At 43.5% G+C, this 144,179-nt stretch overlaps 5 protein-coding genes across 6 annotated transcripts in view; 1 reads left to right on the plus strand and 4 right to left on the minus strand.

Annotated features, from left to right (window-relative positions):
* LOC306917159 (protein NLRC3-like) overlaps positions 1 to 15,469 on the minus strand; it is a gene marked incomplete at its 3' end in the record, with an annotated part of 17,402 nt that extends 1,933 nt beyond the window's left edge. Inside the window, exons 1-8 of the mRNA XM_079495292.1 lie at positions 15,386 to 15,469; positions 10,539 to 10,605; positions 5,627 to 5,696; positions 4,908 to 4,932; positions 3,793 to 3,870; positions 2,101 to 2,341; positions 1,062 to 1,126; positions 1 to 795 (exon numbers count right to left, since the gene is read on the minus strand). The exon at positions 1 to 795 is cut by the window's left edge and continues 1,105 nt beyond it. Coding sequence (XP_079351418.1) covers positions 1 to 795; positions 1,062 to 1,126; positions 2,101 to 2,341; positions 3,793 to 3,870; positions 4,908 to 4,932; positions 5,627 to 5,662 — 1,240 coding nt within the window. The 5' untranslated portion in view covers positions 5,663 to 5,696; positions 10,539 to 10,605; positions 15,386 to 15,469. The remainder of the gene's footprint in view (positions 796 to 1,061; positions 1,127 to 2,100; positions 2,342 to 3,792; positions 3,871 to 4,907; positions 4,933 to 5,626; positions 5,697 to 10,538; positions 10,606 to 15,385) is intronic.
* A 26,261-nt stretch (positions 15,470 to 41,730) lies between these two features.
* LOC306916873 (tetraspanin-7-like) lies at positions 41,731 to 50,651 on the plus strand (the record flags this gene model as incomplete). Its single annotated transcript, XM_079494954.1, has 7 exons — positions 41,731 to 41,811; positions 46,582 to 46,773; positions 46,898 to 46,972; positions 48,059 to 48,154; positions 48,531 to 48,686; positions 50,283 to 50,366; positions 50,583 to 50,651. The coding sequence occupies 7 exons, from the start codon at positions 41,731 to 41,733 to the stop codon at positions 50,649 to 50,651; spliced, it is 753 nt and encodes a 250-aa protein (XP_079351080.1).
* A 7,024-nt stretch (positions 50,652 to 57,675) lies between these two features.
* LOC306916874 (mid1-interacting protein 1-B-like) lies at positions 57,676 to 62,728 on the minus strand. 2 transcript variants are annotated; one of them, XM_079494955.1, is made up of 4 exons: positions 62,677 to 62,728; positions 61,319 to 62,043; positions 58,901 to 59,718; positions 57,676 to 58,829 (listed from the first exon to the last, which is right to left on the minus strand). In XM_079494955.1, the coding sequence occupies exons 2-3, from the start codon at positions 61,517 to 61,519 to the stop codon at positions 59,347 to 59,349; spliced, it is 573 nt and encodes a 190-aa protein (XP_079351081.1). In that variant the 5' UTR covers positions 61,520 to 62,043; positions 62,677 to 62,728; the 3' UTR covers positions 57,676 to 58,829; positions 58,901 to 59,346. The 2 variants fall into 2 exon arrangements, with proteins under 2 accessions (XP_079351081.1, XP_079351082.1); XM_079494956.1 differs by lacking the exon at positions 62,677 to 62,728 and adding an exon at positions 62,471 to 62,501.
* Positions 62,729 to 64,618: 1,890 nt separating this feature from the next.
* On the minus strand, positions 64,619 to 102,990 carry LOC306917160 (SH3 domain-binding protein 4-A-like; the record flags this gene model as incomplete). Its single annotated transcript, XM_079495293.1, has 14 exons — positions 64,619 to 65,651; positions 68,447 to 68,635; positions 70,027 to 70,236; positions 72,329 to 72,494; positions 73,535 to 73,601; positions 74,563 to 74,707; positions 75,914 to 76,159; positions 90,762 to 90,902; positions 92,487 to 92,582; positions 94,951 to 95,250; positions 95,873 to 96,040; positions 96,971 to 97,346; positions 100,038 to 100,824; positions 102,858 to 102,990. The coding sequence occupies 14 exons, from the start codon at positions 102,988 to 102,990 to the stop codon at positions 65,424 to 65,426; spliced, it is 3,252 nt and encodes a 1,083-aa protein (XP_079351419.1). The 3' UTR covers positions 64,619 to 65,423.
* Positions 102,991 to 125,208: 22,218 nt separating this feature from the next.
* The window catches only part of LOC306917161 (formin-like protein 2), a gene marked incomplete at both ends in the record, with an annotated part of 43,703 nt that continues 24,732 nt past the window's right edge, over positions 125,209 to 144,179 (minus strand). The window contains 14 exons of the mRNA XM_079495294.1: positions 125,209 to 125,297; positions 125,549 to 125,669; positions 127,064 to 127,171; positions 128,717 to 128,818; positions 129,175 to 129,338; positions 130,315 to 130,444; positions 131,877 to 131,957; positions 133,151 to 133,219; positions 134,472 to 134,706; positions 135,253 to 135,452; positions 139,717 to 139,841; positions 141,872 to 142,054; positions 142,267 to 142,370; positions 143,417 to 143,700. Coding sequence (XP_079351420.1) covers positions 125,209 to 125,297; positions 125,549 to 125,669; positions 127,064 to 127,171; positions 128,717 to 128,818; positions 129,175 to 129,338; positions 130,315 to 130,444; positions 131,877 to 131,957; positions 133,151 to 133,219; positions 134,472 to 134,706; positions 135,253 to 135,452; positions 139,717 to 139,841; positions 141,872 to 142,054; positions 142,267 to 142,370; positions 143,417 to 143,700 — 1,995 coding nt within the window. The remainder of the gene's footprint in view (positions 125,298 to 125,548; positions 125,670 to 127,063; positions 127,172 to 128,716; positions 128,819 to 129,174; positions 129,339 to 130,314; positions 130,445 to 131,876; positions 131,958 to 133,150; positions 133,220 to 134,471; positions 134,707 to 135,252; positions 135,453 to 139,716; positions 139,842 to 141,871; positions 142,055 to 142,266; positions 142,371 to 143,416; positions 143,701 to 144,179) is intronic.

Genomic DNA, 144,179 nt, shown 5'->3' on the forward strand with positions numbered 1-144,179 from the left:
AGTACTCCTTCTTCTGGTCATCTGTGATGAACCCTCTTATTTCTGTCATTCTGTCAACAACGTCCTCATGGATCTGATCGACTGCTGCAGGCCGTGAGGTGAGCCAGATGCGAGCGGAGGGAAGCAGTTCACCCTTGATCAGGTTTACAATCAGCTCCTCGACCGGCAGGGATTCCTCAACATTCGTGATGATGGAATCTTTCTCGAAATCCAATAGAAACCTTTTTTCATCGAGCCCATCAATCATGAACATGACTTTGCAGGGACATGTGTTGTAGTCGTTTGACTCTTGCACTATGCTGAAGATGTCATTCAGAGCTTCTTCCTTAATGCATCTGGTTTCCTTGACACATTCGTGAAGTAGCTTCGCCAGAGAAAAGCTTTTTCCCTTGAGAAGATTTAACTGGCGGAACGTCAATGGGAACACGAGATGGGGGTCTCGGGGAAAACGGCCCATGGTCCAGTCGTGAATAAATTTGTGTAAGAGGAAGGATTTTCCAATTCCTGCGACACCAACAGTGAGCACTGCTCTTTCATTTATTCCAGAATTATACAATTCCCAGAGTTGGATTGGTTCGTCCAGTCCTGCCCTGTTCATCTCCATCTGTCTGACCTCATGATACCTGTGCATGCCTGAGAAGCTGGTGTTTGTGTTGTAGATCGGGACACAGACGTCGTCAAACTTCATCTTGGACTCATTGTCCAATTTTACACATAGATATGTGTTTTTCATCTTGTTCTGAAACACGCGTTCGTAGCCAGTAATGGAACCGCCTGCTATTTTCACCAACACATCTGTAATGAACAAAGCAATTCTTAAACAGCTTCAGGAGAAAGAGATCTGCCAGCTCAAGCCCTACAACACAATATAACATTTACCATTTCAATCTTTCTTTTCACTAACATGTTAACAATGTTGTTAAACTCTAAGTCTGGCAGAATTAACTATGGACCTTCTGATTCCCAGAATGCCTCTACCCATTCAGATATGTCTGCCCCTGTTTCCATGACCATGCTTCTTAGACCTTTCAGCTGTGATAAGACACTTATTGTCAGCTCACCTTCAGCAGAGGCAGATGCAGCTTCTGCTTCGGGTTGTGATGGAGGAGAAGACTGAGTGGACCTGCTGTGGAATGAAAAACATGTTATACTGACTATGAATTCATCTACCAATCCTATAGAAATACTACATATTATGAATGAATCTACCAATCCTATAGAAATACTACATGTTATACTGACTATGAATTCATCTACCAATCCTATAGAAATACTACATGTTATACTGACTATGAATTCATCTACCAATCCTATAGAAATACTACATGTTATACTGACTATGTATTCATCTACCAATGTCGTCAGCCTGCGCTGACCAGCCTGCGTGCCTAAAGACGTCTAGTTACGCGGCTGGTGCTACATGTAACGTTAGCATCACAACGCATGATTCATGTAACGTTAGCATCACAACGCATGCTTCATGTAACGTTAGAATCACAATGCATGCTACATGTAACGTTAAATGGTAAATGGTGCATTTATATAGCGCCTTTATCCAAGGTGCTTTACATAGATTGTGCATTACATTCACCCATTCACACACACATTCATACACCGATTGCGGCGGAAGCCATGCAAGGTACCAACCAGCACACCGGGAGCAATTTGGGGTTCAGTGTCTTGCCCAAGGACACTTCGACATGGAGGAGGAGCCGGGATTCGAACCGCCGACCCATGGATCATTGGACGCCTGCTCTACCTCTTGAGCCACGGTCGTTAGCATCACAACGCATGCTACATGTAACGTTAGCATCACAATGAAAAACTACAACCCTGTCATGATTATGAACATCCTGGCTAAAAATAACACTGCTATTTTAAAAGGATCTCTGGCTAATAAGACGTATATGCCTTAAAACATTATACTTGCCCTCTATAACTAACCAGGGATCCTTTTAAGAATTAGGAACACATTAGAATCAACGTGTGACTGTGGAGCATAGTGAGTGTATACATTATCTTGTACTGATAATAATAATAATAATCTTGTATTATCTTACAGAACTTAATAGAAAATTAATTTAAATCACAATTACTTACAGATCCTCTAGAAGACACGTCTCCTGTGTCTCAAGACCTTGGTAGAAAATGTATTTAGACTTTCTGCTGTTCAGGATGTCATAGAGTGCCCTCATCTTCTCCTCATTGGTGGACTTGGACCTCACATTATTGTAGCCCTCTTTGGTGACGACCTTCTTCTCAAGGAGCAGATCCAGGATGGGGTCGACCATTGTCACTCTCTGAATGAGCTCTGCCCGGTGTTGGTCAACAAAGTGACCCGCTGAAGATAAGTGGAATGAACATTTGTTGGTTGTTGTTGTTGTGAAACTGCTAGTATTTCCCTCCACATGCAAGCGGGTGCACAAACAGCGCAGATTAAGTCTGGCCCCTCCCAATGCATATTGCCCCAGGGGGCAGATAAAGTCTGGCCCCTCTCAATGCATATTGCCCCAGGGGGCAGATTAAGTCTGGCCCCTCTCAATGCATATTGCCCCAGGGGGCAGATTAAGTCTTGCCCCTCTCAATGCATGTTGCCCCAGGGGGCAGATTAAGTCTGGCCCCTCCCAATACATATTGCCCCAGGGGGCAGATTAAGTCTGGCCCCTCTCAATGCATATTGCCCCAGGGGGCAGATTAAGTCTGGCCCCTCTCAATGCATATTGCCCCAGGGGGAAGATTAAGCCTGGCCTCTCTCAATGCATATTAGGGGGCAGATTAAGTCTGGCCCCTCTCAATGCATATTGCCCCAGGGGGCAGATTAAGTCTGGCCCCTCTCAATGCATATTGCCCCAGGGGGAAGATTAAGTCTGGCCTCTCTCAATGCATATTAGGGGGCAGATTAAGTCTGGCCCCTCTCAATGCATATTGCCCCAGGGGGCAGATTAAGTCTGGCCCCTCTCAATGCATATTGCCCCAGGGGGAAGATTAAGTCTGGCCTCTCTCAATGCATATTAGGGGGCAGATTAAGTCTGGCCCCTCTCAATGCATATTAGGGGGCAGATTAAGTCTGGCCTCTCTCAATGCATATTAGGGGGCAGATTAAGTCTGGCCTCTCTCAATGCATATTGCCCCAGGGGGAATATTAAGCCTGGCCTCTCTCAATGCATATTAGGCGGCAGATTAAGTCTGGCCCCTCTCAATGCATATTGCCCCAGACAGATTAAATCTGGCCCCTCTCAATGCATATTGCCCCAGGGGGCAGATTAAGTCTGGCCCCTCTTAATGCATATCGCCCCAGGGGGTAGATTAGGTCTGGCCCCTCTCAATGCATATCGCCCCAGGCAAATTAAGTCTGGCCCCTCTCAATGCATATCGCCCCAGGCAGGTTAAGTCTGGCCTCTCTCAATGCATATTGCCCCAGGGGGCAGATTAAGTCTGGCCCCTCTCAATGCATATCGCCCCAGGGGGCAGATTAGGTCTGGCCCCTCTCGATGTTGGGACAGGATTCTAGGCTGACACATCTGTAATGAACAAAGCAATTCTTAAACAGCTTAAGGAGAAAGAGATCTACCAGAGCTGAGCCCTACCAGCAACACAATAAAACATTTACCATTTCAATCTTTCTTTTTACTAACATGTTTGTTAACAATGTTGTTAAACTCTAAATCTGGCTGAATTAACTGGAGACCTTCTAGATTCCCAGAAGGCCTCTCTACCATTCAGATATGTCTGCCCCTGTTTCTGTATCGACACGCACGCACGCACGCACGCACGCACACACAGTCAGCTCACCTTCAGCTGATCCTGCTCTTGTAGACGTTGAACTTGAACCTGACATTGGTGGGTCAGCGGCTGTGGCTCCATGCTGGTCTGTTGGGTCAGAAAAGACAAAAGACTTATTACACAGTACTGTGTGTGTGTGTGTGTGTGTGTGTGTGTGTGTGTGTGTGTGTGTGTGTGTGTGTGTGTGTGTGTGTGTGTGTGTGTGTGTGTGTGTGTGTGTGTGTGTGTGTGTACGTGCGCACGTGTGTACAGACACTGCCAGTAGGCCACAGAAGTAACGTAAACGATACTTTTCCACATATTGTATGTTTTATACTTTAAAAAATATTTCAGGCCCATTGAGAACTCTACCGCTGGGCTCTGTGTGAACGGCATCTAGTTGAGAACTCTACCGCTGGGCTCTGTGTGAACGTCATCTAGTTGAGAACTCTACCGCTGGGCTCTGTGTGAACGTCATCTAGTTGAGAACTCTACCGCTGGGCTCTGTGTGAACGTCATCTAGTTGAGAACTCTACCGCTGGGCTCTGTGTGAACGTCATCTAGTTGAGAACTCTACCGCTGGGCTCTGTGTGAACGCCATCTAGTTGAGAACTCTACCGCTCGGCTCTGTGTGAACGTCATCTAGTTGAGAACTCTACCGCTCAGCTCTGTGTGAACGTCATCTAGTTGAGAACTCTACCGCTGGGCTCTGTGTGAACAGAACAACATTGCATGGCACTGGCAGAATGCCAGTCGTTGCCCACAGGGAATATGCCCGGTACGTCCTATGGCCTGTCCAGCCCTGGACTGTATGGTCCTTTAAGTATGTGTTACTAGTGTTAGGCCTTACCTGGTTGGGACATTATATACCCATTATACAATATATAGTTTTCTTCAAATGTATTTGTCTTTTTGGTATTCTTTTTTTGCAATTGCTTGCTGTCAATACTGCTAAAATGCTGGTGAATGTCGCAGTTCTATGTCATAATTATGGGTGTGCTCTGTGTAAAGAACAAACAAAAAAATACATCTCTGCTTCGGGGATGGGGGGGGGGGCTTTGCATGTTGGTGGCCCAGGGGCCCTTTATCTAGAGTCAATAATCAGTTCATAAGACATCTATTCATAGAGTCATTAATCAGCTCACCTTTAGCTCTGCCTGGAGCTTTATGCTGGAGATGAAAATAGAAGAGAACAGATTAGATGAGACACACAAACAACTGAGGAGGCCTTTCTATTTTTTTTGAGGGGCGCTGGCCCCTCCTATGTGTCCAGCTTTGTCCAGGTTTGGTACCGTCCCAAAGTCGGCTCTTCGGTGCTACTGAAAATTTCTGACGAGCCGAAATCATAGGAGTATGAATCGGCCCTAACAGTGATGTTAATGTACAGATGCTACTGCCTACAGTCTTTATACTAATAGTGATGATAATGTACAGATGCTACTGCCTACAGTCTGTAGACTAACAGTGATGTTAATGTACAGATGCTACTGCCTACAGTCTGTAGACTAACAGTGATGTTAATGTACAGATGATACTGCCTAAAGTCTTTATACTAACAGTGATGTTAATGTACAGATGCTACTGCCTACAGTCTGTAGACTAACAGTGATGTTAATGTACAGATGCTACTGCCTACAGTCTGTATACTAATAGTGATGTTAATGTACAGATGCTACTGCCTACAGTCTGTATACTAACAGTGATGTTAATGTACAGATGCTACTGCCTACAGTCTGTATACTAACAGTGATGTTAATGTACAGATGCTACTGCCTACAGTCTGTATACTAACAGTGAATGTTTGCAATACATTTAAACAACTCAGCTCTGGTCTTCAGTTAGTCTGCTTTGTAAATAAATGTACCTTATTTCGTCTGCGTCTGCCTGGGATGTTCCCCATGTTGATGTCTTCCTTGTTGCTTCTTCTAACAGTTCTGGTGACAAATGACAACAACAGTGATGTTTATGCAAATTGGGTTAATGTAGGAATGAGACCGGGTTGGTTGTGTTCAGCGCTATCCAATGGCAGCTCTTCTACATAGACTTCTATTGGCTTCAGTCCAATGGCAGCTCTTCTACATAGACTTCTATTGGCGATAAGTCCTGGACTGGAAGTTGGCAGAATGCACTGGAAACCGCCCAGCTTTAATGATCTTAAATCCCTTTATTTTAGATTATTTTGTAGTAATAGTACAACATAAACATTACAGAGACTTCAGTTGTTACTGTACAATACTTTAAAACAGTTGTCATGTTGCACACATGACCTAAAATGGCTCTTATTTGTACCGCCCTCGTTGAAAACAATGTATTTCCAACTCCAGCTTGTCCCTCTCCATCCAGGCTGCATGAACAGTGCTCGAGAGCTCAGTTTTTAACCTTAATGACGCAACTCTCCTAGTCCCCCCCCCCCCACACACACACACACACACACACACGTCAGACTATAAGAATGCTCAGAATGTCATGCACAGAATATACGTGTGTGTGTGTGTGTGTGTGTGTGTGTGTGTGTGTGTGTGTGTGTGTGTGTGTGTGTGTGTGTGTGTGTGTGTGTGTGTGTGTGTGTGTGTGTGTGTGTGTGAGAGAGAGCATGCAGGGCATTCTATGCCATCAAAATGTCTTAAAATACTTAAAATACTCATAGATGATCATAGAACCATAGAATCATAGAACCATATAAGAACCATAGAACCAATTCCCTGTGACCGCTTCTGACCGAGGCTACGTCATTGAACTTTTTTTGATTTTCGTTTATTTTATTTTTCATGTCATGTGAAAGCAGGGAATCATAGCTTCAAATTGACATATTGGTTGTTCAGTTTGACCCACCAGTTTTGGAGATATTGCTTATAGAGTAATGTCTTGTAGAGAAACAGCGAGTTGAGAAAACAGGCTTGAAAGGTTCACTTCTGTGGTCTCTAACATTACACCTAGCTACATGTTTAAGCATTTATTTCATATTTACATGTCTTCTGTGGTCTCTAACATTACACCTAGCTACATGTTTAAGCATTTATTTCATATTTACATGTCTTCTGTGGTCTCTAACATTACACCTAGCTACATGTTTAAGCATTTATTTCATATGTACATGTCTTCTGTGGTATTACACCTAGCTACATGTTTAAGCATTTATTTCATATTTACATGTCTTCTGTGGACTCTAACATTACACCTAGCTACATGTTTAAGCATTAATTTAATATTTACATGTCGATTTCAGCTCTGACATTTATTTCAGACATGCTCTAGTATGTGAAGAGTCTGCCTGTGACTCATTTTGGATTCAAATTAATACATAAATCTGTTTTTCTCCTCTCCTGAACGGTTAGTCTTGCCCCAATGACTGTCTCTGTACCAACATGAGTCACCTATGTTTGTGAGATGTGGGAAAAACGGGATAAACACCAAACCGATAATCTGCTTTACACCAGTGGCTCCCAAAGTGGGGTCCGGGGACCCCGAGGGAGTTCCATGGGATCCCCAGCTAATAGTTTGGAACCAATTCTCTTATGGGGGTCCCTAGTATATCTTTTCTAATGGGGGTCCGCGGGATGATTAGTGTGATTTTGGGGGTCCTTGACATGGAAAAGTTTGGAAACCACTGCTCTACACCAGTGGCTCCCAAACCTTTTCATGTCAAGGACCCCCAATCAGCCCGCGGACCCCCATTTGAAGAGATATGCCAGGGACCCCCATAAGACGCGTTTTCGGATTTTTAGCTGCGTTCTTCCGTCGGTTTTCCAAAAAACGTGTCCAGCCTGCAACCACCCCCCTCTCTCTCTGTCTCTCCCTCCCTCCCCCCCCCCCCCCTCTCTCTCTCTATCTCTCTCTCTCTCCTCCCCTCTCTCTCTCTCTCTCTCTCTCCTCCCCTCTCTCTCTCTCTCTGTGTCCCTCCCCTCCCTCTCTCTCTCTCACCGTGGGCACATTTGAGGCGACAGGAGCGGCCAAAGGAAGCTGACTGACGACGTCTTTCCGGAGTTTTAGACAGCTGGTGGATGGAAAAGAAGCTCCACCCACGCGGTTGACTGCCACGACGGACAGATTCCCGGAAAAGCTTGCCCCAGCGGCAACCTGCCGCGTGGGTGGAGCTTCTTTTCCATCCACCAGCTGTCTAAAAAGCCGGAAAGACGCCGGGAGTCAGCTTCCTTTGGCCGCGCATGGAATCTTAGATGTGCCCATGGCCTCTGTCTCTCTCTGTCCCTCCCCTCCCTCTGTCTCTCTCTCCCTCCCTCCCTCCCCCCCTCTCTCTCTCTCCCCTCCCTCTCTCTCTCAATTCGATTCAATTCAACAGGCTTTATTGGCATGACATTTTACAAGTGTTGCCAAAGCACAATCACAAATATGACAAACAACATCATAACAACATAATATCAATGACATGAAAAATGTAATACAAATTTAATAAAATAAAGCAGGTGGTGCAGAAAATAAAACATGCCATACTGTATGTGTGTCCTACAGATTGTCCCTTTTCTTGTGAGGAATTTACATATTTATTTTGCAGCCAAAACTGCACATTCTTTCTGTTCCCCCAGCAGGAGTGGTAATTTCTCCCTTTGTCATACTTTGGAATTCTGGGAAATTTGTTTCAAATTTTGGGAAGAACTCCTCTCTAATATTTTTTACATTGTGTTAAGAAGTGTAATTCTGTCTCTATAACTCTGTCATCACAGTGACAGCACAGCCTCTCCTCTCTGGGCAGCCTCTCTCTCTCTCTCTCTCTCTCTCTCTCTCTCTCTCTCTCTCTCTCTCTCTCTCTCTCTCTCTCTCTCTCTCTCTCTCTCTCTCTGGGCAGCCTGGCTGCCTGTCTGTCTGTCTGTCTGTCTGTCTGTCCTCTCTGGGCAGCCAGGTCTGTGTGTCTCTCTCTCTCTCTCTCTCTCTCTCTCTCTGCCTGCCTGTCTGTCTGTCCTCTCTGGGCAGCCAGGTCTGTGTGTCTGCCCTTCTCTATTGCCAGACTATGATCACTCAGTCTGTACATTGTCAAAGTCTTTCTCAGGTTTTTATCAGTTACTGTGGTTCGTTCCAATATGTGATGTATTTATCTTTTTCTTTAGTTATAATTTGGTTAGGTCTAATCTTCTGAGTGATGTCATAGTGTAGCTGCACTGAGGCTGGCTGGGGTTTGTGATGTCAGAAGGTGAGAGGTCAGCTAGTTTCAGAACCAGCTGGTAACAGGCAGGGTCACTCTTTTTAATATGGCTCCAGAATTTAATAGATCTTTTTTGTCTCTCTCTCTCTCCCCCCCTCTCTGTCTCTCTCTGTCCCTCCCCTCTTTCTCTCTGTCCCTCTCTCTCCCCCTCTCTCTGATGTGTAGCCTGTCACACACACACACACACACCGACCTCCCAGTTTCAGGGTGGACACTCTAACCACAAGGCCACTGAGCTGGGTCCCCAGCTAATAGTTTGGAACCAAATGGACCCTTATGTGGGTCTGTAACTGAGTGTACAAATGGAACCATTTTGTACACTCTCAGAGTTACATTAACTTTGATTTTACAATATAAATTGGGGGTCTCAGAGATAGACATGCCATTAAATGGGGGGTCCGTAGCCTGTTGCATATGAAACTGGGGGTCCTTGAAATTAAAATGTTGAACATAACTGCTATTCTCCATATTCAGACCACGGCCATCTTACCATATACGTTAATGGCAAGGTGCTACCAAGGTGCAACGTCCAATGGCAGCCCATTCATCCAAACAGAACAGTCCTATCTGATTGTATTAAACAACGTCAAACTCACCAACATTGCAGCTGTACGGAAAGCTTGAATTATTCTTTCTATCCTCAAAGCGTTTGTTTCATAAAAATCCACCGTAGACATGTCTAACATTACACCTAGCTACATGTTTAAGCATTTATTTCATATTTACATCATGTCTTCTGTGGACTCTAAGGCCCTCATTTATCAATTGAGTGTAAAATCTGCCCCAAATTTGAGCGTCGGTTTTGGAGTACATTCACGTCGGCATGACATTTATGAAGTGATCCCAAACAGCTGATCCTTCCTTCATTTATGAAGTGATCCCAAACACACACTACACCCTGCTTCCTTAATCACAGGTGTTACCGATGATACTAATTAAGGCTCTGTTCCATTTAGTGTACATACAGTGGTGGTGCTCAAACTTTTTTTTAATTTCAAGGACCATCAAAACCCATTCTGGGTGGGAACCCTTTTTGGTGTTTTAAGCATTATGTTATACTTTAGCTATTGACAAATAGCAGATTACAAGCTCATAGCGCGGCACCGAGTGCCGCGCTATGAGCTTGTAGTTGTGCTGTTTTTTGAAAAATCGTAGCACACATTTATATATTTCATGTCAAGGACCCCAACAATTATTATATGTATTTGGCCTCCGACCCCCATCTCAAAATATGACCCTCCAGAAGCAAAGATGAGTTAAAATGTTCGCTCTGAAAGAATATATATTCCAAATTTGCGCTACGATTTTTCAAAAAACAGCAGATCTACAAGCTCATAGCGCGGCACCGAGTGCCGCGCTACGAGCTTGTAGTTCTGCTGTTTTCAATAGCTAAAGTATAACATAAGGCTTAAAAACACCAAAAAAGGTTCCCGCCCAGAATGGGTTTTGGGGGTCGTTGACATTTAAAAAAAGTTTGAGCACCACCACTGTATGTACACTAAATGTAACACCTGTGATTAAGGAAGCAGGGTGTAGTGTGTGTGTGTGTGTGCGTGCGTGCGTCCATACAGCAGCATGCTTAGCCTCCATTAATTAAACAGACATGATGAACAACACTTACCATGAATTCATCCTGGTGCTTTAATCCCACGTTGTTAAAACATCAAGCAGTCCAGACTGTTCAGAGGCTGTGTGTCAGAGAGAGAGAGAGAGAGACAGAGAGACACAGAGAGACAGAGAGACACAGAGACAGAGAGACAGAGAGAGAGACAGAGAGACACAGAGAGAGGAGAGAGAACCTGTTTGTTTCCACAAACACACAAGCCAAACAATGGGTGTGTCTAAAGCCACACTCCTGTGTTTTTCTCACTGACATTAACACACTGGGTGTGTCTATTTGTACGTCTCTAAATGTGTTGATGATTTGAACATGGTGGACCCTCTTGTAAACAATGCTTTATTGGGTCGTCCACTCACAGTTAACAGTCTTTGTATTGAGTTTGTGCTTGAAATGTACTGTAATTCTGCAAACTGTTCAGTTTCTAGGTGTAGGTTCCCTTTAAACAACAGCATGGTGACACAGAGAGAGAGATAGAGAGAGAGAGAGAGAGAGAGACAGAGAGACACAGAGGGACACAGAGAGAGAGAGAGAGAGAGCGAGAGAGAGAGAGAGAGAGATCACTTGTTTGTGGAAACAAGTTATTTCTACACACACACACACACACACACACACACACACACACACACACACACATCTTACAAGCATAGGCGGCGGGTAAGCCTTCCCTAAAATGTTGCTGGGTATTTTTTTAATATATATAATATATGTGCGCAGCATTATATAGAAGGCTATTGTGTGTGCGTGTGTTGTCGCTGCCCCCTGGTGATCGCTGATCGGGTCATATGATTGGCTACTTGGTAGCCTTTCTATTCTTTCTTGGTAGCCTTTCTTTTCTCTTCCTTCCAGTCGCTTTGTAGCAAACAGACTAGTAGCGCGCGCTGGTTTGTTTTGGAAAACAGCAAAACGCAAAATGGATATAGCCTACGCCCTACGGTCTTTTTCAAGGCAAAGATAAAGTAATTCAGAACTAAGAAGAAGCTGTGAGTCCGAGTCGGCTCGGCTGTCAGCACTCAGCAGCACCACCAGTGACCGCACGGTTCACAGTTCACACCACTGCAGCAACACTGACACGTTCAGCGGAGTGGCTGCTGTCTCTGTGCCGTCTGTGAAGAGCCATGCGCCGGGAGGGGCAGCAACACCGCCGGGTAATCTCCACACTGACTCGAAAATTAGGAATACCCATATCGGCCAAAATATCCCAAAACAATGCCCGGGGAACTTTAATTAAAAGCTAGATGCAGTGTCTATAATTGGGTCAAGGGTGTTGCTTTCGTGAGCAATGGTGTACGAGATTGGTAATAAATTGGTCAAAGTAACTAATTTTTAGACCATCTGGGGGAAATAAATAAATAAATTTGCGCGGCCTCGCTCCGCTCGGCCGCGAGAGTTGCCCCCCCCCCCCCCCCCCCCCCCCACGCAATTCTAGCCTACCCAAAGGTAAAATCCACCCGCCGCCTATGCTTACAAGTGATAAGATAGATTGTGAGTAGAGATGACAGTGCCAAGGGATTTAGTGTATAGGGAGAAGAGGAGGGGACCAAGAACAGATCCCTGTGGGACCCCAGTTAGGAGGGTTCGGGGGGATGATAGCACACCTTTCCAAGAAACCTGGTAGGTCTGGTCGGTTAGGTAGTAGGAGAACCACTTTAGTGCCGTCCCGCCGATGCCTAGATCAGCTAGGGTGTCTAGCTAGTCTAGGAGCAGCTGGTGGTTCACTGTGTCAAATGCTGCTGATAGGTCTAGAACAGTGGTGGGCAACTTTGACGATGGAGATGGCCACTATAGTTCCACACTCACTCCAGAGGGGCCACAGTGCATATTACTGTTGTAGCAAAAATAGCCGATTTACAAGCTCAAAATGGGGATCCTTAATAAAAATCAATAAAAATCAAAAAATCTACAGCCTGACAGATACAACACTGTCTCCCAGCTGCACCAGCCTGGTGAAGACTACTCCTGCCATTACCAATTTTAAACAACAGCTCCCACATATGGAGCTCTCACAAGATATGTACTGACAACAAAATGCTGGACCTACCAATTCAGACAGAAAACTATGAGGACAAGTGAATTACAATTCACAATTACAATTAACAATTAATTCACAATTAATCAACAAAATCTGACAAAAAAATGCTCTCTCTCCTTCCATGAGAGCAGCAGCATGTGTTCGCACCATTCAACACCCCCCACTACACTCACCACACATCCACTCACTTACACTGCTGATCTACTGATTAACACACCCCACTTTGTATGTTAGTATTGTTTGATTCATATGTTTGTTTATATGGTAAATAAATATTGGTTTGTGCACTTTTAAACAGCCGTGTGTCTTCTTCCTTTGTTATGGCCCAAGAGCCAGGTCATAACTGTGTGTGTGTGTGTGTGTGTGCGTGTGTGTGTGTGTGTGTGTGTGTGTGTGTGTGTGTGTGTGTGGGGTCGGCATGGCCCGTAACATTAAGGCCCTAGCTGGTCTGTTCATACAAGTTAAAATGATTGATCAGGAACTGTTCATACAAGTTAAAATGATTGATCAGGAACTGTTCATACAAGTTAAAATGATTAAATGCTATATGTCAATAGCATGTGTGTGTTACAGTGCTTAAAGGGAAACTTTTTGCAAAAGAATATATGTTAATGACAAGATTTAGAACTCTTCCTTCCTGGACTACATGTTGTGTCAGTAAGACATCCCTCCCCCTATCCACAAGGAGGAGCAGTGCACCAAAGCATTATGGGAATTGAAGTCCAGGAAGGAAGTGAAGTGAAAATCTAAAATATCTAAAACCACATATTACACACATAAAGACCCCCAGGAAAGTGCTCTAAATCAAAAAGGGTGAAGTCTCCCTTTAACCCATTCATGACGGGAACCCCTTCTGGTGTTTTAACCATTATTTAAAACTTTATCTATTGAAAAATAGCAGATCTACGAGCTTGCTATTTTTGAAAAATCTTATAATGTGGCACAAATCTTTGAATATATTCCTCTGTGGGGGTGGTGTGTGTGCGTGTGTGTGCGTGTGCGTGTGCGTGTGTGTGTGTGTGTGTGTGTGTGTGTGGCAATGCTTAAATGCTAAATGGTTAGTCATAGAATGGGAAGGAGGAAAGCAGAAGTTGGAAAGTATGTCCTGTACAATGGGCTGTTTACCACACATGCAAGCACGATAGCGTATGGTGCACGTGGGACAGTGTGTGTGTGTGTGTGTGTGTGTGTGCGTGTGTGTGTGTGTGTGTGTGGTCACATGACCCCTCCCATGCAGTACTCTTCATTGACGAACACAATTACCCCTTCGATAAACCCCACCCCAAAAAGCGATTGTCCAATCAATGCCAATCCAAATAGTTTAGCAACTGTTGCTATGCAGGTATAGCTTTCGTCAACCTCATACGTTCGGAGTGGACACTGACGTTATGTGGACACTGACGTTAGGAGGATTAATCTGTGTACTCACAGATTAATCCTCCTCCCCTCCCCCTCCCCTGGGAACACTGGCCAGGTGCTCCCAATGCACTGATTGGCAATTCAGAACCTGTGGGAAGCAAAGAAATAGGCCTACCTAACAAACCACACAGGCCCTAGTAGGCCAAACTACAAGGGGCTGTGACACCCTCCCCCTACAAAACCAGGACCCTTAAGGGACCGAGACACTATCAGCTAATAATCCAAATTCCATGTACTAAATATTTGTGACATTTAGCAATCAATAATCGAAAATGTAACCAAAGTCTGTTTGGCAGATGTTTTTGGTTTTTCCCACACCAAACCGAACCAGACTTACCCTCCCAATTTAGATGAAACAGGAAACAAATACAAAATAGAGCACAACCTATGCTTGCTGATGTTAAAAGAGTTAACAGTGGTGTTTATATGGTAAATAAATATTGGTTTGTGCACTTTTAAACAGCCGTGTGTCTTCTTCCTTTGTTATGGCCCAAGAGCCAGGTCATAACAGAGTGTGTGTGTGAGTGTGTGTGCGCGTGCATGTGCATGTGCATGTGCGCGTGTGTGTGTGTGTGTGTGTGTGTGTGTGCTCGTGCGCGCGTGCACGTGTGCGTGTATGTGTGTGTGTATGTGTGTGGCCCCTCCTGTGCACTCTTCATTGACGAACGCAATTAGCCCTTCGATAAACCCCATCCCAAAAAGTGATTGTCCAATCAATGCCAATCCAAATAGTTTAGCAACTGTTGCTATGCAGGTCAAGCTTTCCGTCACCTCATAGCTGTCAGTGTTATTTTGCATGGCTGTGTTGTTGAACACACACACACAGCTTAACGTCATGGCTGTGTTGTTTGAACACATACACATGCTTAACGTCATGGCTGTGTTGTTGAACACATACACAGCTTAACGTCATGGCTGTGTTGTTGAACACACACACAGTTTAACGTCATGGCTGTGTTGTTGAACACACACACAGCTTAACGTCATGGCTGTGTTGTTGAACACACACAGCTTAACGTCATGGATGTGCTGTTGAACACACACACACAGCTTAACGTCATCGCTGTGTTGTTGAACACACACACACACAGCTTAACGTCATGGCATAAAGAGTATGCACATGCAATCAGATAGGACTTTTCTGATTGGATGTGTGGGCTGTACGTCGAGGCCAGAAAGTCGTTTACTTCCAGATATGAAGATGGCACTCACACGCATACCCTCTTTTGCAAAGTTTCGCAAAAAACGACTGCACGTTTCAGACAGAACTGCTATTTTTGGAGGAATTAGAAAAAAAAACAGCAAATACCTTCGGGCTTGGTCCCTTATTAATAAAATAAATAAATAATAATAATAAACTGCTACATGGGGTCTGGATTGATTCCATGATGTTTCTTACCTGGCGTTGTTGTGCTGCAGTCTAAGAAGACGACCTCAGTTCTATGGCAGGACAGACGTCCTCAATGTGACAGGACAGACGACCTCAGTTCTATGGCAGGACAGACGTCCTCAGTGCTATGGCAGGACAGACGACCTCAGTTCTATGGCAGGACAGACGACCTCAGTGCTATGGCAGGACAGACGACCTCAGTTCTATGGCAGGACAGACGTCCTCAGTGCTATGGCAGGACAGACGTCCTCAGTGCTATGGCACGACAGACGTCCTCAGTGTGACAGGACAGGTCTAGTCCACTGCTTTAAGAAGGACTCCACTGCACCTGCCCATGAAAGGACAGGAAACACAGTGTCAATGGAGGATGCAGGTCTGATTGGTCAGCGTGTTGCTCAGGCCTCGCCTACTAGCACAACATTCAGCTAAACCATCCGTTCTAACTCACACCAATAGCCTCGTCAGCACATCTCCCCCACACGGAAAACAACCACACTGGCTTCCTGTCAAGTTCTGCATCTATTGCAAAACACAACCGCTTCCTCCTTCTCTCACCTACATATGTCGAAACGCCCCACAGGCAGTCTCAGGCCTAAACCTTGTGATGGGATTATTAATACTCATAAACAGAGACTTTAAGAAATAATCGAGGTAGAGAGTGGACTGAAACAATGTACACGTTTATTACAAGGAGTGGTCTGTACCAGCCCAGGGAGGTGCACGGATGCAAGCCTCCAGACCTGTTCAAATGAGTCTCTCTTATACAAAATGAAGAAGCACAAATACATTGGAGGTGTGGTCAGTGGACAAGACTAAACATGGGTCTTGAGTAAGAATAGGTCATCTTGACAGACAATCAACAGGTGGAAGCCTTGCTCCAGGCAGTGTAGTATTTTCTGCCACTACATTCCACCATTTCAAATATGTAAATTAAATGTCTCATATTAATTTATACCAAGGAACATGAGATACTATACTGTCTGCAAATTTACTACAAAAAGATGACTTATATATGGACTATCTCCTAGAGTAAGAAAGGTTTACATTTAAGTGTATTCAATGTCCACCCACATGATAATTTTCTTTTTATTACACACAACTTCTGATGGCTGGTAGGGGCGAAAACCCTTTTCCTTCTTATTGGGAAATTCCAACCTACGACCCTCGATTTGTCTTGAGCGATCACTCATAAGCCAGCATCAGGTGTAGTCTTTTTTCGTGGTTTTCTCCTCCACGCAAATGTTCTCCTCTCCTTATTGTTTCTGTCACAAGTTGTGGCATGGCATTTTAGTCTTTTTTCCCCATGGTGGGCCCAGTATTTCGTCTTTATCCGGCTCCCATCGCTGTCACTGGGGGGTGACTGCGGGGATGGAATGCGTGTGGGCCTTGTAGGGACGTCTGGAGTCTCTGGACGGACATGATGATGTGGCTTGGCTCTCATTGGTGTCACTGGCCCATGTGACATATTTATATGTCTGTCAGGTTTTCTTAGAGGGAGAACAACTTGCAGGTAATTTTGTTCACTTGAATTATTTCCACCGTGGTTAAAAAGGTGGTTATACAAAATTCATTTCAATATTATTATTATTATTATTATTATTTTACATTAATTGTCTTCAGCTTCAGCTTGTTATGTAGACAGCTCTAGAATTGCACTTTATGTAGTCATAGCACTTTATAGTACACATGTATAATATATTATATAGTATAGTATGTATAGTTTACATAGATACTCCAATGTTACGTTCTTAGTTTACGCATGATTCATGATAACTACTTTTTATACATGTGATGTATGCCGTGCTTTTTGTTATTGCTTAATGTAAGTCGCTCTGGATTAAGAGCGTCTGCTAAATGCCTAAATTGTAATTCATATAACACTAGACTGACGTCACTGTATGTGTGTATTTTTACCCATCATACAAACCCAAATCCTTTCAGTGCTTTCTCTGGTTGTCTTCATTTGTTTGTTTGTTTTTTCCTTGTTCAAACACATCTCCTGATATGTTTCTCTTAATTTATTGGATTTCAGAGCTGGAAAAAAACAAAACAACACACTACCCCTATTCTAAAACATTTGTTCTATACTTTTCCCCAGATGATAATACATAATTAGGAATTTATTTAAGATCTATCTTGATCACAGTTGATCACAATCTTTCACAGTCTGATTTATGGTTAACTCCCTTTCTTATGGTTATTAACTACATTGACAGGTTACACATTATTGCATCTTTACACTGTATTTCATCACTACTAGTATCCCTCCTGTCATTACAAATATTTCAATAATGTATGAAATCGTGTGGGAGTGAGTGGGTTCTTACCTTGTCGATGCAATGTCTATAGATCCTCATCTTTCCCTTTGTCCTTCCTCCTATAATTGCATTGTATCACAACACTCTTCCTAGACGAGTTATTCTAAGTTTTTAGTGAGTTAGTCAATATCGCCATATTAACCATGCCATGCACACTGGGAAAGGAAGATATTCATTAAATTGTCAACACATTTAGACCATCTCATTGATTCACCATCCAGTCCTGGAAAGTAGGAAAGAACAATTTTCATTAGAATAACTTCACCTAAAAATAACACTGTTGTACACAGTGATACCTTAAAACATTTTACTTACTTATAGGCCTACTCGATAAACATCACATTCCACACATACCCGGGCCATTCATTCTCCACACTTGCCACTGCGTAGGTCTTCATTCTACTTCGCTCCATATCACACCAAATCTATGTAGTGGCCTAACCCATAGGTCGCCACTTGACCCCCCGCTGGGCCCCACCTGTCTGCGCTTTTAACAAGTCATTGAAAGCGGGGTTGTCTAGTGGCACACCACAGTGCTTCTGAAAGCAGTTCTCCAGTCTATTTCTGTAGGTGTCACAGGTTTCATCAGGCCATTGCTTAGTGCTGTGAATTTTTTGCCAATCAGTGGGTACTGGAAATGCTGCTTTGATGCTGTCAAAAAGACCACCGTGATTCAGCAGCTGTCCAGTGACAATGTGATTTTGTGCTCCATTCACATCAAAATGTTCCCTGAGATGTAGCCATTTTAATCCAAAGACTTTGCGAAATACAGATTCGAGCATTCTTGCCGATGGCTCATACATCTCAATCAAGTCTAACACAGCTGCACACCAGCGCTCCATGTTGACTTTGTGGTCTGGAAGGTCCTTCATGATGTCTTTCAGTTCATCAGGTGTCCAGTGTCGCTGCACATGTACTGTTGAAGAATATGTGTCTATTTCTGAGTGCTGTGCCCATGGAAATAGCTTCCTTGGACAAAGTCTTTGTGACAACTGCTCCCCCCTGTCCTTGATTGTTTTTGAGGGGTTCAGGTTGTTCATGGTTGTTGCTGTTGTCTGCGGGCTGTTCCTTGGGTATATTTACAGAGCAAAGGTTGAAGATGAGGTTAACGGTTCCATTCGGAACGTGTATGACGAGTACAATGGCGCCAACAGTGATGCCCCGAGCCGTGCCATCGACTATGTGCAGAGACAGCTTCAGTGCTACGGAATCCACAATTACTCGGATTGGATGAACACTCGCTGGTTTAATGAAACTAAAAACAACAGCGTCCCCATTAGCTGCTGCAAAAGTAATACAGAAGCCTGCACTGGATCTCTTGCTCATACTGAAGACCTCTACCCGGAGGGATGTGAAGTTCTAGTTGTGAAGAAACTAAAAGAGATCATGATGTATGTCATCTGGGCTGCACTAACATTTGCTGCAATTCAGATGCTGGGGATGCTGTGTGCATGTGTGGTACTCTGCAGGTAGAGCCGAGACCCCGCCTACGAACTACTCATCACTGGGGGAACCTACGCATAAAGTTTCCTTCTAACAATAATACGTTCACAGACGTGCACTTAAGAGTGACTTAAACCGGTTTTGACCGAGAACATGAAAACAAACTATTTTACATACACTATCATCTTACCCTTTTTTTTTTTTTTCCCTTTTACCTTTTGTTTTTCAAAAAGCTATTGGCCAAATTATTTGAATGGTCAATGGGGAATGAGATTTTACATGTAATCTGCTGCTGTGACTACCTACGTTTTACCCTTTGTTTGAGGTAAGTTAGAATGTGGTCGCTGGACCTTATACTGTATAGAATATGTGGACTGGGTACTTTCCTCATATGTCAGTTTGCACTATGTGTGTGTGTATGGTTTTGCAGTATTTTATAAATATTTAAATATAGTGTAGTACTTGAGTGAAAAAACTTCCCCATGGGTAGTCTAGTCATTAATTTACTCATCAGATCTTTCAGACAAATGTGGGCCCGCAATTCTACTCGGTACATCTACAATTTGACATGCAATCTAAAATGCCGTAGAGGTTTTGTTTGTTTATTGTTTCAGCAGCCTACTGAATGTAGTTTTAGAGGTTTGACAATATGTCGCCATAGACTCAAGAATAAATTATGTTCCAATGCTTAAAATGAATTTGAATTAAATTATGTTCAACTTAAACTATACTTCATCAACTATACACTTCTTAAACTATACATGTCCCCCCTCTGAGCACTTCTGTCGGATATAGATAGAATTTATCCATAGAATTGCTCATAATTGCTAGAACCATCGCTTTACTTTAAACATTTTTAATATTACCCAAGCTATTTAACAGCATCAACATCCTATTAACACTAAGCTATTTTACCCTATTCGTCACTTCCTCCTGCCAGTCTATCTATAATTGAAACAACGTGCTAGGTATGTTTTGTGCACGCAGATCTGCTATTTTTAAAAATCCTTTTCTATCTTTCGGTACATTTTTTTCCCTAACTCCAAATAAAATGATCTCACATCTATAAAGAAATAAACTAAGGATAAACACATCTAGGAATACATTTTGAAAAACACACACTAACAATAAACTTTCTCCGGTACGTAGGAAGGCCGACTTGGTTAAATGGTTTTTAACTGTTAAATCTTGTTCATTGAAAATAGCTGATCCACGGGTTCACTCAACTGATTTCTTAAAATAAAATGCTAGTATTTACATGACTCGTAACTTAAAATAGTATTTCCGTTAAAATAGTATGTACATGACTCTGCTGTATATGGTTTACACTATTATTGATATATTTATTGATATATAAATAAACACCATGATCAACTAGACATTCAAATTGAACCTCATAGCTCATTCTACAAATGTGTATGCGTCTTATAATTTACCAGTATGCTTGCTGCATACCCTCACAGACTGACTGCTGCACTGCCACAGCAGCTGTCAAATCTAACAGCTGAGGTGACTTTTAGAATCATGCCTCGTCAGTGCATGTGTGCATTATGCTATGTTACTGAAATGTGGAGTTAAATGCTGCACTTTGTAAAAAATGGCAAAATATAACTCCTAACGTCGTTGACATGGGACTGATAGATCCCCCTGACTTATTTACAAAATCATTCCTGCATCCCAGGACTCATTTACTTTTAAAAATTACACTTCTAAGAAATTAAACAATTACTGGACACATCTAGAATCAAGAATAAAAAAACACATCTATAGTTAAATTAGAAGAAATTTAGGAAGATAGTAGAGCATTGAGACTCTATTTACATTACTGCTTGGAATCAAAAATATAGTTAAGTGGAATGCCTGACCACGATCTCTAGCTGAATAAAGTGAGATAGGAGAGGTATTAGGTAAATGTTGACTACAAAAATGAGCCAACAGGGCATTTGCCATGAGTGTGAATTATCCAACTATTAGGGGACCTTCTCTTGCCCCCCCCCCCCCAAACACTGATGCCTGTCAATCACACTGCTACTCTGAAATGAGGGGTGCAAATGGACACCTGGTTGGCGTAAGTGACATGTCATGCTGTGAAACTCTCCTTAAATTAGAGAAACTAAACTGAACTGAAAACTGAACAATATGAGCCCCCACTGTTATTTTAACAGCTGTGATCAGGCTATTTCTGCGGACAAGTTTACATTTTGCGTGTCCCACACATTACTTATGTCACTGAAAATATCTTGCCTTAGGCGTTGGGGGGGCTGGTGAACTAGTCAAGCCCAATGATTTAGGTACCCCTTGATATGTGAGTCTTACTTACAATATGAGATACTCAGTAGTATACGGTATCTATCTGCCTGTGTTATATATATTTTTCAGTGCTCCTGGGCACGCATGGGAGGGAGACATGACGTCATGCCCTCCACCGTTGGTGACAACAACTTATTTCTTACTTTACTTGTTCATTAATATTACGTTTGAATCAAGACCAATTTACTACAAGATTTGTGAGTCCTAAAACTCCCTTAATTCAGTTGTCTGATAGACTATTGACTATAGGAAAGTTGTATGATCATATTGACAAGCCAAAAAAGTCTCTCATCAAGCTTGACGATTCCCCCCGCTTAAAGGACAGTGTCTTGTTACCCCCATCGTAAAACTGCTTAATTTAGGCATGTAGCAGGGGTCGCTGCTCTACACGTAAAATGTCTTGAGACACTGTAGCAAAGTTGAATCAGATTGACCCCAAAAAGCAGTACTCTCTACTCACCCACTCACTATGACATCACCAATGGCCCACCATCGCAATCGCACGTACCTCGCCACAGAGTGGACGCACAGTGTTCCATCACATGAAAGGAAAAAGACAGTCATTAGTTCATCCCTGGAATGTTCCCTTTCCTCACATATAGTCCTCCATTGTTCATGCCTCTGTCCAAGTGCCTGCATGTCCATGTTCCCAAAATGTAATTCGGGAAATAGTCAATTCCCGCCTGTGTTGGGCCCCAAACCAACACACGCATACTGTTCAGACATCGAAGTGCGGAAACAGTCTGACTGTACATGTGACTTGCCGTGCGATACGATAGGCGATCCATCTGATGGTCCCATAGTAATCAGGTTCCGTAAAACACAGTACTACTGATTTCTATGTCTGGTGAATCAACTTTACCAATAATACCCTTTACATATCTAATTGCACGTCACTCACACTAACGTATGAGTTCTGTGTCTCACTTTTTAGGTTCACACAATACTATTACTCAAATGCTCCTACGCGGTAATGCAAGTTCTCTCATGAGGGAATTGCGCTTGTCCATATGATCAACTCAACACAACTCCAAACCATGTCTTCCCTACTGGATGACCTGTCCGTATATACGCATGTAGTTGAATACTGTAATTACTGGTCACTGTGTAGATTATGGTTATTACAAATCATACATTAACCACTCCAGCCCTATATACATTTTTTCCATGTTGCAAATAACTAATGTACAAGAACAACACATTGTGAGCTCGTAGATCTGCTTATTTTACAGTTATTTTATAATTAAAAATGAGACATTCTGCTAAATTGTTTTAGTTTCTTAAATACAGCCACAGCTAACACTAATTTACTATTAAGCCTACATTTGAATTCTGGACATTTACTTGCTACAGAGTATTCCTATATCGTGTATGTATAAGTAACATTACACTCACCAGACTTCCCAGCTCGACCCGTCCCAAGTGTGTCCACTCAGAGCAGCTGCTGTCAATGGTACAGTTACAAATATTGCCTATTGTAAGGAGTTACTTACTACCTATATATTTCATGCTTTGAGTATAATTTTGCCTATCTATTTAGTCCAAATATAGAGAGTGACAAAGCCCAATTACACTCAACTTGCCGTGACTCTGGGAAATTGTTATATTGTCATTATTTTATAATAAGACGTAATAAGATAATACATATGACCATGATGATCAGCTAACCACGTTACTGTTTGTTAATTACTTTAAATACAAGACAGCACTTACTGGGTAGACCTGCTATTTTGAGTCTGCCGCTGACAACTGCTAACTGCTGTCCTACTAACCATGGGTGGTGACACTTAACTAAAATACCAGGACTACATTCTTCATACTTACTTGTTCACAACGCCACATTTATACTAGGAAATCACCATTTGACTTTTCACAAAAATAGTATTTTCCGTTCATCCACACGTACGACACACTTCCATTCCATACTCAACATTCCACATTCCACATTCCACATTCATACCTGCTGCTCGAGTCTTACGCGTTATACAAGTTGCTGTTTCACCATTCTCTTTTAATCTTCCCTGTGGGCTGTTTGGTCCCAACAGGAGAGAAAAGAAAGAAAATAACGGTGGACGCTGTCTGTATGATTTCCTATGCTATTCCCTATCCTACTGATATAGGCTATAGTTTCTCTATATAAATGTCTATGAAAGACTGTTACCACTCGGCAACGATGAAATACGATGAGGAGGGACTGTCACCAGCTCCTTTAAATACTATATAAATGTCTATGAAAGACTGTTACCACTCGGCAACGATGAAATACGATGAGGAGGGACTGTCACCAGCTCCTTTTAAATACGATGAATACGATGAGGAGGGACTTTAACCAGCTCCTTTTAAATACGATGAACACGATGAGGAGGGACTTTAACCAGCTCCTTTTAAATACGATGAACTAGTACTTTGTACGGCTGCATCTCTAACAACACAGCCTCAAAATACAAAATGTTGTACACTGAGTCAAAACACTCTTACCCCAAAGTTCGTTTAGGTGTTGTCCCTGTCGGACCAGCATCTCAGATCCATATGCACAGCGCTATCATCTGAAAAAGAGAATGCTGACGGACAGTAGAAACACGCTGCTCACTGCGCCATAATTGTGATGGGATTATTAATACTCATAAACAGAGACTTTAAGAAATAATCGAGGTAGAGAGTGGACTGAAACAATGTACACGTTTATTACAAGGAGTGGTCTGTACCAGCCCAGGGAGGTGCACGGATGCAAGCCTCCAGACCTGTTCAAATGAGTCTCTCTTATACAAAATGAAGAAGCACAAATACATTGGAGGTGTGGTCAGTGGACAAGACTAAACATGGGTCTTGAGTAAGAATAGGTCATCTTGACAGACAATCAACAGGTGGAAGCCTTGCTCCAGGCAGTGTAGTATTTTCTGCCACTACAACCTCCATATATAAATAATTGTGTATTTGTAGGTCTCTAAATGTTATGATGAATTGAACATGGTGGGCCCTGTTGTAAACAAGTGTAGGCCTAATGCTTTTATGGTATCGTCCACAGCTAACAGTTTTTTGTATTGAGTTGTGCTTGAAACGTACTGTAATTCTGCAAACTGTTAATAAATACTTCAATCAACTAGCTGATCTACATCGACACGTTGTGAGCATAGATTGGCAATTTGAACTATTCAAACATTTAAGAAAAAAGGTAAAGAAGTTTAGGGATACAAGCCTCCTCCTGGCACTTTTTATAGTTTTTTGAATGTTTTATTGAATTGTTTTATATTGTGCTAAATCAAATCAAATTAAATTAAATATTGTGACTTGGGTTTGTTGTGTCGACCACAATGGTAAGAGTGTAATGTAGATAATTTAAACATATAATGTAGCTAACATGTGTGGTGTGTGTGTGTGTACACATCGTTTCTGCCTGACAGACAATAATGATGTCAATTCCTACTTCTGCTGCTCTGTGGTAATAACCCCCCCCCCACCCCCCCCCCCCCACCACAAACACTTCCTCTATCTCTCTATGCCACACACAGACACACACACACACACACACAGACACAGACACACACACACACACACACACACACACACACACACACACACACACACACACACACACACACACACACACACACACACACACACACACACACACACACACACAGAGAGAGAGAGAGAGAACTGTAAAATCGATGGCTCCTACTGAACTTTATTATTGTAGACCTTTTTATTTAATAAAAACACCTTCCTCAGTTCAAATAACTCTTATGTTAATAGAGTGATAGCCACAGGTTGGAAGTGGAAGAGACAGTGCTTTGATGGAACATCTGTGAGTAGGCAGAAGTAGGCCTACTATATATTTGAAGAACAAAGGGTGGAAGTGACATTTTCAGAATTTTAACAGGAGACAAAAACATTGTTTTCATTGATTGTAATGATTTAATCTATACAGATTATCATGGTCACTGATACTGACCATGATACATAAGATCACAATGCGTTGCCAGATGCGTGAGCCAGATTATTCATTTGGGTGTCTGGCAAGCAGAAGGTCCTGGGTTTGAATCCGGGTCCCGGCAATGTGTCAAGGCCTTAACTGCTCTACTGTGGGGAGCAAAGTGCGCAACGTTCTCTCTCTAGGTGGTCCTCAGACGAGCCCTCCATTGTCGCTTCCAGTCATCCCAGATGGTTCTCTGGCCAGCTCGTTGGTGCCTTGCGCTCCTGTGTCGTTCTCATATCCACATATGTTAGTGTGGGGCGTCCTCGAGTTGTGCCCGTGTGTTTGTTCCCACAGCACCAGTGTGCTGGCTGGCAGCTCTTGGTGTCTTGGGCAGTGTCCTGCTAGTTTCATTCTCCTGGCTGCTATTTTCTGGCTCACCCTTGGCATTCCATCATACAGATTTGTGTTGGTAACATGTGTGCTCTTGCTGATGTTGAGTGCTGCACGCAACATTCTGGTGTAGCACCCGTCTAGAGACTTCTGCAGGGTTGGCTTCAGGGTCCAGCATTCACTGCCGTATAGGAGAACAGACTCCACCGTTGCGTAGAAGAAGCTGAGTTTGGTTTGACGAGGGAGGTTGGAGTTCCATACACTGGTCATGCCATTCAGGGCCCTCCATGCAAGTGCCATCCTCACTTTCAGGTCTTGCTCGGTTGAGTTGACCCATGAACCCGGGTACTTGAAGTCCTTGACTTCTTTCAGAGCAGTGCCTCCTGTTGTCAGAGGTGGATGATCTGATGGGATGTTATAGGTGATAACTTCAGTTTTCTTGGCGCTGAGCCGGAGGCCAACCTTGGCACACTCTTGATTCCACTCTGGTCAGGAGCTCCTGAGGTTGTTGCACGTGGTCAGAGAGCAGGCTGATGTCGTCTGTGTGGTCCAGGTCTGTCAGGACTACTGTGGGGTGTCGTCTCCACCTCCTTCGTATTCTGGTGAGGCCAAGATCCTGCTCTCGTCCATTGATGGCCTTCCTTAACACGTAGTCCAGGACTATAACGTTGTTCCGATGCAATGTGTTGTGGGCTTGTAGATCGGCTATTCTCACTGTCAAGTGGAGTACAGATACTCAAATAATGTATTCAGGTAAATGGGATAAAGGTCTAGCTAAACCTTGTGGGCAGCTCAACGTCAAATTGGCTCTTTTACCCCCAAAAAATGTAAATGTATGATTTGGAAAGTGGTAGGAAATAATGTAATAAGTATACATGCTTTGAGCATGCACGAAACATCATTATCTGATCTAAATTTACCTTTCAACTAATTGTTTATCCTCAAAATGACTGGCTAATGTGGCAAGGATTCACTTCGGCTTTCTCCTCTCGGCCACCATCAGCAGGTCTGCTTTATGGCCATGCAGCTCTCCAGGGAAAAGACCGACAGCAAGTAACATTGTATTATGGCTGATGATGATGAGGGAATAACAGACCACAATGTTTATAAGGACCTGCTTTTATTATCTGTAAGTGATTCAAACAAGTGTTTCGTAACAAGTTTGTTTTCATAATAAAATAACATTCTGCATTCAGAGATTCTGCTTCCCAGAAATAAAACTACATTGCTGGCTACACGTACATACATGATCACAGATATAGATTATACTGGAAGGTGGTGGGCGGAGCAGTGCTATAGGGAAATGGTTCCCAAACTTTTTCATGTCAAGGACCCCCAAATTGACACAAATTAGAAGGTGGACCCCCATTTCACCCCCATAAGAGAAGATTTTTACACGTTTAATGTCAAGGTCCCCCAGTTTTACATGCATTTAGGCTAGAGTAAAATCAAAGTTAATTTAACTCTAAAGACCTAACCACACCCAAAGGGTCGAGGCGGTTTTAGCGTTGTCCCAGTGGTGTGATATGTCCTGTTGCACGTTGACGCGCGTCATCCCTAGTGATTCAACGCATGAAATTCAATGGCCCCAAACCACACCAAAGGGTCACCATGCAACTCCTCACAACCGTTTGGACCCAAGGTGACCCTTTGGTGTGCTTAGGGCACACCAAATGGACCCTATTTGGTTGGGGCGTGTGTGTATCTCGAGAGGAGGCAAGCTTTTGCGGAAGCATAGCGGAAGCTTGCCAGCTAGCGTGCGTCACGGAAGGGGACGTTCGGTATAGGCCAATCAGACAGGCAATGTAAAGGTTTGTTTTCTCGTGCCAATAAAGCTCATTTGGATCGAATTGATAAGCCCCGGAGAAGACGAGCCGATGTGATTGGCCAGTAGTCCCTTGAGTGGCAGCGACGCAGCGTTCCTTCCGCACTTCCGTGCGACTTCCATCCTTACGTCGGACTCGCATGGCTCCAACCAGAGCCATCTAATAGAAGAGTTGCGATATTGAGGGGGCAGAAAACAGCCCGGTCAAGTGGTTCATGTACTCACGCGAGCCCCATAGACTCCAATGCATTCAGTAAACTTCTGGTTATCCCCATGCTCAATAGAAGTCTATGTAGGAGAGCCACCATTGGACTGAAGCCAATAGAAGTCTATGTAGGAGAGCCACCATTGGACTGAAGCCAATAGAAGTCTATGTAGGAGAGCCTCCATTGGACTGAAGCCAATAGAAGTCTATGTAGGAGAGCCTCCATTGGACTGAAGCCAATATAAGTCTATGTAGGAGAGCCTCCATTGGACTGAAGCCAATAGAAGTCTATGTAGGAGAGCCTCCATTGGACTGAAGCCAATAGAAGTCTATGTAGGAGAGCCTCCATTGGACTGAAGCCAATAGAAGTCTATGTAGGAGAGCCACCATTGGACTGAAGCCAATAGAAGTCTATGTAGGAGAGCCTCCATTGGACTAGAAGTCTATGTAGGAGAGCCGCCATTTGACTGAAGCCCCATGAAGTGAACGGAGTTTACGTAACTCTGTCTTACTCTATGGCTCTGGCTCCAACTAACTGCAGCGGCCAATGAGGTCACTCCAACTAACTTGTAGTTTTATATCTATGGGGTCAGATACGTGTAGGAAGTGTGGAAACGCCCCAAGGGTGCTCTGCTTTAGTTCGTACAATTGCGCAGCAAACGTCTCAGTAGTATGTACACAATATTAATGTCTTTAAAATATAGTCAGGAACAGAAACATTCAAATCAGCTGTTAAGTGTTGCATTGTATAAAATACAGAGGGCAAACATAAAAAAAGAAGAATGCATAAAAAGTAACAGTTGTGAACAGCACTAGATTTAAAAAGTGACATTTATATCCAGTACAGCAAGATTTCTAAACCTCTGTGCAAAAGTTTGCAAATCCTATGAAAGTCCAGAAGTCAATTCCTCAGGCATTGGACTCTGCAAGTTAATCATGTTTAGCAACTTTTGTTCTAAGAAACAAAGAAAAAAAGCCCATGTTTTTTTTGTTTTGTTTTTTTGCGTAAACCCAACTGTTCTTGAACCCAGATTGAGATGGCTATTATTGGTCGGTTTGAAAACACACGATGTGCAAGTATCGAAAGAAGAGCTTAACTCCACTCATTCTAGGTCTCTGAACACCTGGTTGAAGAGAAAAGTAATTAGATATGGAGTTAAAGGACCACTTCACCACGTTTCAACCTATCTTCATATAATAGGTCCTCACTAATAATAATAATTCTACTCAGTCTGTGTCTCATAGGAGGGCTGTGGGCAGTTTAGAAACAGTCCTCCAGTGACATCATCATTAGGCAGATTTCTTTTGAAACAAGATTTTTTTTAACAAAAATGGTTAGATTTTCATTATCGTGAGAACGATGGCTTCCATTTTCACATTGCAACTTTTCAGGACTACAAAGCCTGCAGTTTCTATTAGCTTGTATTCCCCATCGATGATGTCACTGGTGGACGGGTGTCTGAACTGCCCACAGCCCTCCTATGATACACAGACTGAGTAGAATTATTATTATTAGTGAGGACCTATTATATGAAGATAGGAAGAAAAGTGGTCCTTTAAGAAGCAGTCAGTGCTCTCGCGTGTCTCTCTTCTATCTCTGCCCTTTGGTTTCCTGCCTCTCTCTACACTGTCCCATCTAAAATAAAGCATAACAATGACACAAAAATAAATAAATAAACATTTCAAAATAAGCAGGGGAAACAAACATGAAGGCCGTGATTCCAAAATGCCACATAATAAATAATCCACTTGGCTAAATTCTTGGAAGCATCAGTGATGCTAAACATGCTACTACCATATGAGCTTTATTACCTTCACGCCAGCTATAATGTTAGTTAGAATAGTGGTTGGTTCTCCCCCTAAACCAGGGGTTCTCAACCCGTGGGTCGCGACCCCTCGGGGGGTCGCCAAATTATTTTAGGGGGTCCCCAAATTATTTAAAAAAAAAAAGAAAAAGATTATTTTTTTTCACGATTTTTTTTCACGATTTTTCAAAAATAGCAGACCTACAAGCTCGTAGCGCGCCACTCGGTGGCGCGCTATGAGCTTGTAGATCTGCTATTTTTCAATAGCTAAATTATAACAATGCTTAAAACACCAAAAGGGGTTCCCGCCCAAAATGGTTTAAGGTTATTGTAGCAGTCAATTTATATTGGGGGTCGGGAGGGGGCGGGGCGGGGGTCCCGAGACATTGCCAAAGCATTTCCGGGGGTCCCCGGCCAAAAACGTTGAGAACCCCTGCCCTAAACGGTGCATATGTGTCTCATTTTGGAATGCTACACATAGTACAGTTAGTTTATAGAGCGTCGAAGCCCCTACGAGGACCCAGGAAATAATCCCCCGTTCATTTTCCCTATAGACATTTAAAAAGTATTTATTTAAAGGACAACTTTAGTTTTTTTCAACCAAGGTTCATGTTTTAGGTTGTTATTAGAGAAAGTAAAAGATGAGTGTTATTGTTTTTTTTTCATTTGCTGCTTTCTTTCGTTTTAGCGATTTTAGCTATTTTTTACAGGGGGGCGGGGGCATTCGAACATGGGGCTAAATATGTATTTTGTTACAAAATGTTATAGCGATTTATTATTTTATGATTTACTATAGTCCTACTAGACCCCAGGAAATTACATCTGGCCACAAAAGATCACTGAATGTGAAGGGGGTGACAAACTGACCTGTTGAGCCATACAACACAGTATGGCAGCCCCCTATAGTACCCCCCTTCACATTCAGTAGATCCTGTGATCTTTTTTGGACAGATTTAATTTCCTGGGGTCTAGTAGGACTATAGTAAATAATAAAAAAATAAATCGCTATAAAATATTGTAAAAAAATACATATTTAGCCCCATGCTCGAATGCCCCCGCCCCCTTGTCAAAAATAGCTAAAATGAAAAAAATGAACACTCATCTTTTACTTTCTCTAATAACAACCTAAAACATGAACCTTGGTTGAAAAAAAACTAAAGTTGTCCTTTAAAGACCTCTTTAAGCCTCGTACAAAGCCAACTCGAGGTTGTGACAAATCATGACAACAAACACAATTTTTTGGGCCGAACAAATAATTAGAAAGAAGAAGGAAAAAAAACGGCAGGTTACAACACGGTTGTCATGATTTGTCACAACTCGAGTTGGCTTTGTCCGCGGCGTAAACGTGTTTAAATAAATACTTTTTGTAAAGCCTACGGGGAAAGATGAACGGGGAATTAACTTCTGGGTCTCTCTCGTCGTCATGAAAGGGGGCGGGACTGCGACGCTCTATTATAATCTCATTATATCAAACATATTGCAGGTAATGTAGGGGTTCCCCCTGGTGGCTCAACCAGTTGAATCATACTCTCATGGGTGTCTGTCTGCTACTATAGAGCACCGAAGTCTGACGTCAATATCGGTAGAGGGCGCTAAAGGCCTATTCATAGTCTGGATTTGCTCCGGTGGTGAGGTGACCACCGCTCCGGTGGTGAGGTGACCACCGGAGCTGAAATAACGTTGAGCGGTGGTGAGTAAAAACAGAGAGACGGGCTGGGGCGGTGGCGGTGGTTTGCTCTATACCGTGGCTCAGTGACGTCATGTTGTAGTTCGGTGGTTGTGGTTCGGTGGTTTAGACTTAGATAGCATTTGAAACAGACTTATAGCATGTCATGTAGACAGCACAATAATTGCATTGTATGTAGTCATAGCACATCATAGTACATATGTATAGCATAGTATAGTATATATGTATAGTTAATATGTATAGTGTCATTATATAGATATGATCTAGTTACGTTCTTAGCTTACGCATGTTTCTTGATAAATGCATTTTATATATGTGATGTATTCCCTTACTTTTGTTCTTGCCTAATGTAAATCGCTCTGGATTAAGAGCGTCTGCTAAATGCCTAAATTGTAAATTGGTGGTCACCTAACCACCGGAAATCCAGACTACGTATGAGCCTTAAGTCCACAGGTTCATGTACTTTTTATTTGCATTGTAATCATTTTAGATCGCCTCAAATAAGAACTGTGTTTGAAAAATCATCCCGGCCGTTTCACTCATATGGATATGAAGAATCAACTGACTGAGAGTAAACGCTATTGTTACTGCGGCTGAATTAGTTTTCACTAGACAGATATCATCATGAGTGACTGTAAACGATACAGAGACACCTCCCTGACAACATCGCAGAGACAGTGTGTTTATTTTTGGACCACAATTCTTATACGAGACGATTTTAAGATGACCCGATGTTATTCTCCATAGAGGAAAACTTCCATGAATCATGCAGGGGATGAGTGAGTGACGTCAGGTGCCGAAGTCCTGACGTCACTCGCTCATCCCCTGGTTCTGCCTGGTTCACAGTAATTTCTCTATGGAGAATAACATCGGGTCATCTTAAAATTGTTTCATATAAGCGTTGTGGTCCAAAAATAAACAAGCTGTCTCTGCGTTATTGTCAGGGAGGTGTCTCTGTATCGTTTACAGTCACTCATATATGATGTTCTAGAGAAAATGTTCAGTAGCAGTAACAATAGCGTTTTCTCTCAGTCAGTTGATTCTTCATATCCATATGAGTGAAACGGCCAAGATGACATGTTTATTTTTGAAACACCGTTCTTATATGAGTCGATCTAAAATCCCCCTATGGGGATTACAATGCAAATAAAAAGTACATGAACCTGTGGATTTGCGCCCTCTACCGACATTGACGTCAGACTTCGGCGCTCTATACTCTCATCTGATTAATGCAAACTAAACTGAAGGCGATGATGGGGATGTGTGGGACTTCGTCAGGGGCCGCATTTTACAAAAGGTTCTTTGGCACAGGTCCTACAGTAGTGTCACGTATGAGAATATTGCAGTCGGGTAAATAGATTGATGACGTACTGAGTATAAATGCGCGTTATGCTAGTAAGTTGTTCACATTATGTGATATAACAGACATATATACTGTTTGCTCGATCCCAAATTCTAGAAATGTTATTTGGATATTTGACCAGCAATGTCTGTCCCTATCTATGTCCGTCTGTATGTACTGTACGTCTGTACGTACATACATACATACGTACGTACATACGTACATACATACGTACGTACATACGTACGTACGTACGTATGTACGTCTGTACGTACGTACGTACATACATACATACGTACGTACGTACGTATGTACGTATGTACGTATGTACGTACGTATGTATGTACGTACGTACGTACGTACGTATGTATGTATGTATGTATGTTTAGGGTACCAACAGGTGACAAAGTGGCGCTGCATGTCCAGCTTCATGATGGGAAGCCGAGTGTTAGTGTAGCATTCTACCAGACGCAATAGCATTTGTTGACCACCAAGTGTCACTGTTGCACCACGCACTTCAGAAAGATTTGATTTTCTTTTCTTGTTCTTGCTTAGTTGCTTACTGTAAATTGCTCTGGATTAAGAGAGTCTGATAAATTGTAAATTGTAGATAGCATATTGTTTAGACCGACGCTAGGTTTGAGGTTTGCCTTCTATCCTATAGTTACTAAGCACGTAGTCGTTTTCTTTGCACTGTACTTATGTGACCGCGTAGCGCCATAGCCTGTCATTTGTCGACTAACATCAAATAAACGGTAACACAGATTGACATGCTATATGATATAATATCGAGTGTTGTATGATCTTCTGACATGGCATCCTGGTACAACATCGTAATAGTCAAAGAAACCTGTTCATAAAAGGGCCCATATATTCTCAGAACCAACATTGGAGGGAGGGACAATCTGTGGAATGGCCGTAGGAGGACAGATCAAAACCAAACCAAAATAAAAGTGCAATTTTGGACTACTACTACCACAACATAAAACCCGACCCTAGCAGCCAGCAATCATCGACACCGTAGAAATACAGCATGCGTGTTGCATTCGCCACAGCTCAAAAAATGTGTTAAAAGATACTGATAACGGATTCACTCTTCTGTTGAATAATCATAATAACCTTTTTGATTGTCAAGTTAGAATTGATGAGGTGAAACGCTGGCATGTGTTCTAAAATAAATGATACATGGAAGAGTTCCTGTCGATGAGGGCTAGGTGTACTACAATAGACAAAGTAAAAGATTGCAATTATGCAGATGTTTTAATTAATTATGTATGTAAGGAACCTGTTACAGTGAGTAGGGATGAGGACTCAAATGCAGGAGACACCACTGAGGCAGAACAATTAAACTTAGAAGGATTCATTAATCAAACTCAGGATCTTCCATAACTATGGGCAAAATGCAGATAAAACTCAAAATGCATAACAGGAACTCACCCAACAGGGAACTAACTAACGAACCAACAGGAACAATGCAAACACAGGACTTAAATAGACCCAGGATAACAGGGCACAGGTGAACTCAACTGACAATCAACACTGGGATAGGCTGGGGGACTAACAGGACACAGGTGGAAACACTGACCAATTACAAGGTTAGACTAGGAACAATACTACAAAATAAGACGAACAAAACCAGGCAACAGTGTAAAAAAACAGAACAGTCAGGAACACATGACCAAAGACCAAAACAGAGCATACTGAAATGACAAATCTTATCTTAAGTCCAAAACCTAAATAAGGACAGTCAAAGTCCACGGTGCGAGGAGCGGACCGTGGCAGAATCTCAATGTTCGAAAACATATCCTAATGTTTATGTAGCAGGGCTAATAGCCTATATTATACGAGATAATGACTACACCACCCTCACAGATAGGAGTGAGGGATCCTACAAACACATTAACCATATATTGTATTTATGTTGGACAAGGTAAGTGAACAAAGGTAAGGTACCCCAAATTGGCACATTTTCACGATTTTTCAAAAATAGCAGACCTACAAGCTCATAGCGCGGCACCGAGTGCCGCGCTATGAGCTTGTGAAAATGTGCCAATTTTTCAATAGCTAAAGCTTAAAACACCAAAAGGGGTTCCCGTTCAGAATGGGTTAATGGATGCTAAGCCACTCCTCATTATCCAGAATCCAATTAGTACAGAACACTGCTGCCAGAATCCTCACTAACTCTAACCGTAGAGCACACATGACCCTGGTATTAACTCTAACCGTAGAGCACACATGACCCGGGTATTAACTCTAACCGTAGAGCACACATGACCCTGGTATTAACTCTAACCATAGAGCACACATGACCCCGGTATTAACTCTACCCGTAGAGCACACATGACCCCGGTATTAACTCTACCCGTAGAGCACACATGACCCCGGTATTAACTCTACCCGTAGAGCACACATGACCCCGGTATTAACTCTACCCGTAGAGCACACATGACCCCGGTATTAACTCTAAGCGTAGAGCACACATGACCCTGGTATTAACTCTAACCGTAGAGCACACATGACCCTGGTATTAACTCTACCCGTAGAGCACACATGACCCCGGTATTAACTCTACCCGTAGAGCACACATGACCCTGGTATTAACTCTAACCATAGAGCACACATGACCCTGGTATTAACTCTAACCGTAGAGCACACATGACCCCGGTATTAACTCTAACCATAGAGCACACATGACCCCGGTATTAACTCTACCCGTAGAGCACACATGACCCTGGTATTAACTCTACCCGTAGAGCACACATGACCCCGGTATAAACTCTAACCATAGAGCACACATGACCCCGGTATTAACTCTACCCGTAGAGCACACATGACCCTGGTATTAACTCTAACCATAGAGCACACATGACCCCGGTATTAACTCTACCCGTAGAGCACACATGACCCCGGTATTAACTCTACCCGTAGAGCACACATGACCCTGGTATTAACTCTAACCATAGAGCACACATGACCCCGGTATTAACTCTACCCGTAGAGCACACATGACCCCGGTATTAACTCTAACCGTAGAGCACACATGACCCCGGTATTAACTCTACCCGTAGAGCACACATGACCCCGGTATTAACTCTAACCATAGAGCACACATGACCCCGGTATTAACTCTACCCGTAGAGCACACATGACCCGGGTATTAACTCTACCCGTAGAGCACACATGACCCTGGTATTAACTCTACCCGTAGAGCACACATGACCCCGGTATGACCCCGGTATTAACTCTAACCATAGAGCACACATGACCCTGTTATTAACTCTACCCGTAGAGCACACATGACCCCGGTATTAACTCTACCCGTAGAGCACACATGACCCTGGTATTAACTCTAACCATAGAGCACACATGACCCCGGTATTAACTCTACCCGTAGAGCACACATGACCCTGGTATTAACTCTAACCATAGAGCACACATGACCCTGGTATTAACTCTAACCATAGAGCACACATGACCCCGGTATTAACTCTACCCGTAGAGCACACATGACCCTGGTATTAACTCTAACCGTAGAGCACACATGACCCCGGTATGACCCCGGTATTAACTCTAAGCGTAGAGCACACATGACCCTGGTATTAACTCTACCCGTAGAGCACACATGACCCTGGTATTAACTCTACCCGTAGAGCACACATGACCCTGGTATTAACTCTACCCGTAGAGCACACATGACCCTGGTATTAACTCTAACCGTAGAGCACACATGACCCCGGTATGACCCCGGTATTAACTCTAAGCGTAGAGCACACATGACCCTGTTATTAACTCTACCCGTAGAGCACACATGACCCTGGTATTAACTCTACCCGTAGAGCACACATGACCCCGGTATTAACTCTAAGCGTAGAGCACACATGACCCCGGTATTAACTCTACCCGTAGAGCACACATGACCCCGGTATGACCCCGATATGACCCCGGTATTAACTCTAACCGTAGAGCACACATGACCCTGGTATTAACTCTAACCGTAGAGCACACATGACCCCGGTATTAACTCTACCCGTAGAGCACACATGACCCTGGTATTAACTCTAACCATAGAGCACACATGACCCTGGTATTAACTCTAACCATAGAGCACACATGACCCCGGTATTAACTCTACCCGTAGAGCACACATGACCCTGGTATTAACTCTAACCGTAGAGCACACATGACCCCGGTATGACCCCGGTATTAACTCTAAGCGTAGAGCACACATGACCCTGGTATTAACTCTACCCGTAGAGCACACATGACCCTGGTATTAACTCTACCCGTAGAGCACACATGACCCTGGTATTAACTCTAACCGTAGAGCACACATGACCCCGGTATGACCCCGGTATTAACTCTAAGCGTAGAGCACACATGACCCTGGTATTAACTCTAACCGTAGAGCACACATGACCCTGGTATTAACTCTACCCGTAGAGCACACATGACCCCGGTATGACCCCGGTATTAACTCTACCCGTAGAGCACACATGACCCTGGTATTAACTCTACCCGTAGAGCACACATGACCCCGGTATTAACTCTACCCGTAGAGCACACATGACCCTGGTATTAACTCTACCCGTAGAGCACACATGACCCCGGTATTAACTCTACCCGTAGAGCACACATGACCCCAGTATTAACTCTACCCGTAGAGCACACATGACCCCGGTATTAACTCTACCCGTAGAGCACACATGACCCTGGTATTAACTCTACCCGTAGAGCACACATGACCCCGGTATTAACTCTACCCGTAGAGCACACATGACCCTGGTATTAACTCTACCCGTAGAGCACACATGACCCCGGTATTAACTCTACCCGTAGAGCACACATGACCCCAGTATTAACTCTACCCGTAGAGCACACATGACCCTGGTATTAACTCTACCCGTAGAGCACACATGACCCTGGTATTAACTCTACCCGTAGAGCACACATGACCCCGGTATTAACTCTAAGCGTAGAGCACACATGACCCCAGTATTAACTCTACCCGTAGAGCACACATGACCCTGGTATTAACTCTACCCGTAGAGCACACATGACCCTGGTATTAACTCTACCTGTAGAGCACACATGACCCTGGTATTAACTCTACCCGTAGAGCACACATGACCCTGGTATTAACTCTACCCGTAGAGCACACATGACCCTGGTATTAACTCTACCCGTAGAGCACACATGACCCTGGTATTAACTCTACCCGTAGAGCACACATGACCCTGGTATTAACTCTACCCGTAGAGCACACATGACCCTGGTATTAACTCTAACCGTAGAGCACACATGACCCTGGTATTAACTCTAACCGTAGAGCACACATGACCCCGGTATTAACTCTACCCGTAGAGCACACATGACCCCGGTATTAACTCTACCCGTAGAGCACACATGACCCTGGTATTAACTCTACCCGTAGAGCACACATGACCCTGGTATTAACTCTACCCGTAGAGCACACATGACCCTGGTATTAACTCTACCCGTAGAGCACACATGACCCTGGTATTAACTCTACCCGTAGAGCACACATGACCCTGGTATTAACTCTACCCGTAGAGCACACATGACCCCGGTATTAACTCTACCCGTAGAGCACACATGACCCCGGTATTAACTCTACCCGTAGAGCACACATGACCCCGGTATTAACTCTACCCGTAGAGCACACATGACCCTGTTATTAACTCTAACCATAGAGCACACATGACCCCTGTTATTAACTCTACCCGTAGAGCACACATGACCCCGGTATTAACTCTAACCATAGAGCACACATGACCCCGGTATGACCCCGGTATGACCCCGGTATTAACTCTAACCATAGAGCACACATGACCCTGGTATTAACTCTAACCATAGAGCACACATGACCCTGGTATTAACTCTAACCATAGAGCACACATGACCCCGGTATTAACTCTACCCGTAGAGCACACATGACCCCGGTATTAACTCTACCCGTAGAGCACACATGACCCCGGTATGACCCCGGTATTAACTCTACCCGTAGAGCACACATGACCCCGGTATGACCCCGGTATGACCCCGGTATTAACTCTACCCATAGAGCACACATGACCCCGGTATTAACTCTAACCGTAGAGCACACATGACCCCGGTATTAACTCTACCCATAGAGCACACATGACCCCGGTATTAACTCTACCCGTAGAGCACACATGACCCTGTTATTAACTCTAACCGTAGAGCACACATGACCCTGGTATTAACTCTAACCATAGAGCACACATGACCCGGGTATTAACTCTAAGCGTAGAGCACACATGACCCTGTTATTAACTCTAACCGTAGAGCACACATGACCCTGGTATTAACTCTACCCGTAGAGCACACATGACCCCGGTATTAACTCTACCCGTAGAGCACACATGACCCCATTATTAACTCTACCCGTAGAGCACACATGACCCTGGTATTAACTCTACCCGTAGAGCACACATGACCCTGGTATTAACTCTACCCGTAGAGCACACATGACCCTGGTATTAACTCTAAGCGTAGAGCACACATGACCCCGGTATTAACTCTACCCGTAGAGCACACATGACCCTGGTATTAACTCTACCCGTAGAGCACACATGACCCCGGTATTAACTCTACCCGTAGAGCACACATGACCCCGGTATTAACTCTACCCGTAGAGCACACATGACCCTGGTATTAACTCTACCCGTAGAGCACACATGACCCTGGTATTAACTCTACCCGTAGAGCACACATGACCCTGGTATTAACTCTAACCGTAGAGCACACATGACCCTGGTATTAACTCTACCCGTAGAGCACACATGACCCTGGTATTAACTCTACCCGTAGAGCACACATGACCCCGGTATTAACTCTAACCATAGAGCACACATGACCCCGGTATTAACTCTAACCGTAGAGCACACATGACCCCGGTATTAACTCTACCCGTAGAGCACACATGACCCCGGTATTAACTCTACCCGTAGAGCACACATGACCCCGGTATTAACTCTACCCGTAGAGTACACATGACCCCGGTATGACCCCGGTATGACCCCGGTATTAACTCTACCCGTAGAGCACACATGACCCCGGTATTAACTCTACCCGTAGAGTACACATGACCCCGGTATGACCCCGATATGACCCCGGTATTAACTCTACCCGTAGAGCACACATGACCCCGGTATGACCCCGGTATGACCCCGGTATTAGCTGGATTGCACTGGTTACCCATCAAGGCCAGAGTAGATTTTAAAATCCTGTTTTGGACTGAGGTCGATTAAAAAAAAGGCTTCTAAATCCTAACATTATTCTGAAAAACCCATGTTTCTATGTCAGTGGTGCTCAACCTTTTTCATGTCAAGGACCCCCAGAATTATCTCTATTGGGCCACGGACCCCCATCTCAAAATATGTAGTTCCAGGGACCTCCCAGAAAGCAAATATTTTAGTTAAAAATGTTCGCTCTGAAATATATATTCAAAGATTTGTGCCACATTTTCACGATTTTTCAAAAATAGCTGACCTACAAGGCAAGCTCGTAGCGCGCCACTCGGTGGCGCGCTATGAGATTGTAGATCTGCTATTTTTCAATAGCTAAATTATAACATAATGTATAAAACACCAAAAGGGGTTCCCGCCCAAAATGGGTTAAGGCACTTCATGGACTGGCCCCACTTTATATCCTCAACCTTTTAAGGATAATGTGAGACCTCTCAGGTCCTCGGATAAAACATTTTTTTTTCTTTTTCCTCCTTGCATTATTTTGTTTTAACCCGATTGTTTTATATTGTGTCACTGTTCAGCACTTTTTGTAACATTGTCGAAAGGTGCTTCATAAATAAAATGTACTTACTACTTACTCCTCTCCTCCCCTCCCTTGTCCTCCCCTCTTGTTCTCCCCTCCCCTCCCCTCCTCCTCTCCTCACCCCTCCCTTGTCCTCTCCTCCTCTCCTCCCCTCTCCTGTCCTCCCCTCCTCTCCCCTGTCCTCCCCTCCTCTCCTCTCCTGTCCTCCTTGTGGGCAGCGGTGGCCAAACGGTTTGCGGAGCGGTCTTGTTATCGGAAGGTCGCCAGTTCGAATCCCCGGACCGGCACGTTAAAATTACCACCGCTGAAGTGCCCTTGAGCAAGGCATTGAACTCCTACCATGAAATGTTCTATGAGCAGGGTCTGGCTGTAAACAAGCATCTCGAGCTTAGTCCATTCACCCTGGGTAAACAAAGAACTTTGCTTTGCTTTGCTTTGCTTCCTCCCCTGTCCTGTCCTCCCCTCCTCTCCTCCCCTGTCCTCCCCTCTCCTGTCCTCTCCTCTCCTCCCATGTCCTCCCCTCCTCTCCTCCCCTGTCCTCCCCTCTCCTGTCCTCTCCTGTCACATTGTGTCATGTCAGTGTTGAATGTTTGTAAGGTCACATGACAACAAAGTCACACAGTAACGATAAATAATATGAACTCCTGTTTGCCTTCAAACTAATAAACTATAATAATATGATATAATAATATAACGTATAGGCTTTATTATATACTCATTTTAATATTACATAATGTTACACTCACAGCAGCACATATTATTGAAGACAGTCTGTGACAGAGAGAGAGAGAGAGAGAGAGAGAGAGAGAGAGAGTGAGTGTGTGTCACAGAGAGAGAGAGAGAGAAAGAGAGAGAGAGAGAGAGTGAGTGTGTGTCACAGAGAGAGAGAGAGAGAGAGAGAGAGAGAGAGAGAGAGAGTGTGTGTGTCACAGAGAGAGAGAGAGAGAGAGAGAGAGAGAGAGAGAGTGTCACAGAGAGAGAGAGAGAGAGAGAGAGAGTGAGAGTGTGTGTGTCACAGAGAGAGAGAGAGAGAGAGAGAGAGAGAGAGTGTCACAGAGAGAGAGAGAGAGAGAGAGAGAGTGTCACAGAGAGAGAGAGAGAGAGAGAGAGAGAGACAGAGAGAGAGAGATAGACAGAGAGAGAGAGAGAGAGATAGACAGAGAGAGAGAGAGCACAGACAGACAGACAGACAGACAGACAGACAGACAGAGAGTTAACATTAGACGGGTGTAGCAGGTTAGTTAACATTAGACGGCTGTAGCAGAGGTTAGTTAGCAGCAGGTTAGCGATCAGACCAGATGTCTTCGAGAAGGATGAACACCAAACCTGTCATCGCCTGTTTTCAAACCTTACTGATCGTCTATTCACTGATCTTCTGGGTGAGTTTTAAATCCTTATTACTTCTAATGATCTTCTGGGTGAGTTTTAAATCCTTATTACTTCTAATGATCTTCTGGGTGAGTTTTAAATCCTTATTACTTCTAATGATCTTCTGGGTGAGTTTTAAATCCTTATTACTTATAATGAAAACACACGTCTCTCTGTTTCTGGTGACTGATATTGTCCTTCTAATGAATGTTAGACTCATTGATTTGAAAACACCCCGTTTTAGGAAGGGGGAGTGTCTGATTAAAATGACCTATAGCCCTATCAAATATCCAATTGAATGAAGCAACCTAAACCCATTCTGGGCGGGAACCCCTTTTGGTGTTTTAAACATTATGTTAGAATTTAGCTATTGAAAAATAGCAGATCTACAAGCTCATAGCGCGCCACTAGCTTGTAGGTCTGCTATTTTAGAAAAATCGTGAAAATGTGCCTCAAATCTTTGAATATATATTATTACAGATTGAACATTTTAACTCAAATCTTTGCTTCTGGGGGAGGTCCCTGGAACAACATATTTTCAGATGGGGGGGGGGGCATATTATAATTTTTTACGGGGGCCAGTTTCGAATTGCAGCCATCCGTAGGTGCCCTTTGAGAGCGGTTTTGAAGGAGTCAAGGGATTCGCATGTCTTAATGACTGTTGGTAGGGCGTTCCACATTTTGGTGGCATAGGAGCGAAAATAATTTAGTCCCTTGTTTGTGCCGAATCTGGGTTGAACATGGTTCGTTGCACTCCCTCTGGTGTCTGTCTGTCTGTCTGTCTGTCTGTCTGTCTGTCTGATGTACAATGCAAGGGGAAATGTAAAAGATACAGTCTACCATTTATTGTCAATGGAAGCCAGCGACATGTATCGTTCCATCTGCCCGTGTGAACGCACCATGTCTGTGTCTAAACCCAAATACCCCAATGTTTTTTGTTTTCAAATTGCTCGGCCGAGGGGGCCCTGAAAATGTGTCTAGCTCAGGGGCTACTGTAAATCCTGGCACTGGTGAATGATTTTAATTATTTTGTAACCCATTTTTCACCCCTGTGTCAATTATCTAATGTGATCCTGGGCTCTACACACCCTCCGCCAACCTAGTCCCCATATATGGGGGACATGGGGAGAGCAACGGTCTTGAACTCATGCTTCCTTCATGCCCGAGTGTCCAAGTTGCTCCTTTACACCTGACAGGGGGGGGGGGGGTTCCCTGGTTGGACGTAGCGCGTGGAAGGAACACGTTATTCCAACCAGTTCCTTTCCCCTCCATCAGGCGCCCCGGCTGGCCAGGGGGAGGCAGTTTAGAGACGAGGATTACTGCAGGTTTTTTGTGAGGGTACCTACCCTAGGGGACACGGGGAGAACATGCAAACTCCACACAGAAAGGCCCTTTCGCCAACCCCGCCTCGGGTATGGGCACTGATGACGCGGTGAATGTTTTTGCACATTGTTTTGTATCTCTCCCTTAATTATTTCTATCTGAGGCCCTGTTAATAGACGACAACCATCTCTAGAGAATACGGAACAAATAAAAGGCGTTATCGCGGGTTGAAAATGCAAAACAAGTGGAACCTCCTTTCAGAGTGGAAATGTTATGCTGCGTTCCCACTGGCAGATGCAAACGATATAAAAAAGACATATTTTAAATTTCGACGTCAGGCCAAAATGGGTTAAGCACATACATGTACAATCTACTGCCACGGTGAGATACTTGTAGCTGTAGTGTACAGGCTACTGCCATGGTGAGCTACTTGTAGCTGTACACGCTACTGCCATGGTGAGCTACTTGTAGCTGTACAGGCTACTGCCATGGTGAGCTACTTGTAGCTGTACAGGCTACTGCCATGGTGAGCTACTTGTAGCTGTACACACTACGCTTTCGAAGTAGCTAACCCAACACTGATAACAGGAGCTTGGCTTACATGCTGCTCAGTCATAAGGGCCTTTCAAACGTGAAGCGATATAACGCGCCTATAGTTCATTTTCAATGAGACCTGCGTTTTTGCGCGGAGCACTGGGGAGCAGTCGCGGTGCGACAACGCAAGCGTATTTACGTGAGCACGGTCCCGTGAATTTGTTGCGTGCGTGCTCGTTTCGTGCACACGCCCGTGACTCACCAGACCTGGATTCTAGATAAAATGCAATTCTAGTGCTATCTACGTAATAAGCTATAAGTCTGTTTAAAATACTATCTAAGTCTACATAAAGTGCTATCTAAGGGGCTAGGCTAGGGCAAGTGCTACGGGCCATGGTGGAGTCTGAAGAGGTGGGTTTTCAGACTACGGCGGAAGATTGGGAGTGAGGCTGCAGTTCTGACTGTGATGGGAAGTGCATTCCATAGTTTAGATTGGGAGTGAGGCTGGAGTCCTGACTGTGATGGGAAGTGCATTCCATAGTTTAGATTGGGAGTGAGGCTGCAGTTCTGACTGTGATGGGAAGTGCATTCCATAGTTTAGATTGGGAGTGAGGCTGCAGTCCTGACTGTGATGGGAAGTGCATTTTGGGTGGGTTTTAAGCATCATGTTATACTTTAGCTATTGAAAAACAGCAAATCTACAAGAACTACTAGCTATTTTAGAACAATTGTGAAAATGTAGTGCAAATCTTTGAATATATATTCTTTCAGAGCGAACGTTTTTAACTCAAATCTTTGCTTCTGGGGGGGTCCCTGGAACAACATATTTTCAGATGGGGGGGGGCGGAGGCATATTACATATCATTTTTGGGGTCCTTGACATGAAATATCGAGCACCACTGATACAGAAACATGAGGTATTTCAGAAAACTGTCGGATTTAGAAGACTATTTTTATTTTTACGTCAGGCCTAAATGGGTTAAGTAGTATAGTGAAATAGCCGATTTACACACCACGATGTGCCGGGAGGAATCTGCTTCCTTGATGTGAGCTGTGAGGAATGTGATTGACAGGACAGTGTGACCTATCGACACTGAGATGCTAATGAACTCCGGGACATAATTAGAATGACCCCCCCCCCCTCTCTCTCTCTCTGTCTGTCTCTCTGTATCTCTCTCTCTCTCTCTCTCTCTCTCTCTCTCTCTCTCTCTCTCTCTCGGCCACTCGCTCACCCACACTCGGTCACTCCAGCATGGCGGTGTTACGGTGGAATTGGTGACCTGCTGAAATGTGTTACCATCTTGTGGACTTCACACAACTTACATGGAGGTCTTTAAATACGTGGCCTAAATACCGCTATAGGTTGAACTCACAATGACATCCACCTTTATGCTTTAACCCATTCTGACCTGAGATCAGATTCTAAAAAGGTCTTCTACATCCTGACAGTTTTCTGAAAAAGCTATGTTTCTATGTCAGTCGTTCAATTTTTCAAAAACAGCAGACCTACAAGCTCATAGCGCGCCACTCGGTGGCGCGCTATGAGCTTGTAGATCTGCTGTTTTTCAATAGCTAAAGCATGCCAACACCAAAAGTGGTTCCCGCCCAAAATAGCCTATAGACGTTCACTAAAATGTGTTTCACATCAACACTAAAGGATGGACCTCATACAGGATTCTACAAGTGAAAACTAAACTAAATTGAGCAGAGCACATTGTAACAAATTCGTTTGACCATTTCTAAAGTGTATTTTTTTGTTGATTACTTTAGACACAATGAAAAGAAAAGAAGAAAAAAAAACATTTAGAGGTTTAGGCCTATTCAAAATAAAATAAAAGTCCATTGTAACTTTAGAAATGTGCAGATACCTTTTAGATGTTGATTTGTTTACTGTTAAGTTAGACAACAATGTCTCACATTAAGCTAAACTATACGTACAGGTATAGGCCGGTTGAAACGGAGCTGCCAAATGGCTCAAATAAATAAATATCCTATTGGCTCTCTCTCTCTCTAGATCAATGGTTCCCAAAGTGGGGTCCAGGGACCCCCAGGGGTCCTTGAGGGAGTTCCAGGGGTTACCAACTAAATGATAGTTTGGAACCAAATGGACCCTTATGGGTCTGTGACTCTGAGTGTACAAATGGAACCAAATGGACCCTAAAGGTCTCCACACACCGGGCGCGAATTGGATGCGAATTCGGATTTTTAGCTTCGGTTTTCTGAAAAACGCGACCGGTGTGCAACCACCGTAACGGTCCATTTGGACCGGTGTCCAACCACCGTAACGGTCCATTTGGACCGGTGTCCAACCACCGTAACGGTCCATTTGGACCGGTGTCCAACCACCGTAACGGTCCATTTGGACCGGTGTCCAACCACCGTAACGGTCCATTTGGACCGGTGTCCAACCACCGTAACGGTCCATTTGGACCGGTGTCCAACCACCGTAACGGTCCATTTGGACCGGTGTCCAACCACCGTAACGGTCCATTTGGACCGGTGTCCAACCACCGTAACGGTCCATTTGGACCGGTGTCCAACCACCGTAACGGTCCATTTGGACCGGTGTCCAACCACCGTAACGGTCCATTTGGTTCCACTTCTACACTCTCAGAGTTAGATTAACATTGATTTTACGATATAAATTGGGGGTCCCAGAGATAGAAATATCATTAAATGGGGGGTCCGTAGACTAATGCAAGTCAAACTGGGGGTCCTTGACATTAAACTGGTTAAGAATCACTGCTAGAGCCGTAAAAATCTTCTCTTATGGGGGTCCCTGGCATCTCTCTGCAAAAGGGGGTCAGTGGGCTAATTAGTGTCATTTTGGGGGTCCTTGACATGAAAAAGTTTGGGAACCACATGGTCTAGATAACGTTACAGGAATAACCCTATTGGCTGTCTCCCTCTCTCTCTCTCTCTAGATAACAGGAGTGATCATATTGGCTGTGGGGTTATGGGGGAAGTTGATGCTGTATCCATACATCTCTCTGATCGCAGCTGAGAATTCAACCAACGTTCCCTACGTGCTCATAGGCACGGGGACGGCCATCGTCGTGTTCGGACTGTTTGGCTGTTTCGCCACGTGCAGAGGAAGTCCATGGATGTTGAAACTGGTACGCGCACACGCACACACTTCAATTTAATTACGTGCCAAATCACAACATTGGTAGATAAACTGTGTGTGTGTGTGTGTGTGTGTGTGTGTGTGTGTGTGTGTGTGTGTGTGTGTACACACAGTATGCAGCGTTCCTGGTCATCATCTTTCTGTGTGAGTTGGTTGCAGGAATCTCAGGTTTCCTCTTCAGACACGAGGTGAGTTCTACCTCACAATGACATTAACTTGTAGTTCCAACTCCTTCCCTTAAAGGGATTGTGACATAAGAAAAAGTTTTTCTTAATTTTGTTTTTCTGAACTCAATTGCACCCAAAGAAACTTTTAACATTCAGTAGATTTTCTGTGGTCTGGGATTCTCTGGCTCAAACAAGTGATTTTCCTGCTGTCTGTGATGTCACAGCCTGCAAATCCCATATATGTCAATGGGATTTGCCAGCAGATGTGACCGTTTTCACTGTATTTGCCCGTTTTCATTGCAGCTCAAAACGCTTACAAACCCCAGAGAAAACTCCAGACCACAGAAAATCTACTGAATGTTAAAAGTTGTAACTGCCGTTTGTACTTCAACACACACGTTAAATAAATTACTCACACACACACACGACATGGAAACGAAATAGCAACATACATACACAACACACATGCTAGAGAGAGAGAGAGAGAGAGAGAGAGAGAGAGAGAGAGAGAGAGAGAGAGAGAGAGAGAAAGCTGCTTCATGTGTGAAGACCATGCGCAGTTACAGCCGGAAGTCCACATAATTTCGATTGGAATGGAAGGCAACACATTTCTATAGGAAACTTGAGAAAGATTGAGAAAGTGAGAAAGGGGATCCAGCAGGAAAGTACACATCTCAAAGAATTCTACAGGTGCTGAACAAAAATATGCACAGATGAGAGATGATGAAGTTTGCACACCTTCGTCAGGAAGAGTCCTGGCGAAGACCCGAAGGAGTCGAAGCGTTGTATCTCTTCATAAAATAAAAGATTGGATTCAAGACCTGGTGTGCGAACTTCATCTCCCCTCGAAGTGAGAAAGGGCCTCGGTATAAAGACCTTCACAATGTAATGATCAATGCCAGTGTGGAAATTGAGAGCCAGTGGTGCAGGCAGTGGATAGCAGCGACAGTGTTTCGGACAGACACTCAGACATTCCCTTAATTATATGTTAGATGTCTGAACTACAACCAAGATGGCGGCATGTCTAGTGTCTGTACGACATTGTCAACCATTAAGTGTGCTACCCAATGGGACAACACCTGTGTGTGTGTGTGTGTGTGTGTGTAGATTAAAGGGACATTCCGACAGTCGTACACAGAAGCGGTTCAGAACTACAATTCCCAGGATGACAAGAGTCTGTCAGTTGACCACGTGCAACGCTCTGTGAGTTATGTAAATATATGTAAATATACATTATGCATAATACATGTAGGTTATTCATATACATAATATAAAGGATAGTAGGATACATAATGAAATTAGACCGTACATATTACACCTAGATATTAAATGTAATTACATCTTTACTTTGTGGATGATATTGCAGGTGATAATGCATTTATTGATTCTATTTTGGGTACTGCGTCATTATATGAAAAAAAGGATTTAAAAATAGCAGATCTACAAATTTAAATGGATGTCATGAATGATGATTTGATCTATACTCACTGTTGTATTGTGTGTGTGTGTGTGTGTGTGTGTGTGTGTGTGTGTGTGTGTGTGTGTGTGTGTGTGTGTGTGTGTGTGTGTGCGCGTGTAGTTGCGTTGCTGCGGAGTGTTGGACTACACAAGTTGGTTCAGCAGTGTGTATTTCACCAAACATGGAGTTCCTGCTTCCTGTTGTGTCAACTTCAATGACTGTGAGGAGCAAGACCTCCGAAATGCTACGCTAATACCTACCAAGGTCCATACGCAGGTAAATGCTACGCTAATACCTACCAAGGTCCATACACAGGTAAATGCTACGCTAATACCTACCAAGGTCCATACGCAGGTAAATGCTACACTAATACCTACCAAGGTCCATACGCAGGTAAATGCTACGCTAATACCTACCAAGGTCCATACACAGGTAAATGCTACGCTAATACCTACCAAGGTCCATACACAGGTAAATGCTACGCTAATACATACCAAGGTCCATACGCATGTAAATGCTACGCTAATACCTACCAAGGTCCATACACAGGTAAATGCTACGCTAATACCTACCAAGGTCCATACGCAGGTAAATGCTACGCTAATACCTACCAAGGTCCATACGCAGGTAAATGCTACGCTAATACCTACCAAGGTCCATACGCAGGTAAATGCTACGCTAATACCTACCAAGGTCCATACGCAGGTAAATGCTACGCTAATACCTACCAAGGTCCACACGCAGGTAAATGCTACGCTAATACCTACCAAGGTCCATAAACAGGTAAATGCTACGCTAATACCTACCAAGGTCCATACACAGGTAAACGATTTTAAGATGAGCCCATGTTATTCTCCATAGAGAAATTACTTCCGTGAACCGGGGGATGAGCGATTGACGTCAGGACTTCGGCACTCTATTACGACGGCATCAAGGCCCGCCAAAACACATTTTAGTCGACTAAATCAACTGAAGATTTAGTCGACTAAAACTAGACTAACTCTAAAATATTCCAGGTGACTAAAATGTGACTAAAACTAAATGAAAACTATTCAAAAGACTAAAACTAAAATAAAAATTTGCTGTCAAAATCAACACTGCACCATCGAGCGAGCTAGAGCGAGTGAGTTGCCGTGTCGAACGTTGCGAAAACAAAGTCTGGTGTCCTGTAGGCCTACCATATACAGTAGAACAAATACTGCCGTGTATACCATAGAACAAATACAGGAGCTGTAGATCAGTGTTGTTTTTGGCAGCAAATTTCTATTTTTGTTTAGTCATAGTCTTTGGACTGAAACTTAATTTAGTTTTAGTCATATTTGAGTCATCTGGAATGTTTTAGTGTTAGTCTAGTTTTAGTCGACTAAGTGTCATGCGATTTTAGTCGACTAAATCTACAGTTGATTTAGTCGACTAAAATGTATTTTGGCGGGCCTTGATGCTGTTGTAATGACAGATTTTACACTTGCTGAAAATAGCCGATCTACAAGCCCACAACGCGTCGCAGCGCGACGCGTTGTGGGCTTGTAGATCGGCTATTTTCAGCATGCAACCAAGTGTAAAATGACTTATACTGGATATCTTGTCCACTAGTCCCTTCCTAACATTTTAGTCTAGTTTTTATTTGTTGACGAAATTGTCGATATATTTAGTCTTAGTTTTAGTCATCATAGATTAGTTTTTATTTACTTTCTATTTATTTTTTGTCAATGAAAAAAGGTAGTCGACGAACATTTTTTGTTTAGTTTTAGTCGACGAAAACAACACTGCTGTAGATCCGTTCACGTGAGCAATGTATCTGCAAACAAGTCGTGAAAGTCCAGCAATATATGTCTGTCTGTCTGTCTGTAAATGGCGACCTCTATGTTTCAGGGGTGTTATCACATCGTCACGTCATTCATTGAGACCAACATGGGAATCATCGCTGGAGTTACATTTGGTATCGCTTTCTCACAGGTAGAAATACTACTGATAAAATACTAGCTACTAAAATATTACTAGCAATAAATGCACTGTATTCAGTAAAAGTTTAAGACACATTTACCCGAGTAAAGAATTACATTTACATTTTCTTCAAGCAAATGTTAGACATTAAACTCCACTACACAATTACTATAGCCTGCTGTACTGAATGTTGTATATAGTGAGGTAACCTTCTGTCTGCTTGTCTAGTTGATAGGCATGCTGTTAGCTTGCTGTCTGTCTCGCTTCATCACTGCCAATCAGTATGAAATGGTGTAACAGGTAGGTGTCTCTCTCTCACACACACACACACACACACACACACACACACACACACACACACACACACACACACACACACACACACACACACACACACACACACACACACACACACACACACACACACACACACACACACACACACACACACACACACTTTTAAAACTACCATCAGCTAGGAGCCTTTAAAACTACAACCATTAGCTAGACGTCTTTAAAACTACAACTACCATCAGCTATGAGTCCTTTAAACTACAACTACCACCAGCTAGGAGACTTTTAAATACCTTTATATAATATTGTGTAGCTTGTAGATCTGTTCAAGCTGTTACCGATTAATTAATCAGGCTGATTGATGAATCAAACCGATTCAGATTAATCTAAAAACAATTAAAATCGGCCGATACCAATGTGTTTGCCAATTAATCTCCCATCACTATTTATAACTATGTGAAAACCCCCAAATTCACCCCAATGAACCGGAAGTAAAAATCGGCCATTACTAATCTGCCGATCGATTCTTTCACGTTCAGAATGAAGCGTTAATATTGTAACCGCGACATAGCGCCGATTTACTACAACTACCATCAGCATAGGGGACCCCTTTAAAACTACATAGGCCTACCATCATAATTAGACAAGTCCACTAGCATGATGTCAAATGTCCGTTTTGTTAAAAACAAACCGTAGTTCTTTATATTACTCTTGAGTCATCACTGTCCTGTTCTTTTTCTTTCCTTCTTTCTTTCAGAGAAACAAAAACAATGATTACAAATCACCTTGGAGACCTTATGCACGCGTGTGCATGCACGCACACACAGTGCGCACACGCACACACACACACACACACACACACACACACACACACACACACACACACACACACACACACACACACACACACACACACACACACACACACACACACACACACACACACACACACACACACAGTTGCTGACCACTTAACACGGTGGCCGTAGGGCCTCTAGCTGCCACCAGAGCATAAAATAACATTTACGAACTTTTTATAATACTGATCATTATACCGTATTCATATCACTGTAATAATGTACTGTATAGACATTTAATATGTCTTATTCAATGATTATTATATTCATATCACTGTATTAATGTACTGTAGACATTTAATGTATTATTATAAGATTATTATATTTATATCACTGTGTATTTATTCATACACTCTCACGAGCACACACACACCAACACCACGCTAGACAGGAACGCCCAAAAATGTCACATCCGGTTTTAGCCTGGGGTAAGAATTTTCTATGGCTGCCAATGCAACTTGGTCCAATCCTTAATCACATACGGACAAACAACTATGCCGATGCTATTTAACTTGCGGAGGTAGCGTGCCTTGTCCACGGGCAACAGATCTTTCAACGTATGGCATTGCAAATACGTTTGATAATCGCTACTCTGCTCAATATTGTTTTGAAAATGCCGCAAATTGCATTGCAGTGAACGAGCGCAAATCACAACTTCCCCCGGTGGTGGGCGGAGTCACAGTTTGAGGCGCTGATTACGCGCCGTGGTGTCAGTGTATACAAAAGAAAACAAAAAGACAGAGGGGTGCCGTCTAAAGCGGACATGGCCTTTCTGTGTGGAGTTTGCACGTTCGCTCCTCACAAAAAAACATGGAGTAAAAATAAGCGGCTTGGACTCCTCATGCACAGAAGGAAGCATGAGGAGAGTCCGTTGCTATCCCCAGGTTGGCAGAGGGAGTGTAGCGCCCGGGATTACATTAGATAATTGACACTATGTGGGAAAAAAGGGGTTACAAAATCGTGGGATAAAAATGTAAATAAAAACGAGGCACCGTCGAGTGAGCCGTGAGCTCACCAAGGTCCATATGCAGTGTTGTGAGCCGACTCGGCACCGTTCCAGTTAATGTCCCGATATGGACAGCATCCTGACTCATATCCCCGCTCTAGTCAACATGTACCATTTTAGACTCCCCTTCCAGTCACCCGTTTGACTCCTTGGGAGTAAGGGCCGATTCATACTCCTATTTTACCGCTGTTTCGGCGCTGTAGTGCCGAAATGATTTCGGCTCGTCAGAAATTTTCAGTAGCACCGAAGAGCCGACTTTAGGACGGTACCCCCCCCCCCCGAACCTCAAATGACGTCACATTGTAGGCTCTAGTCTACAGAGCCGAACCGACATTTATTCGGCTCTAAAATAGGAGTATGAATCGGCCCTAAGAATGCATTGTCAGAACTAGAAATACAATGTTGGGGCATGTGGAGTTTGCCTTCGAGTTGAACAAACTGCAAAGTGCACATTTGAGTGAGGAGTCTGCTATAAACACAACACAAGATATATAGCTATAAACACTATTCCCTTTCAGTGGACTTCAAAATAAGATCTTCATTATTTTTCTATTATTATAAATATTATTCTCTGGTATCGGTATTCGGTATCGGCCAACACAGAAATTGTGGTATCGGGATCGGAAACGAAAAAAGTGAATCTTGAACACGTTTGAAAACATTTTTCAACGTGGAACTGATTATCTGAAATAATTTCGATCAAGGCTATTATGTGATAAATGTTTCATTATGAATGTATTGTATTATATAATAAATGTTAATCATTATAATTATAAAAGGTATTATAGAATAAATGTTTACCATTATAAATGTATTATAGAATAAATGTTGATTATAAATGTATTATAGAATAAATGTTGATTATAAATGTATTATTATAAAATACATGTTTATAATTATAAATCAATAGTGACTTTTGTAAGTCACGTTGGTTTCATGTTGTGTCAACACGTCACTTGTTGACACGTCACTTGTCAATAAAAAACAAAACAATGGTCGTGGTGTAAGTAACATTTTGTTCAAATCAGGGTTGAATGAATAAGCTGCTACTGTAGCTCTATATTGTGCCAGTTATAAATTTGTATAGTTTGTCGATTACTTTTGATGCAGATGATCTATTTTTGGTAGGTCTTAAAAAGGTCAATCGGTTAATCTCGCGTAGCCAGACAACTATTCCTGGAACTACAGCTCCAACGGAAGCCGTCTCTGCCGCCGCCATAGAGTATTAAAAGGATAGAGACTGATCTGGCGCGAAGCTCCGCCCCTCCGCTATTCATGTCAGTGGAAGTTGCTCATTGGCGTTTTGAAGCACCCGGACCGTCTCAAAACGTCTACTTCCGCATTGGACCACCACATTTTGGTGGTCAAATGCGGAAGTGCAACCGAGCGCTCAATGTTAAAGCCCAGCTACACAGGGTTTCCCGGTCATGAATCCACGGGTCCGCCTGTAGTCCCTCCTCTTACCACTAGGGCCCAGTGCTTCAACGTTGGAGTGACTCACTGGCCCCTTGGCTGCCTCAGACGGGAAAGATACTCGACCAATCACAGCCGTCTGTGCTGCCTCAGACGGGAAAGACACTCGACCAATCACAGCCGTCTGTGCTGCCTCAGACGGGAAAGATACTCGACCAATCACAGCTGTCTGTGCTGCCTCAGACGGGAAAGATACTCGACTAATCACAGCTGTCTGTGCTGCCTCAGACGGGAAAGACACTCGACCAATCACGACGCGGTATGCTCCCAGAACTGTAGTGCCACTGGAAACAACAGAGACGGGAGAGCAGGAGATTCATGTTATTTGTGCGTGGATAGTTTAACACAGAAAAGTATCATAGAATTAACCCATTTTGGGCGGGAACCCCTTTTGGTGTTAGCATCATGTTGTGCTTTAGCTATTGAAAAATAGCAGATCTACAAGCTCATAGCGCGCCAACGAGTGGCGCGCTACGAGCTTGTAGGTCGAGAGAACGACTGAGATAGAAACATAGCTTTTTCAGAAAACTGTCAGGATGTAGAAGACATTTTTAGAATCTGATCTCAGGTCAAAATGGGTTTTAACACAGACAAAACTAGTGAAAGAAGATTAAAACAAAAAACCAAGAACGAACTATCCATATTAGCTTCAACAATCAACACTGTTTTGATTTTAGTAGGACTAGGAGGACTAGGTTTTTGCCACTTCACGTTCATCTGCATTAGACAAGTTTTCAAACTGAGAACGTTTAAATAAGACAAAAAATCGTGTGATCAAACTCTTTAATTAACATTAAAGCAATAATTATAATAATTTGTTTTTAATTAAAATATATATTTTTTAATGGAGCGACGAAGCTTATAGGAACATCACTGGTGGTGTCACTGTTCCATGTGTACACTCTCAGAGTTCCAGACCTGTAAGGGTCCATTTGGTTACAATTCTACACTCTCAGAGTTCCAGACCTGTAAGGGTCCATTTGGTTACAATTCTACACTCTCAGAGTTCCAGACCTGTAAGGGTCCATTTGGTTACAATTCTACACTCTCAGAGTTCCAGACCTGTAAGGGTCCATTTGGTTACAATTCTACACTCTCAGAGTTCCAGATCTGTAAGGGTCCATTTGGTTACAATTCTACACTCTCAGAGTTCCAGACCTGTAAGGGTCCATTTGGTTACAATTCTACACACTCAGAGTTCCAGACCTGTAAGGGTCCATTTGGTTACAATTCTACACTCTCAGAGTTCCAGACCTGTAAGGGTCCATTTGGTTACAATTCTACACTCGCAGAGTTCCAGACCTGTAAGGGTCCATTTGGTTACAATTCTACACTCTCAGAGTTCCAGACCTGTAAGGGTCCATTTGGTTCCATTTGTACACTCTCAGAGTTACAGACCTGAAGGGGCCAATTGGTTCCATTTGGGGTCGGTTTTGCTGGGGACCACCTGGCACCTCCTCAAGGACCCGAGTGGGACCGCGGACCGCATGTAGAGAAACGGGGCTTTTCAAACGATTGTTTCCTGTTTAATTTAATTAAAGCTCAACCTCACACTCATTTGCATAGACAAATAATAATAATTAACAAATTAGTGCAAAAATAGAATCCTGGATTGCAAAAAATGCAAAACAACAGTAAACAACAAAATAAAATAAGAGAAGAAGAACGTAACAGCGGTAACACGTTTCAACAAGGTAACATTATTCATTGTAACTCACTCTACTCAGTGACGGTGTTATACACCGAAGTTTGTTCAAATGTTTCTGGTTGTTTATATTGGATTATTTTTATATAAAAATGACAATAGAATATATATGACCTCAATGTTGACATTTTCGCTATTTGAAAAAATATGGTGTTTTAAATTGAATGATGAATACATTTGTTTAGTAAATAATATCAAATGCTCTGGTCCTAACACACACACACACACAAGAATCCTCAAATGATGTGTACTCTCTCTCAGAGAGGTGGCGTACACAATGTTGTTGTTGTGTTAATATAACTGTCAAATAGCTCTTTAAAAAAGCTAACTTTTTAACAAACAAAACAACTTTAGTTTAACAAAAACACATCAGTCACTTATAGCACCTTTAAATGACAGGATACCACAGTTCTGAAGAGAAGAGAACACAATATATATAGTATAGTATTAAAGGCCTAGTTTAGAGTTTTGGACTTGGAAAGCTCTAAGGACAGCTGTAGGAAAATACTTGCCATTAACCCATTTTGACCTGAGATCAGATTCTAAAAATGTCTTCTAAATCCTGACAGTTTTCTGAAAAAGCTATGTTTCTATGTCAGTCGTTCTTCGATTTTTCAAAAATAGCAGATCTACAAGCTCATAGCGCGGCACTCTGTGGCGCGCTATGAGCTTGTAGATCTGCTATTTTTCAATAGCTAAAGTACAACATAATGCTAACACCAAAAGGGGTTCCCGCCCAAAATGGGTTTTAATATAGTGGTTGCAAACAAATTCATTATTGTGCTGCTGCTGGACACAAGAATTGTGCCTTGTGAAAAAGGGGTCAAAGTTGAACGAAAATTGCGCTATATGGTAGAAACAGTTCAACAATACAAATTACGCTAGCTTCTGTGGATGAATTTATTTTTAAGGGGTGGCCCCCGGTAACCCCACCAAATGACTGGAACTACTTAATATTCACAAAAAACAGAGCAGAACTCCCACCAAGGGACTCAGGGAATCAATTAATACTTTTGCAACCACTATATTAATGCATGGCAAGTATTTCCTACAGCTTGAAGTCCAAAAATCTGAACTAACAATAACAAATGGCCCTTTAATGTGCAACTATTTACTCAACAGTAAACATACCAACACACAGTATAAGTGTATACAGGGTATCTGCACATTTATAAAATGACAATTTAAGACCCTTTCAATAGCTCTAAAAAAAAAAAAAAAAAAAAAAGACCATCACAGCATCAAAAGTAATCAATGAACAAACTATAGACAAAATGGTCAAACATTGGCCAAAAAGAAAGAGGCAAATGTTGTGAAAATAGCCGATGCTTGTAGATCTGCTATTTTCACATCATGTACTGTATCTGTGGAATCAAGTCAAACTTGCCTCGTCTCCTACAATTCTAAGTGCTTGTCAGGTGTGTGTGTGTGTGTGTGTGTGTGTGTGTGTGTGTTTGGGGGTCGCGGCCTCAGATGTTTGAGAACCATTAGACTTTTAAGCTTTGGAGTATGATCCAGTGTGCAGACTATATTTTACTTTATGGATTTGGAAATGGATTTATTGTTGACGTTACAAAACAATGTATTACCCCTTCCGTAAATGTTACAAAATCCTTCTGTTCACGACGTCGCTACAACGTCAACATTAGTGAAGATTTTACCATATTGTTTTTTGGAGGGATGTTTTCTTTCTTTTGGCCACTTTCTCCTCAACAAGTGTGACAAGTTAACAGCATATATGCACAGCAGAAATAAATTGGGTCTATTCCTTGTGTTAAAAAATTATACTAATGAAGGCTCTGTTCCATTTAGTGGACTCCTATTTTACCGCTGTAGTGCCGAAATGATTTTGGCTCGTCAGAAATTTTCAGTAGCACCGAAGAGCCGACTTTAGGACGGTACCCGCCCCCCCCCCCCCCCCCCCCCCGAACCTCAAATGACGTCACATTGTAGGCTCTACAGCAGGGCTATTCAACTGGCGGGCCGCATGAGCGCCCCCTAGTGGCCCTTGGAATTATTTATTTATTTATTTTTTGAAGTGAGAAAGTTACAGGTATGATGTGTGTGATATATAAAGTGCTAGATTATCATAATCATGACAGTACTCTTGGAGAGAAATTAGACAGACTCCTGCAGTCTGTGTGTGTGTGTGTGTGTGTGTGTGTTTGTATTTTCAGCTAGTGCTCGTTGACGCTCGTTCTGTCAAATGGGTCTATTCTAAGGTATAGCATATACTTGTATAGACATATATCAACCTGTGCTCATACTGTGAACAAATGTATGAACATAGATCTTTGTGTTTGAACACAAAATGCATTTGTAGAATCCAAAAATATTTGCGCTTCGCGGGCACGCTGTGCGGCCCTCCACACACACAATCATTCTACAGTTGTGGCCCCTGACCTAATCTAGTTGAATACCCCTGCTCTACAGAGCCGAACCGACTTTTATTTGGCTCTAAAATAGGAGTATGAATCGGCCCTAACCCTCCTCAATGAACCATGAGGGTCCCTGGACCACCCTTTGAGACCCACTGGTGTAGCAGAGTGCTTCCAGTGAGCCAACATGCACAATATCAGCACCCTGACTCTGTTTGACCAGAATGGAACAGTAGCCTGCATTAGTATCATTGGTAACACCTGTGAAGGAAGAGGAAGAGAGAGCCTGTCGTCTTTCCAATATGGACGACTAGAACCTCGACCGGTCTCGCTCTAGCACCACAAAAATAAAAAAAATGAAAAAAATCTCACCTTCCAATCATGCACCTGCGCTGCGCAGTCGCTGTGCGTATGATGATGTTGCGTAGAGCAAAACAGCATCCTGCAAAAGAGGTGGCTGAAATGTGCCTGAATAATGCGTGTTATATTAACTGTACAATAATTATGTGAAGACATTGAGGGCGGGTTAATATGCCTAAAACCTTGGCAGAGTACTTATGTATACTCTGTGGAAGTGTGGAGGCAAGTGGAGTGCTGGTAAGCTCTCGCCCTAGCAACCACGTCAACCCTGTTCTGATTCTGGTAGTGGGTGTGGTGGAGGAGGTTACAGTTGTAGTTAACCCATTTTGGCCTGACCTCGAAATTTAAAAAAAAAAATCTTCTAAATCCTCCAGGATTTTTCAAAAATAGCAGGCCTACAAGCTCGTAGCGCGCCACTCGGTGGCGCGCTACGAGCTTGTAGATCTGCTATTTTTCAATAGCTAAACTATAACATAATGTTTAAAACACCAAAAGGGGTTCCCGTTCTGAATGTGTTAAACATGTTCCCGTTAGGGCTGAACCATATGGACCATACATAGTACATACTGTGGAAATAAGTAACTGTATTAAAATGTTCAAAAGTAGAGAAAGGAGCTGAGCTACGTATGTACATGCTCACGTAGTGAGCTCGTCTGTCGGCTATTCGCGCTGTATTCAGATTTTTTTTTTTTTTTTTTTTTTACGTATAAAAAAAATAAGGCTTGAAGTGATAAATAAAACCAGAAAAAAGACAATGTCAGGATAACTAGTCGCATTATTATAGTTATATATATATATATATGCTGATATATTACAATATGGACATATAAGGTCCAGCCCTCTGGCTTAAAAAAAAAAAGAATACAAATAAATCACGTTTTTGTTTTATCTTCTGCGCGCAACGCATTGGCTAAGTTAATCAGTTCCCGCAGCCTCGTACTCCGATCTCCTGCTTGTAGCGGCTGGTCAGGCTGTCGGCCTTACGGGTCAGTTTGTTCAGCACGGCGTGCAGTCCGCTCAGGTGGAAGTGGAACTGTTTCTGCAGGTCCTCTTCGTCCTCCTCGCCGCCTTCCTCTTCGTCCCATTCGCCGACGTCCGCCACCGAAGGCGGCGCCGTCAGCGTCGTTTTGGAAATGTCCTGGCAGCAGTCCCGGACGAGCCCCCACTCCATGTCGTTACGGATGGACTTCAGCAGAATGTACGAGCTGTACATGTCGCCGTCTGGGAAATAGGCCCCTCCCCCTCCGCCTCCTCCAACGTCGCCGTTGCTGGCGGCGCCCGCCGTGCAGGGCTGTGGCCACAATTACAAAATGGAGGACGACGATTAAATGCGTTTAGAGTTGGACATTGGAACATAAATTGTGTTGTTTAGCGTTGGACACATGAACATTGATTGTGTTGTTTAGCGTTGGTGGAACATTTATTGTGTTGTAGTGTTGTGTTGTTGTAACTGTGTGTAGTGTTGGACATTACTAATAAATATATTATTTATGGTTTTAGGTTTTGTAATCAAAAGTTGCACATATGACAGATATTGATATTACTGACATAATGTAATATTATTTTATACCATTTTTTTTTTAAATAGCGGAAATAGCCGATCTACAAGCTTATGACATGCACATGGATTAAAGAACAATAAAATCTCACAACTGAAAATGTTTGTATCACCAAGTCCTAATATACAGTATGAAAGGATCCTCCCACACTAGCGTTGTTTCCTAAACAATTAACAGTTTTGTTAAACTGTTTTAATATGTTTAAAATATTTATGTTTTAATTATTTTTACATTATATTGTTATTTTTCTTTATTTTTTTGACAGGGACAAAGCTCATTAATCAACATGTCAGTTTTCACCTCAATGTAAATGGGCCAGAGTTAGCCAAAGCTAAATTTCATCTGTAGTCCCTGGGCAGGCTCTTAAAAAAAATAATCACAGATTTAGGCTTTACCCTTTGCTTTTATATGAAATATCCCTGACACTATTAAGATTTAATGGAAGATATTTCTGAACATAATATTGCTAGAAAACCCCTAATAAGCTCTCAATGTGTCCCATAGCTGACTCTAAATGACTGAAATCAGTCGTGGCGAGTGGCGACTGAGAACTGTAATCCATGCACATGTTGTACAGTAAGCTTGTAGATCTGCCATTTCTGCTTTTTTCCACATTCGAAAATGTATGTATTCAAAATGTTATGCATACATTTTTGACAATTAGTGGACCAGAGCTAAAAGTAACATAGTATTAAGGAGAACTCCTTTCAAACGCTATGGACCAGAGCTAAAAGTAACAGTGTTAAGGAGAACTCCTTTCTAACCAGTGTTGTTTTTGGCAGCAAAATTTGATTTTAGTTTTAGTCATAGTCTTTTGAATATTTTTCATTCATTTTCATTTTAGTCACCTGGAATGCTTTAGTGTTAGTCTAGTTTTAGTCGACTAAATGTCATGCGATTTTAGTCGACTAAATCGACAGTTGTTTTAGTCGACTAAAATGTATTTTGGTGGGCCTTGATGCCGTCGTAATGACTGATTTTACACTTGCTGAAAATAGCCGATCTACAAGTTCACAATGCGTCGCGCTGCGACGCATTGTGAACTTGTAGATCGGCTATTTTCAGCATGCAACCAAGTGTAAAATGACTTGTACTGGATCTCTAGTCCACTAGTCGCTTCCTAACATTTTAGTCTAGTTTTTATTTGTTGACGAAATTGTCAGTATATTTAGTCTTAGTTTTAGTCATCATAGCACAGTTTTCATTTAGTTTCCATTTAGTTTTCTTCAGTGGAAAAAGGTAGTCGACGAACATTTTTCGTCTTAGTTTTAGTCGACGAAAACAACACTGTTTCTAACGCTATGGACCAGAGCTAGACAGACAGGGCCTTACCGGCGTGGAGGAGGTGGTGGTGGTGGTGCGGAGCGGCTTGGCCTCTCCGTTGTCTCCGTGTTCCAGAGGAACTCCGCGCAGCACGCTGGGCACCATGACGGTCTGGTCCATGTTGGTGACCGCTCTCATGAAGCGGTTCATGGCGTTGAACAGCGAGCGCTTCTGGTTGTGGGAGTCACCGTCCTGCATCATCATCATCATCAACTCCTCGATGGCCTTTTATTTGTTGGTTTTTATATTTACCGATCAATTATGCCTTTCAACTTGAACTTGGCACCAGGTTCTGCTGCCACTTTTAAATGTGAAATGAGGACTGAAATGTCATTGGTCCAGAGCAGCAGCCAGCAGCGCAGGGGGTCGGTTATGAATGAATGAGCGGGGATAAACTTAGCTCCCGCTAATGCTCTTTGGAGGATTATGATTGGCCCGCTAAAAGGCTTTGAGCGTGTCACACACTCACACACACACACGCACGCTGGGGTGACAATGACAGTTATTCAGTGCGTTGTGCGTTGTTGCAGCTCCTATTGTTGTGGTTCGGGGACAGAGTTGACGTGAGGTTGACGTGTTAAGTGTTGGCTTAGTTTAAATAAAGTCTAGAACACAGAGAGGGACGCTGGTTTAAATACAAATCTAGAACACAGCGTCAAGAGGGATGTTGGTTAAAAATAAAAACCTGGTTTAAAAGGGCGTTGCTCTTCTCCTCATCCTCAGAAAACCAACACCTGAAAATATAAAAACAGGCCGTGTCAGCTTAAAAACGAGCGCCAGCCAAGGAATCAAACTCACAACCTCATACTAAGCTAGTGTTTATGCTACATTTTAAAACCATCTTCTATCAAACGACAACAACTGACAGCCTGGGTGTCTGTCAGCTGGTTTACTACCACAGCTAATGCAGTCTGGCAGTGAGTTACACAGACATGTGTGACCTGTAGAATACCGTGACCCCAGAGGTCGGGACCATTTACTGTTGTTTGAGCCTAGATGATGAATTTTGATTATTATAGAAGTAGTATCCTGATGGCTTTAGAACATTAAACGATGGCACTTAAATAAGTGCACCATTCATCACTTTTTGACATGAAATGCAGAAGTTAACTGTGAAGGAAATGGGCTACAATGTATCAGAAACGAAACGGGGTCACGCACTTCGATAGGTCACCAATGTCCGTGTGACCGGGAACAGGACAGGGGAGAAGGGGAAGCCGGCAGAAAGCTGCTACTTAAACTATGAATATGCATTAAAACAAACACGAGTAATAAAACATTATATAACATGTAACACACATTAAACATCATTAACTAACTAAATAAGGAAGATTAAAGTTGTATTTTTAACGGAAATACTTTCTCACCGTCCGTGTGAAGCTTCCACACAGCGCTGCACGGACCACAGGAGGATTACACACTCCACCCCATAGCCCGGAGGGACGACGCGCGCCGTGATTGGCTCGCGGGGCGTCGTTTCTATGGCGTGAACAGACGATGGTCGACTCCGATTGGCCGACAGAGGCCCGTCCTTCCAGGACATGGGATGATGTGAGGGTTTCTGGGCGTGGTGAACGGGACCAGCCCTTCTGACCGAACCTCCGCTCTGAGCTAATCACGAGCCGAGCTTGGCAGTGACGTAGGACAGCGGAGGTTCCCAAAATGGAAACTGTCGTTATGATAAACTTTATTATCTTATTTCAGACACAAATAAATTAAAAAAACAGATAACACAAAAATAGCCTGAGCACCAGACTATTTTCGCTCCATAAAGGCAAGCCTAAATTAACTTGAAACATACAAACATTGCCTCCACTAACTACTTGTTTGTACATTCTTCAGACAAGGTTTACAAATTGACACATTTTTTATTTTTTTATTTGGGGGGGAAAAAAATGGAGAAAAATGTTTAGGTGGCCAGTCTTCCTGGCTGTATGTGGTCCATTAAAACTAAACTTACATAATATTACTTTGACTCTACCACCACCTCATGGTATCAAAGTGTACTTACCATACCTTTCACATTTGTTGCATTCATATAATTTGATAATCGTTCGGTTTACCTTTATAATGAATGCATGCCGCAATGAATGAAAACCAGGATGGTGTTTCGATACCATTAATGAATCATTTACTTGTTGGTCATTAGCAGAGAGGGAAGAACACTTTTAAAGTCTTATTGTTCTATTCAGTTTTCTGAATATTCATTCTATCAGATTTAAACAAAAACAACAATGGGCACAAACAATACAATTGTTTAAGCATCAATTATTGAAAATCCTCATTTTATTTGTTCTTAAAACTTGATCACCATTCAAACATCCAGTTTGATTCAGAAGAGGGTCTTGCCATTGTACTTTATATAATTGTTTTCCCCCCCATGTAGTTTACGGTTGAAAGTTGTTAAAATGTTAATGACATGTCTGCAGTATTTTACCAGCTGTAGGCTATAATATAAATAGCCAATCTACACGCTTACAGTACGGCCCGATGTATAAGCTTTCAGATCGGCAATTCTTCTTAGTATGATTCATAGTATGATGAAGACTTACAGTAGGTGGATACTCACAATCGTTCACATGAACATCATCAATCATCATTATGAACATGTGTCATAGACTTATTTATATCGGCCTCGTGACGGCTTGTGTTTTCTCTAAGTGCCCTAAACTAAAATGTAAGTCCATAGACTTGGCTGGCAAACGATTTACTGTACGTCATAAGACTCATAACTCATAAGTGCTCTAAACAAACATTAAAAAGTCCATAGACTTGGCTGTCACATGACATAATCTTCAAAAGCCATGCATTGGAGGGGCTAACATTCCTCAAAAATATAGACCGGACCACAGAGCACTAAAGGTAACACTCAGCAACAGATCACCATGGCAATACAACAGGATGCTGTTTGGTTTGAGCATAATGGAACATTCCTGGTTTAATATTCACACATTTAATTAAGAAACATTACATCAAACACACGACAACCTGTCAAACATCGTCACAGACCAGCGTGACCAATCAATCAGCATGAGTCAAACAAACACACACACACACACACACACACACACACACACACACACACACACACACACACACACACACACACACACACACACACACACACACACACACACACACACACACACACCACTGAGAAAATTATTAAAAACATAAATTAATACATAGCCTACATAAATAAATACATGTATAAACAATTAATTGATTGATTAAATAAATAAATAAATAAATAAAGTCTTAACCATGTGAACTCTGTTTGAGTCCTTCAGCAGCCTCACTGTACGTGCTCTTGAGCAGGGCACAGGGTCTGAACCATCAACCCTTATTGACAGTATAAGGTCCATCAAGACAAGGGTACATCTCTGTGTCCAACAGCTTCTAAACATTGACGTCCAGACAGTAGGAGGTCATACAGGGAGGTCTACAGTGGTGGAAAAAGTACTCAAGTTTTACTTAAGTAAAAGTATCAATACTGCAATGTCGAACTACTCTGTTACAAGGAAAAGTCCGGAATTAAAAATGTACTTGAGTAAAAAGTACAAAAGTATCGGTATAAAAATGTACTTAAAGTCCAGTAGAAAGTATTCTTCATGCAGAGTGTCTCATTTCAAGTATAATAGTCTTTGTATAATAAATGTATAATTCTTTAAATTTTTTAGAAAATAGCCGAACACACAATGTGTCGGCAGCCCGTTTTCAAAGCATGTATGTTTTGTGAGTAAAGGTACAATATTTGGATCCCAGATGTAGTGGATTAGAAGTAAAAGTATTGGAACAAATACTCAAGTAAAGTATAAACACCTCAAAATTCAGACAGGGATGTCCAGGTCTTCAGACAGGGGTTCGGGTCTTCAGACAGAGATGTCCAATTCTTGAGACAGAGAGGTCCAGTTCTTCAGACAGAGAGGTTCAGTTCTTCATACAGGGAGGTTCAGTTCTTCATACAGGGAGGTTCAGTTCTTCATACAGGGCGGTTCAGTTCTTCATACAGGGAGGTTCAGTTCTTCATACAGGGAGGTCCAGTTCTTCATACAGAGAGGTTCAGTTCTTCATACAGAGAGGTTCAGTTCTTCATACAGAGAGGTTCAGGTCTTCATACAGGGAGGTCCAGGTCACCTCCATCGGGGCAGAAGGCGGTGCATCTCAGAAGGTCCAGACAGTGCACCATCACCAGGCTTCCCGTCAGGTGTCTCCAGCGCCGGGTCGGAGGGTTCCTCATACGGTCCAGGCCCACGTGGAGCTCCTGCAGGACGTCCCGGTGACTGTCCCCCACGTTGGACGCCCAGGTGAGCAGGAAGTCATAGGCTGGCTTCCACATGGCCTGGTTATTAATGATAAACATATTCAATATTATAGTTATAGACTGGCTTCCACACGGCGTGGTTATTAATAATAAACATATTAAATATTATAGTTATAGGCTGGCTTCCACACGGCCTGGTTATTAATAATAAACATATTCAATATTATAGTTATAGGCTGGCTTCCACATGGCCTGGTTATTAATAATAAACATATTCAATATTATAGTTATAGGCTGGCTTCCACACGGCCTGGTTATTAATAATAAACATATTCAATATTATAGTTATAGGCTGGCTTCCACATGGCCTGGTTATTAATAATAAACATATTCAATATTATAGTTATAGACTGGCTTCCACACGGCGTGGTTATTACTAATAAACATATTCAATATTATAGTTATAGACTGGCTTCCACACGGCGTGGTTATTACTAATAAACATATTCAATATTATAGTTATAGGCTGGCTTCCACACGGCCTGGTTATTAATAATAAACATATTAAATATTATAGTTATAGGCTGGCTTCCACACGGCCTGGTTATTAATAATAAACATATTAAATATTATAGTTATAGGCTGGCTTCCACACGGCCTGGTTATTAATAATAAACATATTCAATATTATAGGCTGGCTTCCACACGGCCTGGTTATTAATAATAAACATATTAAATATTATAGTTATAGGCTGGCTTCCACACAGCCTGGTTATTAATAATAAACATATTCAATATTATAGGCTGGCTTCCACACGGCGTGGTTATTAATAATAAACATTCAATATTATAGTTATAGGCTGGCTTCCACACGGCCTGGTTATTAATAATAAACATATTCAATATTATAGGCTGGCTTCCACACGGCGTGGTTATTAATAATAAACATATTCAATATTATAGTTATAGGCTGGCTTCCACACGGCCTGGTTATTAATAATAAACATATTCAATATTATAGTTATAGGCTGGCTTCCACACGGCCTGGTTATTAATAATAAACATATTCAATATTATAGTTATAGGCTGGCTTCCACACGGCCTGGTTATTAATAATAAACATATTCAATATTATAGGCTGGCTTCCACATGGCCTGGTTATTAATAATAAACATATTCAATATTATAGGCTGGCTTCCACACGGTCTGGTTATTAATAATAAACATATTCAATATTATAGGCTGGCTTCCACACGGTCTGGTTATTAATAATAAACATATTCAATATTATAGGCTGGCTTCCACACGGTCTGGTTATTAATAATAAACATATTCAATATTATAGGCTGGCTTCCACACGGCCTGGTTATTAATAATAAACATATTCAATATTATAGGCTGGCTTCCACACGGTCTGGTTATTAATAATAAACATATTCAATATTATAGGCTGGCTTCCACACGGCCTGGTTATTAATAATAAACATATTCAATATTATAGGCTGGCTTCCACACGGCCTGGTTATTAACACCATGGAGGACCAGGGCGGAGATCTCCGTCAAGTTCAAGTTCAAGGTCAAGTGCCCAAGGCGGAGATTGATAAATAGGACGGAGATTAATTATATCAAAACCGGTCGCATCGCTCCACAGCCTAGGCTGAGCTCACACCTTTCATGCAATTCTCTGTGCTCGTTGGGTGTTGTGTCATGGCCGCCCAGCGGCCCAATGCATTTCCAATGGAGGTCACATGGTTTGACCCAACATTGTGTTGTGTGAGGGGGAGGGGCGGACGACTGCGCCCCTCCCCCTCACACAACACAATGTTGGGTCAAACCATGTGACCTCCATTGGCAATACATTGGGCGGCCATGACACAACACAACATGCATCCAACGAGCATCCAACGAGCACAGAATTGCATGAAAGGTGTGAGCTCAGCCTAAGGCTGAGCTCACACCTTTCATGCAATTGGAGGTCACATGGTTTGACCCAACATTGTGTTGTGTGAGGGGGAGGGGCGCAGTCGAAACGCCCCTCCCCCTCACACAACACAATGTTGGGTCAAACCATGTGACCTCCATTGGAAATGCATTGGGCCGCTGGGCGGCCATGACACAACACCCAACGAGCACAGAGAATTGCATGAACCGTGTGAGTGCACCCTAAGAGCGCTTGTTGCCCAATCCTCAGTGTTGCACAACAGTGACACGTCATCGAAAATGTTCCCTGCCTGTTTAGCTGACGACAACGAAAATCTTAAAACGTTCATAACTCGCGATCTAAATCATCCCGTCTAATTATGAAAAAAGATCCTGTGTTTGACGGCCCTCCGCTGTCCAGTCGCTAGTCGCGATAGATTTATTCTTACCTCCCGTTGTTGTCGATCGACTCTAGAGTGGTGTGGCTATTGTTAGCTGCTACACACACATTCACAACAACATCCGGTCCGTCGGTAAAAGTGGTCCGTGCGCTATAAACGATGGGCACATTTTATTAATGGATTAAATAGGCCCGGGCCCTCAAGGTGTTAACCCATTGAGACCTGGAACGCATCCATGTCACGTTAGCGTTTAACCACATTAACCATTAACCCATTTTGGGGCGGGAACCCCTTTTGGTGTTTTAAACATTGTTATAATTTAGCTATTGAAAAATAGCAGATCTACAAGCTCATAGCGCGCCACCGAGTGGCGCGCTATGAACTTGTATATCTGCTATTTTTGAAAAATCGTTAAAATGTGCCTCAAATCTTTCCGAAAATTGTCATGATTTAGAAAACTTTTTTTTTTTTTTTTCGACGTCAGGCCTGAATGGGTTAATAAACATATTAAATATCATAGTTAACTACACAGGACGTCATAGGCTCTCTGACCTCTGTGTCCAGTGTTCCGGCGTGGTCTCTGTGAGGGGCCTCATACGCCTCCATCTGCTGGATGGACATTCTGACCAGCTTCTCTGCTAGCTCCCTCCATCTGGAAGACACCTCCACCGCTGTGGTCAGCAACACGCAGTCACACAACAGCCTGCTGACCAGGCCCTGGCAGTCCATCTTTAACAAAGCCTAGAGGAGAGAGAGAGAGAGAGAGAGAGAGAGAGAGAGGTCAACTACCTGAAACCTCCCGGTCAAACAAATAATTGATTTTAAGGTCCCGTTAGTTACTTTTAAATCTCTCAACGGCCTGCCTCCCCTTATATGGCTGAACTCATACATAGTACAGCGGCTTATACCCCAATACAAGAGGTATTGTGCACTTTTTCAAAAAAGCATGAAACTTCTACCATAGTTAGATGATATCATGAGGTGTATTTTCAGATGTGGAGTCAAGTCAGATTTGACCCCTGAGGCCCGGTAGAGCATAATATGTGACCAATACCCATAACATCCTATATAAGGCAAAAAAGTCCAAATTTCATCATTCTTTAAGTAGCATGTGACATATGAAACTAGGGTGTTTGCATGATTCTGAATCCATTCCAAGCATTAGTTTTGCAAAAAAACACTCATTGGGCTTAAAACGGCCATGCCCACTTGCCCAAATGTGCTGGCATCATCAATTTGTGATGACGGCATTGGCCGTTTTTAGCCCAATGAGTGTTTTTTTGCAAAACTAATGCTTGGAATGGATTCAGCATCATGAAATCACCCTAGTTTCATATGTCACATTCTACTTAAAGAATGATGAAATTTGGACTTTTTTGCCTTATATAGGATGTTATGGGTATTGGTCACATATTATGCTCTACCGGGCCTCAGGGGTCAAATCTGACTTGACTCCACATCTGAAAATACACCTCATGGTATCATCTAACTATGGTAAAAGTTTCATGCTTTTTTGAAAAAGTGCACAATTTTTTGGTAATCCGCTGTACTAACAGCACTATAACCCTCCCAGAGCTCTGAGTCACTGCTGACTGTGACAACAACCCGAACGCTCAGAACAAAACGTGGCGGCCCCAGAGCTATGGATGTTTAAGTCCCTACTTAAAAGTTAAAACACATCTTTTCTCTCTGGCTTTTAATGTTATCCGATTCTAATGGTTACGTAGTCTTGCTGGCTATATGTCTCCTGTTGTTATACATGCTATGTTTCCTTGTTTTCTTTGAAATGTAATGTAATGTAATGCTTGATGTAATCTGCCTTGTTTTATTTTCTCCTGTGAAGCACGTCTTTGGTTCAATTTCGGTTGTGTGAAATGCGCTATATTTTAATAAAGGTTGATTTGATTCTTTCAATTTTGACCCCTCTGTCACATGGAACAATTTGTTGTGTCCAGTATCACTAGGCCAGAACATACAGGTGTGTGTTATGGGTGGTGCCAGGTGTTATGGGTGGGGCCAGGTGTTATGGGTGGGGCCAGATGTTATGGGTGGGGCCAGGTGTGTTATGGGTGGGGCCAGGTGTTATGGGTGGGGCTAAGCATCTAATCCCCTCCTCCTGGCTACAGACTGACCATCATGAGTTCTCTCTGGAAACTCCGCCTCTCCTTGAACTCCAGGTTGGAGGTGCATTCCTCCTTCAACTTCTCCAGGACAGAGGCCACTCTCTCTGGCTCGCTGTCCACCTCCACCCTGCAGAAGAAGTTCAGAGGAACGTCTCTGTAGCCCAGAGCCTCCGCAAACACCCTCCAACTGGACACGTTCTCCATTAGTAAGGTTCTCACCTGAGAGAGGAGAGGAGAGGAGAGAAGAGGAGGGGAGGGGAAGTGAGAGGAGAGGAGAGGAGAGGAGAGGAGAGGAGAGGAGGGGAGAGGAGAGGAGAGGAGAGGGGGGGAGGGGAGAGGAGAGGAGAGGAGAGGAGAGGAGAGGAGAGGAGGGGAGAGGAGAGGAGAGGAGAGGAGAGGAGAGGAGAGGAGAGGAGAGGAGAGGAGAGGAGAGGAGAGGAGAGGAGAGGAGAGGAGAGGAGAGGAGAGGAGAGGAGAGGAGAGGAGAGGATCTTAGATCGCCTCATATAAGAACTGTGTTTGAAAAATCACACCTGTGTGAAGTGAGGGGCGGTCTTATCATCATAAATCATCAGGCCAATCACAATTTGCATCCTCACTTTTCTGTCCTCAGTTTTTGTGTACATTGTACATTGTATGTACGGTACATTGTTCAGCCAATCAAACAATCGCTATGGGGTGCTCAGCCAATCAAATCATCGATATGGGGTACACACAAACACACAAAGCTGGGCATAGGAGGGGCTAACACTCTTGATTGTTTTAAATGTGTGCTATAAATAAAGTTTGGTTTGATTTGATTTGAACTAAAAAAGAAACAAATCATCCCGGCGGTTTCACACATCAACTGACTGCGAGTTACCGCTGCCGAATTTTGAGACTGTATGAAAGATATGAGTGACTGACTGTCGTAAACGATACAGAGACACCTCCCCGACAATATTGCAGAGACAGTTTGTTTATTTTTGGACCACACTTCTTATATGAGACGATTTTAAGACGACCCCATGTTATTCTATTATATCTTATTTTAAGATGACCCCATGTTATTCTATTATATCTTATTTTAAGATGACCCCATGTTATTCTATTATATCTTATTTTAAGATGACCCCATGTTATTCTATTATATCTTATTTTAAGATGACCCCATGTTATTCTATTATATCTTATTTTAAGATGACCATGTTATTCTATTATATCTTATTTTAAGATGACCCCATGTTATTCTATTATATGTTATTTTAAGATGACCATGTTATTCTATTATATCTTATTTTAAGATGACCCCATGTTATTCTATTATATCTTATTTTAAGATGACCATGTTATTCTATTATATCTTATTTTAAGATGACCCCATGTTATTCTATTATCTTATTTTAAGATGACCCCATGTTATTCTATTATATCTTATTTTAAGATGACCCCATGTTATTCTATTATCTTACTTTAAGATGACCCCATGCTATTCTATTATATCTTATTTTAAGATGACCCCATGTTATTCTATTATGTCTTATTTTAAGATGACCCCATGTTATTCTATTATATCTTATTTTAAGATGACCCCATGTTATTCTATTATATCTTATTTTAAGATGACCCCATGTTATTCTATTATATCTTATTTTAAGATGACCCCATGTTATTCTATTATATCTTATTTTAAGATGACCCCATGTTATTCTATTATATCTTATTTTAAGATGACCATGTTATTCTATTATATCTTATTTTAAGATGACCCCATGTTATTCTATTATATCTTATTTTAAGATGACCATGTTATTCTATTATATCTTATTTTAAGATGACCCCATGTTATTCTATTATCTTACTTTAAGATGACCCCATGCTATTCTATTATATCTTATTTTAAGATGACCCCATGTTATTCTATTATATCTTATTTTAAGATGACCCCATGTTATTCTATTATATCTTATTTTAAGATGACCCCATGTTATTCTATTATATCTTATTTTAAGATGACCATGTTATTCTATTATATCTTATTTTAAGATGACCCCATGTTATTCTATTATATCTTATTTTAAGATGACCATGTTATTCTATTATATCTTATTTTAAGATGACCCCATGTTATTCTATTATCTTATTTTAAGATGACCCCATGTTATTCTATTATATCGTATTTTAAGTTGACCCCATGTTATTCTATTATATCGTATTTTAAGTTGACCCCATGTTATTCTATTATATCGTATTTTAAGATGACCCCATGTTATTCTCCATAGAGAAAAACGTCCGCGAACCAGCGCTCTATACAGTATATGCAGGTTCTTACCGAGGCGTAGATGTATGTGAGGAACTTGCAGGGTCTGAGGATCTGCTCCAGTAGGATGGAGCTGGTCAGGTCTGGTCCACTCCAGAAGACTGGTTTCACTTTACCCAGAACCACCACGTTCTTCACGTGAACCAACCCTACCTTACCCTGATAATACCCCACATACCTGCAGAGGAGAAGTAATAATTAATAATGAATTCATTATTCGTTCATTAAGTATGCCTGGTTTGCCTGGTGGGTGGTGATGGGTGGTGATCCACCTGAACTGAAGCCGCAACCACAGCTGTAGTTGTATGATAAAGGGGGAGGAGTTAGGGGAGGGGCTGATAATGTGATGTCACTATATTACTGTTTATTTCATTGGACTGTCAAGGGTTCAGCCTCCAGGAAGAAACCCTAAATACAAAGTTAATACACCATTGCACATAAAAACGACTCCAGGGTATCTAATGAAGTACTGTCACCTCATAGACACATGAACAACTGGAAAAATAAAAAATTGTGGCACTCCATCTTTAAAGAACTTTACAATGGTTCATTCATTCATACATTGGGAGGTGAAGCGGCGAACAGTCGACGCCAGCGTCCTCACTTAAGTTCCCACATTCACACACCAATGTTGGCGAGCTCACACCGGCCGTCTCATTGGAGGCAATGTAGGGTTCAGTGTCTTGCCTAAGGACACTTCGACATGTGGACAGGAGGAGGAGGAGCCGGGATTCGAACCGCCGACCCAGGGATCATTGGACGACCTGCTCTACCTCCTGAGCCACAGTAGAAACCAACATGATAGTGAACTAGAAAAAGTGCTCCTCGGAGCACGGGTCTCCCGCCAGGTCAGGTAGGTTAATGTTGACGGATCCATATCGATGACATCACTATTATAATGTGTACCGATTTTGCGTGATGTTTGGACAAAATCTCTAGGATTATTAATATAAAAAAATCACACTCGTGTGAAGTGAGGAGCGCTCTTATCCTCATACATCATCTCATTCGGTGCTCAGCCAATCAAATCATCACATTCCGTTCTACACACAGTTTCACCGATCACAGACAGACACACGGACGGACAGGTTGAAAAACTGTCCCTTCAGCCTGGCCTGGCGGAGACAATGAACAATACATCTCATAGTGTTTTAATTACAGTAGATTCCTTAAATAAGAATAAGAAACACTAATTAATAATAATAGTATTAATTTTACCATTCTTTGGTCCACAGTTGTCCTCTCAGGGTGATCTTATCCTCACTGAGCAGAGCCATGACATCACCTGTAAAAAAGACATCACTATGACCTCATCTGTAAAATACCATGACATCATCATGACACCATGACATCACCATAACATCAGATGATCTAGTGGTGCTGAGCTCCATGTCGTACTCATGCACTCATGCAGTACGACATGGAAAATGCTATCAAGTATAAATATTATTATAAGATCACGTATAACTAAAAAAATCACACCCGTGTGAACTGAGTGGTGCAAGGTCTTATATAGCCTGATCAGCTGTGGTCTGACGTAATGTCAGTGACCATAGTACCCATGCTCATTCTTTTGAGGGACAGGTACACAAACACACACACACACACACACACACGGGTACTAACAAAGCCAGTTGTTGGAGTGGTTTACACCACTCAAAAATACTGGTCCTGAAAAAAGCTCGAGTATAGCTCTCTATTCGATGATGCATTGAACTATACCACACCTGGCGGGCCACTAAATGTGGCCCGCAGGTTAATATCAGAATACTGATATATTATTGATTTCAGCAAATTACTAGTATGAAAATGTTATTGTCTTTTTTAATGTCCAATTTATTTGTATTTAGTTCACAAAGTGAACATAACTATAACCTTATGCTTTTGAAATGAAATAAAAATGTTACATTTCAGGATTTCAATTAAAATATAGCAAAAATAGCTGATCTACAAGCTCAAAATGTGTCACACTGACGCGTTTTGAGCTTGTAGATCAGCTATTCTTGCTATGACAGTAATATGCAATGTGGCCCTCTGGAGTGAGTGTCATGGAAATATAGTGGCCCTCTCCATCGTCAAAGTTGCCCACCCCTGACCAATATGGCGTCACAGCCCCCCCTCCCTCTGTCTTCCTATTGGTTGACCCACATTACATCACAGCCAAAAACAACACTGGTTGACAACCATAGTGGACTCGCTACTCGAGCCCACAATGAGTATAGTGAGTTGGCATGGAGCATTTATACCTTTCTTGTACTCCAACAGGTATGTGGGGCTCTTGTGGGGCTCATTTATACCTTTCTTGTACTCCAACAGGTATGTGGGGCTCTTGTGTTGACGTTTGACCGTTTTGATCAACCTGCAGAACTTCAGGTTGGTCACATGACGATCCTGGAAGCACAGGAGCAACATTATTTAAGTATATAAAAAAATCACACCCGTGTGAACTGAGTGGTGCAAAAGGTCTTATATAGCCTGATCAGCTGTGGTCTGACGTAATGTCAGTGACCATAGTAACCATGCTCATTTTTTTGGGTCCCACGTACAGGTACACAGGTACATACAGACAAAGCTGGTTGTTGGAGTGGTTTGCACCACTCAAAAAACAATATAATGCATTTACTCCATTATTAACCGGAACTTCAACTTGGTCACACTATTATTTCTCATACGACAAATATAGTGACACGACAAATATCCCCAGTATTACAGTTAGATGGTTGAATTTGATTGAATACTGTATTAGCCAGAAATGTAAACAGCAACAGAGTCACAGTCAAACACTTGGTCTAAAAGGAATAGCATCAAACAAAGTCCTTGTGGTCTTGTTTCCATTCGGGCCCTCCTATGTATTCAATTCAACATGACATGAAAAAAAAGAAAGAAAAAACACAATTCGATATCACAAAATATAAAACACTATACTGTATGTACAGAGTGGTTATACGCATGTACATGTATTCCACAATAAACGTATTCCATTTGCATTGGCATTTTGTACTTGTACTTGTACTTTAGCATTTATCATATCATATTTATCGGGTGCACACAGCATTTCTTTGTGGGCTTTTTAAACTGTTGCTGGCCTTCAAAAACACGACTAATACCCTAGCCTAGGCAAGTAATACATCGAAAATAATATTCAAACATAAACATTCTTCTTCTTTTATTCCTCCATTTTTTTAACCCCACAATTTCTGTAACCCATTTTTCCACCCCGTGCCAATTGCCTAAGCTCAGTAAGTATGTAATCCTTGGCACTACTCTGAGTACTCTCCCTCCGCCGACCTGGGGAAAGCCCCGAACTGAGCTCATGCTTCCTTCAATGCATGAGGAGTGAGAGGGACAGAGGGGAGTTTCCCCGGTAGGACGTAGCGCGTGGAAGGAACATGTTATTCCAACCAGTTCCTTTCCCCTCCATCAGGTGCCCCGGCGGACCAGGGGGAGGGCGGTATAGAGACCAGGATCACTGCATGTTTTTTTTACCTTCCCTAGGGGACACGGGGAGAACATGCAAACTCCACACAGGTATGGATGCTCATGACGTCCCCGGTGGGAATCGAACCCAGGACCTGAATATAATATTAAGTGTAGTACCTGGTAGTGAAGGTACTTGCAGCTGGCGGCCACAGGGGACAGCGTGATCTTGTCCTTCACCTCGGTCTTCCTCAGGAACCTCCTCTGGTGGCTGCAGCTCCTCATCTGGCCACCGGGGGGCGGCGGGGGGGTCTGCACACAGAACTGAGCCAGGATGCAGCCGAGGGCATCTTTCACCTGAACTCTGAGAGTGAAGTCTGACAAGATGTCCGACTGGCAGACGATGGAGAACACGTGACGAATGACCTGAAACATTAACATATTTAGACCTGAGGATGATTCTACATCATGGGTCTTCACCCCATGAAACCCATGTCTCTATGTCAGTCGTTCTCAAACATTTCCATGTGAAGGACCCCCACATTAGGTATTTGGCCGCCGACCCCCATCTGAAAATATGTTGTTCCAGGGACCTCCCAGAAGCAAAGATTTGAGTTAAAAACGTTCGCTCTGAAAGAATATATATTCAAAGATTCGCGCCACATTTTCACGATTTCTCAAAAATAGCAGATCCACAAGCTCGTAGTGCGGCACTCGGTGCCGCGCTATGAGCTTGTAGATCTGTTATTTTTCAATAGCTAAAGTATAATGTGATGCTTAAAACACCAAAAGGGGTTCCCGCCCTGAATGGCTTAACTTATTATCATCATTCTGATAACTTCCGACTGGCACACGATGGAGTACAATAATTCATTTACACTCTTTGAATACACTCTTGATGAAGACGCAGAGAGACTGAAACGTCTCGTCAATATATGATACTGTTAATATGAATACAACTGATACGGTTTGGACCAGTGGTTTTCAACACTTTTCATAATCAAGGCCCATTTTATTTATTGGGTATTTGAGCCACGGACGGACCACCATCTGATGAGATTTAGCCTCTCAGATCCAAAACTAACAAATATTGTGTTGTCGTTGGACAAGATGTTGTCCACAATTCCATTCTGTTTGGATGTTGGTGCCATTAGGAGAGATAACAGGCAAACGTTGAATTGTGTACACTTCTTGAAAATGCATGATGTGTAACAATAGTGTATCTTTTGAGAGTTAAAGATCTATAAGGGCCCATTTGGTTGGCAACTCTCCGTCATTTAGCTGGGGACCACCTGGAACCCCCTCAAGGCCCACTGGTGGTCCCCGGACCACTGGACTGAAACATCTTCAATATGAATACAACTGAAACTGCTGAATGTTTGCTTGTTCACGATATTGTTTGCTCATGTGTCACTGTCTAACATAGTGGTTCCCAAACCTTTTCGTGTCAAGGACCCCCAAATGAACATTTATTAGGCCACGGACCCCCCATTTGAAAACATATGCCAGTGACCCCGATAAGGGAGGAGTTTTACAGCTCTAGCCGTGATTCCGAAAACACATTCATTTCATGAACCCCCAAATTCACACGCATTAGGCTACGGACCCCCGATTTGATGGAATTTATATCTCTGGTACCCCAATTTATATTGTAAAACCGCTGTTAATTTAACTCAGAGAGTGTACAAATGGAACCAAATCCATTTGTACACTCTCTGAGTTACAGACCCATAAGGGTCCATTTTGTTCCTTATATCTCTAAGGCTGAGCTCACACCTTTCATGCAATTCTCTGTGCTCGTTGGGTGTTGTGTCATGGCCGCCCAGCGGCCCAATGCATTTCCAATGGAGGTCACATGGTTTGACCCAACATTGTGTTGTGTGAGGGGGAGGGGTGCAGCGAATGCACCCTGTAGTGGCAGAAAATACTACACTGCCTGGAGCAAGGCTTCCACCTGTTGATTGTCTGTCAAGATGACCTATTCTTACTCAAGACCCATGTTTAGTCTTGTCCACTGACCACACCTCCAATGTATTTGTGCTTCTTCATTTTGTATAAGAGAGACTCATTTGAACAGGTCTGGAGGCTTGCATCCATGCACCTCCCTGGGCTGGTACAGACCACTCCTTGTAATAAACGTGTACATTGTTTCAGTCCACTCTCTACCTCGATTATTTCTTAAAGTCTCTGTTTATGAGTATTAATAATCCCATCACAATTATGGCGCAGTGAGCAGCGTGTTTCTACTGTCCGTCAGCATTCTCTTTTTCAGATGATAGCGCTGTGCATATGGATCTGAGATGCTGGTCCGACAGGGACAACACCTAAACGAACTTTGGGGTAAGAGTGTTTTGACTCAATGTACAACATTTTGTATTTTGAGGCTGTGATCGTTAGAGATACAGCCGTACAAAGTACTAGTTCATCGTATTCATCGTATTTGAAAGAGCTGGTAACAGTCCCTCATCGTATTCATCGTATTTAAAGGAGTGGTGACAGTCCCTCCTCATCGTATTTCATCGTTGCCAAGTGGTAACAGTCTTTTATAGACATTTATATAGTATTCATCGTATTTAAAGGAGTGGTGACAGTCCCTCCTCATCGTATTTCATCGTTGCCGAGTGGTAACAGTCTTTTATAGACATTTATATAGTATTCATCGTATTTAAAGGAGTGGTGACAGTCCCTCCTCATCGTATTTCATCGTTGCCGAGTGGTAACAGTCTTTCATAGACATTTATATAGAAAAACTGTAGCCTATATCAGTAGGATAGGGAATAGCATAGGAAATCATACAGACAGCGTCCACCGTTATTTTCTTTCTTTTCTCTCCTGTTGGGACCAAACAGCCCACAGGGAAGATTAAAAGAGAATGGTGAAACAGCAACTTGTATAACGCGTAAGACTCGAGCAGCAGGTATGAATGTAGAATGTGGAATGTTGAGTATGGAATGGAAGTGTGTGGGACGTACGTGTGGATGAACGGAAAATACTATTTTTGTGAAAAGTCAAATGGTGATTTCCTAGTATAAATGTGGCGTTGTGAACAAGTAAGTATGAAGAATGTAGTCCTGGTATTTTAGTTAAGTGTCACCACCCATGGTTAGTAGGACAGCAGTTAGCAGTTGTCAGCGGCAGACTCAAAATAGCAGGTCTACCCAGTAAGTGCTGTCTTGTATTTAAAGTAATTAACAAACAGTAACGTGGTTAGCTGATCATCATGGTCATATGTATTATCTTATTACGTCTTATTATAAAATAATGACAATATAACAATTTCCCAGAGTCACGGCAAGTTGAGTGTAATTGGGCTTTGTCACTCTCTATATTTGGACTAAATAGATAGGCAAAATTATACTCAAAGCATGAAATGTATAGGTAGTAAGTAACTCCTTACAATAGGCAATATTTGTAACTGTCATCAAATTTTTTCCCAGTCAAGACAGGAACCCCTGTTTTTGTTTTTCCTAGGAACCTTTCGTTTTTGTCGCTATACAGAATATATCGGTATGGCATTTTTTGTGGAAAGATTAGAGAGGTCCTCAGGGAACTTAAGATCAGATTCAAGTAAGGGACATTTTCCAGGACAGGCAGTTCAGAAAGTCCCCTACCATTGACAGCAGCTGCTCTGAGTGGACACACTTGGGACGGGTCGAGCTGGGAAGTCTGGTGAGTGTAATGTTACTTATACATACACGATATAGGAATACTCTGTAGCAAGTAAATGTCCAGAATTCAAATGTAGGCTTAATAGTAAATTAGTGTTAGCTGTGGCTGTATTTAAGAAACTAAAACAATTTAGCAGAATGTCTCATTTTTAATTATAAAATAACTGTAAAATAAGCAGATCTACGAGCTCACAATGTGTTGTTCTTGTACATTAGTTATTTGCAACATGGAAAAAATGTATATAGGGCTGGAGTGGTTAATGTATGATTTGTAATAACCATAATCTACACAGTGACCAGTAATTACAGTATTCAACTACATGCGTATATACGGACAGGTCATCCAGTAGGGAAGACATGGTTTGGAGTTGTGTTGAGTTGATCATATGGACAAGCGCAATTCCCTCATGAGAGAACTTGCATTACCGCGTAGGAGCATTTGAGTAATAGTATTGTGTGAACCTAAAAAGTGAGACACAGAACTCATACGTTAGTGTGAGTGACGTGCAATTAGATATGTAAAGGGTATTATTGGTAAAGTTGATTCACCAGACATAGAAATCAGTAGTACTGTGTTTTACGGAACCTGATTACTATGGGACCATCAGATGGATCGCCTATCGCATCGCACGGCAAGTCACATGTACAGTCAGACTGTTTCCGCACTTCGATGTCTGAACAGTATGCGTGTGTTGGTTTGGGGCCCAACACAGGCGGGAATTGACTATTTCCCGAATTACATTTTGGGAACATGGACATGCAGGCACTTGGACAGAGGCATGAACAATGGAGGACTATATGTGAGGAAAGGGAACATTCCAGGGATGAACTAATGACTGTCTTTTTCCTTTCATGTGATGGAACACTGTACGTCCACTCTGTGGCGAGGTACGTGCGATTGCGATGGTGGGCCATTGGTGATGTCATAGTGAGTGGGTGAGTAGAGAGTACTGCTTTTTGGGGTCAATCTGATTCAACTTTGCTACAGTGTCTCAAGACATTTTACGTGTAGAGCAGCGACCCCTGCTACATGCCTAAATTAAGCAGTTTTACGATGGGGGTAACAAGACACTGTCCTTTAAGCGGGGGGAATCGTCAAGCTTGATGAGAGACTTTTTTGGCTTGTCAATATGATCATACAACTTTCCTATAGTCAATAGTCTATCAGACAACTGAATTAAGGGAGTTTTAGGACTCACAAATCTTGTAGTAAATTGGTCTTGATTCAAACGTAATATTAATGAACAAGTAAAGTAAGAAATAAGTTGTTGTCACCAACGGTGGAGGGCATGACGTCATGTCTCCCTCCCATGCGTGCCCAGGAGCACTGAAAAATATATATAACACAGGCAGATAGATACCGTATACTACTGAGTATCTCATATTGTAAGTAAGACTCACATATCAAGGGGTACCTAAATCATTGGGCTTGACTAGTTCACCAGCCCCCCCAACGCCTAAGGCAAGATATTTTCAGTGACATAAGTAATGTGTGGGACACGCAAAATGTAAACTTGTCCGCAGAAATAGCCCGATCACAGCTGTTAAAATAACAGTGGGGGCTCATATTGTTCAGTTTCCGTTCAGTTTAGTTTTTCTAATTTAAGGAGAGTTTCACAGCATGACATGTCACTTACGCCAACCAGGTGTCCATTTGCACCCCTCACTTCAGAGTAGCAGTGTGATTGACAGGCATCAGTGTTTGGGGGGGGGGGGCAAGAGAAGGTCCCCTAATAGTTGGATAATTCACACTCATGGCAAATGCCCTGTTGACTCATTTTTGTTGTCAACATTTAACTAATAGGCCTGTACTCCTATCTGCTTTAATCAGCTAGAGAACGGGGTCAGGCATTTCACTTTTTGATTCCAAGCAGTGATGTAAATAGATTCTCAATGCTCTACTATCTTCCTAAAATTTCTTCCTGAATTTAACTAGATGTGTTTACTATCTTCTAATTTAACTATAGATGTGTTTAATTGATTCTAGATGTGTCCAGTCATTTTTTAATTTCTTAGAAGAGTAATTTTTAAAAGTAAATGAGTCCTGGGATGCAGGAATGATTTTGTAAATAAGTCAGGGGGATATATGTGTCCCACTTCAACAACGTTAGGAGTTATATTTTGCCATTTTTACAAAGTGCAGCATACTCCACAGTTCAGTAAACAGTTGTCGCTTCCAGCCGGCATCCTTGTTTCAGACAGGGACTTGTCCATGCAATAATGTGACGGAGGAGGACTTTAGAAGGAAGGATTTTTATTATCTGGACTTTCCATCAAACAATCAAGCAGCAAGCATACTGGTCAATTAATTAAGACGCATACACATTTGTATGATAAGCTATGAGGTTCAATTTGAATGTCTAGTTGATCATGGTGTTTATTTATATATCAATAAATATATCAATAATAGTGTAAACCATATACAGCAGAGTCATGTAAATACTATTTTAACAAAGAACATTATGTACATACTATTTTAAGTTACGAGTCATGTAAATACTAGCATTTTATTTTAAGAAATCAGTTGAGTGAACCCGTGGATCAGCTATTTTCAATGAACAAGATTTAACAGTTAAAAACCATTTAACCAAGTCGGCTTTCCTACTTACCGGAGAAAGTTTATTGTTAGTGTGTGTTTTTCAAAATGTATTCCTAGATGTGTTTATCCTTAGTTTATTTCTTTATAGATGTGAGATCATTTTATTTGAAGTTAGGGGAAAAAAAAATGTACCGAAAGATAGAAAAGGATTTTTAAAAATAGCAGATCTGTGTGCACAAAACATACCTAGCACGTTGTTTCAATTATAGATAGACTGGCAGGAGGAAGTGACGAATAGGGTAAAATAGCTTAGTGTTAATAGGATGTTGATGCTGTTAAATAGCTTAGGTAATATTAAAAATGTTTAAAGTAAAGCGATGGTTCTAGCAATTATGAGCAATTCTATGGATAAATTCTATCTATATCCGACAGAAGTGCTCAGAGGGGGGACATGTATAGTTTAAGAAGTGTATAGTTTATGAAGTATAGTTTAAGTTGAACATAATTTAATTCAAATTCATATAATTTAATTCAAATTCATTTTAAGCATTGGAACATAATTTATTCTTGAGTCTATGGCGACATATTGTCAAACCTCTAAAACTACATTCAGTAGGCTGCTGAAACAATAAACAAACAAAACCTCTACGGCATTTTAGATTGCATGTCAAATTGTAGATGTACCGAGTGTAATGTTTCTGTTCTGCCGTCACTCCTAGTGTCTAGCAGAACAAATAATGAATGTCCACACGATGACAATGTAGCTGAAGGTTCTCTTGTTTACTTCCACTCTTTAGGTTACATACATGAAAACTGGCGGGCACCGTATCTGACGTCATTAACATGAGTCCGGGCTAAACCATTATATGGGCTAAACCATTATCCCAGGATACCACATCCCCCTTCTTTTAAAGGAGAAGCATGACACATAGCTGAAAATCAAAGCACAAAACTTATCAACTTTTCAGACAGTCTTGTGTACTCACTGGGGAAGAACAAATGGGTTAGGCAACAAAATAAGTGCATTCAATTATAACACCATAACATCAATCAATCTCAATGAAACGTATGTCACTCAATATCAGTGCAAATCACATCTTTCCCTCCTTTTTTTTTTTTTTTTTTTTAACAACATCAGTGTAATAACAGTCACAGGTCCAAAACGGCTCTTGGCTTAACTAAGCGGCCTGACCTGGTAGTAGTGCATTGTGGTGGCACAGTTGGGGAATTTGCAACAGTCTGCTGTAAAGTCTCAGTGGCCTGAGGCTCGACCTGTTGACCATCCGTTGCAATTTCGTGACCTGCATCTCCCTCGGTGGTCCGTAGGAGGTGACGCCGATTGCGCCGGAGCGAGTGGCCCCCATCCGTGATGATGTTGTAGGATCGCTGGGTCCCTGCTGATCCGACGACTGTGGCGGGTTTCCACGTCCCTGTTGGTTGCTGGAAGCGGACCGTGGCTCCTACTGGCAGTGCAGGCTGTGGTCTGGCATTTCTGTCGTAGTATTGCTTTTGTCGTTTTTGGCACAGTTCTCGTCTGCCTAGAACTGCACTGCGACAGGCAAGTTCTGGTCGCAGCCGTTTCTCAGTGGTTGGAAGGATTGAGCGCAAACATCGGCTCATCAGCAGCTGTGCTGGTGACTTGAATCCGTCTACTGGTGTGTTTCTGTATTCCAACAGGCTGAGATATGGATCTGACCTCTGTGCATGTGCTTTGTCCATGATGGCTTTGGCTGTTTGCACAGTTTTCTCAGCCAGCCCGTTGCTCTGCGGGTACAGAGGGCTACTTGTGATGTGCTCAAAATCCCATGTATTCGCAAAGTTCTTGAACTCTTGCGAGCTATAGCAAGGTCCATTGTCGCTGAGCAATTTCTGACAAATCCCGAACCTGGAAAACATGGCCTTGAGTTTCTGGATCACAGCGGTGGATGTGAGGCTAGTGATTTTCTCTACCTCGAAATACCTACTATAATAGTCAACTGCAACTATATAGTCAGTGTTGTTCCATTTGAACAGATCAGTGGCTATCACCTGCCAAGGTCGGTCTGGAATGGGGTGTGACAGCATTGGCTCCTTGGGGATGGAGTTGCGTCGTTCGAGGCAAATGCTACAAGATCCAACTAGTGTCTCTATTTGTTTGCACATCCCTGGCCAGAATATAACATCTCTCGCCCGCTGCTTACACTTCTCCATGCCGAAGTGGCCTGTGTGTATGCGGGAAAGCATGTCAGCTCTGAGTGAGTGTGGCACGATGATTTTCTCACCTTTAAGCAGAACGCCATTCGTTTCTGTTATTTCATCCCGGTGGTTCCAATATTCAGTGATGGCAGGGGGGCATTGTTTTGCAGTGTCCGGCCACCCTGATTGGATAATCTTCTTCAAGGCTGAGAGTTGCTCGTCTTTGGCTGTAGCAGTTCTGATGTCTTCCATTTTCCGGTCGCTCACAGGAGCACTGCTTACAACTGAGTGTATTTGTGAGTCCATGCCATCACTCAGTGAGTCATCACGGCACACTAGCGGCTTCCTAGATAGTGTGTCTGCTACTGGAATCTGCTTTCCAGGCTTGTGAACAATGTTAATGCTGTATCTTTGCAACTGAAGTATCATGCGTTGGAGCCTTGGCGGTGCCGCTGCAAGGGGTTTGCGCATAATTGTCTCCAGTGGCTTGTGGTCTGACTCGACGATCACCTGACGTCCGTACAGGTATTGGTGGAATCGCTTACATCCAAAGAGCACGGCGTATAGCTCCTTTTCGATCTGAGCATAATTGACTTCAGTCTCATTCAGTGCTCTGGATGCGTATGCGACTGGTTTCTCTTGCTGCAGTAGGACTGCTCCCAATCCATATTTGGAGGCATCGACCTGCAGTTTCACATCCTTTGTGTGGTCAAAGTAGGCAAGTACTGGACCTGGCTCTTGTGTTAAGATGCTTTTCACTTGTTGGAACGCAACATCATGGTTCGAGTCCCATACAAATTCACTGCTCTCTTTCAACAGTTGACGGAGCGGGGCTGTTGCCTCTGAGAGTCTGGGGGCAAATTTTGACAAGTACGTGACCATGCCCAATATTGTCTCCAGCTCTGCTTTACTCCGTGGCGCGGCCATGTCCTTGATCGCCGAAACCTTGTTGGGGTCAGGTCTGACACCTTCTCGTGTCAGTGTGTGTCCAAAGTAGTTCACCTCTGTCACACAGATGGTGCTCTTGTCCTTGTTCAGTTTTACTCCTATCTGTCTGGTTCTCTCTAGCATGGCACGCAGGCTGGCATCGTGCTCCTCTTTCGTGCGGCCATACACAATGATGTCATCGACAATGGCGGCGACGCCCGGGAGTCCCTCGTAGGCCTCATCCACCCGTCTCTGGAACTCATCTTGTGCAGATATGATTCCAAATGGGAGTCTATTGAACCTATATCTGCCATAGATGGTGTTGAACGTGGTGAGAACGGATGACTCATGGCTGAGTTTTATTGTCCAGTACCCAGACCTGGCGTCTAGCACACTGAAATACTGTGCACCCGCTAATTTTGGGGTAATGTCATCTAGAGTAGGGAGCGGGTAGTAGGGTCTCTGGATGGCTTTGTTCAGGGGGCGGGGATCTAGACAAATCCTAAGCTTTCCCGTTTTGGGCTTTTCTACAACCACCAGTGCATTAACCCAGTCTGTTGGCACAGTGACCTTCTGGATAATGTCCATTTTCTCCATTTCATCCAGTTCATCTTTGAGCCGACTACGTAGGGCGTATGGTATGCGGCGAGGTGGGCACACCACTGGTGTTGCGTCAGGTTTGAGGTGAATGGTACACTCACCGGGAAACAGTCCAATGCCTTCAAACACATCTGCATATTCATCCATGATGTTCATGTGTGGTTTGGGCTGTGCATCGACCGTATGGATTATTTTGACCAAATTCAGGTCTAGACATGCTCTCATGCCCAACACAGGTGGAGCGTTGGCATCAATTATATCAAAGTCAAGCATGACTGTCTTCTCTTTATATCTGCATGTTAGCCTGCAGGCCCCTTTTACAGTAAGCACATGCCCACCATAGCCTGAGAGCTTGCTGGCTTGTGGGCTTAATACTACATTTCCAAATAGCTCATGGAATGTGTTTGCTGGTATTACATTAGCCTGGGCACCTGTGTCAATTTTGAAGTTTAGCTTGTGCCTCTGTTTTCCAATTTGTAATTCTGCAAAGGCTTGTTCTTTGTCTGTGTTTGCATGCTGTTTTGTTATAGTGTCAATGTACAGTTCATCATCACTTTGCTGCTCACCAGTGTCAGATATAGCATGCATCCTCTTTGCCTGTGGCTTGATCTGACGTCGCTGTGGTGCTGACCTGCACATCCTGGCAAAGTGGTTGAATTTGTTGCAGTTGTTACATTGACGTCCCTTAGCTGGACATTCCTCAGCACGGCTGTGCTCTCTCCCGCATGCTCCACAGTCCTCCTGCATGACGCCAGCCTTGCTTACTGCTTTGCGACCATAACGTGCTTGGTCCGGTTTGAATGGTCTCCTGCTGCTAACTGCGTGGACAGACTGATTAGCTCCACTCACAGTCGCACACTCCATTGTTTTTAGTTGTTGCTGTGAAACTTCATGTGATCTTGCAATGTCGATCGTCTTCTCCAGCGTCAAATCTGGACCGTAGCATAGTAGCTTTTCCCTCACTCTTACTGAGTTAGTGGCAAACACGATTTTGTCTCTGACCATTTCGTCACTTTTATCGTAATTACAGTCCTTCACTAGCAGCTTAAGCTCAGTTACAAACTGATCAAAGTTCTCACTGTCGCCTTGCATCCTTTCGTGGAACTTATAACGTGCAAAAATGGGGTTAGCTTTGGGTATAACATAGGCTTCAAAACCGTCATAGTACGTCTTCAGTACCTTCCTTTCGTCTGCCGACAGAGTCCACGTATTGAAGACGTCTCTGCCCTTCTCTCCTATCCACAGGAGTAGGTAGCTGCATTTCGCCTCCTCTGCTTTTGCAGACAAAGGTCCCGAAAACATTAACTCCACATGCTGGCGAAACTTTCTCCATGCATCGGGTAGGTTGGACGAGTCCCAGTCCATTCTCGGCATCGGAACGCCCGAACTTTCCATTCTCTTCTCTTTTTTTCTTCGGTCGAGAAAAAAAAATAAGCTTAAAATTCTGACACCATGTAATGTTTCTGTTCTGCCGTCACTCCTAGTGTCTAGCAGAACAAATAATGAATGTCCACACGATGACAATGTAGCTGAAGGTTCTCTTGTTTACTTCCACTCTTTAGGTTACATACATGAAAACTGGCGGGCACCGTATCTGACGTCATTAACATGAGTCCGGGCTAAACCATTATATGGGCTAAACCATTATCCCAGGATACCACACCGAGTAGAATTGCGGGCCCACATTTGTCTGAAAGATCTGATGAGTAAATTAATGTTATTTCAAAGGACCTGGCCTCATGTCGCCTATTTTGCTGTTTACAGTAACAGAACACGTACTGCTTGTGAAGAGTTGGTTCCACTCAAACCAGTAGTAATAGCAGTAAGTCAGATACAGGTACAGGGGAGACTAGACTACACATGGGGAAGTTTTTTCACTCAAGTACTACACTATATTTAAATATTTATAAAATACTGCAAAACCACAGCGGAGACACACAACTGACTGTTACTACACCCAAGGAACAGCCCGCAGACAACAGCAACAACCATGAACAACCTGAACCCCTCAAAAACAATCAAGGACAGGGGGGAGCAGGTGTCACAAAACAATCAAGGACAGGGGGGAGCAGGTGTCACAGAGACTTTGTCCAAGGAAGCTATTTCCATTCATTCCATATCCAGAACCTCATCCTCATCGGGGGACTGGGGCACAGCACTCAGAAATAGACACATATTCTTCAACAGTACATGTGCAGCGACGCGGGACACCTGATGAACTGAAAGACATCATGAAGGACCTTCCAGACCACAAAGTCAACGTGGAGCGCTGGTGTGCAGCTGTGTTAGACTTGATTGAGATGTATGAGCCATCGGCAAGAATGCTCGAATCTGTATTTCGCAAAGTCTTTGGATTAAAATGGCTACATCTCAGGGAACATTTTGATGTGAATGGAGCACAAAATCACATTGTCACTGGACAGCTGCTGAATCACGGTGGTCTTTTTGACAGCATCAAAGCAGCATTTCCAGTACCCACTGATTGGAAAAAAAATTCACAGCACTAAGCAATGGCCTGATGAAACCTGTGACACCTACAGGAATAGACTGGAGAACTGCTTTCAGAAGCACTGTGGTGTGCCACTAGACAACCCCGCTTTCAATGACTTGTTAAAAGCGCAGACAGGTGGGGCCCAGCCGGGGGTCAAGTGGCGACCTATGGGTTAGGCCACTACACAGATTTGGTGTGATATGGAGCGAAGTAGAATGAAGACCTACGCAGTGGCAAGTGTGGAGAATGAATGGCCCGGGTATGTGTGGAATGTGATGTTTATCGAGTAGGCCTATAAGTAAGTAAAATGTTTTAAGGTATCACTGTGTACAACAGTGTTATTTTTAGGTGAAGTAATTCTAATGAAAATTGTTCTTTCCTACTTTCCAGGACTGGATGGTGAATCAATGAGATGGTCTAAATGTGTTGACAATTTAATGAATATCTTCCTTTCCCAGTGTGCATGGCATGGTTAATATGGCGATATTGACTAACTCACTAAAAACTTAGAATAACTCGTCTAGGAAGAGTGTTGTGATACAATGCAATTACAGGAGGAAGGACAAAGGGAAAAATGAGTATCTATAGACATTGCATCGACAAGGTAAGAACTCCCACACGATCTCATACATTATTGAAATATTTATATTGACAGGAGGATACTAGTAGTGATGAAATACAGTGTAAAGATGCAATAATGTGTAACCTGTCAATGTAGCTAATAACCATAAGAGAGGGAGTTAACCATAAATCAGACTGTGAAAGATTGTGATCAACTGTGATCAAGATAGATCTTAATAAATTCCTAATTATGTATTATCATCTGGGGAAAAGTATAGAACAAATGTTTTAGAATAGGGGTAGTGTGTTGTTTTGTTTTTTTTCCAGCTCTGAAATCCAATAAATTAAGAGAAACATATCAGGAGATGTGTTTGAACAAGGGAAAAACAAACAAACAAATGAAGACAACCAGAGAAAGCACTGAAAGGATTTGGGTTTGTATGATGGGTAAATGTACACACATACAGTGACGTCAGTCTAGTGTTATATGAATTACAATTTAGGCATTTAGCAGACGCTCTTAATCCAGAGCGACTTACATTAAGCAATAACAAAAAGCATGGCATACATCACATGTATAAAAAGTAGTTATCATGAATCATGCGTAAACTAAGAACGTAACATTGGAGTATCTATGTAAACTATACATACTATACTATATAATATATTATACATGTGTACTATAAAGTGCTATGACTACATAAAGTGCAATTCTAGAGCTGTCTACATAACAAGCTGAAGCTGAAGACAATTAATGTAAAATAATAATAATAATAATAATAATATTGAAATGAATTTTGTATAACCACCTTTTTAACCACGGTGGAAATAATTCAAGTGAACAAAATTACCTGCAAGTTGTTCTCCCTCTAAGAAAACCTGACAGACATATAAATATGTCACATGGGCCAGTGACACCAATGAGAGCCAAGCCACATCATCATGTCCGTCCAGAGACTCCAGACGTCCCTACAAGGCCCACACGCATTCCATCCCCGCAGTCACCCCCCAGTGACAGCGATGGGAGCCGGATAAAGACGAAATACTGGGCCCACCATGGGGAAAAAAGACTAAAATGCCATGCCACAACTTGTGACAGAAACATAAGGAGAGGAGAACATTTGCGTGGAGGAGAAAACCACGAAAAAAGACTACACCTGATGCTGGCTTATGAGTGATCGCTCAAGACAAATCGAGGGTCGTAGGTTGGAATTTCCCAATAAGAAGGAAAAGGGTTTTCGCCCCTACCAGCCATCAGAAGTTGTGTGTAATAAAAAGAAAATTATCATGTGGGTGGACATTGAATACACTTAAATGTAAACCTTTCTTACTCTAGGAGATAGTCCATATATAAGTCATCTTTTTGTAGTAAATTTGCAGACAGTATAGTATCTCATGTTCCTTGGTATAAATTAATATGAGACATTTAATTTACATATTTGAAATGGTGGAATGTAGTGGCAGAAAATACTACACTGCCTGGAGCAAGGCTTCCACCTGTTGATTGTCTGTCAAGATGACCTATTCTTACTCAAGACCCATGTTTAGTCTTGTCCACTGACCACACCTCCAATGTATTTGTGCTTCTTCATTTTGTATAAGAGAGACTCATTTGAACAGGTCTGGAGGCTTGCATCCATGCACCTCCCTGGGCTGGTACAGACCACTCCTTGTAATAAACGTGTACATTGTTTCAGTCCACTCTCTACCTCGATTATTTCTTAAAGTCTCTGTTTATGAGTATTAATAATCCCATCACAACCCCTCCCCCTCACACAACACAATGTTGGGTCAAACCATGTGACCTCCATTGGAAATACATTGGGCGGCCATGACACAACACAACATGCATCCAACGAGCATCCAACGAGCACAGAATTGCATGAAAGGTGTGAGCTCAGCCTAATTGTGCTAGGTACCCCTCAAGTACCCCTAGGGGTCCCCGGACCCCACTTTGGGAACCCATGGTCTAACACACCTGCATCTGAACCATGTGTGAATATGTTCTTTGCAAAGAGTGCCAAACTTTTATGAAATATGAATAAAATCTAACAGAGACCGACTCACCTTCCCCAGTTTAAGCTGGAACCCCCTGATCAGCCTGGAACGCCCCTCCTCGCCCGGACCCCCGTCGCTGGGACCCCCGTCCCCGGGACCCCCGTCGCCTGCCTGGACCTCATACTGGGACATGTTGGAGTACAAGCCCACCTGCAGTGGTGGGAAAAGTACTCAGATGTTTTACTTATAAGTAAAAGTATTAATACTGCAATGTAGACTAAGGCTGAGCTCACACCTTTCATGCAATTCTCGTGCTCGTTGGATGCTCGTTGGATGCATGTTGTGTTGTGTCATGGCCGCCCAATGTATTTCCAATGGAGGTCACATGGTTTGACCCAACATTGTGTTGTGTGAGGGGGAGGGGCGCATTCGCTGCTCCCCTCCCCCTCACACAACACAATGTTGGGTCAAACCATGTGACCTCCATTGGAAATGCATTGGGCCGCTGGGCGGCCATGACACAACACCCAACGAGCACAGAGAATTGCATTAACCGTGTGAGTGCACCCTTAGGGTGCACTCACACGGTTAATGCAATGTTCTGTGCTCGTTGGATGCATTTTGTGTTGTGTCATGGCCGCCCAATGTATTTCCAATGGAGGTCACATGGTTTGACCCAACATTGTGTTGTGTGAGGGGGAGGGGCGGACGACTGCGCCCCTCCCCCTCACACAACACAATGTTGGGTCAAACCATGTGACCTCCATTGGAAATGCATTGGGCCGCTGGGCGGCCATGACACAACACCCAACGAGCACAGAGAATTGCATGAAAGGTGTGAGCTCAGCCCTACTCCGTTACAAGTTAAAGTCCGGAATTCAAAATGTACTTAAGCAAAAGAAAAGTTCAAAGGTATTGGCATAAAAATGTACTTAAAAGTACAAAAGAAAGTACTCACTATGCAGAATGTCCCATTTCAAGTTTCCAAACGTATAAAAATGTTTTGAAAATAGCAGATACGACACATTGTGAGCTTGTAGATCGTCTATTTTCAAATGGCCGAAAAGAATATAGCCAGGGCTAAAGTGCTTTCATGTATGTTTTGTAATAATAATCAAAGTAGAAGTAAAAGTATTGGGAATTAGAAATACTCAAGTAAAAGGACAAATACCTCAAACTTTTACTTAACCTATTCTGGGCGGGAACACCTTTTTGATGTTTTAACTAACCATTTTGTTACACTTTAGCTATTGAAAAATAGCAGATCTACAAGCTCATAGCGCTACAAGCTTGTAGGTCTGCTATTTTTGAAAAATCGTAAAAATGCGGCACATATCTTTGAATATATATTCTTTCAGAGCGAACGTTGTTTTTATTTCGACGTCAGGCTTAAGTACAGTACTTAAAGGAGCATTCATTGATTTGGGTGATTTGGAAAACCACCCAGTCCGCCCCGGTAACAAAATGTGCACATGCACGCTCTACAGTGGGGGGAAGTGCAACAGGCCAACAGCATGTGCACCAAGGCCCGCCCCCACTCGATCATGATTGGAGGAAGGCCCCTCTCATCCTGATTGGATGACGGTTTTGCCACCCGCCACCAAAACTGAAACCAAGGTTTTTTTACCCCAGGGGCTCACTGGGGACAGGGAGGAACTCCTTATATGGTCAGCACACTCTATAGTAGGGAGGATTATCCAGAAAAAAATAAAAAATAAGTGATATTTGAATTAAGTCAAATCACTGAATGCTCCTTTAAGTAAATGTACTTAGTTACTTTCCACCACTGCCCACCTGCAGGTCTTGGGGGGACGCCAGCACAAACTGGTGCTTCCCCCACAGGTGCAGCACCACCGGAGGGGCGGAGCCGGCCTGTCCTGCTCCTCCCACCTGAAGAATCACACAAAAATCACACAAATCAAGACTCGATGACTTGGATTCAATAATAAACCAGTGGTTTTCAACCCTTTTCATATCACAAAATCCCATTAGGTCAGGGGTTCCCGAACGTTTTCATGTCAAGGACCCCCAAATTGACACTAATTGTGACCAGATTTGACTGAGAGACTGCCATCGCGCAAATTCCAGTTTTTCACCAGAGGAGAAAACTTTCTTTTTTTTTTTTTTTTTTTTAAATGAGTTTATAGCACAGGCAGACTCTTCACATACTAGAGCATGTCTGAAATAAGTGTCAGAGCTGAAATCGACATGTAAATATGAAATAAATGCTTAAACATGTAGCTATAGGTGTAATGTTAGAGACCACAGAAGTGAACCTTTCAAGCCTGTTTTCTCAACTCGCTGTTTTCTGCAAGACATTACTCTATAAGCCATATCTCCAAAACTGGTGGGTCAAACTGAACAACCAATATGTCAATTTGAAGCTATGATTCCCTGCTTTCATATAGAAGGAAAAAACTAAAATTCAAAAAATTCCAATGGCAGTCCCTCAGTCAAATTTAGTCACAATTAGCCCCGCAGACCCCCCATTTCACCCCATGGGTGACAGGGCCTTCTGCACAGCTGCCCCTGAACTGTGGAATGCTCTCCCCCCACACTTGAGAGTGCCACAGTCAATCGACTGCTTCAAGAGAGGACTAAAGACCTACCTTTTTAATAAGGCCTTCCCCCAAACCCACTGATTTTATTCTCTGACCTCATGTTCATTAACTGTTGTTTTTTGTTTCCTGCTTTTAATCATGTAATGTTTTTTTTCTGCTTTTACCTATTGTTTCATATATTATGCCTACTGTAGCACTTTGAGATTCTGAGGAATGTAAAGTGCATTATAAATAAAATCCATTATTATTATTATTATTATTATATGCCAGGGACCCCCATAAGAGAAGATTTGTATGTCTCTAGCAGTGGTTTTCAACCTGTTTAATTTCAAGGACCCCCCAGTTTGACATGCATTAGGCTACGGACTCCCATTTAATGGTATTTCTATCTCTGGGACCCCCAATTTATATTGTAAAATCAATGCTAATTTAACTCTGAGAGTGTATAAATGGAACCAAATGGACCCGTTAGGGTCCATTTGGTTCCATTTGTACACTCTCTGAGTTACAGACCCATAAGGGTCCATTTGGCTCCAAATGATCATTTAGCTGGGGACCCCCTGGAACTCCCTCAAGTACCCCTGGGGGTCCCCGGACCCCACTTTGGGAACCACTGCATTATGTATTTGAGCCACAGACCATTTTGTTGAGATTTAGCCTCTCAGACCCAAGACTTAAAATACAGTAATTCCATGCTGTATTGATGTTGGTACCATAGGAGAGATAACCTGGCAAACGTTGATACAAAAATAAAAAAATTGCATTCTCTAATACTGTATGTGTAGACATATTGTAAATGAAGTAATGGAGATGTTTAATAATAATTTAACTCTTCTTGAGAGTGTAATATGAAACCAAATGGACCCACAAGGCTTCATTTTACGCTGTCCTTTAACTAAGCATTATGTTATACTTTAGCTATTGAAAAATAGCGGATCTACAAGCTCGTAGCGCGCCACCGAGTGGCGTGCTACGAGCTTGTAGGTCTGCTATTTTTGAAAAATCGTGAAAATGCTTTTTTTTTATTTCGACGTCAGGCCTAAATGGGTTAAATATCTATACTATAGATTCTATAGTAATTACTAAGGGTCCATTTGGTTTCCAACGCCATCATTTAGCTGGGGACCACCTGGAACCCCATCAAAGTGGTCCTCAGACCACTGGTTGATAATCACTGTAATAAACTACAAGCTCACCATTACTTCCCCCCCCCCCCGACCTGGTAGAATGTCATACTGGTGATAATTATGCACCACATACAGCAGTGGTTCCCAAACCTTTTCATGTCAAGGACCCCCAAATTGACACTAATTATCCCGCGGACCCCCATTTGAAGAGATATGCCAGAGACACCCCCATAAGAGAAGATTTTTACGGATCTAGCAGTGATTCTCAACCCGTTTAATTTCAAGGACCCCCCAGTTTGACATGCATTAGGCTACGGACCCCCCATTTAATGGCATTTCTATCTCTGTGACCCCAAATTTATATTGTAAAATCAATGTTAATTTAACTCAGAGAGTGTACAAACGGAACCAAATGGACCCGTTAGGGTCCATTTGGCTCCGTTTGTACACTCTCTGAGTTACACACCCATAATGGTCCATTTGGTTCCTAACTATCATTTAGCTGGGGACCCCCTGGAACTCCCTCAGGTACCCCTGGGGGTCCCCGGACCACTGACATACAGTACATACCTCGTTGACCAGAAGGGTTTTGGGGGCGCAGTCGTGTGCGAACATGGCCGCCACAGCCTTGAAGGAGGGGTGTATGTGCTTGGGGCCGTAGAGCCCCAGGGTGACCGTCTTCTGGATGTGGTCCCACACCGAGTGGTACCGCTGGGTCCGGCCCGCTGCAGGGACCAGCCGGACCACCAGCGCCACGTAGGTGCAGGGCTCCGGCCGGTCCAGACGGGCCTGGACCGTGTCCTTGTAGACGTACGCGTTGGGGATGGGAGCGTACGGACCCTCCCTGCTGTTGCTGCGCACACACATCACCTGGAGAAGAATCATGATGATGATTTATGATTATGATTATGATTATTATTAGTGTGGTTGCCTATAGACCAGTTGATTTCGTCGACTAAAACTGAGACGAAAAGTGTTCGTCGACTACCTTTTTTTTCACTGACGAAAACTAAATGTAAACTAAATGAAAACTAAGCTATGACGACTAAAACTATGACTAAATATACTGACAATTTTCTCAACAAATAAAAACTAGACTAAAATGTTAGGAAGGGACTAGTGGACAAGAGTTCCAGTATAAGTAATTCTACACTTAGTTGCATGCTGAAATAGCAGAAATAGCAGATCTACAAGCAGATCTACAAGCTCACAACGCGTCGCAGCGCGACGCGTTGTGAGCTTGTAGATCTGCTATTTTCAGCAAATGTCATTACGGCGGCATCAAGGCCCGCCAAAATACATTTTAGTCGACTAAATCACCTGTAGATTTAGTCGACTAAAATCTTATGATATTTAGTCGACTAACACTAGACTAGTAACGCTAAAACATTCCAGGTGACTAAAATGTGAACTAAATGAAAACTATTCGACTATGACTAAAACTAAAATTTTAATTTGCTGCCAAAAACACCACCGGCGTCCTCTCACCCACCTCGGCGCTGCAGCCGCCGTCGGGCGCGTCCCTCTTCAGGGCGACGTTGACCTTCATCTCCAGAGTGATGAAGGTGTTGGTGTCCATGTTGGACAGCTTGATCTCCAGAACGGGACTGACGGAGCTGACCAGGTCGGTGTTGAGCTCCACTGGAGGCTCCAACAGGGCCTGAGAGGAGGACGGAGGACATGAGAGGACATGAGAGGACATGAGAGGACATGAGAGGACATTAGAGGACATGAGAGGACATGAGAGGAGAGGACATGAGAGGACATGGGAGGACATGAGAGGACATTAGAGGACATGAGAGGACATGAGAGGAGAGGACATGAGAGGACATGAGAGGACATGAGAGGACATGGGAGGACATGAGAGGACATGAGAGGACATGAGAGGACATGGGAGGACATGAGGACATGAGAGGACATGGGAGGACATGGGAGGACATGAGAGGACATGGGAGGACATGGGAGGACATGGGAGGACATGAGAGAACCCAGAATGGGTTCGTTAAAGCAACATCCTGCCACATTATGCACGGCTGTTGAGTGATATCCAATGAGCACTTCCAAACTCAAACACTTAGAAAAATATATATAAGGAATTTCTTGACAGAAAGTAGCTCATAACATGTCTACAGTGGATTTTTTATGAAACAAACACAGATAGAAAGAGCATAATTCAAGCTTTTCGTACAGCTGCAACGTTGGCGAGTTTGACTGGGCTGTCAATGGTAAATTGCGGCTATAGTTACCACCCTGCCATTAACTAAATCAGTGGTGCTCAATATTTCATGTCAAGGACCCCAAACATGATCTGTAATTGGCCTCCGACCCCCATCTGAAAATATGTTGTTCCAGGAACCTCTCATGCAGAAGCAAAGATTTGAGTTAAAAAACGTTCACTCTGAAAGAATATACATTCAAAGATTTGAGGCACATTTACGAGTTTTCAAAAATAGCAGACCTACAAGCTCGTAGCTTGTAGATCTGCTATTTTTCAATAGCTAAAGTATAACAAACACCAAAAGGGGTTCCCGCCCAAAATGGGTTAATGGGCAAGATGGCCGCGGTCTGCATTATGGTCAATAACACTGACCTTCAGTGCTATGTGTTGGTGGTCGCCGCGCGCCACGTGCCCCGCGGGCACGTGCACGCTGACGTGCGTGTCGGGCAGCTGGACCACGCCTCCGTTGGCGTCCAGGCGGCAGACGGTGTGGGTCTCGACGGGCTGCGTCTGCCCCCAGCCCGGGTTCTGGCCCAGGGAGCAGAGGTCGTGACAGGAGCGCGCCAGCTTGCGGTGGTTCAGCCACGCCGTGCGGTACTGGGCCCGGGAGCCGAACTGGTCCGGCGCCGGAGCGCTGAGGCCCGTGAAGAACCCGGAGGAGGGCAACACCGGATTGGACTGGGCCTGGAGGACGGAGAGCTCCGATAGGCTGAAGGAGCGTTTGTTCCTCAGGGAGGAGGGGCTGTCCCTGCGGAGACGGATGCAATGATTAGACAGGCACACGCACACACGCACGCACGCACGCACGCACGCACGCACGCACGCACGCACGCACGCACGCACGCACGCACGCACGCACGCACGCACGCACGCACGGACAGGGGCGAAAACTTAGTCTCGGTCACGCCTGCGCCTTGGCAGAGACAATAATGAGTACCACAGACGAATAACAGTCTAAGTCCACACTATTGATCCATAATATATAAATGATAGATAAGGGTTCAGGACAACGAGGCCTTTTCGTGGAGGGGTCAGTCTGAAATTTGGACTTAGACTGTTTTTCGTCTGTGGTACTATTATAGAATCTATAATCTAGATAATAGATTACAGATAATAGAAAGTAGACCTCTCTGGAAGTAAATAAACGGACCGCACATCAAACAATTAACAGCAGTTGCGGTCAGCAGCAGATTGAAGGACAGTTGCGGTCAGCAGCAGATTGAAGGACAGTTGCGGTCAGCAGCAGAACGAAGGACTTTTTTTTTATTCGTTACCCCCTTTTTTTGCCCCAATTTAGTCGTTATACCAATTAATTCCTCCCCCCCACACATTTCTGTGTTGTCACTGCTGCCGTTTCCTTAATTGTGATCACCTGCCAGTGAGGAGCCCCCACCGGGAGGACGTAGAGTCGTAGAGCTTTCGTCTCTCCTGTATAGAGCGTCGCAGTCCCGACCCCTTTAACCCATTTTGACCTGAGATCAGATTCTAAAAATGTCTTCTACATCCTGACAGTTTTCTGAAAAAGCTATGTTTCTATGTCAGTCGTTCTTCGATTTAAAAAAAAATAGCAGACCTACAAGCTCGTAGCGCGCCACTCGGCCCAGTTCAGTTTGTTGTCACGATCAGAGTTGGCTTTGACCGAGGCTCACAGTTCTTTGACCGAGTCTTACAGTTCTTTGACCGAGGCTTTCAGTTCTTTGACCGAGGCTTACAGTGCTTTGACCGAGGCTCACAGTTCTTTGACCGAGGCTCACAGTTCTTTGACCGAGGCTTACAGTTCTTTGACCGAGGCTTACAGTTCTTTGACCGAGGCTCACAGTTCTTTGACCGAGGCTTACAGTTCTTTGACCGAGGCTTACAGTTCTTTGACCGAGGCTTACAGTTCTTTGACCGAGGCTTACAGTTCTTTGACAAGAGGCTTACAGTTCTTTGACAAGAGGCTTACAGTTCTTTGACCGAGGCTTACAGTTCTTTGACCGAGGCTTACAGTTCTTTGACCGAGGCTTACAGTTCTTTGACCGAGGCTTTCAGTTCTTTGACCGAGGCTTACAGTTCTTTGACCGAGGCTTACAGTTCTTTGACCGAGTCTTACAGTTCTTTGACCGAGGCCTACAGTTCTTTGACCGAGGCCTACAGTTATTTGACCGAGGCTTACAGTTCTTTGACCGAGCCTTACAGTTCTTTGACCGAGGCTTACAGTTCTTTGACTGAGGCTTACAGTTCTTTGAACGAGGCTTACAGTTCTTTGACCGAGGCTTACAGTTCTTTGACCGAGGCTTACAGTTCTTTGACCGAGGCTTTCAGTTCTTTGACCGAGGCTTACAGTTCTTTGACCGAGGCTTTCAGTTCTTTGACCGAGGCTTACAGTTCTTTGACCGAGGCTTACAGTTCTTTGACCGAGGCTTACAGTTCTTTGACCGAGGCTCACAGTTCTTTAAATAAATACTTTGACCGAGGCTCACAGTTCTTTGACCGAGGCTCACAGTTCTTTGACCGAGGCTTACAGTTCTTTAAATAAATACTTTGACCGAGGCTTACAGTTCTTTGACCGAGGCTTACAGTTCTTTAAATAAATACTTTGACCGAGGCTCACAGTTCTTTGACCGAGGCTTACAGTTCTTTGACCGAGGCTCACAGTTCTTTGACCGAGTCTCACAGTTCTTTGACCGAGGCTTACAGTTTTTTGACCGAGGCTTACAGTTCTTTGACCGAGGCTTACAGTTCTTTGACCGAGGCTTACAGTTCTTTGACCGAGGCTTACAGTTCTTTAAATAAATACTTTTTGAAACGTCTATGGGGAAAAATGCATGGGGGATTATTTCCTGGGCCTGTCGTCGTCATTGAAGGGGGCGGGACTGCGACACATGGGCAACTGGCGGCCCGGGGGCCACATGCGGCCCCCACCATCACTTAATGCGGCCCTCCGGTTAATATCCGAATATTGATATATTGTTTATTTCAGCTAATTACTAGTATTAAAAGGTTATTGTCTTTTTTATATGTCCAATGTATTTGCATTTAGTTCATAAAATTAACATAACTATAACAAAATGCATTTTAAATTAAATACAAAGGGTTACTTTTCAGGATTCCAATTCAAAAGTAGCAAAAAAAAATTCAGCATTTCAATTCAAATATAGCAAAAATAGCTGATCTACAATCTCAAAACTCGCCGCGGTGCGACACGTTTTGAGCTTGTAGATCGGCTATTTTTGCTATGACAGTAATATTCAATGTGGCCCTCTGGAGTGAGTGTGGAAATATAGTGGCCCTCTCCATCGTCAAAGTTGCCCTTCCCCAGCACTCCCTGCTGACAGGCTCCGCCCCCCCCCCAGCCCATAGGCGTACATACAGTGACAATTATCACCCTCCTCCCCGCCCGGCTTCCCTCCCTCGAACACGGGCCAAGTTCATTAATAGTGATATTTAAATGCTGTACCTGTGCACAGGCTGTGTGTTGTTCTGCATGGGGCCACAGGAGGGTGCTGTTGGACCGCTGCTCACGCCTGCATTAGAGTCACAGTTACCATCAGAGTGGGGGAGGGGCAGGGGGTCAAAGGTGATCAGATCCGAGGATTTCCTCCCTACCCTGACCCTCTCGTCCAACGAGATGCCTCGGTTCACAACACCCTGGTCCAATGAGCTGCCTCCGTTCGCGCGGCTCTGGTCCAATGAGATGCCTCCGTTCACAAAGGGGTTCATGTCAAAGGGGTTCCCGTTTGGCGACGGAGGCGCGTCCTTAAAGGAAAGCCCCACCCACTCCCCCAGCAGCCAATCATCACTGTCCGCACTGTCACAGATCATACCGCTGTCACTGAGGTGGGAGGAGCCGGCGAGCCCCCCCAGTGGCGCGACAGTGTCACTGCGGTGAGAGGAGGACTCGCTGAGGACGCCGCCCCCTAGTGGCGTCGTAACAGCGTCGCTGCGGTGGGAGGACTTGGCGGCGCCCTCCAGAGGGCTGACGTAGGCGGCGGGGATGTATCCCATCTCTTGGTTGTTGTGCGCGAACCACCAGTCCTCTCCGGACGCGTCCAGGACGTACAGGTGCTCTCCTCGGTTGAAGCGCAGCGTGGTGAAGCTGCCCGGGTGGTAGTCCCTGATGGCCACCACTTCCTGCTCGCCTCCCATCACTTCCCGCTGTTTGCCTCCGGCCACTTCCCGCTGTCTCCCCCCTGCAGAGGAGGGAGTGTCCGACGTCAAGGCTCCGGGAGGAGGAAGAACTGGAACTGAAATGAAACACAACCACAATCATGTTAACCCATTCTGAGCGGGAACCCCTTTTGGTGTTTTAAACAGTCTAATGAACGCCATTAGACTGCGCATGTGTGGTTAAACCTAACCTTATTCCTAACCTAAACCTCAGTAAAACTATGCCTAAACCTAACCCTATTCCTAACCTAAACCTCAGTAAAACTATGCCTAAACCTAACCCTATTCCTAACCTAAACCTCAGTAAAACTATGCCTAAACCTAACCCTATTCCTAACCTAAACCTCAGTAAAACTATGCCTAAACCTAACCCTATTCCTAACCTAAACCTCAGTAAAACTATGCCTAAACCTAACCCTATTCCTAACCTAAACCTCAGTAAAACTATGCCTAAACCTAACCCTATTCCTAACCTAAACCTCAGTAAAACTATGCCTAAACCTAACCCTATTCCTAAACTTAACCCCAGTAAAAATATGCCTAACCCTAAACTTATTTCTAACCTTTTTCTCAGTTCTCAAAATAAAGAATACGAGAACCGCCGCAAGCGAGGGCAAGATGGATTATGGGCGACGGGACCTGTTACCATTATGGACAGAGAAGGACCTGTTACCATTATGGACAGAGAAGGAGCTGTTACCATTATGGACAGAGAAGGACCTGTTACCATTATGGACAGAGAAGGAGCTGTTACCATTATGGACAGAGAAGGACCTGTTACCATTATGGACAGAGAAGGAGCTGTTACCATTATGGACAGAGAAGGACCTGTTACCATTATGGACAGAGAAGGAGCTGTTACCATTATGGACAGAGAAGGACCTGTTACCATTATGGACAGAGAAGGACCTGTTACCATTATGGACAGAGAAGGACCTGTTACCATTATGGACAGAGAAGGACCTGTTACCATTATGGACAGAGAAGGACCTGTTACCATTATGGACAGAGAAGGACCTGTTACCATTATGGACAGAGAAGGACCTGTTACCATTATGGACAGAGAAGGACCTGTTACCATTATGGACAGAGAAGGACCTGTTACCATTATGGACAGAGAAGGACATGTTACCATTATGGACAGAGAAGGACCTGTTACTATATGCCCTGCAGGGACAGAGAAGGACCTGTTACTATATGCCCTGCAGGGACAGAGAAGGGACCTGTTACCATTATGGGCAGAGAAGGACCTGTTACCATTATGGACAGAGAAGGGACCTGTTACCATTATGGACAGAGAAGGACCTGTTACCATTATGGACAGAGAAGGACCTGTTACCATTATGGACAGAGAAGGAGCTGTTACCATTATGGACAGAGAAGGACCTGTTACCATTATGGACAGAGAAGGACCTGTTACCATTATGGACAGAGCAGGACCTGTTACCATTATGGACAGAGAAGGACCTGTTACCATAATGGACAGAGAAGGACCTGTTACTATATGCCCTGCAGGGACAGAGAAGGAGCTGTTACCATTATGGACAGAGAAGGACCTGTTACTATATGCCCTGCAGGGACAGAGAAGGACCTGTTACCATTATGGACAGAGAAGGACCTGTTACCATTATGGACAGAGAAGGACCTGTTACCATAATGGACAGAGAAGGACCTGTTACTATATGCCCTGCAGGGACAGAGAAGGGACCTGTTACCATTATGGGCAGAGAAGGACCTGTTACCATTATGGACAGAGAAGGGACCTGTTACCATTATGGACAGAGAAGGACATGTTACCATTATGGACAGAGAAGGACCTGTTACCATTATGGACAGAGAAGGACCTGTTACCATAATGCCCTGCAGGGACAGATAAGGACCATGTTACTATATGCCCTGCATGGACAGAGAAGGACCTGTTACCATTATGGACAGAGAAGGACCTGTTACCATTATGGACAGAGAAGGACCTGTTACCATATGCCCTGCAGGGACAGAGAAGGACCTGTTACCATAATGCCCTGCAGGGACAGATAAGGACCATGTTACTATATGCCCTGCAGGGACAGAGAAGGTGTGTTTATTATCAATGAGGAGGTTGAACGTTTACCTGCCGGTTTGACCTCTGACTGACCTTTGACCTTTGGCTGGAGGTCGACGAGCGTGCCCTCCGACCTGCAGCGGGGGAGGAGCTGCTGCTGCCGCTGCAGCTGATTGGATCTGATGATGCGATGAGCGGCCATTCTGATTGGCTGCTCACCATCACGTCAGTGTTCTGTCGTCTGATTGGTTCTCTCCATCAGGTCTGTACAGAAAGGCAATAGGAAAACAAAACATTAGTTATTTATTATTTAATGACTTTGACACATTCATATTTTCTTTATTTTTATATATTTTAAATATATAAAATAAAATATTTAAGTGAGGGGCGCTCTTATCTGCATCCAGGGACAAATTCGCCATTGGGCCAGTGGGGCCGTGGCCCAGGGGCCCTTGGCTCTTAGGGGCCCTTTGGGGAAATTGGACCGTGAGGTACTAGGTTTGGCACCCTGAAAATGGCTCCTGGGGCCCTTCATTGGCTGTTGATTTTGTTAAATTTAGGTTAAAAAGATGATAAAAACACGGAAAAACACTAAAATGTCGCACGCACGCTCGCTATGGGGGCCCTGCAAATATGACCGGCCCAGGGGCCCTCGTGGGGGTTAATCTGTCCCTGTCTGCATCGTACATCAATTCATGACGTAACATGTCGATTTGCGCATATGACGTACATTCTCCATTCATTGTCAAGGCCATTTAATGTTTGTGTTAGGACAAAAATCTACACTATAGATAAATATAGGATAACTTTTGCATACACAACTTTTGTGTGACAGAATGACAAAATAGAGCGGGTATTAGTGGCCCTCTGGAGTGAGTGTGGACATATATTGTGGCCCTATAGTCTGGACTCAGTGTGGAAATATAGTGGCCCTCTGGAGTGAGTGTGGAAATATTGAATGACCCTCTGGAGTGAGTGTGGAAATATTGAATGACCCTCTGGAGTGAGTGTGGAAATATATTGAATGACCCTCTGGAGTGAGTGTGGAAATATTGAATGACCCTCTGGAGTGAGTGTGGAAATATATTGAATGACCCTCTGGAGTGAGTGTGGAAATATTGAATGACCCTCTGGAGTGAGTGTGGAAATATTGAATGACCCTCTGGAGTGAGTGTGGAAATATTGAATGGCCCTCTGGAGTGAGTGTACTGTGGAGTAGCCAGGGGCGTATCCACACCTGGTCCTATACTTGGGCCTAGGCCCAGGTATTTCCGAACTCGGCCCAGCAAAAAATAAAAAATAACTTGTTTTTATTTATTTTTTAATATATGATGACATTGCATAACAATGTGAATGCAATCACTGCATTCAATTTAGCAAAATATGGCAGTGGGTGTATTATTATTATTATTATTATGAATTGTCCTATTTGGATCCGTAGCCACTGGCACTGCCTAGTTTGTCCATCTGTTCCTGCATAGATTGATTGGTCATGCCTGCCTGATGCCTGTCATCATGTGCTTGTTTCTAGAATGTGGCAGATTTGTTTGTCTTCACACCAGAAACTTGCGTCTTTGTTTATGATTAAATATTAATGAGAAGCCTCTCTGAGAGTATCCTAAATGTTAGCCTCACAATGTCAAACGTCTATTGCAAAGTTTTTGGAAAGAAAGGAAGTCAGCTTGCAGTCCCAGTCTAGAGGAGCTAGCCTACTGTAGGCCTCGAGGAGCTAGCCTACTGTAGGCCTAGAGGAGCTAGCCTACTGTAGGCCTACAACAGTTGTATCCTGTAGAGGAGCTAGCCTACTGTAGGCCTACAACAGTTGTATCCTGTAGAGGAGCTAGCCTACTGTAGACCTACAACAGTTGGATCCTGTAGAGGAGCTAGCCTACTGTAGGCCTAGAGGAGCTAGCCTACTGTAGGCCTACAACAGTTGTATCCTGTAGAGGAGCTAGCCTACTGTAGGCCTAGAGGAGCTAGCCTACTGTAGGCCTACAACAGTTGGATCCTGTAGAGGAGCTAGCCTACTGTAGGCCTACAACAGTTGTATCCTGTAGAGGAGCTAGCCTACTGTAGGCCTACAACAGTTGTATCCTGTAGAGGAGCTAGCCTACTGTAGGACTACAACAGTTGGATCCTGTAGAGGAGCTAGCCTACTGTAGGCCTCAAGGAGCTAGCCTACTGTAGGCCTACAACAGTTGTATCCTGTAGAGGAGCTAGCCTACTGTAGGCCTAGAGGAGCTAGCCTACTGTAGGCCTACAACAGTTGGATCCTGTAGAGGAGCTAGCCTACTGTAGGCCTACAACAGTTGTATCCTGTAGAGGAGCTAGGCTACTGTAGGCCTACAACAGTTGTATCCTGTAGAGGAGCTAGCCTACTGTAGGCCTACAACAGTTGGATCCTGAGGCCTTCAGCTTTACTGGGCAACTCCACAACAGCGCCCGCCCTAGCCCAAACATTTAGACTCTCGTAGAGTTTTTTTTCCGATTCTGACGAATCTCTACGAAAAAAAAAAAAAAAAGACTAGTCCCCTAAAAAAAGTCTCGTGTTTACGTTTGTGCCTCAAAATCACTCTTACCTTGTACAAATGCAAAATCTAAAATCGAAATAGTTTTGCCCCACATGTCCGGCGGGTGTCCGGAAAACAATTACACCCGTAGGGACCGTAGTTTTCAATAAAACAAATATTTTAATCCACTCCGTCCATACTCTGTCTCGGAATCTGGCGGCCATCTTGGTTTTCTCTCCATTGTAAATGCGCAACAGAACCCTGGCCACTAGGGGCGCGGCCAATGTTCTGTTGCGCATTTACAATGGAGGAGTATGGACGGAGTGGATTAAAATATTTTTTTTATTGAAAACTACGGTCCCTACGGGTGTAATTGTTTTCCGGACACCCGCCGGACATGTGGGGCAAAACTACGATTTTGCATTTGTACAAGGTAAGAGTGATTTTGAGGCACAAACGTAAACACAAGACTTTTTTTAGGGGACTAGTCTTTTAGACTCTTAGAGAGATTCGTCAGAATCGGAAAAAAAACCTCTACGAGAGTCTAAATGTTTGGGCTACGCCCGCCCCTTGATTACTACGTGTTTGAAGACATCAAAGGTCAGAATAAGCCTATCTCACAGAATTTCCCCGCCCCCCCTAAATATGCCCCCTTTCGGGGTTAGTGGTGATAGCGTGACGTCACTCCATAGACGCTACATGTTAACAGAGGTAATTTAAGAAGTCTACAACTTTTGTTTTCTCAAGGTAAGGTTTGTTCTATCTGTTCGACCTGATTTACCATCTTGTTTGCTTCATAATAATATTGGTCTGTCACATTTTTACATTAGAAAATGTACTTAGATTCTCCAGAGAAAAAAACGTGTAAATGCTCATGTTAAAGACACCACTATTTACCGGAAGTGGGCGTGGAAAGCGGGCTGTGAGATAGGCCTATTGAATTGTAATTTTTGCTGAATGGATTTCCATTGATTGTGCCCATGTTGTCTGCTGCTATGCTATGGGGTGCTGGTGGTGCTATCTTGCTAATTTGTAATTTGGAAGTGAGTTGAAAGAAACTATAGCTGTTGTTACTCTCTGCAGTCTTCAATACTCAACACTACTAGGCCTACTTCAATACTAGTAGGCTGTCTGGGAGAGTGTGCATGTTGTTGTTTATATGGTTGTTGAGGAGCTCCTATGTCCAGCTTTGAGGGTTTAACACAAACATTGAATGCCATTGACAATGGATGGCCAGCTTTGCATGTTTGTGTAAAACACAAACATCGTGTAAACACAAACATTGAAAACGAAGGTGTGGTTTTTAGTTTACATTAAAGGAGCATTCAGTGATTTGGAAAAAACCCCGGTCCACCCCGGTAACAAGATGTGCACAATGCACATGCACACACTCTAAGGTGGGGGAGTACAACAGCCCAACAGCACGTGCACCAAGGCCCGCCCCACTCGATCATGATTGGAGGAAGGCCCCTCTCATCCTGATTGGATGGAGGCTTTGCCACCCAAAGCCCAAACCGAAACTAGGGTTTTTTGACCCCATGGGCTCACTGGGGACAGGGAGGAACTCCTTATATGGTCAGCACACTTTATAGTAGGGAGGATTATCCAAAAAATAAGAAAAAATAAGTGATATTTGAATTAAGTGAAATCACTGAATATACCTTTAATGTGATGGTATGAAGTGTCTTGTAGCAGCCTGACATTACACCTGTCAATCTCTAAGACACCTGACTTACTATGTTTAGTAAATTGAAGGCAAAAATGAGTATTAATTAATTAAAAATGGGTATTTATTAATGAATGTAATGCCAAATTTTTGCGCAGTGTGCCCAGGCAGATTTTCCCAGGCCAAGGTAATAATTCATTCCTGCCTAGCTCTCTATAATCAAAGTTGCTCACCCCTGGCATAATGGTACCCCAACTTTCCCAAGGGAGTTGGTTTGGAACTTCAGAGGTGATAGACAAATATGAACACATTTGTGAAGAAAGCTATATTGGTAAGCATTTATTTTCCAGATTGGTCCAAAATTCGGCTAACTTTCCAGATCGAGATAGATAGATAGATAGATAGATAGATAGATAGATAGATAGATAGATAGATAGATAGAGTTTATATGTATAGTGTCATTATATAGATATGTTCTAGTTATAGTTTATATGTATAGTGTCATTATATAGATATGTTCTAGTCACGTTCTTAGCTTACGCATGTTTCGCGATAAATGCATTTTACATATGTGATGTATTCCCATGCTTTTTGTTCTTGCTTAATGTAAATCGCTCTGGATTAAGAGCGTCTGCTAAATGCCTAAATTGTAATTGTAATAGATAGATAGAAACGTTGCCACAGGTGATAGATACCCCTGGGGATCCGTATGTTACCAGTCGGCTGATCAGCCCGAATAAGTCAGTCTACAATAGAATTAACAACTAATTATTTAATTACCTGGATGGATAAAAATACATCTCGCGTCACCTGACCTGACGAGATGTCCTGGCTGCAGGGAGTGAGTGAGTGTGGACTGTGGAACAGTCCGCTTTATGGAGCTCTGTGGTCGGGTCTCCTCCTGTCCTGTGGTGTCCGCTTTGTGGAGCTCTGTGGTCGGGTCTCCTCCTGTCCTGTGGTGTGGTGTCCGCTTTGTGGAGCTCTGTGGTCGGGTCTCCTCCTGTCCTGTGGTGTCCGCTTTGTGGAGCTCTGTGGTCGGGTCTCCTCGATCCTGTCCTGTGGTCTGCTGCCCGCGGCATGGAGCTCTGTGCGGGGTTGGCCGGCTCCTCCCGGGCCTGGCTGTGGTCTGCTATGTCCGCGCTGGTCTGTCTGGATGAAGACTGAAGAGTTGTGTCCGCTTCACGGAGCTCTATCCACGGCTACACTGTAGACACACAGATCAGTGCGCTTGATGGAATTCTTCTGTGTTGTAGGCTATTATCTTCCACATCCCCGCCATCATTTTCCCAGAAATTCCCACTCCCCTCTCAGAATCTATAACTGTGTGTATTAAGCTTCATTATTATTATTATTATAACTCCCCACCGGTGCTCACATTGAAGAGAGACAGCCGCCGGGGACAGGTCGGTTAATCTCTACACAGATCCAATACAAGCAGCATAGCGGCAGGGGGTAGTTCCTTTTACCTAGGATTATTCCTGCCAGGCACAACTTGTCTTCACTATAGTACCAATTCAGTATCAGTACTAAGGCCCTATTTTTTCTCAACAGGAGCACATTTTTTAGTTAAAAATGTTTGGTGTGTGTGTGTGTGTGTGTGTGTGTGTGTGTGTGTGTGTGTGTGTGTGTGTGTGTGTGTGTGTGTGTGTGTGTGTGTGTGTGTGTGTGTGTGTGTGAATGCCACCTGACTGGTATAAAAACACAAATCAATGACACAAAAACACAATCAAGTGATCAAGAAAAAAAATCACACCTGAAATGAGGGGCTAGCCCCTGTAAAATAAAATAAAATATATATATATATATGAATTGAACCCTCTCTAAGGGGTGGGGCGTGTCTAGCAGGCTAGGCTATATATTGCAAATGGCTTGAGTCTGAAAAAGAAGTTGGCCTCTTAAATGTGATGTATAGCCTACTAAACGGACTGAATCTGAACTGAATGTGGGGAAAATTTACCAAAGGTCTCAATGTGCCTTTTTTGTTATTTCCAGGGCAATAAAGTACCCCATGCGGGAGAGGAGAGGTATATGATTAATTAATCAGATTGTAATGAAGATGTGTAAACTGATCACATATCCTATGCTTCACTTTCCTCTGCTCTCCTACAGTGGTTACTGTTCAAAGTTATTATGAAACACAACAGATACCTGATAATGTAATCAAATAATAGATTAATAACAAATGTTATTAATCTATTGGGCAACATACTGTTGTACTGACCAGTACACAGTCTGATACTGTTGTACTGACCAGTACAACCACAGTCCGAGATACTGTTGTACTGACCAGTACAACCACAGTCTGATACTGTTGTACTGACCAGTACAACCACAGTCTGATACTGTTGTACTGACCAGTACAACCACAGTCCGAGATACTGTTGTACTGACCAGTACAACCACAGTCCGAGATACTGTTGTACTGACCAGTACAACCACAGTCTGATACTGTTGTACTGACCAGTACAACCACAGTCCGAGATACTGTTGTACTGACCAGTACAACCACAGTCTGAGATACTGTTGTACTGACCAGTACAACCACAGTCTGAGATACTGTTGTACTGACCAGTACAACCACAGTCTGAGATACTGTTGTACTGACCAGTACAACCACAGTCCGAGATACTGTTGTACTGACCAGTACAACCACAGTCTGAGATACTGTTGTACTGACCAGTACAACCATAGTAAAAATGTATAGAGTTACAGGTTACTGTGCAGAAGAGAAAAGTAAGTAGACAATACTTATCCAATTGCTTGTCCAGATTATGTTCCAAACTGTCCCCTGAGGTAATGCACTTGACCTCCTCATTGTGCCAAAAAAGAATTATAGCAAACATGGAGAAGCAGCTTTATTGCTTTTATGTGCCAACGGCCTGGAACAAAAGATCCAATTCCATATAAGACATTTAAACCCGTTCTGGACGGGAACCCCTTTTGGTGTTTTAACTAAGCATTATGTTATACTTTAGCTATTGAAAAACAGCAGATCTACAAGCTCATATAGCGTGCCACCGAGTGGCGCGCTACGAGCTTGTAGGTCTGCTATTTTTGAAAAATCGTGAAAATGCGGCACAGACACATCTTTGAATATATATTCTTTCAGAAGACTTATTTATTTCGATGTCAGGCCTAAATGGGTTAAAGACTTGGTTTTTACCATGGGCTTCAGTCATGGGGGTCCCAGTTGGACAAACCCTGCTTTACTCCATAGAGTATATAAAAGGATAGAGACTGAACTGGCGCGAAGCTCCGCCCCCCAGCTATTCATGTCAGTGGAAGTTGCTCAGTGGCGTTTTGAAGCACCCGGAAGACTGCCGGAAGTCCCTCCTCCGGACCTCAACTTTGAGGTCCGGGGTGACGTATGCAACCGAGCGCTCAATGTTAAAGCCCAGCTGCACGGGGTTTCCCGGTCATGAATCCACGGGTCCGCCTGTAGTCCCTCCTCCTACCACTAGGACCCAGACCTTCAACGTTGAATAGCCTCACTGGCCCCTTGGTTCAGTCATGGGGTTTAGTGGGGGGGTTCAGTGGGCTTCAGTCATGGGGTTCAGTGGGGGGTTCAGTGGGCTTCAGTCATGGGGTTCAGTGGGGGGTCATGGGCTTCAGTCATGGGGGTTCATGGGGGGTCATGGGCTTCAGTCATGGGGTTCAGTGGGGGGTTCAGTGGGCTTCAGTCATGGGGTTCAGTGGGGGGGTTCAGTGGGCTTCAGTCATGGGGTTCAGTGGGGGGGTTCAGTCGGCTTCAGTCATGGGGGTCCCAGTTTGACAAAGCTTTACTCTCATCTCAGCTGTATGTTACTTTAATGGCGGGAACCCCTTTTGGTGCTCTAAAGCATTATGTTATACTTTAGCTATTGAAGAATAGCAGATCTACAAGCTCATAGTGCGGCACCGAGTGCCGCGCTATACACTTGTAGGTCTGCTATTTATTGTTTTTAAACCATGAAAATGTCCCTCAAATATTTGAATATATATTATTACAGAGTGAACATTTTAACTCAAATCTTTGCTTCTGGGGAGGTCCCTGGAACAACATATTTTCAGATGGGGTGGCAAAGGCATATTACATATAATTTGTGGGGTCCTTGACATGAAATATTGAGCACCACTGATACAGAAACATAAGGTTTTTCAGAAAACTGTCAGGATTTTGAAGACATTTTTTTTAATTTCGACGTCAGGCCTAAATGTCTTAATGCTCACTGCCGTGTTGAGACGAATCCAGGTCCGTTTATTCAGTTGTTCAGTGTTGAGATGACTAAAGGTCTCGTCATGTACGTCAGGGGTTCTCAACGTTTTTGGCCGGGGACCCCCGAAAATGCTTTGGCAACGTCTCGGGACCCCCGCACCGCCCCCTCCCGACCCCCAATATAAATTGACTGCTACAATAACCTTAAACCATTTTGGGCGGGAACCCCTTTTGGTGTTTTAAGCATTGTTATAATTTAGCTATTTAAAAATAGCAGATCTACAAGCTCATAGCGCGCCACCGAGTGGCGCGCTACGAGCTTGTAGATCTGCTATTTTTGAAAAATCGTGAAAAAAAAATAAAAAAACAAAATATATATATATATATATTTTTTGAAAATAATTTGGGGACCCCCTAAAATAATTTGGCGACCCCCCGAGGGGTCGCGACCCACGGGTTGAGAACCCCTGATGTACGTAATCTTTACTGCGGTGAATGTGAACTGTTCAGGTTTACAACAATGTTTGCAGAGTGCATATAGCACAGGGTAGAAAAGTGTTCATTGAGATTTACACAGATATTTTATATCAATTATTCATGCCTGGAACCAATTAAGCCATCCAGGCTCCTGGTGATTCATGACCATTATAACATTTGATTCTGTGTAAAAAGAAAAGTCTCCCTCTCTCTCTCTCTCCCTCCCTCTCTCTCTCTCTCTCTCTCTCAGCTTATCCTCCCCCGGCCCATATGTTGTTTTGGTCACCGTGTGTGTGTGTGTGTGTGTGTGTGTGTGTGTGTGTGTGTGTGTGTGTGTGTGTGTGTGTGTGTGTGTGTGTGTGTGTGTGTGTGTGTGTGTGTACCTAGAGGGCTCGAACCTGACACTAGCCATTGGATATGGGGGCGGCTATAGTGTTAGCAAAGGATTATGGAATTACAGAGGAGCTATACTACAGCTACTGAAACACACACACACCCTCATCTTCTTCACGCGTATTTCTAGGTAGTTATTTTACATTACATTCTTTCAAGTTTTTTGAAAAATGTTTCAAGCTCTTACAATTAAGCTCATGAGTCTTCTGAGCAATTTTTTTATCAGCTATTTCTGAATATCCAATATAGTGTTTATTTATTTTTTATATAATTTTTATCCCACTATTTTGTAACCCATTTTTCACCCCTGTGTCAATTATCTAATGTGATCCTGGGCTCTACACACCCTCCGCCAACCTAGTCCCCATATATGGGGGACATGGGGAAAGAGCAACAGACTTGAACTCATGCTTCCTTCATGCCTGAGTGTCCAAGTTGCTCCTTTACACCTGACAGGGGGGAGTTTCCCTGGTTGGACGTAGCGCGTGGAAGGAACACGTTATTCCAACCAGTTCCTTTCCCCTCCATCAGGCGCCCCGGCTGGCCAGTGTTTAAATCTGCTTATTGTGTATGGAGGGCCAAAACGGCCATATCTAAAAATAAATAAATGAATAAATAAAACTAGCCCTCCATATCAGACTGTCTGTCAGTCAGTCATCAGAAAAGCAGAAAATAACAGATGTACAAGCTCGCAGCGCGGCACAACCAATAAAGTGTTTAAAATGATTTGCTGCATTAACTACTTTTCCTGGGGACCTCCTGGAACAGCCCCCAGACCCCATGGGACCAGGGGTCCCCGAACCCCATTTTGAGAAGCACTGGTATACATTCTATTAAAGCTTTTTTGGACAATTACGTTTCATGAATGACATTTTAAACATATGAATACACGTAGGTGCCCTTTGAGAGCGGTTTTGAAGGAGTCAAGGGATTTGCATGTCTTAATGACTGTTGGTAGGGCGTTCCACATTTTGGTGGCATAGGAGCGAAAATAAATGACGACGTATCCTCAGTGATGTATCCTGAGGTCAACGGGGTTTCGGGTCTTCCAACATCATACCCCTCACTCAGGCGACCCAGCCGGGGTGATCAAGTCCCGACTTACGTCCCAGTAGCTACCCTCAATCAGTCCCATTAGGGCAAAACCAGGGCCACACAATCCATTGGAACTACTCCAGAACTACTCTGCCAGGGCTGGGAGGTACACTTCTGGCGCATGGAAGGACCAGGCTCTGTGGGTTGTCTCCTGTCCGGGCCCCTCCTACGTCTCACCAGGTCCACTCCTGCTCTTACCAGGCCCTGCAGGACCTGTGCGTTGCACCAGAGTCCCAGCACCAGACAGTTCATTCAGGAGTGGTATAGATTATAGTTCAAATAAAGCGTACATTATCTGTCAAAATGATCCATTTATAGACAATAAATATAATTACATTAAAATAACTCCAAAACAAAACAGTTCAAATGACATAGGAATACTGATGCATCGCTGCCACCTGCTGGACGTTTTATCCACAATATTAGAGCTATTAGGCCTACTTGTCAACTGTTTAAAACATCACAGAAATGTCTAAGTAGACCTACAAATGAATGCATTACTGTGATCCCGTTCACTTCCACTGATGCTGAAGTTGATTGTTGGAAGCCAAGACATCGATGGGCATATTTCACTTTTTTTCTTTAAGTTGTTCAACTGGTCGATCTACATTGACACGTTGTGAGCTTGTAGGTCGGCTATTTGAAATATGAGGCTATATTTCTTTAGGGGCACTAGCGCCTCCTATATATATATATATACACAGGTTTAATGTTTGTTTTTTTCTTAAAGAAACATTAAAAACGCCATTGACATGGACAGAGTTTAATGTTTGTTTTGTCCATGTTTATTTTGTCTGATAATTACGTCATAAATTATATATAGCGCCCCTCACTTCGCACGGGTGTGATTTTTTTTTTTTTTATATGATAGACTGCCATATCATGTTTGTTGTGACCGTACGTCGCGGTTTACTATGAAAACCTGTCAGTCACGCCTTGTGACACGCTCCATATATGTGGCCAATACATGATGACTTCTGTGTGGATGTAACGCTGTGTGTGTGTGTGTGTGTGTGTGTGTGTGTGTGTGTGTGCACGCGAGCGCCATTGCTGTTCGAGCTACATGATTAAAACATGAATGCTTTATTTGCACATAGCCATGACATTCCTTAATTTCAGTTTCATTTTAGGGAGATATTGAGCCACAAGACATCCTGACAGTTTTCTGAAAAAGCTATGTTTCTATGTCAGTCGTTCTTCGATTTTTCAAAAATTGCAGACCTACAAGCTCGTAGCGCGCCACTCGGTGGCGCGCTACGAGCTTGTAGATCTGCTATTTTTCAATAGCTAAATTATAACTGCTTAAAACACCAAAAGGGGTTCCCGCCCAAAATGGTTTAAGGTTATTGTAGCAGTCAATTTATATTGGGGGTCGGGAGGGGGCGGGGCGGGGGTCCCGAGACATTGCCAAAGCATTTCCGGGGGTCCCCGGCCAAAAACGTTGAGAACCCCTGATCTATACAATCATGTAAAACAATATGAATGTTTTTGCTCATGTTGATCAAGGCCTCTAAGAGGCATAAACAGTTTTATTTCAACGTTCATAATTGAGCAGCTGAGACGAAAAAAAAGTCCATTATTTATTCCGACCCCTCCCTGAAAAGGCCTATCTGTCCTGACCCCAAAATCCATCGTTTACTGTATACTTTATGTATAATTACTATGGACTTAGACTGTTATTCGTCTCAACTGCTCAATTATTAAACCAGAGGAACGTTATTGCTCTACTCTTGTCATTATTTACTTCATGTCTTTGATGATATCAGATGATTGACTGTATAATAGTACCAGTTAGGACCCAGGTAGGGCCGGGCCTTAATTTTTGGGCCCTGTTGAGAACTCTAGTTTGTGCTGGCTGCCGGGCACGGCTGCGCTAATGACTTTGGGGCGGGCCCGTCTACAGTTTGAATGGACAGGTATCAGTCAAAAGGGAGACATCGAAGAGGAAGGACAGGTGGGGAGGGATCAAAATATGAAATGTCAGAACAGGTCAGCTCCATATATGGAGATCTAAGGGATGAGGTCAGATAGAGTTGCTGGCCGGCTCCATATACTCAGATCTAGGTGATGATCCATTCTTCGTATGGCTATCCAGGATTTGATGAGGTCAGTGTTGTGATCTACATATGGAGACGGCCATATATGGAGCGTGTCATGAGGCGTGACGGACTGACTGACATGAGGTGTGACTAACTAACATGAAATGCAGGTTTTCATTGTAAACTGCAACTTAATTATGTAAACTAGTATTCTATTCTCCACATATCGCCTGCTTTGTTCTCTTTCAAAAGGAATGAAACTCAAACTCGATTTGGACCGAGAACTCTGCTGCTAAAAGTGTCTAACATTCTTTAATAATAAACTTTTAAAATAAAGGAAATACATAACATTGATGTAGATCAATTGAACTAATACAGTGTGCTAAATATGACTGTGTGTTCGTGTTTTGTACAGCACTGAATATAAACAGATGGTCTGACTCCATTCATCTGTTTGTATTAAATGGTTTTGTCGCCCTCATGTGGACAAAATGAATCAATACAAGTGGAAGTTGTTAAATCCAATTTTCACTCAGTTAATAAAATAAGAATGAGATGACGCAAAAGGATGTTGGTTACAGGTTACTTTGTAGATTTTGATTATTTCAAAACATGCATTAACCACTTCAGCCCTACATTTATTTTTGAAAATAGCCAATCTACAAGCTCACAATGAGTCCCATCACGACGCATTGTGAGCTTGTAGATCGGCTATTTTAAAAATATTTTTTTTATACATTTGAAATCTAGAAATGCGACATTCTGTAGTACTTTTACTACAGAATTTTGCAAAAAAATACTCATTGGGCTAAAAACGGCCAATTCCGTCATCACAAATGTGATGATGTCAGCACATTTGGGCATGGCTGTTTTAAGCCCAATGAGTGTTTATTTTGCAAAACTAATGCTTGGAATGGATGCTAGATAAAGCATGATGAAAATTTGAATATTTTGCCTTCTATAGGTTGTTAATAGTAGGTCACATATTTTGCCAATTATGAAAATTGCTCAACATATGCAAGTTAGCATCCGGCAGTTTCTACATGCTGGGGACCCATACTCAACATTTCTAACATAAAACGTTGGTGTACTCAACATGTCCGGGTTCACTTTTTGGCTAGACTAAAAAGCATGCAAGAGAAATAACTCTGTGTGTGCCTGTGTGGTGTAGTGGTTAAGCTATGGGCCTTCTGAACAGAAGATTCTGGGTTCAAAACTTCAAAATAATCAAGGATGTTTTTCCAGGTTTGTATGTGCATTACAAAGAGCAGAACCTTTAGTTGTTGCTTTTTTAGGCCTTATACCTGTCTCTAATGTTACAATGAAGAGTGTGATAGAGAACAAAAAGTGTATAAGCAAAGTTGGAGCAGTGGTTAAGACACAGGCTTTGCAAACAGAAGTTTCTTTGTTCAAAACCAGCAAAAAATCTTCTCCAACTGTTTTTTCATATCTCCAAGTTTATACCTTTGTACCTGTCTCTAACGTTTCATTGAAGAGCGTGCAAGAGAACTAACAACTTATGAATCATGGTAGTGTAGTGTTATCAACTTATCTTAATCGTCTTGCATCTTTATCCAATCTTTTACTGTAGAGCATGCAATAACATTAATTCTGCATGTGCCATGGTGGTGCACTGGTTAAGTTACTGACCCTGCTATTTCTGCTGCAAATGGGACTTGTTTGATTAGGCTACTTACACCTGACAGGGAGACCAGGCCACACCCCAATTACTCAGGTGTAAGTAGTCACTGATTAGCCCCTCCCCTATAAAGCCTGGTGCCCAAGCCACATTTCCTGTTTGGTCTTTCTTTGTGTGCACTGACCAAGGGGCCAGTGAGGCTATTCAACGTTGAAGCTCTGGGCCCTAGTGGTATGAGGAAGGACTGCAGGCGGACCCGTGGATTCATGACGAGGAAACCCCGTGCAGCTGGGCATTAACACGTAGGACCATCACTCCCTACATCACCCCGGACCTCAAATTTGAGGTCCGGAGGAGGTACTTCCGGCAGTCTTCCGGGTGCTTCAAAACGCCACTGAGCAACTCCATCGAAATGAATAGCTTGGGGGCGGGGCTAGTGCTCCAGTTCGGTCTCTATCCTTTATATACTCTATGGCACTGACTGAGCAAAGTAGGAAACTGCTTGTAATTGCCTTAGCACTTTTTGAGTTTAGGCCATCGATTAATTTTTTGGACCTTGTGGTCCTAATGTATGTTTCTCAGGTGTCCCCTCTCTACGCGTCAGTGTCGATGACCAATGTGCAGAAATGTTGCCTTTGACCTTCATAATGTGGTTCTTCTAACAAGCCTCTGCTTATAGGCTTGTCTACTCTCACCATTGTGGAATGTATAAGCAGTGTGGTTACCTTACCACTTTTAATGGTTTCCCAAGATGGCATACCATCAAGTTGAATTTATGACATGGTCACACATACAATTCCACAGTACTTAGTTCTTAGCCCAAATTGTTGTTTGTTTTTGTATTTAATTGATTGGTGTTTGTTGTAATAAATACATACAATGGAATTTGTTTGATTCAATTAAATGTATCCTTGAGTCACTAGAATAGCTCAAAACAGAATGCATATCACAAGTATGGAGCTCAGCCTATACTTGATTTGATTGACATGTTGCATGCCATGAGTGTATAAAGTGATGTTTTTTCTAAATGAATTGAGCTACTCTAAGATGAGCTGTGGTCATAACAGCACTGTTTGAGAAACTAGTTGAAAACTCTTTAATGACCATTTTATTGTAACAGTCTAAAGTGAGAACAGCAACTGTACTTAACAAAATGTAAGTGTAATTTTTTTTTACACTAATCACAAAACACTTTAGTTTTTGATAAACAGACTACAGTACATTTGTTGTTCTCACTTTAAAGTAAAAGTCTTAAGTGAGAACAAAATGTACTTAACTTTTGATCATCGGAAACTAATATGATACAAAGGGTATGAATTTGAATGACAGTACTTAGGCTGAAAGGAAACTTCTCTATTTTGTTTCAATGAAAGTGTAAATCCATGTGCAGTCTCTAACAATGTTCTAACATATGGTTTTAAGCAATAATCTAAATCTCAGTTGAACCCTGATCATCAGAGGGTGTATCTAGCAGATTCTTAGATTTTCAGTCATTCTGTCAGGGGTAGAGGTGTTTTCTATGGATTTTCATCTTTTGACATGTCACCTCTCCCTTCAACCTTAAATACAACCTCCAAAATCTTATTAGTGTGAAAAGCCCAGTGGTGCAAGAGAAAAGCATAGGTCTCACAAGCTGAAGGTGGTGGGTTTGAATCTTGCTCAGGGTAAACCTTCATTTCCGGGCTTTTTAAGGTGTAGAGAGCAGAGGCAGCCCGCCTCCCTCCTCCTGCTCTCTTTTAGCTCCGGTTGAAGAGGGAGGAGCATGGAGGGTACACCTCCAGGAGGAGGATTGTTTTAGAAGCCCGCCTCCATGGGGAGGAGCTCCCCCTGGAGGCGGGCTGGAATTTGAATATCAAATTAAATTGATTTTTTTATTGGAAATTGATTTTTTTCACTTTATTAACTTGATTGGAAGTTGTCTTTTGATGCATTGGTGCTAATTTGGAGGCATTTTAGTTGTTTGGAGGATTTTTTGTTTTTATATTGAGTTTTGTGAGTTTTGAACCTACAACCTTTAGTTTGTGAACCATTGACTATTAGACTGCACCACGCTGGCACATGAAAGATATTGCGGGAATGTTATACTTGACCTTTTGGAATTTAGGTGAGCAGAGAAAGACAGTTGACAGAAAATATGATTTACTGGGCTTGAACCACCGACCTTCAGTTTGCAAGGCATGGTCATATCCTCTGTGCTACAGAGACATGAAAGAAGTTGCGGGAATGTAATACTTGAACTTTTGGAAATTACTGTAGGTGAGCAGCAAAAGACAGTTGACAGAAAATATGTTTTACTGGGCTTGAACTGCTGACCTTCAGTTTGCAAGGCATGGTCATATCCTCTGTGCTACAGAGACATGAAATATGTTGCGGGAATGTAATACTTGACCTTTTGGAATTTAGGTGGGCAACAAAAGACTTGACAGAAGTGCTTTATTTTATTATTACTAATTGTTGTTTGACACTGAGGCATTTGATGTTTAAGGTTGTTTATTTTTCATTTGTTTGATTGGCAGTGAGTGGAGTCACTTTTGAGGCATTTTGTTTGTTTTAGTGTTTATATTGAGTTTTGTGAGTTTTGAACCTACTTGGCTTTAGTTGGCAAACGCCTGGCTTTTTGAATGCGCCACGCTGGCACAGTAAATGATACCGGGAATGTTATAATTGACCTTTTGGGATTTAAGTGGAGCGTAAAAGACCGTTGACAGAAAATATATTTTACTGGGCTTGAACTGCCGACCTTCAGTTTGCAAGGCATGGTCTTATCCTCTGTGCTACCTAGACATGAAAGATGTTGCGGGAATGTAATACTTGACCTTTTGGAATTTAGGTGGGCAACAAAAGACTTGACAGAAGTGCTTTATTTTATTATTACTAATTGTTGTTTGACACTGAGGCATTTGATGTTTAAGGTTGTTTATTTTTCATTTGTTTGATTGGCAGTGAGTGGAGTCACTTTTGAGGCATTTTGTTTGTTTTAGTGTTTAAATTGAGTTTTGTGAGTTTTGAACGTACAACCTTGGCTTTAGTTTACAAACCCCTGGCTTTTTGGCTGCGCCACGCTGGCACAGCAAATGATACCGGGAATGTTATAATTGACCTTTTGGGATTTAAGTGGAGCGTAAAAGACGAAGATGTTGGGGACAACACATTTCTTAAGATGCTGGGGACAACAAAGACGCTCCATATATGGCCAGTACAGAATTCATTCCATGTTGATCCGACCCCCCATCTGACCCCCCATGCCAAAGGACCAGTGATCTGACCCCCCATGCCAAAGGACCAGTGATCTGACCCACCATGCCAAAGGACCAGTGATCTGACCCCCCATGCCAAAGGACCAGTGCTCGCCCAGCAGTCTGCTGTCACCCAGGCGGATGCGTGCACGCGACCTCGCCATTTAACTGTGTTCTACAAATAAATATTGTGAAAATATAGCCGATCTACAAGCTCTCAAGCTTGTAAATCTTTCTTATATTATTTTGGCCAATGTTTTTTTTTTTTTTGTCTGCCAGCAGACCATAATTGCCCGACTTTATTGACCGGAGCTAACAGCTCAGTAAGGCGTTCCCGAACATTGGGTCATCTTATTTATGTATTCATTGCCTAATTATTGGCCCAGGAATGCGTGAGAAACCCCCCCCCTCCCCACCCCCGGCTACACGTACAGTCCGCCCAAACAGCCCTGGTTCGTTGGGCTGCGTAGGCCATAACTAGTACAAAGTGGCCATGACACTCGGTTCGAACCCGCGACCAGAGAGACCAGGGACAACAGTTTCCATGGTGACAGGAGGTTTATTTACACCATCAAGTGCGGACCAATCAGGAGATACAAACGGCAAAAACACACGGCGGGAACAGGCAGACAACAACCGTCTTCTAGAAAAACCTTTATGTACAACACTGCGTACTGTGTACCCATGCTAACACATGTATACGATACATGTATGTACAACGTACACGCTACAAACACATGTATACATGTACGTAGCCTACAGCGTACACCTGCGATACAAACATGTGAACTGAATGTACACGGACAGTACAAAACCATCGTATACTTTGTTTAAATACAAGTACCATTGTGCTGTTTACTGCCGCTGACTTCGTTGGCGGACTCGTCGCGGCCCGGGTCCACTCATGATTCCTATACCTCCCACTATTCTGATGTCCCAATAGTGTGAGGTTAGAGTTAGTTATGACGGGGCTAGTCGGGCGAACGGGACGTCGGAATAATGCCATGGTCCCTCCGCTCAGTGGGCACACCTGGACACCTACTCTACGTGGAGAAACCCGCGGAATATAGCGCGTAAACTGTGTATGTGTGTGTGTGTGTGTGTGTGAGAGAGAGAGAGAGAGAGAGAGAGAGAGCTGTGTGTGCCCACTCTACAGCATGCAGAGTATAAATCAGTTTGACTGTTACATATACTGCACGTTAATTAACAAAATGAGCCTTCCACGTGCGGTGGTGCGTCTTTTACATTCCTACTAACAACAAATCTGCCCGGATTCAGCTGCGGAGCTCTGTTTCAGTAGTGTTCCAGGTGTGTCCAGTAGGTGGCGACGAGGACCGAGAAGTGCTCAAAATGGCAGGAAAATAAACATTAGCCTTTGGTAAAGACTAAAGGCTTTCAGAATTATTTCCCGCGCGTCGTTATAATCAAGTCGTGTAATTATTGCATCCATCAGTAATATACAGTATACGACCTCATAACAGCTCTCATTTGTGTGATTTACCAACAGCCCTGTAGGTGTCACTATAGGGCGTGGGTTTAGTCTGGCTTAATTGATTTTAATCACGTTCAGGCACTGGTAGTTTTTTGACCCACTAAAACCATATAGTCATTGTAGACTTTGCTATTCAAAAATAGCACGCTGAAGGAAATTGGGATAGTCAGTGTGATTGGTCAGAATACTACTGGGGGGCGGGTTGGCAGTATGAAGCATAGATATATATATAAGAAAGCTAGATGGCTCACCCGCGCTCTGGCCAATGGAGAGCGACGTTGCTACGTGGCGGCCATCTTACCTCGGGGCTACATAACATTGTGTCTATGGGGCATGTACTTTTAAATAACCACAACTTGCTCAATTTTCAACCGATTTTCGGTTTGGTTTGGTTTGTTATAAACGTCCGCATACTTATATGCTTTTATACGACGTTCATATAAAAAAACTAAATTAAGCAGATAAACGATCATAGCCACGTTGACAACGTTTGTAATAAACCAACCCGTTTGTAAATCCGTCAAGATTAGCGAGTTATGACTGTTTTTGTTTGAGCTGCCATTGAACATACTGTACTGTAGCCCCGAAGTAAGATGGCCGCCGGGTGAAGACGTCAGAAACTCCGCCTTAAGCCATCTAGACTTTATATATATCTATGGTATGAAGTATACTCCCGTCTTACAACCTTAACTCGGATCGGAAAACGGAAAAAAGTGATTCAGTTCAGTCGGAGTCCTTTAACATTACATGAACCCAACGCTAAGCCTAAGGTTAGCGCTAGAGGTAAGGACAGTTTTGGTATAGCGCCACCTTCAGCAGTGTTGGCAAATCAAATGAGTGAGCAGAACTGGGCAACATAAAATAGATACTTATTTTCTTATTTTTATTGTTTTTTACCCTGAACACCAAAGTTCATATTTTATTATGGAGTTGTTGGTTTTGTTATAAATACTGCAGAATCCAGATCGAGTAGAAGATCAACTCACCAAATCGTCTGTCTGTCTGTCTGTCTGTCTGTCTGTCTGTCTGTCTGTCTGTCTGTCTGTCTGTCTGTCTGTCTGTCTGTCTGTCTGTCCATGCTTGTTGGGCAGGACAGTTAAGTACAGCGAAACACGTTAGAAGTCAAAGAGAGTGAAACTATAGGAAAACCCTTCAACTGTACAACGTTTTTTTTCTTCTTTTTCTTCTTTTTACATTTATTTCAAGGACCCCCCGGGGGGCCATAAGCCCGCTAAGGATCCACTTAGAAGAACCCCCCTCAGGAATCCTGAGGGTCCCTGCAGGACAACCCCTGCATTAGAACAACAACAAAAGTGAAGAATAGGAAAAACCCTTGTAACTGTACACAGCAAAACACCATTGAGAGTGAAAAAAGGAAAACCCATTAACTGTACACAGTAGAACATCATAGAGTGAAAAAGGGAAACCCTGTAACTGTACACAGTTTTTTTTTTTTTTTTAAAGGACCCGATTAAGGTCTTTTAACTCCTTTAATCGGAGTTAAAAGACCTGTGAGGGTCTCTTCAGAAGTCCTCCCCCTCAAGGAGTCCTGGGGGTCCCTGGACCTCACTTTTAGCACGACTGCAATAGAACCCGAGAGTGAAAAAACATAGGAAAACCCTTTAACTGTACTGTACATACAGGGAAAAATAAATAAAACGCCCACCAAAACCAGCCAACCAGTCAGCAGCCAGCCAGGACAATGAGTCCATACTGAGTGACCAATCGGAATGCATGTAGACAGTAAGTATCAGCTCGTATTTACAAAATGTTCCAAAAAAATCCTCTGTTTTGGAGTGTGTTTGTTTACAGTTGTGCTGCGTTTACGCAATGGTGGTAAACACATTTATTTACTTATGTATCAATACTGCAATGTAAAGAAAGAGTTATGAGTAAGAGTCTGGTATTCAATATTTACTGGAGTAAAAGTATTGGTGTCAAAATATACTTAAAAGTACCAAAGGTAAAAGTAGCCTACTCATTGTGCAGAATGTCTCGTCTTACAAGTCATCTGTTAACACTTTAATCGCTCAGGGTTATTTAATCCATTACATTATAGCGCCCATTCGATTTATGAACACGGACCCCTTTTCCGGACGGACCGGAAGTTGTTGTTGATGTGTGTGTAGCAGCTAACAATAGCCACACCACTCTAGAGTCGATCGACAACAACGGGAGACAATAATAAATCTATCGCGACTAGCGACTGGACCGCGGAGCGCCGTCTAACACAGGATCTTTTTTCATAATTAGACGGGATGATTTAGATCGCGAGTTATGAACGTTTTAAGATTTTCGTTTTCATCAGCTAAACAGGGGAGGGAGTTTTTCGATGACGTCTCACTCTTGCCCAACAGGCGCTCCCAGGCTGTGGAGCCATGCGATCCGTTCTCATATCAATAAACTTTGTCTTTTGGACAAGACTTCGTCCTGAGCGTCGGGCTTTACTAATAGAAAGGACAACGAACTTCGTCCTGGGCGATGGGAGTGTTAACACTCTCACTGCGTTGAATTTATTACCGTGACAAAAAGGAGCAAAGGAACAAAAGGAGAGTTTAGCATGTTCCGCAGTCAAACTAAAAAAATAATAATCTTTTGCTATTTTCAAATAGTCAAAGATTAAATACGGCTGAAGAAGTTACTTGTGTAGTTTTGTAATAATAACATATTTTTTGCTTCCATTCTATTTATTTATTTATTTATGTATGTTACCGCAGGGAGAGTTGTCGCTGTGTAAACATATGACTGCTGTGTGCTGTTCTGATTGGCTGCTGGGCTGGTTCCTGGGGGTGTGGCTAGTTTGGTCAACAAGACTGCATACTAATAATTTTAACATTTAAAAAAACAAGTTAAATGGATGAAAATGTTTACATCTTAGTAAAAAAAACATGTCATCGCTTCACATCGTCCAATCAGAGATCTCCAAAGTGCTCATTGGTCCCGTGGCTAGAAGTGGGTGTGGCCAGCCAGAGGGAAAAGGACGGGACAGACAGACGGGTCTGTCTGTCTGTCTGTCTGTCTGTCTGTCTGTCTGTCTGTCTGCCTGTCTGTCTGTCTGTCTGTCTGTCTGCCTGTCTGTCTGTCTGTCTGTCTGCCTGCCTGCCTGCCTGCCTGTCTGCCTGCCTGTCTGTCTGTCAGTAGTGCTTGTCATGGGGCACGGTGGTGCAGTCGGTAGTGCTGTCGCCACACAGCTAGAAGGTCCTGGGTTCGATTCCCGCGTCATCAGTGCCAATACCTAGGTGGGGTTGGCGAAAGGGCCTTTCTGTGTGGAGTTTGCATGTTCTCCCCGTGTCCCCATGGGTAGGTACCCTCACATAAAACATGCAGTAATCCAGGTTTCTATAGTGCCTCCCCCTGGCCAGCCCGGGGCGCCTGATGGAGGGGGAAGGAACTGGTTGGAATAAAGTGTTCCTTCCACGTGCTACGTCCAACCAGGGAAATTCCTCCTTGACAGGTGAAAAATAGGTGGCTTGGACTCCTCATGCATAGAAGGAAGCATGAGGTCAGTCCGTTGCTCTCCCCAGGTTGGCAGAGGGAGTGTAGTGCCCAGGATTACATTAGATAATTGACACTGGGTGAAGAAAATGGGTTACAAAATCGTGGGATAAAAATGTAAAAAAAGAAAGTGCTCGTCTTGGGGGGGGGGGGGGGGGGGGGGGGGCTGAGTCAGGCTGTCAATCAGTAGTGCTCGTCAGAGTGGGCGGGCTCACAGAAGAAGCGGGAACTGCGTTTGGCCGAACGCGCCGTGAAGGGGACGGTCTTCAGCACTGAAGGACAGAAGAACGGTCCAATCAGGGAACAGCATTACTCAACAGAAAGACTCTTAGCTTTAGGCTCATAATTATTTAAACAAATTATTCAGGTTTTGGTTAGAGTTAGGCATTTAGTCATTAGAGTTAGGAAAAAGAAATGCCCCAAAATGGTAAAAATGGCATTCATAAAATTACTGTCGTAAAATGTTGATGTCCTCACAAGTATAGTAATACAGACCTTTCTCTGTGCGTGCGTGCGTGCGTACCTGTGATAATGTCCTCCAGAGCTCCGTCTTTTCCTTCATAAACGTGTCGACTGTCTTTCCCCTGACGTCTCCTCAACTCCGTGATCATCTCATGCTGCTGGCGACGCCCTTTGTGAGGAGACTGACAGAGAGACACAGAGACAGAGAGAGAGAGACAGAGAGAGAGAGAGACAGAGAGAGAGAGAGACAGAGAGACACAGAGACAGAGAGAGAGAGAGAGAGAGAGATACAGAGAGAGATACAGAGAGAGAGAGAGAGATACAGAGAGAGAGACAGATAGAGAGACAGAGAGAGAGACAGAGAGAGAGAGAGAGAGATACAGAGCGAGAGAGAGAGAGAGAGAGAGAGAGAGAGAGAGAGAGAGAGAGAGATAGAGATTGGGTTTAACACTGCTAGAGTCTTGTTACTCTTGTATAAGTTACAAATATTATTTTAATCATTTATATGAATGAGTTAAATGCATTTTAACCCCTTGGCTCGCCCAGTCGAAGTGTCCCTGAGCAAGACAATTAACACCTAAGTGCTTTTTTCTTTTATTTTTTACCAGCTGCTTGGAAAGCATGCTGGTCTATTTTCTCTCAGGTTGGCTTTCACGACCAATTTCTCATTGGCTGCCGTAGTGACGACCTATCGTCCTGATTGGCTGCCTCGTCTCTATAGGCAACCAGTGACCACACACTTTTTGCCTCTAGCTGACCTCTAAGGCTATGGGACAGCATTGCAGCCAGCAACAACCCATCGTCTAAACGTCATGAACACTCAAATCATTCTACAAGCTCCGACACTAGTTTTTATCATCCTATCCTTGTTTTTGTCACGTTGCGCGCTAATGTTATTTGACCAAGGGATTCTAATGTCAACTTTCAAGTACAAGATTTAAGCTAACCCAGGTAAAGTAATGCTGAAGCAGACACGTGTGTGTGTGTGTGTGTGTGTGTGTGTGTGTGTGTGTGTGTGTGTGCGTGCGTGCATGCGTGCGTGCATGCGTGCGTGCCGCGCACTTGTAGATCTGCTATTTTTTTTAAATCATGAAAATGTGGCGCAAATCCTTGAATATATATTCTTTCAGAGCGAACATTTTTGACTCAAATCTTGGGTTCTAGGGGGTCCCTGGAACAACATATCTTCAGATGGGGGTCGGCGGGCAAATACATACATTTTTTGGGGGTTTCCTTGACATGAAAATGTTTGAGAACGACTGACATAGGAACATAGGGCTTTTCAGAAAACTGTCTTAAAATTTAGAAGACATTTTGTAGAATCGTCCTCAGGTCTAAATGGATTAACCCATTTTGGGCGGGAACCCCTTTTGGTGTTAGCATTATGTTATGCTTTAGCTATTGAAAAATAGCAGATATACAAGCTCATAGCGATTAGGTCTGCTATTAGGTCTGCTATAGAACGACTGACATAGAAACATAGCTTTTTCAGAAAACTGTCAGGATGTAGAAGACATTTTTAGAATCTGATCTCAGGTCAAAATGGGTTAAAAACCACTGGAATGGAACTAGCAACCTTGGTCTCCTCCTGCTGCTGCTGCTGCTGCTGCTGCTCCTCCTGGTCCAACTTATCCTGCAGCATCTGCTCCTGGCGCTTCCTCTGCTGGTTCTCCTCATCCGCCATCTGCACAGTTTGCACAAAGATTTCAGTTAAAGGAGCATTCAGTGATTTGGGTAATTTGGAAAAAACCCGGTCCGCCCCGGTAACAAGTTTTGCACATGCACGCACTACAATGCGTACATGTGACAGGCCAACCTTACACATCACCAAGGCCCACCCCCGCTCGATCATGATTGCCGGAAGGCCCCTCTCTATCCTGATTGGATGAAGGCTTTGCCACCTAGCCAAAAACGAAACCTTAGGTTTTTTGACCCCCCCAGGGGTTAACTGGGGACAGGGAGGAACTCCTTATATGGTCAGCACACTCTATAGTGGGGAGGATTATCACAACAAAACAAAAAAATAAGTGATATTTGAATGAAGTGAAATCACTGAATATACCTTTAAAAATGTGTCGCTCTGAAAGAATATATATATATTCAAAGATTTGCACCACATTTTCACGATTAAAAAAAAAAATAGCAGATCTACAAGCTCAGCTTGTAGATCTGCTATTTTTCAATAGCTAAAGTATAACGTCATGTTTAAAACACCTAAAGGGGTTCCCGCCCAGTAGGGTTAATCCAGAGCGATTTACAGTACGCCAGGTAAACACATGGTAATACATCAAATGCATAGAAATAGTCACCTAGGATCATTATGTAAACCAAGAACCCCCGAAAGAGAAGGCACTGGAGCAGCTCAGAAAGAGAAGGCACTGGAGCAGCTCAGAAAGAGAAGGCACTGGAGCAGCTCAGAAAGAGAAGGCACTGGAGCAGCTCAGAAAGAGAAGGCACTGGAGCAGCTCAGAAAGAGAAGGCACTGGAGCAGCTCAGAAAGAGAAGGCACTGGAGCAGCTCAGAAAGAGAAGGCACTGGAGCAGCTCAGAAAGAGAAGGCACTGGAGCAGCTCAGACCATTTAAGCCCTTGGTTTATTATAACAGGGTGCAAATAAAAAGTGACAACGTTTCGATGTTTAAGTTACATCTTCATCAGGTCATCAAACATCGAAACTTTTTATTTGCACCCTGTTATAATAAACCAAGGGCCTAAATCGTCTGAGCTGCTCCAGTGCCTTCTTTTTCGCACGTTACCTGTCCTGCTTCTGAGATGCACCAGACTGGCCTGCTATAGGCTAGAGGCCTCTGAGATGCACCAGACTGGCCTGCTATAGGCTAGAGGCCTCTGAGATGCACCAGACTGGCCTGCTATAGGCTATAGGCCTCTGAGATGCACCAGACTGGCCTGCTATAGGCTAGAGGCCTCTGAGATGCACCAGACTGGCCTGCTATAGGCTAGAGGCCTCTGAGATGCACCAGACTGGTCTGCTATAGGCTAGAGGCCTCTGAGATGCACCAGACTGGCCTGCAATAGGCTATAGGCCTCTGAGATGCACCAGACTGGCCTGCTATAGGCTAGAGGCCTCTGAGATGCACCAGACTGGCCTGCTATAGGCTAGAGGCCTCTGAGATGCACCAGACTGGCCTGCTATAGGCTATAGGCGCGGTTGGAACTCCCTTCTACATAAACCAAGAACCTATCAGTAAGTATAAAGTCAGAAGGTCTCACTCTGTAGGCTTTGATGAATCGTACGAACACGGGGAAGAAGACGGAAGGGGGCGTGGTTTTGGAGGACTCCCCGTAAAACTTCACGACGTCATCGAAGGCATCCTGAAATACACACGCACACACACACACACAAACGTGTGCACACGCGCACGCACACACACACACACACACACACACACACACACACACACACAAACACACACACACACACACACACACACACACACACACATACACACAAACACACATGCACGTGCACACACACACAAAACACACCGTTGTTGTCCGGCCTCTTCATATTCTAACGTTTTTTTTCTTCCATAAATTAATGGCCTGCTTGATCTTATACCACATCATCACACGAAAGCATGTGTATTGTGATACTAGTGCGTGCGTGCGTGCGTGCGTGCGTGCGTGCGTGCGTGCGTGCGTGCGTGCGTGCGTGCGTGCGTGCGTGCCTGTGATATGAGCGCGTCCTCCTGCAGCTTGGTCAGTCTGGTCTCATGCTTGCTGATGAAGTCCTTCAGCGTGGCGTTGTGTCCGTGCATGCTGAACTCTCTCCACGTCATCTCCATGCCGCGCTGCATCTCCTTCACGTCACTCTGCACGTTCTCTAAGGACACTGGAAGACAGGTTAATGTCCTCTATAAGGACACTGGAAGACAGGTTAATGTCCTCTATAAGGACACTGGAAGACAGGTTAATGTCCTCTATAAGGACACTGGGAGACAGGTTAATGTCCTCTATAAGGACACTGGGAGACAGGTTAATGTCCTCTATAAGGACACTGGGAGACAGGTTAATGTCCTCTATAAGGACACTGGAAGACAGGTTAATGTCCTCTATAAGGACACTGGAAGACAGGTTAATGTCCTCTATAAGGACACTGGAAGACAGGTTAATGTCCTCTATAAGGACACTGGAAGACAGGTTAATGTCCTCTATAAGGACACTGGAAGACAGGTTAATGTCCTCTATAAGGACACTGGAAGACAGGTTAATGTCCTCTATAAGGACACTGGGAGACAGGTTAATGTCCTCTATAAGGACACTTATAGAGGACATAACAGACAGGTTAGATAAGGCTGGGATGAAGTGGGACATCACTCCCAAATACGGGTCCATTTGGTTCCACTTGCACCCTTCTCAGAGTTGGCAAAATAGCACAGTGGCAATGGAACTCTTTGAGTGTTCTCCTTGCTAGAACAACATTGGTTCTATAGCACTGGTTCTGTCCAGGGCCCGCGTTTCCTTTCCACCAGTTTTAAGTGGGAGCATTGTTGTGCGATTGGCCGTCAGTGGATGTCATTGATGCCTGCGTGAGAATCAACAACTCACCTGCAGCAGCCTTCTCAGCATAGAGCAGTTCGTTGTAGAAGATAAGAAAAACCCTTTAAACGTACCTGCAGCAGCCTTCTCCACATAGTGCAGTTCGTTGTAGAAGATAAGAAAAACCCTTTAAACGTACCTGCAGCAGCCTTCTCCACATAGAGCAGTTCGTTGTAGAAGATAAGAAAAACCCTTTAAACGTACCTGCAGCAGCCTTCTCCACATAGTGCAGTTCGTTGTAGAAGATAAGAAAAACCCTTTAAACGTACCTGCAGCAGCCTTCTCCACATAGTGCAGTTCGTTGTAGAAGAGAGCCACTGCCGGGTATTTCTCTCTGACCACGTTGCTGATGTAATGTAGCAACGTCTGCTTCCTGTCCGTGGTCTTGGTGTCTAGTAACTGAAACACCGCACGCACGCACGCACGCACGCACGCACGCACGCACGCACGCACGCACGCACGCACGCACGCACGCACGCACGCACGCATGCACACACACACACACAAGAATTAGAATGCCAGTATGTATTGGACCTAGATGTGCAGTGTACCGTAAAAACTCGCCTATGCGTGCGTAAAAACAGTAAAACAAATGGGATTGCAATGCTGGCAGTCTGGGCAATTTTGTTTAAATATTCTTGGCAGTATATGAGTTAAGCGTGGCTTAAGTGGCTAATTTAAGCCGGCGGCCATATTGTCTCATTGCCTGAAACTGATTCTATGCTCTGGTCATAAACCTTCAGTAGCCTCGCCGTTTTCTTTTCATTCGTGTTTTGTTTCTTTCCATTTCATCATCATGTTCATCTTCTTCTTCTACTTCTTGAAGAAGAAGAGTCATGGCTGCCAGTTTCCCCTGATGCCGTGTGAGAGCTCAGACTGCTCCAGACCGTACGGAATAACTGCTAGCATATCGTCATCAGACTAGGACTAAGGTCTAAGATGTACAGGTCATCTTAGACCTGACTAGGACTAAGGTCTAAGATGTACAGGTCATCTTAGACCTGACTAGGACTAAGGTATAAGATGTACAGGCCATCTTAGACCTGACTAGGACTAAGGTCTAAGATGTACAGGTCATCTTAGACCTGACTAGGACTGAAGTCTAAGATGTACAGGTCCTCTTAGACCTGACTAGGACTGAAGTCTAAGATGTACAGGTCATCTTAGACCTGACTAGGACTAAGGTCTAAGATGTACAGGTCATCTTAGACCTGACTAGGACTGAAGTCTAAGATGTACAGGTCATCTTAGACCTGACTAGGACTGAAGTCTAAGATGTACAGGTCATCTTAGACCTGACTAGGACTGAAGTCTAAGATGTACAGGTCATCTTAGACCTGACTAGGACTGAAGTCTAAGATGTACAGGTCATCTTAGACCTGACTAGGACTGAAGTCTAAGATGTACAGGTCATCTTAGACCTGACTAGGACTGAAGTCTAAGATGTACAGGTCATCTTAGACCTGACTAGGACTAAGGTCTAAGATGTACAGGTCATCTTAGACCTGACTAGGACTAAGGTCTAAGATGTACAGGTCATCTTAGACCTGACTAGGACTGAAGTCTAAGATGTACAGGTCATCGGCGGGTTCGGCTACTAGTTTGTATCGTCCAAAGCGGAGGACGCGATCTCCCACAATGCAACAGCACATTATATTCATACAGCGGACCTTTCCCCTTGGGCTCAACCTTCCTCCAGGAGAAGGTCTCCGGATTGCATTTCCACGGATCTTTGGCATCACGTGTGTGTGTGTGTGTGTGTGTGTGTGTGTGTGTGTGTGTGTGTGTGTGAGTGTGTGCGCACGTGTGTGCATGTGTACTTGTACATTACCAGATCTAAACTCTGCAGTTTGAATCCGTAGACAGCTCCTCTTCTACTGCTGTTCATGTAATTACCCAACGCCAGGATGATCTGAAAGTACACACAGTACAACATTAGTACTATTACTAACATTAATATACTACTAATTACACAGTACAAGGGGGGGGGCTAGACCCCATACATATAAAAACCTAGATGCGTCATTGGCCGCTGCAGTTCATTGGAGTGACTACTGGCCAATCACAGCACGTCTTTTCCGGGACTTGTCGGAGCAACTGCCTCTTAAGAGCTACGTACCGAAAAGACCCGCCCCCTCCTGCCTCTGATTGGCGGCACATCCGTGTGCGTCACAAAAGCTTTGCCTCCTCTCGAGATACCCACGCCAGAGAGATACCCACGCCACAGAGATACCCCACACCACAGAGATACCCCACACCACAGAGATACCCACGCCACAGAGATACCCACACCACAGAGATACCCACACCACAGAGATACCCCACACCACAGAGATACCCACACCACAGAGATACCCACACCACAGAGATACCCACACCACAGAGATACCCCACACCACAGAGATACCCACACCACAGAGATACCCACACCACAGAGATACCCACGCCACAGAGATACCCACACCACAGAGATACCCCACACCACAGAGATACCCACACCACAGAGATACCCACACCACAGAGATACCCACACCACAGAGATACCCCACACCACAGAGATAAACACACCACAGAGATACCCACACCACAGAGATACCCACACCACAGAGATACCCCACACCACAGAGACACCCACGCCAGAGAGATACCCACACCACAGAGATACCCACACCACAGAGATACCCCACACCACAGAGATAAACACACCACAGAGATACCCACACCACAGAGATACCCACACCACAGAAATACCCCACACCACAGAGACACCCACGCCAGAGAGATACCCACACCACAGAGATACCCACACCACAGAGATACCCACACCACAGAGATACCCACACCACAGAGATACCCACACCACAGAGATACCCCACACCACAGAGATACCCACGCCACAGAGATACCCACGCCACAGAGATACCCCACACCACAGAGATACCCCACACCACAGAGATACCCCACACCACAGAGATACCCCACACCACAGAGCCGGAGGAGGCGTCTACCTTTAGTAGATTGAGTTTAGGCGATGACTACAAAATGTCTCGCGTAGCCAGACAACTATTCCACAGTCTGGAACTACACCTCTCGAAAAGTACTCACCTCTAGTATTTTCTTGAGTTTCTGGGAGGACTTTATGGACACAGAGGCAGCGATGATGGCGTGCAGTTGCTATGGAAACAGAACAAACACACCAGGTCGTCATAAATGTTGTCGATAAATCGATCTGTCCGTCTGTCTCTGTGTCTGTGTGTCAGGATCAGTCTTTTATCTTACAGATTCACTGACAATCACTTGTATTGATGGGTTTTTTTTAAGCCCACAATCATGTATTTTGGGTTAATCTGTGTTGTGTTTTTAGTTTTTACACTAGATGGCGCTCTTTGCTAACATGTCACCATTTAAACCTCAGTCACAGAGAAACATGAGATCACAAAATCTCTGTCACTGCCGATCTACAAGCTCCCAATGTGTCACGCATTGTGAGCTTGTAGATCTGCTATTATCAAGATATTTGTACTCATTCTGAATATTGAGTACTTTGTACTTTTGGTACTTTAAAGCTGCTATAAGCAATAATATGTCATTTTAATGACTTTGTTTTTTATTTATTTTTTGGTATTCAGACCAGGCCAGCAATGAGTACAACACTCCCAAAATAAATGTAGTCTCTGTGACACATCTAGGGGCCGCAATCTGCATTCAAAGATTTTTTTTGGTCGAAACAAACCCGGTCCAACTGACCAAATGACAAAGCTTCTAGGAAAGTCTTTGAATGCAGATTGTGGCCCGTAGATGTGTCAGATTGTGGCCCCTAGATGTGTCAGATTGTGGCCCGTAGATGTGTCAGATTGTGGCCCCTAGATGTGTCAGATTGTGGCCCCTAGATGTGTCAGATTGTGGCCCCTAGATGTGTCAGATTGTGGCCCCTAGATGTGTCAGATTGTGGCCCCTAGATGTGTCAGATTGTGGCCCCTAGATGTGTCAGATTGTGGCCCCTAGATGTGTCAGATTGTGGCCCCTAGATGTGGCCCCTAGATGTGTCACAGAGACTAAATTAGCTTGGGGAGCGTAACCGCGGCGGCGTTGGCTCAGGGGTAGAGTGCCTGGATGGGAACCGCAAGGTTGCCAGTTCAAACCCGGGCTCCCCCAGAGTTACTGTCGAAGTGTCCTTGAGCAAGACACTGAACCCCTAATTGCTCCGGATGTGCTAGTTGGTGCCTTGGTTTCCGCTGCCATCGGTGTATGTATGGGTGAATGTAATGCACAATCTATGTAAATGTTGCCTTGGATAAAGGCGCTATATAAATGCACCATTTACCATTTACCCATTGCACTTTCACTTGCAACGTATTGAGAGTATTTCTGTATTGATGCCTTTACTTAAGTTAAACAATTGAGTGTTTTTTCCACCACTGCTTACCGGTGTCAACATGTGTATGTTGTCGGTGAAGTTTCCCATGAAGGTGCAGATGGACATGCGCTGCGTGAGTCTGTCTATCCTGCTGAACACCATCATGAAGCGGTCCTCGTCACTCAGCGCCTCCAGAGGCTTCCTGTCCCTCTCGTACTGCCGCAGCAGCTTCACCTCGCCCTCCGTGGGCAGGAAGCGCATCAGGCACTCCACGAAGTCCACGCGCACCGCTCGCAGGTCGAAGCTAGGAGAGGAAACAACATAATTACAATAAGACTACAGAGGCACTGCGCGCAGGTCGAAGCTAGGAGAAGAAACAACATAATTACAACAAGACTACAGACACACTGCGCGCAGGTCGAAGCTAGGAGAAGAAACAACATAATTACAATAAGACTACAGAGGCACTGCGCGCAGGTCGAAGCTAGGAGGGGAAGAACGGACGTGATTACAACAAGACTACAGACGCACTGCGCGCAGGTCGAAGCTAGGAGAAGAAACAACATAATTACAATAAGACTACAGACGCACCGCGCACAGGTCGAAGCTAGGAGAAGAAACAACTTGATTACAACAAGACTACTAACGCACCAGACGCAGGTCGAACATGGCTACGACAATTTACAATTTAAGCATTAAGCAGACGCTCTTAATCCAGAGCGATTTACAGTAAGCACGGGCAACACTGGAGCTGTTGCCCCCGCGACCCGACTACGGATAAGCGGTTGAAGATGGATGGATGGATCTGTAGATGAATCGGCCTCAGCCCTAAATGGGGTTCTGTCCTTACGTCTGTATGGCGCGGCAGATGAGGTCGAACCCTTGGCCGGCCTTGCGGAGGGTGATGGCCAGGTTCTTGGCCCGGTTGGCCTCCAGCAGAGAGACCCTGCTGGGGCCCCGCTGGGGCGCCTTCTGCTTGGGGACCACGTCCACCGCCGGGCCCTGGGCCTTGGTCTTAAACATCTCCTCAAACTCCTCCACGTCCAGCTCCTGTGAGGAGAGAAACGCACGCACGCACGCACGCACGCACGTGCACGCGCGCACATACACACACACACACACACAGACACACACACACACACACAGATGTCAGCGATAATGTTGTCGACTAACAAATATGACGAAAAATATCCCTCAATTATCTTTTTTTTTTTCACTGACGAAAACTAAATAAAGTGGCCAAAATGTATATAAGGCTGAAGAGGTTAATTCAATTCAATTCAATCTTTATTTCAGACTCAGGGCACAAAAAATATATATGCTCACAGTCTGTGAATGTATGTTTACTAAAAGTACATGTATTTTCCTCTGAGATGCAGTGGAGTAGAAGTAAAAGTAGTGAAAATTGGAAATACTCCAGTAAAGTACAAATACCTCAAAATGATACGTTAAGTACAGTACTTAAGTAAATGTACTTAGTTACTTTCCACCGCTGGTTACAAGCGGTCATGTGTTAGTAGGTCACACAGATAGAGGAAGACGGATAAACACATGATGTCAGCAGGTCAGGTCAGTAATCCTGGGAAATGAAAATGCAGATAAATACAAATCTACTGTATGTCACACTAAAGTAGCATAGCTGAGGCTTTGTGGGCTAGAGATTGTTTTTTTTTTCCGACCACAAATATTAACACTAATTAAGCCTTGGTCGTGTATACTTTCTAATCAGACCACGGGGTGTATAGAGCGTCGCAGCCCCGCCCCCTACCCTGGACCAGGAAATGATTCTCCGTTCATTTTCCTCATAGACATTTCAGAAAGTATTTATTTAAAGACGTTTACGCCGCGGACAAAGCCAACTCGAGTCGTGACAACTCATGACAACAAACACAATTTTTTGGGCCGAACAAATAATTAGAAAGAAGAAAAAAACGGCAGGTTACAACACTTTTTTTGTTGTTTTTCTTCTTTGTAATTATTTGTTTGGTCCAAAATATTGTTTGTGTTGTCATGCATGGGATTCATTTGCATTGGGATTCATTTCCTGGTCCATGGTAGGGGGCGGGACTGCGACGCCAGGCCCAGGAAATGAATCACAATGCATTTTTCCCAAAGACATTTCAAAACGTATTTATTTAAAGACCTTTTAAGCGTCGTACGAAGCCAACTCTTGTCGTGACAAATCATGACAACACACACAATATTTTGGACCAAACAAATAATTACAAAGAAGAAAAACAACAAAAAAAGTGTTGTTTCTTCTTTCGAATTCTTTGTTTGGCCCGAAATATTTTGTTTGTTGTCATGATTTGTCACGACAAGAGTTGGCTTTGTCCGCGACTTTAAATAAATACTTTATGAGGAACTTTATGAGTCTATGAGGAAAATAAACGGGGAATTATTTTCCGGGTCTCTCGAGGGGGCGGGACTGAGACGCTCTATAGGAGTCTTTAGGTCTTTTTTATTGATATCTTTTTTTTTTAAACGAAAAGTTTTATTTCTTTTTTTGGTGGCTCGTAACTCCTAATCTAGGGAACTCTCCAGAAGGACAATGTTCTGTCTTCAACAAGCCTCTCGTTAGGAATATAAACGTCTCCTAGAGACACTTTAGCCTCTCGTTGGGAATATAAACGTCTCCTAGAGACAAAAACGTCTTCTAGAGACACTTTAGCCTCTCGTTTGGAATATAAACGTCTCCTAGAGACACTTTAGCCTCTCGTTTGGAATATAAACGTCTCCTAGAGACACTTTAGCCTCTCGTTAGTAATATAAACGTCTCCTAGAGACACTTTAGCCTCTCGTTGGGAATATAAACGTCTCCTAGAGACACTTTAGCCTCTCGTTTGGAATATAAACGTCTCCTAGAGACACTTTAGCCTCTCGTTAGGAATATAAACGTCTCCTAGAGACACTTTAGCCTCTCGTTAGGAATATAAACGTCTCCTAGAGACACTTTAGCCTCTCGTTTGGAATATAAACGTCTCCTAGAGACACTTTAGCCTCTCGTTTGGAATATAAACGTCTCCTAGAGACACTTTAGCCTCTCGTTTGGAATATAAACGTCTCCTAGAGACACTTTAGCCTCTCGTTGGGAATATAAACGTCTTCTAGAGACACTTTAGCCTCTCGTTTGGAATATAAACGTCTCCTAGAGACACTTTAGCCTCTCGTTTGGAATATAAACGTCTCCTAGAGACACTTTAGCCTCTCGTTTGGAATATAAACGTCTCCTAGAGACACTTTAGCCTCTCGTTTGGAATATAAACGTCTCCTAGAGACACTTTAGCCTCTCGTTTGGAATATAAACGTCTCCTAGAGACACTTTAGCCTCTCGTTGGGAATATAAACGTCTCCTAGAGACACTTTAGCCTCTCGTTGGGAATATAAACGTCTCCTAGAGACACTTTAGCCTCTCGTTAGGAATATAAACGTCTCCTAGAGACACTTTAGCCTCTCGTTGGGAATATAAACGTCTTCTAGAGACACTTTAGCCTCTCGTTGGGAATATAAACGTCTTCTAGAGACACTTTAGCCTCTCGTTAGGAATATAAACGTCTCCTAGAGACACTTTAGCCTCTCGTTGGGAATATAAACGTCTCCTAGAGACACTTTAGCCTCTTGTTTGGAATATAAACGTCTCCTAGAGACACTTTAGCCTCTCGTTTGGAATATAAACGTCTCCTAGAGACACTTTAGCCTCTCGTTTGGAATATAAACGTCTCCTAGAGACACTTTAGCCTCTCGTTAGGAATATAAACGTCTCCTAGAGACACTTTAGCCTCTCGTTGGGAATATAAACGTCTCCTAGAGACACTTTAGCCTCTCGTTGGGAATATAAACGTCTTCTAGAGACACTTTAGCCTCTCGTTAGGAATATAAACGTCTCCTAGAGACACTTTAGCCTCTCGTTGGGAATATAAACGTCTCCTAGAGACACTTTAGCCTCTCGTTTGGAATATAAACGTCTCCTAGAGACACTTTAGCCTCTCGTTTGGAATATAAACGTCTCCTAGAGACACTTTAGCCTCTCGTTGGGAATATAAACGTCTCCTAGAGACACTTTAGCCTCCTGTTTGGAATATAAACGTCTCCTAGAGACACTTTAGCCTCTCGTTTGGAATATAAACGTCTCCTAGAGACACTTTAGCCTCTCGTTGGGAATATAAACGTCTCCTAGAGACACTTTAGCCTCTCGTTGGGAATATAAACGTCTTCTAGAGACACTTTAGCCTCTCGTTGGGAATATAAACGTCTTCTAGAGAGACTTTAGCCTCTCGTTGGGAATATAAACGTCTTCTAGAGACACTTTAGCCTCTCGTTGGGAATATAAACGTCTTCTAGAGAGACTTTAGCCTCTCGTTTGGAATATAAACGTCTTCTAGAGAGACTTTAGCCTCTCGTTAGGAATATAAACGTCTTCTAGAGACACTTTAGCCTCTCGTTAGGAATATAAACGTCTTCTAGAGAGACTTTAGCCTCTCGTTTGGAATATAAACGTCTTCTAGAGACACTTTAGCCTCTCGTTTGGAATATAAACGTCTCCTAGAGACACTTTAGCCTCTCGTTTGGAATATAAACGTCTCCTAGAGACACTTTAGCCTCTCGTTTGGAATATAAACGTCTCCTAGAGACACTTTAGCCTCTCGTTTGGAATATAAACGTCTCCTAGAGACACTTTAGCCTCTCGTTAGGAATATAAACGTCTCCTAGAGACACTTTAGCCTCTCGTTTGGAATATAAACGTCTCCTAGAGACACTTTAGCCTCTCGTTGGGAATATAAACGTCTCCTAGAGACACTTCAGCCTCTCGTTTGGAATATAAACGTCTTCTAGAGAGACTTTAGCCTCTCGTTTGGAATATAAACGTCTCCTAGAGACACTTTAGCCTCTCGTTTGGAATATAAACGTCTCCTAGAGACACTTTAGCCTCTCGTTTGGAATATAAACGTCTCCTAGAGACACTTCAGCCTCTCGTTTGGAATATAAACGTCTTCTAGAGAGACTTTAGCGTGACCAGCGTGAGGCAAGAATGGAAGATTATGCCTCCCGGTTTCTTTTTTTTTGGGGGGGGGAACGGGGAAGGGAGGGGCTTTTCAGAGTAAAATCTGCCATGTCTGCTGGCACTCACAAAATTTGTTATTTAGATAGCATGATATTTAGCCATATACTAGCTTCATTGTTTCCTGTGTGCGTGCATGCCGTGCGTGCGTGCGTGCGTGCGTGCCGTGCGTATGTGCGTGCGTGCGTGTGTGCGTGCGTGCGTGCGTGCGTGCCGTGCGTGTGTGTGTGTGTGTGTGCGTGCGTGCGTGCGTGCCTGCAGTATCCTCTCGTCGTCCATGTCGTTATACACGGTCCCGTTGATCATACTGGGCTTCAGAGCCACCCAGTTAAACACTGGCAATCTGAACTTGGTCTGAATGGGCTTCTTTATCTTCACCGCTGGAGGGAGGGGGGGGGGGGGAGGGAGGGAGGGAGAGAGAGAGAGAGAGGGAGAGGGAGAGGGAGAGAGAGAGAGAGAGAGAGAGAGAGAGAGAGAGAGAGAGAGAGAGAGAGAGAGAGAGAGAGAGACAGACAGAGACAGAGAGAGATTTGATTTTAAAGAGTCCTTTATTAAAAGCACTGCTGGGTGATACAAGCCATTACATAACCCCTACATGCCTAACTTAGGTGTGACCAAAAGGGGAACAAGTTACAGTAAGACAGCCATCTTCCAAAAATAAATCAGAAAGAGAATAGCATCATGATCTCCCACTGAGCACAATACTCCCTCTATTGCCCACTTTAAACATGAACCCTATACATTATTATACATTATGTTAGCTATTGAAAAATAGAAGATCTAAAAGCTCATAGGTCTCGATTTTGTAGGTCTGCTATTTTTGAAAAATCGTGAAAATGTGGCGCAAATCTTTGAATATATATTCTTTCAGACTGAACATTTGTAACTCAAATATTTGCTTCTGGGGGGGGGGGGGGGTCCCTGGAACAACACATTTTCAGATGGGGGTCGGCGGGCCAATTACATATATTTTTGGGGAAATCCTCAGGTCTAAATGGGTTAAAACACTGATATACAAAATGTTTCATCACATCTACAACTAACACCCTTTATGAACTACACACGTCTACAGTATACATTCTGTGGATCGCAAATGTTTAGTGCAGGGTTCGGCAACCCAAGTTGTTGAAAGAGCCATTTTCGATCAAAAATAAATTCAAAATCTATCTGGAGCATTATAATATATGCATTATAATGCGGCTTGCCAAGATTTATTATCTCCCGGGTTGCAACGAAACTAGCAGAATTTAGCATGCTTTCCCTGGAAATGTCTTTCAACGTTACTTTTTTTGTTGTTTGATAGCTTCTCGATGCAGATTAAACATACAGGCAGCCAATCTGCATTGGCTGTGAAGGCAAAAGCCTCTATCCACGAACTGTTAAATCCTCCGTTTTTCGTCGGCTATCTTTCTTTTTCTACAGGGTAAACATTATACATTTCCATCGATTTTTTGTAATGCTACAGGGAGCCACTAGGGGTGTGCTGCAAGCGGCTCTAGAGCCGCCTGTTGCAGACCCCTGGTTTATTGAAAACGCTGGCATGTGAAGCGTGGATTCCTGGATCGCTGCCCTCCACAATGTCCTACTGTATCTAACATCAGGTTCTTGAGCTCTGTAGTGTTGTTAGATAAGCTGTCGCGCCGCAGCCAGTGGCGTGCACATGTAGACATCTAGAGGGGCACCTTGGGCAGCACGTGGAACAGGCCGGTTGCCTTAACCCATTTTGGGCGGGAACCCCTTTCGGTGTTTAAGCCTTATTTTATGCTTTAGCTATTGAAAAATAGTAGATCTACACGCTCATAGCGCGCCACTCGTAGGTCTTCTATATTAGAAAAATGGTGAAATGTGGCGCAAATCTTTGAATATATTCTTTCAGAGCAAACGTTTTGACTCAAATCTTTGAATATATATTCTTTCAGAGCGAACGTTTTGACTCAAATCTTTGCTTCTGAGAGGTCCCTGGAACAACATATTTTCAGATGGGGGTCGGTGGCCAAATACATATATAATTTTGGGGGTCCTTGACATGAATTATTGGAAACTACTGACATAGAAACATGGGTTTTTTCAGAGAATTGTCATGATTTAGAAGACTTTTTTTTTAATGTCAGGCCTAAATGGGTTAATAGTGTGAGATGTATAGATTTTGGGGCATAAATAATATATTAGAAGCGCAGGGTGCTCTAGCACCCCCTGGTGTCTATCTGCGCATGCCACTGGCCACAGTACGTCTACGTAGGTGGTACGCTTCTTTCCCCTCCTGGCTTTGCCCTCATGGGGTTTGGCTCCAAATAGAGGCGTAACACTCAGAAAAAATAAAATAAAACAAAAAACTAATAAAAAAAACAAATCTCCTTTTAATTTAACTGTATGATTACAATGAAAGAGAGCTTGTGGTTGGTTCTCCTACCTGCCAGTCCAGAGCTGAAGATGACTGTCGGCCCACAGCCAGGAAGGGGAGGGGCAACGGGAGGAGGGGGAGGGGGCATGGGCATGGAGCTGGAGCTTAACTCACTGGTGCGACAGGGAGGGGGAGGGGGTGGCGGGGGAGGGGGAGGAGTAGGGGGAGGAGCTAGGTACGGACCGTTGGACACTGAGGAGAGGAGAGGAGAGGAGAGGAGAGGGGAGGGGAGGGGAGAGGAGAGGAGAGGAGAGGAGAGGAGAGGAGAGGAGAGGAGAGGAGAGGAGAGGAGAGGAGAGGAGAGGAGAGGTTATTTTTACAGTTTTATTTCAATGTATTGAGAAAGACAATGAAATGGTTAAATCACAGCTTAGCGGTGATTGGTGAAGCCACCTGTCACTCACCGGTGCCCGGCATCGGCGGAGGAGGAGGGGGAGGGGGCGGGACCATCATGCCCTGAGCTCCGCCCATCCCTGGATCAAGGCTGTGATAGGCTAGAGTCTCTGGGCTGTGATAGGCTAGAGTCTCAGGGCCGTGATAGGCCAGAGTCTCAGGGCCGTGATAGGATAGAGTCTCAGGGCTAGGACGCACAAATCAATTAGATAATTAGTATTAGTCATCATTAGATGACATCAATCAATCAATCCGATATCCGCCGCGAGCATGGAAATGGTCCCGGGACACGCTGTGATTGGCCACTAGTCGGCGCAAACGCTCTCGCCAGACCATGATTCACTGTTCTGTCCATCTCGGCTCGCAACTCAAACGGGCCTGAGTCAGCTAAGCCAGTGGTTCTCAAAGTGGGGTCCCCGGGGACCCCCAGGGGTCATTGAGGGAGCTCCAGGGGGTCCCCACCTAAATGATAGTTAGGAACCAAATGGACCCTTATATTATGGGTCTGTAACTCAAGAGAGTGTACAGATGGAACGGGTCCGTTTGGTTCCATTTCTACACTCTCAGAGTTGATTTTACAATATAAATTGGCGTCCCGCAAAGGATAGAGATGCCATTAAACGGGAGTCCGAGGTCTAACGAATGTTAAAAACTGTAAAAAGGGGGTCCTTGAAATAAAAATCACACCCGTGTGAACTGAGTGGTGCGAGGTCTTATATAGTCTGGTCAGCTATGTCAGTGACGTCACACACTAACCATAGCAACCATGCTCACATGTGCACGGACAGGTGTACAGGTACACAAACATAGATACAGACAAAGCTGGTTGTTGGAGTGGTTTGCACCACTTGAGAATCACTGCTAGAACCCCTGGGGCGTATGTTTTCAAATGGGGTCCGCGGGCAAATAATTGTGCAGTTGGAGGTCCTTGACATGAAAAGGTAACTCACTGCAGTCTAAGCGACGTTCGACACGGCAAGTTGTGCACTTTAGCGCGCTCGGTGGTGTCTCTCGTGGCTCAACTTCGCCTCAGACTGCAGCGCCCCTCCGTCACAGCCTAAAACTGAACACTTTATCCCCTTCCCTACTACATGGCTATTTACATACACCCGGCACCATTACCATGCTCGCATTGTCCACCCACCCATTCATTCATCCTACCTGGGTGCCAGTGCGGGTGGGGGTGGTGAGGGACAGGCAGACAGACAGGCTGTCTCACTGACGCCCCCGTCTCCCTCTCCTCTCTGGGGCTGAGCAGGAACGGGGCTCCCCGGCTGCTGCTGCTGCTGCTGCGGCGTCACGTCCTGTCTGTCCACTTCCTGTGCTTGTCTGTCCACGTCCTGCATCTGTCTGTCCAGGCGGCTCTGTCTGCGGATCGTCTGGTCCTTCTCGCGCACCATGCGACGCAGCGTGTGCACCTGGGAGTTAGCGCTGGCATAGCCGTCCTGTTATAGAAGACATAGCATTTAGCGCTAGCATAGCCGTCCTGTTATATAGAAGACATAGCATTTAGCGCTAGCATAGCCGTCCTGTTATATAGAAGACATAGCAGTTAGCGCTAGCATAGCCGTCCTGTTATAGAGAAGACATAGCATTTAGCGCTAGCATAGCCGTCCTGTTATATAGAAGACATAGCATTTAGCGCTAGCATAGCCGTCCTGTTATATAGAAGACATAGCATTTAGCGCTAGCATAGCCGTCCTGTTATATAGAAGACATAGCATTTAGCGCTAGCATAGCCGTCCTGTTATATAGAAGACATAGCATTTAGCGCTAGCATAGCCGTCCTGTTATATAGAAGACATAGCATTTAGCGCTAGCATAGCCGTCCTGTTATATAGAAGACATAGCATTTAGCGCTAGCATAGCCGTCCTGTTATATAGAAGACATAGCATTTAGCGCTAGCATAGCCGTCCTGTTATA

The sequence above is a fragment of the Electrona antarctica genome, assembly GCF_951216825.1.
Source record: "Electrona antarctica genome assembly, chromosome: 24".
Lineage (NCBI taxonomy): Eukaryota > Metazoa > Chordata > Actinopteri > Myctophiformes > Myctophidae > Electrona > Electrona antarctica.

What these genes read in the sequence shown, in the direction of transcription:
- LOC306916874 (XM_079494955.1), bottom strand. Translation starts at nt 61,519, where the DNA reads ATGATGATGATGATGCAGGACGGTGACTCCCACAACCAGAAGCGCTCG. An exon ending in CCACCACCTCCTCCACGCCG is followed by an intron (nt 59,719 to 61,318) that starts GTAAGGCCCTGT and finishes TTGTGGCCACAG; the next exon opens with CCCTGCACGGCGGGCGCCGC.